General features: G+C 40.6%; 8 protein-coding genes across 9 annotated transcripts; 4 read left to right on the top strand and 4 right to left on the bottom strand.

Moving 5' to 3' along the window:
- The first annotated feature begins 49,948 nt into the window (after positions 1-49,948).
- On the top strand, positions 49,949-56,409 carry ngfb (nerve growth factor b (beta polypeptide)). The gene is made up of 2 exons (XM_085778075.1): positions 49,949-50,097; positions 55,125-56,409. The coding sequence occupies exon 2, from the start codon at positions 55,136-55,138 to the stop codon at positions 55,742-55,744; it is 609 nt and encodes a 202-aa protein (XP_085634201.1). The 5' UTR covers positions 49,949-50,097; positions 55,125-55,135; the 3' UTR covers positions 55,745-56,409.
- A 6,998-nt stretch (positions 56,410-63,407) lies between these two features.
- On the top strand, positions 63,408-75,542 carry tspan2a (tetraspanin 2a). The gene is made up of 8 exons (XM_085776986.1): positions 63,408-63,694; positions 66,455-66,557; positions 71,802-71,899; positions 72,858-72,932; positions 73,010-73,102; positions 73,185-73,256; positions 73,409-73,492; positions 74,493-75,542. Exons 1-8 carry the CDS (start codon positions 63,626-63,628, stop codon positions 74,556-74,558), a joined length of 660 nt encoding a protein of 219 aa, XP_085633112.1. The 5' UTR covers positions 63,408-63,625; the 3' UTR covers positions 74,559-75,542.
- A 660-nt stretch (positions 75,543-76,202) lies between these two features.
- Positions 76,203-81,538, bottom strand: slc25a55a (solute carrier family 25 member 55a). Its single transcript, XM_085776985.1, has 10 exons — positions 81,462-81,538; positions 80,806-80,919; positions 80,189-80,314; positions 79,803-79,858; positions 78,489-78,579; positions 78,281-78,399; positions 77,988-78,183; positions 77,725-77,879; positions 77,563-77,638; positions 76,203-77,467 (listed from the first exon to the last, which is right to left on the bottom strand). The coding sequence occupies exons 2-10, from the start codon at positions 80,823-80,825 to the stop codon at positions 77,308-77,310; spliced, it is 999 nt and encodes a 332-aa protein (XP_085633111.1). The 5' UTR covers positions 80,826-80,919; positions 81,462-81,538; the 3' UTR covers positions 76,203-77,307.
- A 5,952-nt stretch (positions 81,539-87,490) lies between these two features.
- Positions 87,491-88,951, bottom strand: tshba (thyroid stimulating hormone subunit beta a). The gene is made up of 2 exons (XM_085776983.1): positions 88,732-88,951; positions 87,491-88,123 (listed from the first exon to the last, which is right to left on the bottom strand). Exons 1-2 carry the CDS (start codon positions 88,891-88,893, stop codon positions 87,845-87,847), a joined length of 441 nt encoding a protein of 146 aa, XP_085633109.1. The 5' UTR covers positions 88,894-88,951; the 3' UTR covers positions 87,491-87,844.
- Positions 88,952-90,737: 1,786 nt separating this feature from the next.
- slc5a8l (solute carrier family 5 member 8, like) lies at positions 90,738-97,808 on the top strand. The gene is made up of 15 exons (XM_085776980.1): positions 90,738-91,495; positions 91,887-91,952; positions 92,192-92,243; positions 92,539-92,606; positions 92,901-93,055; positions 93,279-93,419; positions 93,509-93,638; positions 93,728-93,816; positions 94,095-94,207; positions 95,318-95,385; positions 95,504-95,590; positions 95,703-95,887; positions 96,604-96,713; positions 96,812-96,885; positions 96,992-97,808. Exons 1-15 carry the CDS (start codon positions 91,142-91,144, stop codon positions 97,103-97,105), a joined length of 1,806 nt encoding a protein of 601 aa, XP_085633106.1. The 5' UTR covers positions 90,738-91,141; the 3' UTR covers positions 97,106-97,808.
- Positions 97,809-97,956: 148 nt separating this feature from the next.
- LOC146987700 (uncharacterized) lies at positions 97,957-99,923 on the top strand. The gene is made up of 4 exons (XM_085776982.1): positions 97,957-98,199; positions 98,596-99,063; positions 99,173-99,325; positions 99,420-99,923. The coding sequence occupies exons 2-4, from the start codon at positions 98,607-98,609 to the stop codon at positions 99,545-99,547; spliced, it is 738 nt and encodes a 245-aa protein (XP_085633108.1). The 5' UTR covers positions 97,957-98,199; positions 98,596-98,606; the 3' UTR covers positions 99,548-99,923.
- A 147-nt stretch (positions 99,924-100,070) lies between these two features.
- On the bottom strand, positions 100,071-111,007 carry sycp1 (synaptonemal complex protein 1). Of its 2 annotated transcripts, XM_085776979.1 has the most exons (35): positions 110,879-111,007; positions 110,015-110,198; positions 109,628-109,712; positions 109,491-109,534; positions 109,212-109,376; positions 109,001-109,068; positions 106,246-106,319; positions 106,102-106,160; positions 105,909-105,975; positions 105,698-105,771; positions 105,502-105,610; positions 105,066-105,160; positions 104,796-104,980; positions 104,648-104,715; positions 104,509-104,570; positions 104,308-104,424; positions 104,110-104,214; positions 103,879-103,982; positions 103,664-103,781; positions 103,449-103,519; positions 102,905-102,986; positions 102,732-102,794; positions 102,585-102,647; positions 102,433-102,495; positions 102,226-102,342; positions 102,017-102,127; positions 101,835-101,927; positions 101,647-101,721; positions 101,450-101,536; positions 101,223-101,366; positions 101,022-101,075; positions 100,837-100,905; positions 100,640-100,747; positions 100,447-100,506; positions 100,071-100,320 (listed from the first exon to the last, which is right to left on the bottom strand). In XM_085776979.1, the coding sequence occupies exons 2-35, from the start codon at positions 110,162-110,164 to the stop codon at positions 100,186-100,188; spliced, it is 3,144 nt and encodes a 1,047-aa protein (XP_085633105.1). In that variant the 5' UTR covers positions 110,165-110,198; positions 110,879-111,007; the 3' UTR covers positions 100,071-100,185. The 2 variants fall into 2 exon arrangements, with proteins under 2 accessions (XP_085633105.1, XP_085633104.1); XM_085776978.1 differs by lacking the exons at positions 100,071-100,320; positions 100,447-100,506 and having other exon boundaries at positions 100,613-100,747; positions 101,223-101,351.
- A 997-nt stretch (positions 111,008-112,004) lies between these two features.
- LOC146987698 (monocarboxylate transporter 1-like) lies at positions 112,005-122,427 on the bottom strand. Its single transcript, XM_085776981.1, has 5 exons — positions 122,117-122,427; positions 116,467-116,736; positions 113,907-114,050; positions 112,946-113,719; positions 112,005-112,813 (listed from the first exon to the last, which is right to left on the bottom strand). Exons 2-5 carry the CDS (start codon positions 116,681-116,683, stop codon positions 112,578-112,580), a joined length of 1,371 nt encoding a protein of 456 aa, XP_085633107.1. The 5' UTR covers positions 116,684-116,736; positions 122,117-122,427; the 3' UTR covers positions 112,005-112,577.
- Between the last annotated feature and the right edge of the window lie 21,752 nt (positions 122,428-144,179).

The following is a 144,179-nucleotide window of genomic DNA, read 5'->3' as shown; positions in this document are numbered from 1 at the left end:
TGTTATGCCACAACAAAAAACCTATGTTCACACAAGTTTGACATGAAGTTTTTTTTTTTTCTAGCTCATTAATATGCAGATTTGCGCAACAACACACACTATAATCTAATCAGGCCATCTACTCTATATGGGGTGGCTGTGCATTTTTTACGTGGGTCTTCTGGTCTTGTATTATTGTGGTTGGAGATCAGTTTCTCCCTGATAAAACCAATCAGATAAATATAATTAAATATCCAATCATTAAAGCTGTACAGAAAAGAAAATTGAATTTGAGCCCACTGTGGGTCTTAACATTAGTGTGATAACTCATCTATCAGACGATGTAGACCAAACTTTGTGCAACATTCTATTTTTGATTCAATCCGGGATAAAAGTGTGTATTTTTTTTTTCACATTGGATAATGCAGGCGCACGGATTATACGTCAGCCTGCTCATGATTCACCAGCCACTGATATTGGATCCATCATCTGTCAATCAAACGTCTGAGACAACACACACACAAACTGAGCTTGGTCTCACCCCAAGCTTTGAATATCCCGCCCGCTCCATAACGACCAATCAAATTCGTTTTCCTCACTCGGGTAAACTCGTGCGGCAACTCGGGACAACTCGGCACGACACACAGGACAAACGGCCATTTCTGTACAACTTTAAATATCAAATATCGTTAAAATTCTCATACCAATATTTACATTTCAAATTACAAATCCCTACCCCAGAGGATGTTATGTTGTTTAAGGAAAAACAAAAACCACATTGGACACATTTGTCACTCCAGGAAAACATCCAAGGTTCTACACGTCGTTGTCTACAAAGTGTTACAAATTGTACAATTTTTAAAAAAAGGGGGAAGAAAGTTAGAACAAAACACACATACTTTTTTGAGCTCACCAGTCACAGCTTTAGGTGGGAGTAAATGTCAGTGTGTGTGTGTGTGTGTGTGTGTGTGTGTGCGTATGTGTGTATGTGTGCACCATCAGACAAATAATTCACTTAGGCTCCTGAAGAGGTTTTGCAGAGCTATTTGCACCTACAGTGTACGTCACAAGTTTGTTCATGAGACTTTTACAGCATTTAAACAAAAGACCAATACAGCTTCTTCTGTTTTCACAGCAGCCTCAAATGAAACTTTCAACTCACCAATTTTCAGCCTCTAAACAACTAACCAAGGTAACCTCCCATTTGAACACATCTTATTTATTTATTCAAATACGGGTTTCCATCGTGAATAAAGTAACTAACTATATGACTGTTAAATATTTTTGATTTATAAAGACAAATGGTCTAACAGCAGATATAATAACACAACTGACAGCATACTGTGTGATCCACCAGTGTTTAAGTTCACAACACTGCATCCTACATATGGCATCCTACACCGCATTACACCCCTCGGAGGCTCTGCGGCATGAGATGCATGTTACCGTCTATATATAGTCGTCATTATTATGCAGGAATACGTTATGGATGAGCATGCATAAAGCATTTGTTCTAAAGTAGTTGTCTGTGTGACTTCTGCCTGTTCCTGAGCAGTCACTCACTCTGCATCATCTGATACAACGCAATACCATCAAGTCAGAACACAATGCATTCCAGACTAGGACCATCACAAAGATGTCACTCATGCCTTGGGGGCTTTACTCTGTCTGTATGCCAAGCTGTGGCTGCTGCTGCTGACATTTAATCTACTGCCACTAGTCCTCACACAGTACGATCTGGGAAAACCTTCCATCACAAAAGAAGACTTAATTAACCCAAACTATGGCGTTTTCCAGGAGCCCGCCTGTGGCTCTGTTGTTGACGGCTTCGCATAGAGAAACCATCCCTGAGAGGATTAATTTACTCTTTCGTCTAATGAGCAGTTGGACAGGCGTACCTGCCCTGTCGCAGCTCCTCGGAGGATATAGGCGTCAAAACAGGATGTGTTATGCTATAGAGTGTATGCAGTGTCAATTTACTGCTATTTAGTCATTAGCAGCATCTAATGACTAAATAAAATATATGAAAACTACTATGACATTCATTTTCTCCTAAATAATCAACACTGCTATGTAAATATTTAAATTCAATCCATGGAGCAAAAATATTACATTGATGTTGCATGATGTTGGGTCAGTATGTAATACAATTTTAAAAGACTGATGGATACATGAATAAGCCATATGAAAGCAGAATAATCCAATTTAGCTATATGCACACTGCAAACATCAATCTATAATTGTATCAGTTTCGTTTTTTTTGTTTTTTTTTTTACAAACAATTTACCTGTGAATCCACAGGAGGGCAGCAGAGAGGTTTTGCTAACCTCTCTCTCTCCGTCTCTCTGTCAGTCTGTCTCTCCGTCTCTCCGTCTCTCTCTCCATCATGGCTGTGAGGTGTTCTTAGCCATCTTGTTTCACATCTGTGGACATTCAGCAGCAGCTCTGTTGCACTGAAACAGACGGCAGATGGATTAATTGAAATTGACAGTGAAAGCTTAGTAATGCTTTTTCCCCCCTCCCCTCAAGCCTCTCATGTGGCAGACTGACCCACCAACCTGAGTGTGGATTACGGGTGTTTAAACTGAAAATCACATGATCACTGCAACTTCAGAGCCCGGGGTCTCTGAGGTCAAGGACAAAAATGTGCAGTTAAACATGGTGCACACACACGAGACTGCGTGTGTTTACTCTTAAGGTTAAACCATCCCTGAAGGTCACTGGCTAGTTTAGTGACCACCATGTTGCCGTATATAATTTATTCAATCAATATTCAGTGAGTGGAAGCACCTGTAGATTACACTATAGAAAATAAAACTTGTGTACATTAAGGACCTCGGGGATATTTTAAATTCGAAACAGGATACCACAGTAAACCACAATCCATAAATCATCTACAGTACATCAACTTCTTGAGAACATTTTACACTTCAGTGTTAGAGAGCATCCGTGCTGGGAATTATGTTGATATAGATTGGACACATCTGGTGTCCAGATTGCCAAATATTTGGAAGACGTGTTAGTTTTCATGCTACAAGTGGGCGTAATTAAGTTTACTTGAGTTTAGAGATTGCAGATATACACTCATGTGCTACATCTGGTCTTAATGGGTTAATTAAAAAGGCACATGTCAATTGCAGTTGTGCGACAGGACGCACACTCTACACTACGCTGACCTCCACACCCTGAAATGGTATTTATATATTCCTTCCAAACTGCCATGGTTAGATGTTTGTGTCATTTCTGTAGCTTTCTGAGGCCAATGATCCAATATTCACACCCACTGCACACAGTGTTACTGCTGTCCTTTAACAAAAGACAATCACCACAATCCGTTTCAATCATTTTTTAAATGAACAACCAAGTGCAACACTAGTATGACTTGATTTCTGGGGATACTGTCTGAAAGGTATGTGCCATTGTCCGAATTGTAATCGATATCAAATCTCCCTCCTTGCCATAAACACAGGTTTTTCACTCTACCATCTTGTGTGGCCGCCTGGAGCAGTGGTAAACATTTCTGATTTTGGGACACGGTCAGACAACAGATCTTAACAGTTCTGAGAGACAATAAAAACATACACTCTGCCACTTTAGGGCACACTACTGATTGCATCAAGCAGTCCATTACATACAGAGTTCAGAGCATATTGGGGCTGTTTCTGGGTTAGGTGTTAGGACCAAGGGGGGGGCTGTGTGTTCTCCAAGTGAAGACCACTTCCGCGTTCAAAAAGCTGCAGTTCCCGTCCGGCCTCTGAGGGCTGGTGCCAGAAGGGAGCAACTCTCCATTGACCCCCATGTTAAAATAGCCGACCTTTTATTTTTTTGGTCTCTACCGATAGTTTCCACCTCTGTCAACAATGTGGGGGGGGTGATTTTTTTTTTTACCACAACCGTTTTAGTGTTGTTTATGCTTTGTAAATGGGTCGTGGTTACGTTGAGTGATAGGTTGGCAGACAGTTACCGGCCGTTAATTGGTTGTTTCCAGTCCAGTGGGCAGGTTGTCGGCCAGCAAACCGCCGCACCTCTCCAAATATGGAAAGTACGCTCCCACTAAAATCCAAGATGCCCGTAGTAGAGGCACAAAACAGACTCCCCCAAACCAATGGGTGACGTCACGGGTGCTACGTCCATTCTTTTTACAGTCTATGGTTAGGACAAGCAACATAAATCAAGCCCATAAAGCCCCTTTACCACTGGTCCAGACCAGCCAACATCCCCCTTTTGTCTTCACACTGGCATTCATGTCCAGGTCAAATGAGGCTACAATAGATGTGGCCCTGATTGGCTACAGCTTTGATCAGTTTTGATGTAAACTCAACAACTGTGTGAACACACACATTTTCACACCCATCAGACCCAGTACTGGAGACACTGGAGACAAACCTGACACCTGTCCAGCATGGTGCTGTTACATGCCTACAATGCCCAATGGACTGACAGTCTAAAAATAGCTGTGAAAATGTTTTTCAAACACACATGAACTTGACTGGCACTCGAACACTTTTACAGAAGCACAAATCCGGAGATGAGATATGAAAGATAGTTTTTACCATTTTTTTTTTTAGCAGGCAGGGGGGGATCATATCGGCTAATTTATCAGCATTTAAAAACCATCTGCTTATTTTGGTGGAAAGGAGGTAACAAGTCACATTGTATGTTGTATGTTCACAAACATACAAGATGAGTCTTTCAAAATGAATCCAAGACAGAGAGAGCCAAGATCAAACAATTACATACATGAGAAGTAGTGGAGGAGAGCAGGGGGATCCTACAGTGGGACCGTGTTGTTTTTTAAGTAGAAGAACACAATCCTGAGTTGACTTCATTCATTGTTGCTGACACAGTACACGCCTCATTCTCTCTCTTGGGGTCATTGGAAAGAAAAAACAACAAGGAAACTTTGTTGGCCCTAAACCTAGAGCATTTACTGTGTTCATCTATCCAAGTATCTGTAACCTCAACATGACAAGAGAGAAAAAAAAAATGCCTGTAAAGAGACACAGGCCTGTGTTTGCCTCTGTGAGTCTTTAGCAGAGATGGAGGGTTTGATCACACAACAGTTTCAATGGTCGGATGGTCACCTGATCCCCTCTGTGTGTGGGTGTGTGTGTTTGCCCTGGGGCAATGATATAATAGGCATCAACCCGCCCCAGGGGCCAAAAGCTCTGTGGACAAACTGACCTGCCTCTGTCATATTTGATTTCAAGGGCCACAGTCTAGGAACTGATGAGTCTGGACGGGTTCAAAAGAAAACCTGAGATGTGTTCTTTTGATTGTCCTTGATTTTGTCATCCTATAGTGGGTTAGACACATCAATGTCCAGAACATGTAGATGTAGATGAAGACTTTTTTGCAAGCAAATTGTTTTGTTTAAAATTAGAACTAGTTGTAAATCAGTCACAGTCTTGGCAGACATAAGGCATCCTTGAAGAGGTCCTCCCTACCTCATGCATTTTTCAACCACTTAAAAGGATTGGTCATGGCTTATAAAACATTTGTAGTTTATAAACAGAACAGAAATGCATTTCTTGATAAGTCCTAAATATAAAGTTCATGGGGAGAAAATGAAGAGGTGCACAAAATGACAAGGTTAACTGTGTAAAATGTATGACTACATTAAGACTTAACACATTAGATTCTAAACATGTATTTAAAACAAATTGATGATATCTGGTGACAGGTAGGCCTAATATGAAAAACAACTCAGTTGAAATGGAAAACAGTGTCTAGCCTGGAGGCTCTGAAGAAAACAGGTGCTTGAGATTTTCCAAACAAAGATGTTTGTACCCATATGAGGACACGATATGGTCTGTTAAACACAGGCAGTGTATAACAATTGCTTTTGTTATGGGGAAACTTTTTAACCGAGTAGAGAAAAATTCATAGAAAGATAGTAGTGTATGTGACAGTGGAATTGTCTGTGAAAATGTGATTGACTGATTGATTGAGATCACACAGAAATTGAAATTAAAGTATTGCAGATCATTTTAATGTTCAGTAAAATACAACTGGCAGAAGTTTAAACAGCCATGTGTGTGTTATCTTGAGCCTTAGTTAGTTTTTTGCACAGCATTTTATGTAATAGTTGACCATTTTCCATATTTTAGATGAAATATTCTCCACCAAAAGAGCCGTTTGTTGCTATTCTTTTGATACTTAAAACTTGCCTGAGATAGCCAATACATCAAAGTAGAAAACCAATCTTGGCATTTATATAAAGTCACAATTACAGTGCATGGTAATGTATGGACCATTAAGTAAACCCCTTTGACTCTGCCCAAGATTTGTATAAGCATCAACAAAATGACCTGGCTGTTTCCAGCATCAAGTTCATAACTGAATCTGAAAATTTAGAATGTGTTTGAATCAATAGAGATGATTTTTAAGGCATTGTGGGTGTATTGTCACATCATAGGAAAATGTATGGAGTTGTATGAATGCTTACAAATAATATAAAGTATAAGACTTAAGCAATCACACTGCCTTTCATGTAATAAAATGGCACTAAATCAAATTTGGAAAAATGCAGAAAAAAAAGAAAAAAGAAAGAAAGAAAGTGTATATTATTCCAAAAGGAAAGTAGAGGTATCTCATTTGCAGCTAAGCAGTGCAAGATAAGATGGCCATCCCACTTTAAGGGATGAAACCAAGGAGGGAGAGGTGAAATGGTGTCCTGGTGTGATTGTTTGAACCATCGGCACATCCGTTTTACAACTGCAGTAAATGAGAGCTCATCTGTCAGCAGCGAGCCCTCAGAGAGCGACACAACCTCCCACCAACCACACTCACTGAGCCCCTTGTAAACAAACAGTAATGAGAGAGAATAGATCCCTCGATCATCAACGCACAGCTGTAAACACAGATGTGCTGAGAATCGTGTCACCAGACAGAAACAGACAAGGCTGAACAGGAAGTACAGTAAGTTGTGAACATGTCGGAGTCGGACGTACACATGTGAGGGATGGTGTAGCGTACATTCAACAAATACATGAAGCCACATGTGATTTATAATGAAGGGGAATAGCGGAGAACTGAAGTGTAGATCACACAGCTGCTATACATCATATCTGCATCTGGTGCAGATATGGCTTTGAGAACCATTAAACTGCCTAGACAGTAAAGACTCAAACAGTCTGACGTGAAATTACATAGAGTGGTTGGGAAATTTTTTGAATTCCTCTGTTCTATAAGAAATGTAATCCAATGCAGAAATGGTCTTTTCCATCACACACAACAAGACCATTGTCCTCCAGGGTTTGGGAGCCCTTTCCTGAAAGGCTATCTGGCCGGTGGCCCCAGGCTAATCTAGGTTGGGTAGAACAGAGGTCACAGGCCACATGCTTTGCCTGGTTTTGCTTGGTGGTCTGAGCACTCATCCTTCAGATCACTGCTTAGGTCAGGTGCTCAATTTGCTTAAGATAATCTGACAGACGACCTGAAAGTCTCCTCATTTTCTGCACTTTTGTTGCTGAAGACAGAAATTAGATTGGTAGCTAAACTCAGATCAGATCAGATCAGATCAGATTAAGATGACCCTATGCAGGCACAGACTTAACTCACATGCACACAGACACAATAGACCTGTCTTTTTTCTCAAAAATCAAAGATGAATTCTAACAATACTACACCAATGTAGTGCATCTTATATCTTGTGGTTGTGGTTGTGGTCATACTGGCTTTTCCTCCCTCATTTTTGCAGACATAAGTATAATTGACCTTTTCATCCAACTCTCAACAAGAAACTGTGTAACTCTAACGTGTCGAATTTGCTTAAGTAGAGGTGATAATGATGATGTTATGTTGCGAATCTTGCCAAGCATTCAAGTCCAGTCTGACAACAAGCATTGTTTAAAGCCAAAGTTGCATCAATGCCAACTCAAACAAATGGTAGTAAAGATGGAATTTAATTACAAAAAGGAAACTTAACCTTAAGAAACTATGATAAAAAAAATGTTGTTGTGATAGGGTCTTTACTTTACTTGAAATGCAAAAACTATCAGAGGATAATGACACAAGATGCACAACAACAGCTGCATTAAAAAGAGTGAGATAGGGAGTGTAACATGATTTTTCAGGATTTTACTTCCACTGCTGCCACTGCATCATCAGCAGGTCAAGAAAAATAGTCCAGATGTCCTTCAACCCAGCAACATCCTCCAGCTCCTCCTGGGAGAGCCAAGGCATTGCCAAGCCAAATGAGATGTGGAGCTTGTTCTGGGTCCACACCAAGGGTCTTTTTCCAGATGGATGTGCCCAGAAAACCTCTAATGGAAGACGCCCAGGACCATCAGCTGCCCAAACCACCTCAACCTGGCTTCTACTGATGTGATAGAGCATTACATGGAGGAGAAATCTCATATCGTCCGCTTGTCAATCTTGTTCTGTTGGTCACTACCAGTCAAGAAGGCTGTGACAACGTCCTCATTGTTAGACACTGTTTAGCTTCTATTATGACTGTTTCTGAAGCTATAGGCTTTCCATGGTCCTATAGATTATTGGGTACAAGAAAAGCAAAGACTTAGAGCTAAATTAGGCTAATGGGCTTTATGCACAGCTCTACTATTTCCTGAATTAAGCCAGCTCCTTTCTTTCCTGTCTTACATTATTGGACCAACTGATTAACCCAGGTGGTGTCTGACCTGCCAGCAATGGTCAGGCACACCTGGATTAATCAGTTGGTCCAATAAACAGGAAACAGGACAGGAAATAAAGGAGCTGGCTTATTTCAGGAAGTAGTAGAGCTGTGCATAAAGCCTAATACGTATCGTCCCTTAAAGCAGAAGTAAGTGGTCCGGTCGTTTCCGCTAATGCTGCGTTCCAGGCAGGCTTTTGAAATCGTAAATTACAGCTTCAAGTCACAACTTACGACTTTGTAGCGTTTCAGGCAACCCACTTGTGTTTTTCCGACCTGTTTTACCGGTGAAAGTCACTATAACGGCCACTCGTAACTTCCGACCGGTGAACTCGTACCAGATCGAACTGGTACGACTTCACGGTCGGAAAAATACGAGTTTCCTTGAACGCACCATAACAGTCCTCGTCCCTACGTCACCACATTCACGGCGTCCCTTGGCTGCACACACAGCCCTGCATGCCGTTCTCTCTCCTCATTGGATAAAAACTGTAGGATACGATAAATGTTTTCTCCTCGGCTCAGAGCAGAGCAGAGTGACTGACAGACCCGTGTTTCAGACCAAACACTCTATGTAAGTGATTGCTGTCGGAAGATATAACTATTTAAGACTTATATTAACACAAATATATCACTTACTTCTGCTTTAACACTCTCAATCAGAACAGATGGGGAATAAGACATCCACAGCACTACCTGTAGTTCGCTATGATTGGTTGATCACCGTGTCTCTAGGGCGGGCATCAAGTGGACTAGCAAATAGTGTGATTTGGCTGAGGAAAAAAAACTGAGGTGTCTGTGCAAGAGTATAGAACAGCAATAGATAGTAAGTGTTCTGTAGACGACACTATGATCTCTCTGCTTTGGCAGATCGTCAGCACATTCTAATCCTTCTTGAATCTTCATATCGCCCACCCCTATTTGACAGTGAAGATTTTAGTGACCAATAGCAACATGTGGCACTACTCTGATTCACATGTGCTCATCATTTTCTCCTTGGCACCGAGTTCACAATAAAGACATCTGAACTCCTGGTGATCATGTTTTCTCCAGCTCACAATTTCAACTATACAGTACTACCCACAAGCTCATAATAATGCATGAGTGTAGAATTAAGATTTATAAAAAGCTAAGGCTCAGGGCAAGCTCAGCCTTTGTACGCTCTTGTTCGATGACAACATCATACACTGAATATTTAATTTTAATCTTTGTTTACTTGACCTGATATTTGAAATTATATTTTAAAAAAGGACATCCTCATATTGTTATTTCTGATATTCAATTTTAATTGACTTTAACACTGGCATTTTTTCTGGTTAGTTTCCAACATGCTGTAATCTTGACTAATAAACCAGAGAATAAAGTTCCACATGAACTGCTTATGTGAATATGACCTCATTCCAGGCTAGCATCTAAATTAATGTGCACCACAACCACTGCTGACCAGGAAAGCTACTGCTGACTGAGAAAGATGACCTGCGCTGCATCTTGCTCTGCTACATCTTTGTGGTAATCAAATCTGAATGTTTCATAGAATGAAGATTAAGCCCTTACTTCCTGCTCGGTTCCACGAAGTCAGCTGTCTTTTCAAACGCTGGGTCTGAGTTGATGTGGCTAATGAAGGCCAGATGTGGATCGCTACAGCACACACACACATTCTCGCTCTTCAGAGAAATTGAGAGTTACAGTGTTGCTTCAAATACCACTTGTGTCACTGTTAGTTCACACTGTATTAACCAACACACAGACTTAGTTTTGGATAGCATATCTTTTATACCACAAGCAGATTATTTTGTTTGCAATTTCTTGGTTATTATTTCTTTACCAAGAAGCAGTCTGAGTATTGTCCAAATGTGACAGTTGTATTTGGATGCCTTTTTGGGACTTCTCTGTTTCCCATTGGGGTCTTCTGATAGCTATAATTTAACCTTTACATGTTGTTCAACTCAAACCACTAGGTAAGACATTCTGGTACCAGACGTGTCAAGTCCTTGTTTTCTTAGAGTGTTTCCCTGAATTTTAACTTTGCTGTTGGAACAGAGGTTGAAAAAAGAAGACAGAAAGACATGAGCCACAATGCTCTTGCCATTATTTACTGTGCACACTTGGAACAGCTTATTCCAAAACCTATTTTAAAAAAAAAAGCATATTATTGCATGGCCAGCCTGAATCCCAGAGACCAGGTCTGGGTTCTCAAATTACATTGATTGCAGGATAAAGGAATAATGTACACTATCCCACACTGACCTTCACAAAACAGCACAGTTGCTGCAATAAGGAAGGCTCATGAAGCCCAATAAAATGAACACACATAGTTTCCCATGGTCTAGGAATGTGTGCGTGAAACTGCTAAATTTCTGAACCATTCTGTTTGAATGAGATGCTGGAAATATCAAAGCAAACAATAAAATGACTTCTCTTGTAAGGTGCTGTCCCTGGGGTAAAGTCAGGATAGAAAAAAGTGACAGGAAAACAATGATCAAATGCATCTAAAAATGTGATCTATGTTTCCTCCTCAGCTACCTCCACTCCTTCCTCTGTTATATTTATTTCCAGTCATGTCTAAGCATGTCCGAATCTGTGATCAACAGCAGAGTCTGGTCTGGCTTGAGCGACTAAATGGGCTCCTGCAAATGAGTTTTACAGGAGATCAGTAGAAGGCCAGTCCCCAAATCCCTGCAGTGCCAAAGCAGGAAGAAACCACTGTAACACATCTGGTCATTCAAACACAACATCACAATTTACAGTAATGCTCATAGATTGACAAATTGGTTGTAATCCATTACGTTGGCTAGAGAAGCCAAGGAGGCTCCCAGTCCAAGGCAGCTTTTCAAAACATGACCATGACCGGTCTTAAAAGACCAGCCGGGCCATGAAGGGTTCAGCGCAATAATCAAAGCTAGGGTGTAATACTCGTGTAATATGGTAAGCAGATTTTGCTTCCATATGTTCTTATTAGGATCCAGATGTTGGAGGCGAGTGCTGACATAAATATGAACACACTGAAGCTCTTATTAAAAAAAAAAAAACTCAACTATTATCTAAAAAAAATACAAAATTTTCAAACATCAAGTGACCTTGAGTTAAAACTTTAACTTGCTGTGAGGCTGAGATGGGACGAGGGAGAAAGATCCACACACACACACACACAGTCACACCTGGCTTAGTTTATGCCATTTCACCTCTAAGCTCAAAATCTCTCTCGAAACATTAGCACTACTCACTCAAACGCACTCTCAGAGCTTCACACAGGGATACACTGTGTAACTCTATCCCACATTTGGCTGGTGTTGACAATTAAATCAGTTTAAAATAAAACAAGTTGAACAATTTCACTATTTCATTAGAAGGAGGGATTCAAACCCCTGCAGTACCTCTTATGAGAGATGAAAATGAACAAACGAATGGATTCCAAATTCTCCTTTCAGGAGACAAAAACAAAACAATAAACACATTCACCGTTACTGGCTACGCTATCAGTCAAATTAGTATGTTTGTAATGAGAAACCCATCAAAAGGCACTGATCTGTGAAACGTATTGCTTATGGTGATCTCATAAACATCTGCTGCTGTTTAGACAGGAAGAAATCCAAATAAAAACAGTGAACTGGCTAAACATTTATGGTACAACTATACATTTGGGAACTGAGGGGATAGAAAACAATCAGCTTTTTGTGATGTATTTTTTCAATGCATTACATCATAATTAGATTATAGATACATAACCTAGGCGGCCATAGATAATAAATAAATAACAATAACATAATAAAGTAAAGACTAGGAATGTTCCGTTCTGTGTACTGGAGTTCAAAGTGTGTTTGAAGGAATCTCAGTAATGATGGTACAGTGTATGTTAATGGAAAAGAACTAGAGAAACATGTGCCTTTGTTACTGCTAACAAACAAAAAGCTGAGTCACTGTTTCTATTTTATAAATGACAAACACAGAGATATGGATATGACTGTCTCTGTTAGGCTGCAGGTCACTCACTGTAGGAGTAATAGTGCTTTGAACTAAATACTACCACCTGCATGCTAACATGCTTACATTGCGTTACCTTCATCCTTAGGGGAACATGTCTGTAACAAATCAAATCAAAAAAGCCCACAGATGTTGAGACATTTTACTTGAAAACTACAAATATTAAGCTGATGGTTGTGTGGTTGTCACAGGATCACCACAGTCAATATGATTCATCCTCTGGGAGCTATAAATGATTGAAGAAAATACTGGGCCACTCAATCTTGCAGTTTTAGAGACTTTCACTAACGATTATGTCCAGATTTCACTAGACACAAAAATGTCAACTCATCAAAGTCAAGAAGATGAAAATGAACATCATCGATATCATGGCAAGACACCTATCAGCTGTTGAGAGAGTAGTGGGCCATGTAGTAGGAAGTAGGAACATACATTAACGGCAGCGGACTGAGTTTGAATAAGAAAGTAAAGGGATAATTCCCACCTCCATCTGTTTAAGTGGATAGTAGTCAAAGTATTAGTGGTGCTGTACTGATTTGCTTCCTGGAGGTTTCTCTAACTGCCATACTGAAACATATCATCAAGTGAATGATCAGCCCTTGCTGGTGGCTCACAGGGAGGCAGGCACTAGGACCTGCAGCAGCCCACGTTCAGACAGAGACTGGAGCCTCTAGGACACTTCTCACTTAGTTTCAGAACAATTTTCAAACAAGTGCAAGACTCAGAAAGGACCGTTTGGGATAATTGACAAAGAATTTGTTCTTCCCTTCCCTGGCATCTTACGGAATATATTTTTTCTACGTCAGTGGAGAAAAGACAGAGCGTTTGCAGAGGTAGAAAACTATTTTACCTTCACACACACTGCACGGATCCACACACAAACCTGCTACTGTGTAAAATGCATGCAGGAACAAATCCCATTTACATGTTCTTGATTCCATTAAACAACTTTATAGACAAAGGTAGGATGAAGAGTTTTAGATGTGCTGCTTTCGAGGTGAAGTCAAAGCTCTTTAACAAGCTAACAAGCTCTGTTAAAAATGTTTTATGAGCAGCACTTGAGACATTTTTGCATTTCCTGTTTCTGTCTGTTATGATTGTTACCAGCTGAGGATTTCAATAAACCTGTAATGCGTTTAAATACCTCTGAGGGTTTAGGGTTGAAAATCAGACCCTGTCAGGGATCTGCTCATCTCCTCCATCCCCTCTGAAACTGCTGAAGCTTAGCCCCGGGCTCATCGGGTTACACCAGCACCGATCAGACCTGCACTCATCTCCTCGGGCTACACACTGCTTACAAAATATTCCTTCCTTATTCCAGACTTTCTGTATGATAAGTTGGTTTGGAAACAAGCAGCTAGCTGCAGGGTAGATATCTCAAATTATGTGTGCCACAGAGAAACAAATTATTGCATTCTAGACATAATAGCAGGTGATTATAGCCAAGGGAACTTTCTATGCTGTTTTTTCAAAAGGCACTTTTTCAAACCAACCTTTGGATATGCTATACAATTCATATTGGTCATATTTGATTATATGTTCAGCTTATTTTTTATTCTCTTGTTTGATCAAATTTCTGTATTAGTGGAAATCAACTGAAATTTTTCTAGGTATTTACTAGTAAACAGTTGTCACTTATTTCCAAGTAGGTCTCCATTTGTGTTACACTTTAAATATGGGAACAGAGCGACTTTATACATCAGACCGTATGGTTGTTGTCCACTGGCTAGGCAAAATAGAGTGTATTATTAATAGAGGGGCTTCTCTGTGCTCAAACAACAGAAGCAGTGGTCAGTTTACAATGACAATGGGAGTGATGAAGTAAGAGTGATGAAATCAGAGGGGGCTGGTAGGATGTTGGTCTCAGGTATGTTTAATTTGTAAAGGATAAGAAATAAACCAAAGCAAATTGAACATTGGTTCCCTCAATTTTTTTTATTTTTTTTTACTTTCATCAATGGCAACTTAATCAAGTTCTACGAAATGAGAGGTGGAGTTTCATCCAGCTTTTTATAAGACATCTCTGAACAACAGCCACATACTCAACACTTCCATCCAAGTGAACTTGGGGTTGGTATTTTTGCCATGAGAAGTTGAGTATGCAGTTTGCCTGACAGCTGGTCCTGCTTGTCCTGCATAAAAACCAAGGACAAAGAAGAATGTAGACAATAAAGTTACTCATAATAAACCCAAAGGTTCTGATCATACGCTCGTCGACCCAGACGCTGCGGCTGAATCATGCCTGTTTAATCATCACTGATCGTCATATTTACTGTGACACTCTGTCAACATTTAATCCCATATTTCAGTTTGAATACAGCGGGGGACTTCTTCTATTGAATTTCAGCGGGGACTTCCCGTCTTCTTCTCTATCTGAACTCATTGAGTGCCGCGCTCCTTTCCAAAGTTTTAGTCAAGTGTACCGGCAATTTAGACGATTTTTGACGATTTTTGTAGAGCCACAGTGTATTCTATATTATTTCCACCAACACATACTGTGGCTCATTTGAAAGGTGAAACTTTATGCTGCAGATGGCCACAAACCGTTTGTTTCTACATGCCTCTGTTCCTAAGAAAAGTCAAGCTAAACATGGCTGGGTTTCACCAAAATCCCTTCTTTTTTTCTAGAAAAGGAGATAGAGCGTCTTTTATGAAAGGTGCTCTGTTTGTGCCTGTCGCTCTTCTGACACTCGCATTTCTGGATCAAAGGGCTCGTGTAAGATAAATATATACAACAAATGTTGTTCTATTCACAAATCCACCATCGGGGGCGGGGGGGGCGCCACTAAACAACAATAACACAGACGCACCGTCCCGTGTCACAGCCTCTCACCACGGAACGTGATGGTCTCTGGGCCACAGCAGGTCGGGAACACCGGTCCCACCAGTGGTCGCGGTCCGTCTGCGGTACGGGTCGGTGATGGCGGTCTGTTTTGACCGAGGGATCATCACATTTTACCGCGGGAGGACCTTGGGGAGGACACGGTGTTGCTCCAGATGAAGACCGGGCGGGACTGTCGGCTGAGAGCTTCCTGTTTCGGCTCTGAGCTGCTGGAGCCTCACAGGTGAGAGCAGAGCAGCTGCTGCATCCACATGCAGAACTCCGTTTGCAAAAGCCGAGTTATGATAAAAACTTCCAGATCGTGAGCTGTCATGAGTTTTTGATCGTCATCTATTTCAGTTCTGCTCGTCGTAGAGTCCCCAAATTTACACATAAGGGCCGCGTTTCCCAGATTCGATCTTTCTTAAGGACTTAAGAAGGCTCTTAAGAAGGGTTCGGCTAAGAAGGAGCGCTAAGATACGGGTGTTTCCCAGATGCGTTCTTAACTGCCTTCTTAAGATCACGCCAAAGAAGCTTCTTAAGAAGCTCTTAACAGGAGCTGTCCACCACCACAGTACTGAAACTGAATCAATCGATGCCAGGCAAATCGATTATTATATCACACGCCACCTAATACACGCATAAATCACACACAGTGACAAGCGCAGCTGCACCGACGGGCGATGAATAAACCGAAAACGGGATTTCCACTTGTCAAACATGGGGTTAACACAGGTGTCTGCGGGCCTGATTAGAAACTTCTCCGCTGTTGTTGCCGTGTTGGTCACGGGCAGCGACGGACTGGCCGTAGATGACACGGCACAGATGCGGCCAGACGGCTGCGTGACCATGTGATTGATGTGTGTGAAAATAAAAATAAAAATAAAAACGTGCGCAGGGGCTGGCTGGTTTACAGCCTGACAACTCTAGAAAGGATGAAAACACAAGGCAGCAAATAGCTCACCTCATAGAGTATCCCCACTGCAAGTTGAAGCATTGTTGTGGTCTGGGTTCAAATCCACCCAATAGAAAATTATTTTGGTGGTCAACCTTTTCTCATCATCACTGAGTGATCAATGCTATACATATGTATATAGGCTACATATATATTTAGGCAGTGGAGTGTTAATGCGTGACAGTCTTTTTAGTGCCAGCAGTATAAAATGGCACGGGAGGATCGGTGTCACGGCTGCCACACTCCGTGACACTGACCCTTGCTTGCGATGCCCCCACCACACCAAGAAGCTGCCCACTGCATAAAAACACGATGCAACAGCGACACTAGGGGTTGATTTAAGAACGGTTGTTTTTGATGTTCATGCAGATATGGGATGTGCATGTGTGTGTAAAAATTATGATGAATGATAGTCATGATGATTAATTTTATTTGTGTGCCTGATGTGCAGAGCACACGTTATTCCTCATATTTAGGTTATTTATTGTTCTTATTTTATTTTTTATCTCTATTTTTTATTTCGGCACATAATTTAATATGTTTTAAACATACAATGTGCACTGTTTAAATCTTGCTTAGTGTGATATTGATTTGCCTTGAAAAAGTGCTAAAAAGTCGCTAAGAAGACTCGAAAGAGTGGGTCAGCTCGATCTTACATTTCCTTCTTAGTGAAAGATCTTCTTAAGCTAAGAGCGACTCTGGGAAACACGTTCTTCTTTCACAGCGTTCTTAAGAGCGCTCCAAAGAAGATCTTGGCGCTAAGAGCTTCTTAACAAATCTGGGAAACGCGGCCAAGGTGTGTTAAAGTGTCTAGTTTCATAATTTTTTTAAAAAAGCAAAAAAAACGAGAAATCTCGTTTTTGGCACTCAACGCATGGGAACGAAAAACGAGAAATTACGTGGTTGGCACTCAATGAGTTAAGTGTTTGTGTGTGGCAGCGCTACAGCGCCACACACACTTCACACACGCCTGGAGGATGTACTACAGCGTTTTGGGTCGTTTTCAGTGGATTCGTGTGGACGCAGATATTTCTGAAAACGATGTGTTTACGGAGATTTTTTTCAAAACGATTACCGTTAAACACCAAATAAAGGCCCGGGCGTTTATTTGCTTAAATCGCTCAAATCAACAGGCGTTTATTAGGGACCTGCGTTTATTTGGGACCTGCGTTTATTAATAGTGTTCAACCTGAACCTCCTTCTGGAGAAAGAGGCTTCACTCCGTGGCGGCAGGCGGCGGTGGAATGATACGTGCGCTTCTCAAGGCATTACTATAAATACGGCCAGGGCGGACTCGTTCTCGGTATCGCTGACCACCGCGGTCCTGGCCCGCACAAGTACCAGGAGACTGAGACCCCCCGTCATGTCGGTCCGGACGCCCAGTCTCTCCCCTCCTCTCTCACACTTCAGCACCTGTGTTGGCTCGCTCCACCATCCTTTTTTTTTTTTTGAGGGAATGAAGTAGGGTGCTGAGGTGTGGATGAGAGGAGTGGACAGACCGGGCAGGAGCAACCAGCCCAGAGGCGTCTCGTCAGTCCTCGGCCGTCTTTAATGTCACGAGACACCTATATTTGCATAGAATATTTTTTGGCAACCAGAAAAACAATGATTGACCCGGCGTTTATATGGGATGGGCGTTTAATATAAACAATATTTTGCTACCCCCGGCGGTAAATTGGGACCGGCGGCATATTGGGACTTGGCCATTATTTGAAGTTTTACGGTAAGAAAAAGATCGGATTCGGTGAAGCCGCGTATTCGTCTGGATGGGGCCTCAGAGTTGGGGCAGACGCACAGTAAAGGCTCCCACAGAGTCGGCCGTACTGTGCGCACACTGTCTGTGGACGTTTGAGGTTTCATAGTCGAGTGAAGCCTAGTAGTTTATGGTTCTGCGTCACATCGACGCCGTCGTTGAGCATTCGAAGTTCTGCGTCGAGGGAATGCGTTCAATTCACCGCCATGCCACTAAGGGGTGTGGCTTTGTGTTTGTTTGGTTTCAGAGGGGTCATATCCGAATCCTTGTTTTTCTTCCGGTCACAGTAAACAATGGTAACCCTTCTTCGAGGAGGAGTTGTAAAGGTGGTCGTATTTCCTGACCTCCTCTATTATTCTTTATTCTGCTTGGTCCATTGTTTACCGCTCCACAAAAACTTTAAAAATGGTGGTGTGGCAGGAAAAAAGACTGGAGAAAGCAACTTCTGGAAATGACGTTCTGAGCGGACCAATCAGAGCCCTTGTGTTTCGTGTCACCACAATGGGTTGTTAGGATTTTTTGGAGATGCACGTCAGGCTATGGCATAGGGATCCACTGTCCGTCACTCATACAGTAGTCTCCAGGGATTGTCCATGTCTTTGAAATGTTGTGACTGTTTCATTCTGATATGATAGATTTTTTTTCTGTATGCACTGCAGTCTGTTTTGGCAATTTCCTCCCAGTACAATTAGGGCTGTCAAAATGAATTTTGAAAATGAATTCAAATTTTTTTTATAAATTAGAAGATTTGAGTGTGGAAACTGACGTTCGAACTTGTGCCTTAGCAACGACGCAAATCAAAGTCCAAAACAGACCTCTGCCTACAGCCTGTTGCTCTGGTCCACCGTGACTGGACCAATGTCATCCACTGGTCTCTGCCTCCTCCTGCACTATATCTGTATACATTGTTTACATTGTGTGTGAAATTTGGTGGGCACTTGCGTCCTTTCTATAGCGCGCGTTTGCCCAGGCGCGCATTTGTTAAAAAAAAAAAAAAAGAAGAAAGAAAGAAAAAAAGAAAAAAAAAATAGAAACGCGGGCTTGCGCGGCAGCATAAGTCACGAAATGGGAACACTGTACAGTAAGCTGTGACCACAGCTGGCCACAGTGGCCTACAGCAGCTGCAATATGACTGCTATGGTGGTCTGAGAAATAAATGATCAGAAATCAATTGTATTTCATTTTGATAAGTTAAAGCTTCAGAAGCCATCAAACACACATAACACATTTATTTGACAGAGGAGGTCCCGGATCCAATCGGTGAGGTGCCGGATCTTGTTCCAGCACGAATTAAGCATTTCTGGCCATATCTATATATGTGTATCTGGCCTTATAACATTTCGATTTTGAATTGATTGATTTGAAGTTTTGTATTGATTTGGTAAAACTTGTTGCAAATGTTACATAACAGATTTGGTTGGAGTGCCCTCTAGTGGACGCGGGACACAGGCCTAATAGCTGGTATCAGTGTATCATATATTAAAAAAAAAAAAAAAAAACATTAAAAAATTTGAATATTTAACATAAGAAGCATTTGAAATGCGAATATGATTTGAGGGGAGGATTGACAGCCCTAAGTGCAATATGTTTTACATAGGCTAAGTTTCTGAAAAGTCTGAAAAGTTTTGAAATGAGATCTGAGTCCCTGTTGTGAATACCGGGAAAATATCTTCAAAATATGATTGGATGTGGGGCCTATATGTATTGATTAAAATCCCTATATACGTTGCACCGGAGTATGAAGAGAAAAAAAACATATAGTTGCATCGGTCTATAAATCAGATTTATTTTTGATCCTCTTGATTTTTGGTGCTCTAATTGACAGCTGGTTGTATTGCATGAAGCGATAACACCAAGATGGCCAGCCAGCAAAATCATTTATATTTAGGGATGTAACGATACACTCAAGATTCGATTCAGTTCACAATACGATTTTCTCACAATTTTTTTTTTTAAATCAAAATGAGCTACAGACAAATTATGACCAAATAAAATGATCTTTTATTCGTAGGGAAAAAAAATCTTAAGAGGTGCTTTCTTTACAGAAACTCAGAAACAGTTTGTGTCCTCTTATACAACAAAATACATGAAAAATACCTCCTTTCTTTAGAAACAATCTGGTGTTAACTGGTGTAATTCAATATCTTAAATAACAAGACATTTCACTGTACCTGACAATTTCTGCCTCAATCCCACACATGTGATTGGTCTGTGCTGCCCCTACACTTTCTGTGAAAGTCCCTTCTAGGAGATCTTCCAATGCAGTCTTCTTGAGAGGTGGTTGTTGAAGGTCTGCATCCACTATGTCTGAGGCACCAGTTTCTGTTATACCCTCATTAGTTTCCTCCACAGGGGAATTGGTCTGTAAACAGCAAGACAAGAACTTACTTACTTTTATATATATATATATATATTATTCATATGCAATTATTAAAAAATAATATATGTATATGTTTAATGATGTAAAGGTAAATAATTGTGCAGACGAGGAAAACAATCCCAAAGGGCTTATATAAAATCCTCCCCTCCAATACATAATCACTAAAACAGATCAACCAATAGAAAAATAAAAATAAAAGGAAAAGAAGCAGAAAGGAGAAAGAGACAAGGAAAAAACACAGGAAAAACGAGACAACAACAAGGACAAAAATCAGTATGAAACACAGACCTGGCCTTAACGCAAAAGCAACACTACTATTAGTAATTGAAAGTAAAATAAGTACCTGGTTGTGCATCTGCACAGCTTTCTCTTTCACCCTCTGGAATACATCCTGGCGCTGATCTTCAGTAAGATGAGGTAGATAAAGTAAATAAAGATGCCTTGCCTTGCCTTGCCTTGCCTAGAGAGCGGAAACTGGGGTCTATTTCACGGGCGTGACGACGGACTTCTGGGCTAAGCCAAGCAGCAGCCACAGCTGGTCGCAGGTCGACGCATCGTTCCAACATGTCCAGGCTGCTATTCCAGCATGTGATAACATCCACAATTAGCTTGTGCTCAGATGTCCGCCGGGCCGAGCAGTACTTTTTGCTTCGCAGCCAACACAGCAGTGGCTGTTGGACTCCTGTGGAAGAAGTTCACAATCCACCGAATCCGACCCAGCAAGCGCGCAACGCGCAGCACACTCAAACCGCTCAGGAGGTGGTGTTACTTTGCTTCTCATTGTGGTGGCGGCTAATATGCTGCTGCATGTTGCTCATGTTGCCGGTATATGTTAGCAGTCTTTTTTCAGCATTTACATGCTGTTTTGGTTTTGTCTGTCCATTTCTCACCGGTTGTATGTATATGGAGAATCCAAAATGCCGCCACACAGGTGATTTAAAACCGCTCAGTGCATCCTCTTCAAAGTTGTTGCCTACCGTCGCCATGTCTTCCCTCGTTCTGTGCCCGTACCTACGTAGTGACGTAAGTCACATAACTTGACGTCTGACGTTGAACAAATGAATTACCAACCAACAAAACAAAAGAACGTATCCTACTTCTCTCGCAGTCGCGATTCATTTTTTCTGTCAACCGGTGCGAGTCGTCACGCATTTGTACCGATTTTTAATCGTGTCACGGTGCATCGTTACATCCCTATTTATATTCATCTCCTTGGCAAGCCTGGGCATGGAGACATAACTGCACCACAAGCCCCTGCCAGCAGCATTCTGTTCAAGGACCCATCTGTGGACTCTTCCTCCAGCTCTAGCCTTAGGGCTTTTAGCCCACAATTAGCCTTCTTTGATTTTTTCATAGCAGTAAAAGTCACCTCCGCTTTTCGCCAGTTCCTGACAACTTTCCCACTCACCTCAAACTTTCTTTTTGCTGCTCGATAACCATTTTCAGCTGCATACTTTATAATCTGCAGTAGGGCTGCACAATTAATCATATTTTCATTGTCATCGCGATGTCAACGTGCACGATAAACACATTGCAAAAGGTCGCCTGAAATGCGTTGAGTACATTTTAGGAAGAATTTAATTACATTTTTTCTCCTGACCATTAACTGACGCTCATTAATCGATTATTAACTGTTAACTGATAAATTAAATGCTCTACTAAATGTCTGTGACTGGTGCCGATCAGCAACCCAATCCTCTATCGGCGATCAACAATGTTTTTTTTTTCTTTCTATGAAACACAAGCACACGGCGCTCAGATGGAGGTTAGATCTTCACATTTTTGTTACAAAATGCAGCCAAACACCAGGCTGAAGAGCTGTCGCTAGGGGGTGCATGACATGAAAAGGGTAAAAGAGGTATGTTGTTAGATTTTACTAATAACAGGGTTTTTCCTCCCAGCCTATCTAAGGCAATGGTGGGCCGCCTGGGTGATTTTGGCCATCACCGTTGTTAAAGCATGCGTGTGTGCATGGGGGGCTGTTTTTTTTTAGTTTAAAATCTCCTCTCCTGTTGTTAATAAACACACTACACAACTGTTAGATGATTGGCTTTTTGCCTGTCACTCATAGCATTCAGGATGTTTCAAAGTCCCACATCCTTGATTTTTACACAGCTAACTTGTATCATCATACAGACATGTCCTGTGTGGCAACATAGAAAATTGAGGACATGATGCATTGAATTGCATCGTATAATCAAATGGAACCGAATCATGGACTGGTGAATCATAATTAAATCGTGAGGCCAGTGAAGATGCACACCACTAGATAAAAGCGTCATCACTGGTGGGTGGAGGCTGCAGACGCACGTATCACTGATAACATTAGGAAACCCAGCGATCTCATGAATGCTCTTGCAGTTTACTAAACATACAGTAAGTGTTTGAGAAATCAGAGCCTAATTACTGCAGTGAATGCGACTTCGTAACCGTCAGCACTGATGGTATAGTTCGGCTGATGGAGGGATGTGAAACACCTGGACAGATGTCACACTGGAGCAGCTCGTCTCCGTCCTCAATCTGAGCTCCAGTGTCCGGCAGAGACTGAGCAGCTGTTTATCACTTTGTTGCAGCAGATGTTGAACGTTTCTGTGATCTAACAATACTTTAACAGGTCTGTCATTGACTGTTTCTGTTTACACAGCTCACGTTCAGATTGATGAATGCCAATTCTTGCAGTAGATTTGTACAACCATTTTTTTGGTGTACGCACGTTTGATAAATGAGGGCTATCGTGTCCCGGTTCTCCCTCGGGCTGAGTCTCTCCTACTTTTTCCCCCCATTTGAAAGGCAAAGGAAGCCCGTATGTGGAAAGATGTCTCCTCCGAGATGTAGAATGTGCATCATAAAAGAGAAACACACATTTCAGGACGGCTGACTTGTATCATTAGAACAGACATGTCCTGTGATTTTGATGACCTCCTTTCTTTTCTTTTTTTTTTTTTGGGGGGGGGGGGGCAGTATCTGAAAGTACAGCTGTTATGATGTGCCCCCCGTCCCACCCCACCCCGACGGGCCCATGCCTTTTTTCCCCTCATGTGTCGGGCATTGGGGTAGCCAATAGTCAGAAACAGGCGAGATAGCCACAGCAGAACTTCCCAGTTCCCACTTCAAAACTATTCAACATGCCTGCTTTACTATTGCTGAAGGAGTACTTCATATAAATTGGTATGTTTTGACTGACTTGTGCAGTTTGCTCCATGTTGCCAAAGTTTGTAAATGTACTAATAGTAATAGAGGACAACTCCATATGTGACTGCCAGCCCAATGCTGACTTTTCCATTTGGCTCCAAACTAACTGAACATAAGACCACACACTGAAACTTTTCCAGATCTCTTCACATTTCAGCATTCTTCACATTTTTGTGAATAGCGTGTCACATGTGTTAAACTCAGTCCAAAGGTGTCGGAGTGGATGGTGGTAAAACTGTGGAGTTGAGCTTCCCCTGTCTTTTTCCATCTCTTCTGGTATGCAGGCAATGACAATATATATCAGTGCAGATTTTCTGCACACCAGCTGTAATTCCTCATCGCCGAACAATCTGTTCCACAGGTGGATGAACATGGTCTTGCAATCCAGTCTCAGACGTTTTTGGAGAGGTTACAGATGCCGTACGGTCCATCTGAGGCGAGTGAGCGTGTAATGTTCACACGCAGAAACATCCGTGCACATTCAGTCGCTGATACATTTTTCCAAGCTATAGCTATAAACCAGAGATGAGGATGTGATAAACATATAAATACATTCAGAGTTCTGTTATACTCCTGCTGTTTGCCATTCATTCATCTGACTGACAGACACCTGACTGTTTCTCTTCAGGTTTGTTTGGCAGTGCTTTGTTGAAGATGTAATGAGCCCCAGTCCTACCATGCAGTGTTTCAAAGTGAACCATTGACACGGAAATGGTGCTTGGTACTGTACACAGCTTGGCCCAGGCCAAACATTTTCCTCTTCCAGATCTGGATTATTATCTGGATTTGCCCCAAACTGCACTAAAGCCAAGGCCTCAACACCATAAATATGACTGAGCTTTTACATCATTATTTCCTGTGAAATTGCCAGTGCCAAAAATAGCACAATGGAAAGAAAAGTGATGAAAAGTAAAGAAAAGACAGATCATGGATCTGGACCAAAATTGATGGTGCAAATAAGTTCAGTACTTGTTGCAAGCTGAAAACAAACACAATCAAGTAAAAACAACTTGGTGGAGATTAAAAATAGTTTCTTTCATCAAGCAATACATTTACATTTAATGATTAATGTTTGTCAATATTTCAATGAGACATAAACCCACGGGTCATTAAAACTAAGCCTCTATAAAGAGGCTCGATAAACAGCAGTATCTTGTTTCTCAGTTTGCCACTGTTTAGTTTCATTGACAGCACTCCAACAAATACCAACATCAAGACAAGGACAGTCAGGCACTCCGTAAGAAATCAGAAGAAAAGTAATTCATAAACATACAACTGATAAGATCTTTTTGAAGCATATAACAAGAATGCTACAGACTACACAACTTTTAGGAAATGGGGAAAAAATCAGTTGTGCACTTAGCGGATGACTGCAAAGTTCACATTTCTGTTTAACTGATCTTTGGCAGCAAAAACTGATGGAAACTCAGGTCATTGCTGGACACCACGGCTCACTCCACTGGAAACATTGGCCTTTACTGTGTGTACTTGATCTTGCAAACCTGCAATAGTTTGTCTATGACTTCTGTAAAAATCCCTCTTTTGCTGGCAGACTTTAACAGAATATCCTTATCAAAAATATGCCATTGATTGATGAAGTTAACGAGGAGAGGGTTCAGTTTGTCATCAAACCAGCAGAAAGCAATTTGGCTCCTATCTCAGGGACATAAATCTATACAGTCACAATTTTGTTAAACAAATGTCAAGGACAGTAATTCATGGTCTAAAGAGAGGACCTAATAAATATTGATAAAGGCCAACACACATTTTCCTGACAGCTTTATAGTTAGCAGCTGACAAGTAAAGTGGGATAAGTAAAAATGAGTGAAGTAATTTGCAGACCGTTTTCCGCTTCAGAATGCGGCCGATCACTGAAAAAAAAAAGAGAGGTTTAAGTGTCTAAAATTATGAGTGCAGACTTCTCAGTGTTCAAATGCTGATACATATTTTATTATATTTTGAGTTTGATACACTCACTGAATATTTCTTGTAAATTTCATCCTGTCTTGTCCCTAAAATAAGTAGACTGTTATTGCCCATGGCTCGTGTTATTCCTCCCCTTACTGGGATTAAACCTGATTACCCTCCCTTCATGTATAATTGCATTAGCATCTATCCTTCCATGCAGACATGTCCCATCATCTCTTCCAGCCTCAGGCACAGTTCAAATAACATGGGACTCACAAAACAGGAAAAAGAAAAACATGTGTACGTAGGTGTTATGTGTAGGTTTTCTGTTCAACCTCCTTGTGTGTAATGGCATCTCTTGGGAGAAACATTTTCCTCCAACATCACATTTGACTTTAAAGACATCAAGTGGTTCCAATTGATCATTTATAACTGTAATTTTCACTGTAAGACAGCATATAAAAATGGCACAAAGAAGAAAAAGAGTAAAAGTGAATATCCGTGGGAATGAGCAACAGAGACACAACCGGCCTGTGCTGTGATTGAGCTGTATTGCCTCTTTCCAGTGAAGTGCCGCTGTTAGCAGGAGAGCCTCATCATCTCGCAGTGCAAGTTACAATAAGGCCACACACACACACAGTGTGAACTGTGCCTCACCCTCCTCACCCAGCGCGCCAACTACAACTCAACCCTGTAACCCAACAATTTGTATTACAGAGACAGTCAACTTGAGAAAGGAAAGTTGCTTTTAAAATACACATAACTGGTGTTTTATTTTTATACAGTGTGGTGTAAGGTTACTTTTTATGTAAGTGTTTTAATCCAAACTCAATACTGACAATAATCTCTTTCTACTACTGTGGTTTAAGGAAAACTGTGAACACAGACCAGTGGACTTGTCCATTATCCAGATGTGTAAAGTCTTTGGTAGTTCCACTTTTTCAAGCTTGTAATTTGCCTGTGCTCCTCACCTGTCACAGGTACAGATGACAAACTAATTTGTGTAATAGAATGCTCTTTTTAATTCGAGCCACTAAAAACAAAGGCAAAAGCCCCAAAACCACTAAAAGTGGCAGGAGACAAACAGTCCAATCTGCAGAAACAGAAAACGTAACACAGGACCACGTATGCATTCGTACACACCGCCACATCTGTGGCATCCCTTTATTTACCCTCCATAACAGCAGGGGTGAATTTATTTGGAGAAGAAGGCGTAACCATAATGTGGGGATACAAAAAACTGCAGTGAGGAAAACTGAGGCTACACTAAAACAGCCACAAACGTGTCAGAGTGTATGTGAGAAGCCGTCTGATTGGCCGTAAAGGGTGCAGATATACGACACCCTCGGTGAACCGAGACTTTAAAACAATCAATCTGGACTGACTTTACCACAAAATGTCAAAGCAAAGGTGGAAACCAAAGCCAGAAAAGGAAATGGGAGTCCCTTATCCACAAGGTGGCAAAATGACTGCGAGAGTTTACACCGACTTCGTACTGCCTGGTATTAGTATGGAAGTTCTTTAACTGAGGAGTGTCAACACATAAAAGGCCAAAGCCAAATGTGGTACATAAGGTGCCAATACGATCATAACTATCATCTATGAAGAGTCACAATGACCCACTTTGCCCTCTGCATACTGGTTTTTATTAGGTGAAAATAAAAACAGCAATAAAATGAAAACGCTGAGTGGCAAAAGTCACCCCGAACACAACTCAAGACCACAATATTTCACAAACCACCACAGGAGCTGCTGGATGGTTGGAAATACCAAGAATACAATGTAACAGCAATCTGTGAGTGTTTGAACTGGCACTCCACGCCACAGTTATACTGCTGACAGACACAAACCAGGGTAAACAGATGGGTCCCTTTATATTTCCACTAAAAAACAGTTGGACTCTGAATCAAATTTTTCTTAGTAAAATTCCTGAAAAGTAAAAAAGAGCCATCTGGCACTGTTGTGTTTAAAAGGATCTGCATGATTGTTGTTGGTGAGACTTAACAGTAATAGACTAAACACCGGCCAAGTGTGGACACAGAGGGATGCAAAGGTCTGGCCAAACAATTTCCTTAAGTAAATGGAGAAATCAAAGCAGCCATTCTCTCCCAGCGCTGAAAACCATATCTGATTTGGCATCTGTTGTCGTAGCATCTTCGAATAATTGCAGTTGGCTGTAATCCTGAAAAATCAGTGTGGTTACATTCGAATTTGAGACGGCTCCGTGTCACAGAGCCTGTTTTTCTTTTTCTCCCCCCCCCCCCCCCCAATTTCAGCCCCTCACTGAGCCAAAATATATTCACAAGTAGACCTGACCATAACATACTTTATAGTTCATTTCAGGCAACTTGAGGCCCGTCAAGATTTGAGCAAACTGTGAAGCTAAACTTCCGCTGTTGAGTGTATGCCACTGGATGATGAAAACGGAGAACAACACACATCCTCCGACTCCCTCGAGTCATTGATGGAAGAGTTTATTTAACTAATTTGGAGTACTTGAGCAGAGCCTGTTTCTGCCGCTGCGTCTGTTGTGTTTAGTTACACTGTGTATAGAGACTGGGGTCAGCTGTGTTTCCTCAGCGCACTGAGACCAAACACAACCATCAGTGAGGAATGAAACTGTCCTTGTTAAATCTGCCCTTTACCGTTCTCATGTGGTTGTTTCACTCTCAGACGGTGATTATATTTCAGGCTGTTGGGTCTGTGTGATATAAAGAATGATGCTCTTTATAAAAACAGCCTTTCTGAAGCTGTTTTCACTCATGCCCGACATCATAAAGTTCGTTTTTGTCGCATGTGTTCAGTGGAGATGTTTGATCTGCTGTTTAATCTCTGTGGTCAACAGGAAGTACGTTCAAAGCCCTTTTGCGGGAACTGCTAAGCTTATAATTGCTAAAAAACAAAGCTACATTATAATGTCTACAGACTGTGTATTCTTTTGCAGGGGCACATAAACAATAGGCTGCTATTGTCATCCAGATGTTGCAATCAGACTGTGCTCTCTGTGATAACTCTGAAGTTTCTATCTATTGCATCACTAAAAGCTTTGGATGCAAAGTCAGAATCTCTCCAAGACTTTGAGCCTTCGCTGACTGACTGGCCCTCCCTGATATGCTCTTTGGCTCGACTCCGTTGGGTCTCAGTTTGAACGTGATGTGGTCTCAGCGCCAGACAGACTTTCACACATCTGCCTTAAATCACCATCTACTGCCAGCGGAGGCCCTGTTTCTTAAGAAAAGGTCATATTGTGTTTGAAATGATTTCCCACATAGTTGTCTGAATGGCAAAAACAGAAAATTGCCTCAACTAGATGCTACAAGACAGCAATGGCAGGCAAAAAATGGGAAATTATGAGCTTGCATGCTATTATCTGCTTCTTAGCGTGTATCCTTTGACTAGTTGCCAAAGACAAAAAAAGACTTTTCACATCCCTAAAACTTGTGGACAAGCTGAGGCAGGTACATGCAAAGGTGCAAAAGTGACATGTTACCTGAAGTGTGTTGCATGTCTGTCTTTGATCACTGTAATGTTCAATGCTCACAACTGTGTTGAAGCCCGCCGTTCAATAGCATGTGTAAGCATGTGTTCAACTGTAGTAGGAAGTTCCCACCCAACACCTGTATTGTGTTACATCAAGAGCTTCTGTGGTGTTGATTAAATTACTTTCTTAAAAGGGATAGTTCACCCAAAATTCAAATTTCACTCATTATCTACTCACCCTCATGTCGACTAAGAGCTGTGAGAATTTTCAGAGTCCTCCGTCCCTTCTCTGAGTTACGGGGGGGTCCACGCAGCAGTATTTGTCCATATAATGGTTGTCAATGGATACCAACTTTCTTCGTCCAAAAAGACACACCAAAAAACATCCAAATACCTCCATACTGCTCGTCTGTAATGTCCCTCTTGTATAGAAGCCCCACCATGAGAAATTGTTCCGCCGGTCAGTGCATGTTGGAAATTTCCAGTGAACACAGGAAGAGCAGTGAACTGAGACACTGGGAGCTTCCGCTACAAACAAGCTTAAAATATAGACTTATTTAATTTTTTTCGGAACAATTTCTCATGTCGGGGCTTCAATACAAGAGGGACATTACAGACGAGCAGTATGGAGGTATTTGGATGTTTTTGGGTGTGTCTTTTTGGACGAAGAAAGTTGGTATCCATTGACAACCATTATATGGACAAATACTGCTGCATGGACCCCCCCGTAACTCAGAGAAGGAACGGAGGACTCTTCTCACAGCTCTTAGTCGACATGAGGGTGAGTAGATAATGAGTGAAATTTGAATTTTGGGTGAACTATCCGCTTAAAAACCCCATAGAGCTAAATACTATTTTATACCATTCAGTCATACTGTAGAATGATGGCAAACTAATAAGAACAAACTTACCGTACAGAACACAATTCATAGAGTTATATATTTTTGCTGAAATTTACATGCTCAGTATGACAATCAGCCTCCTTACTACTGTGGCTAGCAGTAGCAACACTGCTAAAAACTTAGCCAGAAGCTCTTTCGTTCAGGTGATAAATCTTAACATTGTTCAAAAACAGTAAATGATTCATCCTACAGTAATGTGACACAGGAGATTGTGTTCACTGGAAATTTCCAACATCAACCGCAAATGACATTAACTGACGTCATGCTTATGCAGTCTGCTCCCTGTACAACTGATTACTGACTGATAGCTACATTTTTTCCCCATTTCCACTCATGTTTCCCGGTATTTCAAAGGCCAAAATAGCAGACCAAACTCCATTACCTGCATTTTGGTGATTTCAGTGACTGTCTGCCAGCGATCACTTACTGTACTAACTTGCCTACGCGCGCTGTGTGATGGTGCATTGGTGTGTTCAGGCCGTTGTCACACAGACTCCACTTTAAATACACAGAGGGCAGCCTGATGCGAGATCTGTAGAACATAATTTCTCCACGGGGAGTATCAATGAGAGGACATGGGCTGAACTATCATTCACCTTTTTGTTCTGGACCACAGTCAAGAACTGAATTCATTAATCAGGAACAGACCTCACCATCTGCTTTCAGCCCTTTCTCTATTTTGTAGCGAATAAAACAAAATATAGCAGCACATAATCAATGTGCAACTTTCGATTGCCACTGCCTTTTCACTTCTCTGTGCCTCTCAGGGCCTTTTCCTCCCATCTTAACACAACCTCCTCCTGTACATCTAATCTATGTGGCTTGTAAAAAAAAAATAGCCTCAGGAGGGAAAATGCTGCAGAGTTGCCATAGCAACAAAATTATGCCCCGTTTACCTTTGCCAGAAAACACTGTTCAAGTTCAGAGATGTTTAGGCACTATTGTTGCTGTTTCTTCCTGTTACTCCTTGTGTATCTATGAAAACACCACAGCAGAGCTGCCTGCACGGTTAATTGAGGGATTCTCATCCATCAATTAAGATGTGAATGGCTCAACAAACAGGACATTACTGTAACAACTGCACAGGCTGAAATGTGCTGCCAGTAGCCTAACTAAAGTCTAATTATAGTGGCAAGCAGCAACACAGCGACAGTCTGGCAATTTAGTAACAATGGAGAAAAATAAAAAGAATTTAAAACATTTTGGCTATTCACTCTAAAATAATCTACATAACAATTTTAAATCCCATTGATCACTAAGCTACTATCAATAATGTTTCTAGAATTAGAAACTCAGCTTTATATAACACATAAAGACTCCTCAAATGCATAACATTTAAATCAGGAAAAAATTGGAAAAATATTAAAGGTAAAATTATAAAAATAAAAAAAATAGTCCCTCTAGATTGTAGCCATATTGTTTATAAGTGGTGAAAACATATGCTTTAGAGAGCTTTAAGATAAGTAAATTAAATTTCAGACAAGCCTTTTACATGTCATCTGTCAAATTTATTTCACACTGATTAGCAAAACATTTTCCTCAATGAGGAGAGAGATCTTTATGATACAAAAAATTGAATCAAAGGCAACTGGACTTGTATTTGTCTATGTAGGAAGACGTTTCGCCTCTTATCCAAGGGGCTTCATCAGTTCGCAACACATTGGTCTGACTAGTCCTCACTAGTTTGACAAAACAGTGGAGTAGGACCCAGGTATTTAACCTCTGTGGGAGTGTTCACAAAAGTACTTGTGTTATGGCACTTTTGCACTACACAGTCACGGCACAGCACGGCACAGTAAAGGTGCTTCTCCATTACAGCTGAGTTCTCTAGTTCCTCCTCAGTGGGGGCGGGGTCGTCGCGGGGCGGTCACGGGGCCGCATTGTCTCTCTCTCTTTTTTCGATCTTCTCGTCAGCTCCAAACTCACTCGTCTGCACCTCGTTAACAGACCACAGTCTGGTTTTCCACACAGCATCATTTAACTCAGGTGAAGGAATAACAACACGATACAGATCAGTGGTCGCTGTTGCCGCTCTGTTTTTGAAATTTCCGGGTTTGATCTCATGTCGGACGTCGCGCTCGCACTCTTCCAGTGACGACGCTCTGCCCAATCAGTGGAAGGCAGTCGGCTGACGTCACGTTTTAGTATCGCTTCGGCTCGCTTGGAACCAGGGCCAAGGCGGTACTAAAATAGTACCTGGTACCAGGTACTAGGGGCTAGGGGAAAAGCAAAAAAAAAGCGGGCCGTGCTGTGCCGTGCCATGCTGGTGGAAAAGCGCCATTAGATGGAGTTTCACTTGACCATTGTTAGAGTCCTGTGAGGCCTTTAGTGAACGACAGTCGTTAGAGTCAAGTGGGACCCTGGACAGCGAGATGGGAGAGTGTTTATGTCCGTGGTCCCCAACCTTTTTTGGCTCGTGACCCCATTTTGACATTTTACAAATTTCTGGCGACCCCATGATTGTGGCCGTCAATGAAGATGCTCAATTTATATTCGATAAAGTGAAAGTATAGAATACAGTTGTTTAAGATAGTGTGTGGTGTTTTTAATCATAAGTTTAAAAAGAATAATAATTGTTTAAAATAATATTTTTATCAGTAATTTTTTTATCAATTACTAGACATTTCAGGCGACCCCATTTGAATTCCAGGCAACCCCACATGGGATCCCGACCCCAAGGTTGAAAAACACTGGTTTATGTGGTGTTAGATGCTGTATTCATTAGGGCTGGGTAAAAATATCGATTCAGCAATGCATTGCAATTCTTTTCTCTGCAATTCAATATCGATTCAGCAATCTTCTGAATCGATTCAAGCCCCTGGCCAGTGGGGGCGCTGCGAGCAACACCCTCGTGTGATTCGCGCTGTACGGACGGGGGCCGCACTAGACCAAACCATAACAATATGGGAGTGAGTAGTAGCAGCAGCAGCGTTAAGCCAGCACCTTCACACCTGAAAGCAGATGTGTGGATTCATGTTGTATTTATAGGCGCCGATTCCGTGGGTGCTCCGGTGCTCAAGCACCCACACTGTTAAAACGAATTTGTTGGCTCAACTTAAAAAAACGAGTTACCTTGTTGCCTTAAAATTTTGAGTTAAGAGAGCTAAGAATTTCTAGTTCTTTGCACTTCCATGTAAGTTCTTACCACTTAGAATAATATGTTGAAATGACTAATCCCAAAGTGACAGACAGTTGGATCAACTTGATATTTTAAGTTCAGTTGATAACATTTTAAGTACAACTAACAAAGAAATTTAAGTTGTATGAACTAAATGCCTAGTTGAGGTGACATTAAATTATAAGTTTAACCAACAAACACAAGTTGTTCCAACTAAGCTCCTTTAGTTAAATCAACTTAAAATTTTAAGGCAGCAAGGTAACTTTTTCCAGTATAAGTTGGCCTCACTCAAAAACTTAAGTATGTTCCAACTAAGACCCTTTAGTTAAATCAACATACAATTTTAAGGCAGCAAGGTAACTTTTTCCAGTTTTAGTTTACCTCACTCAAAAACTTAAGTATGATCAACAGCATTATTTGTCAAGTTAACTAAATCACTTATTTTCTAAAATGACTGAGTGGAATACATAAAGAAATTACTCTTTTTTTTTTTTTAAACAGTATTTATTTTACCACAAACATCTTTCAACAAAATCAGTTCAGGCATAGTAGGCTATACTTTTGAACATGAAAAATGACAAATATTCAAATAATTCAAATTCAGGTGCATAACAGAAATACTACTTCAACACATGATATACAATTAAGACATATCATTTACTTAAATTACATACAGTACATAAATCACACTGTGAGACAGTCCATCAGATTGACATTCCTTAGCAATAAAACCAGTGTGAGATCCATGTTTAAAAAAAAAAAAGATTGCTGAGAGCAACTTGTGTCTTGAAGCGGCAAGATCCACTGTAATGTTCATGTTTTAGTTTGCAATGCCGTAAAATGTGGTGCTGGTTTGCTGAGGAAAATGTATAGTACTTGCATATCCAAGTCATCCAACAGGTCAGCATGACGTCCGACTGTGCCTTAACACATGCGGGCCCCACGGCCGTCCGCTGGTGCTGGTGCTGGTGCTGGGGGGGCGACGACGACGCAGCAGAACAATAGGAGCTGTCCATCCAAAAATCTCTTGAACTATCAAACAAACAGAACTATGGACTGTGGAAGTTTGAATAGTCAAAATACAGAAGTTATCATGACGTGCATCCTATGTTGCGGTAGGGCTGCACAATTAATCGAATTTTAATCACGATCACGATTTTGGCTGCCACGATTAAATTAAGATGATCGTCGGCGATTTTAACATTTAAAAAGAGGGCTCTGTTGCATATCAAATCAAGCATTTTCTCAACCCAATAGTCAGCCGACCACCAGGGGGCGACCGAAAGGTTAGGGCTTCATTAAGCTGCCTAAACTGCAAGCGAGCAAACCCTGCAGCAGCGGCAGCCTCAAATGATATAACAGTGTGAGAGCTGGTGTGAGACGCATGAGAGAGTGTGAGACGCGATGTCGGGAGCAGCATCTGGAGGTGAGGAGCAGCTTGTGCCTCGTAAGGGCTCCACTTCCATTGTGTGGAGGTTTTTTGGTTTCGCGGAAAGTGATGCTGACCAGAAGGCGATCCTGTGCAAAGAGTGCCGCAGAGTTGTATCTGCGCCACAGGGCAATACAACAAACTTGTTCAACCACCTGAAAAAACACCACAAACCCAAATATGATGAATGCATGAAGGCTAAAGCTAACGCTGGCCCACAAAATCCCCGTCAGTGTTCAGCGCCAGCCCAGACAACAATAACGGCAACCCTGCACCGGGCGACGCCGTATCCCTCCACCTCTCAAAGACATGCAGAAATAACGGATGCCATAACGTTTTATTTGGCCAAAGACATGTGTCCAATAAACACAGTGAACAACGAAGGCTTCAAAAGCATGGTCAAAACACTGGACAAGAAGTATGTGATCCCCTCGCGCAATTATTTTTCCAAAGTGGCATTACCTGCACTGTATGAAAAACGTCGGGGGGAAATAGAGAGGGAAATAACAGCCGTCGAGTATTTTGCAACTACGACTGACCTATGGTCCAGCAGAACAATGGAGCCGTACCTGTCCCTGACAATTCACTATATTGACGATGATTTTACAATGAAGAGTCGGTGCTTGCAGACGTCATTTTTCCCACAAGATCACACAGGAGAAGCTATAGCCCAGGGACTGCGGGAAGCACTGGCCTCATGGAGCCTGCAAGAGGAGAGACAAGTCTGCATCACCACAGATAATGGATCTAACGTCGTCAAGGCAGCTTCTCTAAATAAATGGATGAGGCTCCAGTGCTTTGGCCACAGGCTCCATTTAGCAATTGGTGAGTAGGAATAAAAACGACAATTAAAAAAAAGTAGCCAACACATAATTGAATGGTACTGTGCTAATATGATGGAGTTTGGTCATCAAATGTGTAGGCATTTTATTTATATTTAAATTGCTTTACAAATGACCAGATAAAATAACAGACAAATATATAAATAAATAAATAAACAAGTGATTGAAATAAAACATCTGTATCTTAACTGACCAACATTTTACTGTGTGTGTGTTAAGGTGATTTGTATCTATTTATGTACAGTTTTTAGCCTTTTATTTCATGTGATGTTGGGACAAACTAATTTCCCAATTTCCAATTCAATCCAATCTTAAAACAACACATGAAAACAAAAGATTTAAAAGGAAAATGTATGCAAGGTTTTGTTTTGTTTTAATTATGAATCTCATTTTCTTTTACAGAGAATGCAATGAAAGATCCTCGGATTGACCGTGCAGTAGGGATCTGCAAAAAACTTGTGAGCAGTTTCTCCTACAGCTGGAGGCGTAAAAAGGAGCTAGCACGGGCTCAAAAGGAGCTGAAGCTTCCAGAACATGGGCTGAAGACAGAATGCCCCACAAGGTGGGGGTCAAGACAGGCAATGATAGAAAGAGTCCTGGAGCAGCAGAGGGCCATCTCTCAAGTCTTGTCTTCTGACAGAAAGTCCAGACATCTCATCCCATCATGGCAGGACACTGAGATCCTCGAAGCCATCCACAAATCCCTCCACCCTTTGACTGAGTTTACAGATGCACTGTCCAGTGAGAAGTATGTCAGTGTTTCCTTTGTGAAGCCAGTCCTCCATCTCTTCAGTTCCTCCATCCTCAAAGTGAACGATGATGATTCAGAGCTCACAAACACCATCAGGAAAAAAATCCTAACTTACCTGGAGGAAAAATACAAGGATCCCGAGACACAAGAGCTGCTCGACATGGCTTCAGCTCTGGATCCCCGTTTCAAGCTGCAATACGCAAGTGAGGACAGGGTAGAACCAATCCAAGCCAGACTTGTGTCTGAGATGGCTGCATCTGTGAGCATGGTAAGTAATAATTGTAGATACATAAATACACTATTTATTATAAATTCAAGAAACTAAGTGGATTGAAATGTGCTAAAAAGTAATTAATGTGCTGTAATCTACATTCTGAATGTGGATGTCAATTTCATTTGAATTTGTTATTAATATTTTATTTACCATGCACTTTTCAAGGAGCAGGGCCCAAGTGATGGTGGGACTGCAGACAGGGCAGAGGATACACCCAGCACATCCAAGAAAAAGAAGACCTTGGGGAGCTTCTTCAAGGTCACTGAGAGAGCCAGCCCAGCTCATCCTCCTCACCAAGCTGTAGCCTCTGAGCTTCAGTCCTACCTGCAGTGTGCTGACCTTGATAGTGAGGAGAACCCACTGGACTGGTGGAGGGAACATCAGCGAGTCTACCCCCGACTGTCAAAGCTGGCCAAAAAATATTTGAGCATACCTGCAACAAGTGCCCCTTCCGAGAGGGTCTTCAGCACCGGGGGAAACATAGTGACCTGCCTTCGGTCGTCTCTGAAACCAGAAAGTGTTGACAGGCTGGTGTTTCTGGCCAAAAATCTGTAGGCCTGTACTACAGTAGTATGTTCCTGTTCCTTGTGTGCCTTTTCTGCATAGGCTTCATTTTTTTCATTTGTTTGCACTTTATGATTGCACTTTGCAATGGCATATTTAATTTTTGCCCTTTATCTTGGGTACATTTTATTGTATTATTTATGATTATTTTAAGTTTCAATGTGAAGATTTGTCCACATAATGTTTCTTAAAAAAGAAAGTGCAATAAAAAGACATGTTTTACCGAACATAATGAATAATCGTGATTAATAATCGTGATTACAATATTGATCAAAATAATCGTGATTATCATTTTGGCCATAATCGTGCAGCCCTATGTTGCGGTGAAAAAAAGACCGTTGATTCGGTGGAAACCTGGCTTTACGGGCGGGAGCGGGGCCCCCACAGCATGCGGGGGCTGCGGGGGTAGCCTACACTTTACGGCCCAGCGTCCAGACCTGTAAAGGAAACACGTCTATGTCAGATTGATCTATATCTTGTGTTATATAATTAACTAGCAGAAAATACAAAGTGAGCTAAGGAAGCTAGCTCATAGCTCATTGCTAATTGCATAGCCTACACTAATTCATAATTTCCAACATAAACACCACAGTACATTTAATTAATTACAAACATTTCGTTAAGTTACTCCACAAACTGTGGTTCCAGCCGTATGCTTTTCTCTCAGTGCCAAACACTCTCCGTAGAAGAAAGAGCAGTTAGCATAGTTAGCTCATTCATCATCGCACATTTAACTTCATAACTTAAAAATATTCAGACATTTCGTCAAACAAATACTTCCCAGAGCAGTTGTGCACATTCATGTAACACACTAGATTGCATATCTGATTTACAGACAAAGCCCTTGCTAAACTTAGGCTACAGGGAGCTAACAAGTTGTTTTTTTTTCTTTTTTCTTTTTAAGATTTGATGGCTCTTTGATATTCTACAGTTTAAGAAAACTAGTTTGGCAACCATTTTAACAGTAAAAAGGCACTGACTGCACCATATAGCTTACAAAAATAATTATTTATAGACCGACAACTGCCCCCTTGTGATAAGCACACGTTGTTATTGATATTGTAGCGTCAGACCCGACGACAAGTCAACAACATAACACAAACTTATCTGACAGCTGCTCTCACTTCTTCCTCTGCTCCTCCTCACTCACTCACCTACACACAGACAGGACTCTGTCTTCCTCACACTCACCCCAGCCCCTCAGTTTCTCATCCCACCTGCCCGTACCATACACATTGACAGTCAGTCAGAAATCACAGAACTTAAACATCATAACAAGAACATTACTGCGGGGTCGCTACAATATTTTCAGTTGTGCAGTCAACTATTATCAATAATATTGTTTTGTATTGTTTTATTACTCAAAATGTTATGAGTTATTTTCCAAGAGGAAAGTATCACATAGCCTAATTTAAATTTAGCTGCACTGTAGTTCAGTGTTAAAGCAGTGTCATATTTTGTTATGCTATGAGTTATACTATGGCTGTTCATAAGGCATGAAACTAAACAAATAATTATTAAAAAAAAAAAAATCTGGTACTCTTATTTGTGTATTTCTGCTTGATACTGAATCGATATCGAAGCATTTCAATCAATATCGAATCGAATCGATATCGAATCGAATCGTGACCTAATGAATCGAAATCGAATCGAATCGTGTGATTCTCAACAATACCCAGCCCTAGTATTCATAGGTAATTGTCTTCATGTGCGTAGTGATATGTGTTTGCTAGGCTATCCATGGTAACGTCTTGTCCTGTCCCCACCGTTACTTCCTTTTAAATATATGTTTTTAAGGAGACATATTATTCCTCCTTTCCACAAATTAAAATAGTTTCCAGGTGTCTTAAGGTCATGTCTGTGACATGCTTTAGTCAAAATCCCCCAAGGATCAAACATCACAGTTATTTTCATCCTCTCTAAACAGCCCTGTTCAGAACGGCTGGTTTCAGAGGCTGTCCCTTTAAATGCAAATGAACCACATTAGAAGTAGTAGGGGTGGGATGGTGCAACTACTGGTACCAGGTAGGGGTTGTGTTATGCAAATACAAAAACTAGGTACATCATTGGAAGACAACTGAGGGAACAGCTCGTAAAACCACATGGATTTCAACCTAAGGAGCCTCCAAATTACAGATTTTTTTTGTCAGTTTTCCCATTTTGAGGGCCGAAAGGCAAGACAAACACCCAAATATAAGTTAAAGCAGAAGTAGGCGGAATATTTGTGTTAATATAAGTCTTAAATAGTTATATCTTCCGACAGCAATCACTTACATAAAGTGTTTGGTCAGAAACACGGGTCTGTCAGTCACTCTGAGGCCTGTACTGCGAAGGAGGCTCGACATAGCCAGGCTCTGTGTTCATGATGCAGCTGAACAAAACCTGAAGTCCCGGCCCGGGTTAACATGGTACTACGAAGCTGGTTATCAACTTGGTTTGTTAAAGCAGAAGTAAGCGGAATGTTTGTGTTAATATAAGTCTTAAATAGTTATATCTTCCGACAGCAATTACTTATATAGAGTGTTTGGTCTGAAACACGGGTCTGTCAGTCACTCTGCTCTGCTGTAAGCCGAGGAGAAAACTTTCCTTGTATCCTACAATCTTTATCCAATGAGGAGAGAGAACGGCATAAAGGGGCGGTCCTCTCTGTGTGTACAGCCAAGGGATGCGCGTGAATGTGGTGACGTAGGGACGAGGGCGGGGACTGCTAACTCCATCGGCTGACAAGAAGTTAGCCAAAACCACTGGATCGCTTACTTCTGCTTTAAGTCTGGCTCTCAGCTTTATGATCTGTGCGCGTTCACATCAAAGGGGGCGTTTGCCGTCATATGATTCAACTTCCGCATGAAATGGAGTGACAGCGGGCTGATTTCAGCCAAGAGGAGCAGGTTGTTTTAATGGAGAGAGTATGAGCGAATCAAAAAAGCACGATCACAGCCTGAAGCATCAGTGTTGCTGCAAATATGACAAGAGAGGAGGTTGCTGTTAATTTCTGACAGCTCTTACGCTACTTTTAAATATGAAGCTTTATTCATTTAAATTAAATAAACTAGAGCAAGGTTATTTTAAATTGTATTTTATATTGTTTTCATATATTTCACTGATCGAAATTATAGAATACGAGTGTGTGTGTTTTATTGAGCGTATGTGTGTGCGTATGGAAATAGTGGGTTTTTTAGGTGCTGTGGCTACAAGCAAATCTCATATTGTCTCTACAAAGACAACAAAGACCTTTTTAAATGTGAAAACATCATAGACTTATTCAAGATTTGCGTTTGGGCAACACATACAACAGGCGAAACATCGAAATTAATTAACATTAAAGCAGAAGTAAGTGATATATTTGTGTTAATATAAGTCTTAAATAGTTATATCTTCCGACAGCAATCACTTACATAGAGTGTTTGGTCTGAAACACGGGTCTGTCAGTCACTCTGCTCTGCTCTGAGCCGAAGAGAAAACATTTATCGTATCCTACAGTTTTTATCCAATGAGGAGAGAGAACGGCATGCAGGGCTGTGTGTGCAGCCAAGGAACGCCGTGAATGTGGCGACGTAGGGACGAGGACTGTTATGGTGCGTTCAAGGAAACTCGTATTTTTCCGACCGTGAAGTGGTACCAGTTCGATCTGGTACGAGTTCACGGGTCAGAAGTTACGAGTGGCCGTTATAGTGACTTTCACCGGTAAAACAGGTCGGAAAAACACGAGTGGGTTGCCTGAAACGCTACAAAGTCGTAAGTTGTGACTTGAAGCTGTAATTTACGATTTCAAAAGCCTGCCTGGAACGCAGCATTAGCGAAAACGACCGGACCACTTACTTCTGCTTTAAGTGAAATTATTAACTTTACCGATTATCCATCTGATCCATGTCCTGCTGCGAGCGCACAACTTCTATCAGTGATGACTGACTGTATAAAAAATAAAATATAGGCTATAGCCTAATATATAATGAGCTCCTGACGCTCAGCTCAACGGGTGAGGAGGCGGAGACAACTCTCGGTGGAGACGCTCAGAGAGAAAGTCAACAGCAGTGGATCAGTGTGATCTCTCCCTCCGTACAAACGCTCCGTTCTGATCCAGTTCCACTGGACTTTCAAAGTAAAGGTGCCGCAAGCTGAAAATGTGTTAAATAGTGACACAGCGGCGCTTTAATAGCCGGTTTTATGATTAAACTCTGAACATAACCTGGTCGGGACCCCACTAAACTCGCTTTGCAGTACAGCTCTCTGCTCTGCTGTAAGCCGAGGAGAAAACTTTCCTTGTATCCTACAACCTTTATCCAATGAGGAGAGAGAACGGCATAAAGGGGCGGTCCTCTCTGTGTGTACAGCGGCAGCCAAGGGATGCGCGTGAATGTGGTGACGTAGGGACGAGGGCGGGGACTGCTAACTCCATCTGCTGACAGGAAGTTAGACAAAACCACCGGATCACTTACTTCTGCTTTAAAGAGCCTTCAAAAAGTGATATTTCCCTTTAAACAATCGCCTCACCAGCTTCCATTCTGCTTGTTTTGGGGGTTTTTTTTAATGTGTTTTTTTAAGCTTATTATACACCTATATCAGCATGTTATTACGTACCGCATCCACTAAAGGGCATTCCTACCAAATGTAACATTTGCAACACACTTAACTTTTACCAATACAATTTCAAGAGGGGAAATCGAAATATAGTGCATGGTGCAACGGATCACAGTTGATCACATAGCACATAAGTGGTCCACGGATCGATCAATAAAAAAAAGAAGGTGTGCGTGTAGTGTGGAAACACGTAGGCGCGCCGCCACAGCCGAATAAGCGGGCAATTAAAAAAACCCAGTTTCCGTTTTTGAAGCTACAGCTCTACGTTGCACACAACACATTTTTTTTTGTTTTATCAACATGTTTACTACCTCGGACGTCACGACACACTACGTTAATTTGCGTCGTTGCGGAAGGCACACATCTGAACGTCAGTTTTCACCTTCGGATGTTCTCGTTTTGAATTCTGTTCGAATAGCTAAATTCGATCTGACAGTCAGTCCTAGATCAGACGTGGGTTTTTTGACCAGCGGAAAAGGAGCCATATGCCGTTTGTAAGCGATGTGAACGTGTGGAGCGTCTGTTTCAGGTCGTCATGAAAAGACGCCTGGCAGGGTGGAGTCAGAGCGACCTGATTATACGACAGTAAGAAAGTGGAGGAGGAAAGTCCGACTGTGACAACACAGAGCTGCTTGTGACGTTTATTCTGCGGTAACACGTCTCATATGTTTGCTCATCTATGGCGGCAAGAACATCCGCTATAGGCTCCTGTGGATGCAGGGTAACAGTGTGTGCGTCAGCGCCGCGCACACACACACAGAGCGTTGTGTCGGAGAGAGGTGAAACAATAACCTACAGACCACCTGAGTTGACGTGAACTCCGCTCGTAGTTACAGAGTCAGAGCAATAAAACTGTCAGAGTGAAATATTTATCCACAACCTGTTCAAATAAATAGAAGGACTCTTGCCTCGTGATAGACACACTTTAGAGCTGATGTATGGTAGAAAAAAGACAACAACAACAAAACAATGCAAATCAAACTGTGTATTAGTGAACTGTTCCACCCTTAAAGGGACAACGAGGAGTTTTGTAAAGCGAAGTGTCTTCATACTACATTTCCCATGAGCCTCCGCGCGCACAGTGAAATTCTTGGACCGGCACAAGACAGACGTCTTGCCAAGAATGTTTTCATTCATCAAGAATTAAACTCAGAGGTTCGAAGACGATCAGATACCGTCGTAGTTCCGACCATAAACGGCGATTCGGCGGCGAAAACCGAAAGTAAAGAAACGCTGGTCGGCTCGCCCAGCATTTCCACTACCACTATTAACAAAATAACAATAGAGACAAAACAATATATTTATCGAAAATGGAGCCATTAACAAGTGTGGGTAATGTAGATTCCTCCACATTAATATGAGACTTTTTTATTGTCGTGGAATTTTTCGTTCTGCCGATGGACAAACTCCTCGTTGTTAAAGTGAACTCATGTCATCCTCCCAAACTGAACACATTCTCTGGTTTCTTCAGGATTCAGTCAGGATGCTCCTTGAACTGGCAAAAAATACATATCGAATAGAAATATTGAGAATCGATCAATACCGTATGGAAAAATATATTGTGATAAAGTTTTTTGCCATTATCGCCCAGCCCTAGTTATCCTTAACATCTTTGAACTTGATGTTTTTGTCCACTGAGTTGATGTGTTCAGTGAATGCCTGTAAATCTTGGGTTTTGATTTTTACCCATCTTTATGACAGATTTATGGATATGCTTCTGAGTTACATGGTTAAATCCTGATAATAATACAAATAACTTGTCATCTGAAATTGAAAAGGCATACTGCATATAAACTCATTGTGTTAAAACTAAAACAAAGTTGTTGGTTTTTTTTTTTACATTCATTTGGAAAATTGAATAGCTGCGATAGCACCAGCACCAGGAGAACTGTCCAATCATTTGAGCAGAGCCTTCACCATGAACTTTTGTCCTTTTTTGTCCATGGCAAGGTAGTTTTACAAAGATAAAAAGAAAGAAATACTATTCCCCATCATCATAATAGTATTCATTAATCTCATACAATAGATCCACAGGTTTTACTGTGGCCATCATCTCAGGAACCTTTGCAGCGAATTGAAGCTTGATGACTTCGATCCAGCACAAAGCTACACTTCAACTTGGTGAGCAGTTTTGCACAAATGACCGCAGCAACATAATGAGCGGCATGTCATTCAAAGCCCACTGGTGCCTTTCAGATAAAGTCACCTGCACCTCCCTTCCTCACTGAATGAGAGCCAGCCTCAGTGGATCATGTTACTGGAGGGACTGTGTGACTTTTACCATATGAATGAAGCCACTGCCTATTTTCAGAGGGAGGTGGATTGTTCCTGGTCTGCAGACTGGATTGTGAGTCACACTGGGCTGCGTGTCAGTCAACCCAGACGGGGTTCATTAAACTGCCTCCATTAGAGCTAATGAGTTGTAGGTCAGTGGTTGTGGGTGGCCTCTCCATTCAGGGTTAACAGAGCACATAACTAACTGGCTTGCTGATTCAGTTAATTCACACCAACAAGGGTAGAACTGTTTTGTCAACTTTCAGCGCACATCTGAATCTGTTGCAGGTTCAAATGGTCAGAAAAATAGAAATGTTCACAGTTGGTACTTTTACTGCAAATAAACAAAACCCTACCAATGTATGCTGTTGTATAATGACAGCAGAAATAGGAAATAACATGTTCACAACTCAAGTATTGAAATCAACACTCACAAGCAGTAAAAGTTGTGTAACATAACGGCAACAGTGTGTCTCCTCAAAGGTCACAAAAGGCAAAACACACAGGCTATACACAGGGAGTCCACCACGACTCTGGTACATGAACAAACCTAGTGAGCCGCTAAGCTCCCAAGTGTCCACTTCAGCATTCTATACCATGTAGCCTACAGGCTGCAGGTCATGGTCTGTACAAGAGCTAGTTTCAGCAGCAGCTGAGTCAAGCTCAAGTCATGTACAGGTTCTCTTTGGGCCAGAAATGAAATAAACTGTTTTATAATGACATCTGGGCAACCTTCAACATAGAGTAGCAGAGCCTGGGGGAACTTAGATCACCAAAATATTGCAAAAGTAGGGCTGTAAGTAGCTATTGTTAAGTTGAAATTATAGTTGATTGATAGAAAAATAATATCTAAAAACTATTTGGACAATCGTCATTTTTTCATGCTGAATAACTTAACTGAACTATTTGTCTTGACAGACCAAGACAATTGAAGACATGACCTTGGACACTGAAGAACTCGGTTGGACATTTTCACATTTTTCCTTGACATGATGTAAACCATGCAATTCATTGGAGATGCTTGAATCTGACATCATTTGACATTTTCTCAAATGATCAATCATTTAAAATTATTGCAAATATAATTTATTACAAATGACTACTCAACTGATTGATCAAGAGACTTATCGTTTCAGATTTATGGATATTATCTGTGTGTTACACAGTGACAAGGGTAGGCTGCCACAGCACCAACTAGCATGCAGCTACCTTGCAGTATGAGCATATTCCAGGCTGAGTGCGATACAGACTGCTTGAACAGCCCCAAATCTCATTACATGCTGACAGTAGCTGTTATACTGTATGAAGTGTACATTGGGGAAATAGCAATGAGTAATAAGAATGGAATTATGCATTAAAAACATAGTCCCTGCCAGGCTTTTCTAATGTGCTGTGCTGCAAATAAATCACTGAGGATCCTCTACGATACCTGGAGGCCTGCTCACAGTCACAACTAAATGTTTATATTCTTCATCAAAACATGTTCCACTACTGTAAGGGATTATATTACATAGAAAACAGGCAGGGATAAATGTAATCTTAGCATTAGAGCATTTTCAAAGCAGGCAGTTTGATATGTCAAAGCAGGGAAAACACATGTTCCCAATAACAACCATGTCTGCATTTCATTGAGGTTTCCCAATGCCAGGACTCTGGTATTTAGCATGCTGGTTCAGTGGTGTGGCTTATTGAGAATTTGAGACACTATCATGATTATTATTTGCTCTTTTGTGTCTCGTGCAGTAACAGGTAAAAACATATATGGTAAAAAAAAAAAAAAAACCTGAATACAGTCCACTCATATACAGCAGCAGGTGCAGACACAACTAAAATGCATAATTAAAATCACACACACTCATATTTCAAAGCAGACAGCCTCTTAAGGAGAAATGACTACTGTTCTCCTCTGGCATAATCTTAAATTGAAGGAGCAGCAAAATTGATCATGTTGACGGGAGTTCACCAGTTATCATAGCAAAAATAAGGAAACGCTGTCTAGTTGTGTGTCCTTGCAAGTAATCTATAGGCTAATATGCTATCATTTTTACAGTAAAGGCAACATGTCTGCATCTGGTTTCCGACAGGAAATGTTCCACAACAACAACCTATGGGGAATGCAATGCCAATGACACTGAAACGTCAGAATTCATAGTCCTCCACCATGTCTACTAAATAAAAATAGCACCGTGGCAGCAAAATAATCAAATTAATCTCACATTAACACACACAGTGATGAATAGGCCTACAGGTAAATGACAGCAGCACAGCAGGACACTAGGCCACTACTGTAGGTAATCAAAGGAGCTCACTCACAGACCAGCACATTAGCACAATAAGCACTTACTTTGTTGATGTGCAGTGGTGAACAACTTGTTGGGAGATGCTTGTCAGGACTCAGCAGGTCCACCGCCTCTCTCTGTCGGCTTGAAGCGTAGTGATGTGTAGCGGACATATACAGTCTATGGTAGCTGACAGCTTAACATGTGGCCAGTAGCTCACCTCATGGACCAAACTGAGGACGGTGAACAGGTGAGGCCTTACGCTGTCGCTTACCCTACGCCAAAGTTTGTGAATCAGCTTCAGAGTAAACTTAAAAAGCCCGCCGAAACTTGTGATATAAAGTGCGGGACTGCGGTTCAACCCGTGTAATTTTATCGTTTCCTTTTCGTAGGCTACTGTACTGAACGTCGCTCCACCTAAAAACACCCGCCAACACCGCTGACGTGCTCGCCTCTCACCGAAAATGACGTAAGTCACGCGACTGTTTTACCTAAAAAAAAATCTGTTTCGTGTGCCTGCGGTGTAACTACGGTGTCACGGAGCAATGCATGTCGATCGGGCTACCCGTGGATTTCCCCTCACTTAGGTTGTGCCATGGGTTGTGCCATTTAGTCATGTTTGCAAACATGGCGATGTCCCATCTGCATAGGCCCGTGATGCCCGCGACCCCCTTCTGCTGTTGCGTAGAGAAAATGGCGATCAATGAGGGTAAGAAGATGCAGTTTACACGCAATTTGCTGACCACACTGAATGCGCTACAGTTGCAAAACTTGACACTGTGAACGCGCATAATCACAAAAAACTTATAATTGTGTGTAACTAGCTGCTACACAGTAGAATAATGCAATTGGAGAAACAACAGTCGTGTTTTCGGCCGATGTGAATGGCTTTACAATACTGGGCCAACGACGACCTGTTGCTATGGAGGTGGTGGTAGTTGAATGAGGACTGAAGCATAAAATGAAAATTAACAAAATGTTTTTGACACAAATTCAGAATCTAGATTTGAATGTATCTGTATCTGTGACTATAGTGTTGAATTGTCCCAAGTAGGCTACGGTTTTAACACGGTCTTGGAAATGTTCCACAAGCACTTTGTTCATGCTGATTCAACAGGCTTTCCTGCAGTGTTATCACTGGCACTCTGTCCGACAAACATCCTGCTCCACACCACCCCAACTGTGTTTTATTGGGTTAGGTCTGGGAAGTGTTGAGGCCCTTTCTTAGGGAAGCTAAAGTCAAATCAAAACTAACATGGCACAGTGACTCCTCTCTGACATGGCCTATTATCCAGCTGAAAGAATCTAATAATTACACAATGAGTCCTTTGGTGAGCCAAGAAATACCATCTCCTTTACTGTGGCACCACTAACATTATCAGACCGTGCAGCATATTTCCAGTCTTCAGTCATCAGGTGGACATTTGTCACTGTAGCCCTTCTGCTTCAAGGCTCGATGGGTAGTGCGATGTGAGATGCCCCAGTGCACACTAATGTTGTACAGCGGTGTTATGTGCATATTTGTAGCCCACCTAGTAGTTTGAATGAATGTTGCCTTTCTCCTCTCACCACAGGACAGCACTGCTGACAGCATGTTTCTAGACACTGAGTAGCTGTTTGAGCCGTGTGTCACAAGCCGCAGTCATCTCATCCTCATAATGACTCGTTTGCTACTAACATGATCTCAGATTTTCATCCTGTTATTGAGAATATCAAACAAAGCTCTTGGTGAACAGCCGCAAAAATAATGGGACCAATTAAATGTTGCATTTTTAGGATTTTACATCTTGTTATTTTCACATCTTCAATAAGGTATTACATGATGTGTTTTTGTAGTGCTCTGCTACTCTAATTCTGCTGATCTGTGACACATCTGTGGCATCGCATAACAAATATAAAAATGTTTGAGTAGATCAAGCTGCCCACTTAATTTTCAGTATTTATGAAACAAATCAAAAGCAGTCACAATCAAGATCAAACACAGATTAGTATGTCTGAACTTAGACAACATTGCTTTGACTGTGGTGTCTCAGGTCTGTCGTGGGGTCGGATCAGATTTCCACTTATCGAAAATGGAATTGAACCTTCCAGTCTGGGGTGTGCTTTTGTACCTTGTACCATTGTAAAAGAGTCTAGAAAAATTTTTCAACTGTTGTATAATCGTTTGAGAAAAAATTCCAAACTCAAGGTTCACTAAATTGCATTTTTTCTTCTTACATTTTTGAATTTTTTGTTTAATCCACAGCAAAAATCTGGTACATGATGTGCATAAGAAGTCAAATCTAAACAGTGTGCAAAGCAGGACCCAAAACATCCATGAGTTTCAAAAATGTTCATGTAAATTAGAGCCCAGAGATCTTCCCAGAGATTTCAGCAATATCACAGCGTTTTCATAAACCTTGCTCAGTGTCCCTCGATCATTAAAACAACAGATCCATCCCCAATACAACTGAGCAAAGTGATTCTGCTGGTGAATGTTACATAATTGAAAGACAGAGAAAAGTCAACCTTGAGCTAGTATTGTGTTATTAAACATCAAACAAGATCAGTATTTTTTTTAATTAATAGGCTAGTATGTACTGTAATAGTTGCCTACACACATGCAATGCAAGCTGTGTCAACACACAGCTGGATTAAACTTTCTGTTCATCCAAGGCTTTTATTACCTTAGCGACTTGGTGACTGTTCAACTTCTTTGTTCGTCCAACAATTTCCAGAAAAGAAGAACGTGTTATAATTGGACTTCATGACAGTCACATGCTGTGGTTTCTGGGGTTAGTGTGAGGACAGTGGTCAGTGTTGCTCCTTTTTGTTTCAGACAAAAAATAACACTAAATCAGTGGCTTCCATATGAAACAGTCCATTTGCAGGTGAAAGGTCACAGGTTTAAATCCCCCGTCTGCCAGAGACCACCGTTGTTGAGGAGCTGTCAAGCAAGAACAGCTCCTGTGCCCATGCAGATTCTTTACAGGAATACACCAGTGTCATTTAGATTTACAGCCCATTTACTTGTGTTTATGTTTAGCCTACATTCCTGCAATTTTAACCGTGCATTCCTGTAAGTGTGCCGTATCTTAATGACTGTTTGTAACTTCTTCTGCTACTGGAAAGCTTGGATTTAAAAAAAGAAGAGAATTAAAATTGTGAGGGGAGATGTTTTCAGGGATTAATGTTGGAGCTTTTTAAAGTGTTGCAAGCTTAATTCCTGTGGGTTTCAGGTGACTGACACTAAGTAAGGTGTAACAACACATTGTGTGTTGACATGAAAACACTTCACTCAAGCACTCTTGAGCGCAGTCGCAAAACATTAGGACAAAACGACAAAACAAAATTAGGGCTTTTGCTTCACTGTGATGGATTAGCCAGATGGTGTATTGCCCATGTTTCATCCCTGCTTAAAAATTGATCGTGGTACTTTGATTGTAGGAAATCAAATCAGGTGGAAATATTTAATAGAGTGACACAATGAAGACCAAAATCCTGATTAAAGAAAATGCCATGTAGTGGTGACACTAAATGATCCGGTGGTGGTCCTTTAATATTCTCTAAACTTCAAATGTCTTGCTATATATCTGTCTTTTAAGGAGTGTTTAAGAGGCTGCAAGTATGAAATGGCAAAGTTTACATATATGAGGTATAGAATATCCTTTTTCCATATACATAAACTGTTTCCACACCAGATCATCTACATTATGCAGACCTGCTTTTTTATTTTGAAATGTTCAGTATGTGAGGATCTGGTGAGCGGGAATAACATATTAACTTTCTCTTCCTGTATCAGTCTGAGAAAGAATGTGTTTATAGTGGGTTTATGAGCTGGGCTGAGACACTTTGTGTGCTTGTCTTTCAACAGCGCTGAAGAGCGGAGGCAGAGGAGGGCAGAGTCGCGCTGGATGGGGGCCACGGCCGGGCCTGATGGCAGGAGCCTGGAACGCAGCAAGATCTAATCACGTCCTTTAGGAGCCTCCGAGGTGCTACAGTTCACGGGGAGACACTGAAAAGGTAGGAAGATGGATGGATGAGAGTCTGAGAGGCGCACAAAATATTGATCAGTCCAGCAGCTCATAGATCAACCAGTCCAACCTCTTGTTGGGTCGCAACAAACATGATAACATCCTAGATTACACTCTATTTAATTTAATGCAGGCCTAAACGTGCACAAGATTGAATGAAAACTTTATTTAGGCCTAAGGAAATAAATAGTCAATTGTACATTTTAGACAGTCAAATGTGATTGTAAATTATATTGTTTTCAAATACAAAAATACATGGTTAATTTTATTAATTAATTTGACTGGTTTTCTTCTTAATTTCTTCTGTACATCCATGTTAAGTAAAACCAAAAAAAATGTAAGTAATTGTTTGTATTTTAAACAAAAAACTAAAAGGTTCAGAGATGAGACAGGATGATTTTACTTTAATAAGGAGAATTTGACTAGAATTGATGGTGAATGATGATGCCTGATGGTCAGCTGCATTTATTATCTATATTATCGTTTGCTCCTATCACACATGCAGTTAAAAAAAAATAGGGATGTATGAAATTCAAAGGAGTGGCTAAGATAAATGGCTGTCCTGTGTTTTTGCACCACAGTAATCGGGGTTCTAATCTGCAGTGCTCTTGAATTTATAGAGGTGTCTCAGTGAGCCATGGCAGGGAGCCAGCGGTGTCATACCAAAGCCATGAACTTCAGACAGTTGGTTGGAATCCACCTATCGTTAATTTTGTTAATCACCTGTATTTTTTCAACATTACTGTAGCCTACATGTCAAAATGTCAGCAGACCTAAAGCTCCAGTAGTTCTCTATAATGACACTTGACATCTTTTCTTTCATACGAGTGACGCATGTCCTGGTAAAATGCCACAGGGAGCATTTGAAGCATCAATTCATTCAACTGTAATAACTTGATTTTAGTAGCTATAAAAAAAAAGATCCTTTTGTCCTTTGTTTCACATAGTGAGTTTGTTGTGTTTCTCAGTATCATGATGATTTTAATTCATTTTGTGAAAGAATTGCTGCCGCTGGGAAAAACACTGTGATCATTAAAATATGGATTTTCATCTTCATCATCATTAATCTTCATCTCTTTTTCATCAGCCGTGCACCTGACTCCTGGCTGAATGTCTCGTGCTTCCTGCTGTAAAGCTTCCTGTATGTCCTTCCTCCACTGTGATCTGCTCTCTTAAGCATAATACCATCCTACAATTGATGCAGTAATGTTTTTTTTATATATAGTATATAGCCAAATGATGGGGCACACACAGGAAGACAGGGCCTAGTGGTGAGTTGTGACAAGAGATACTCAGCTGAATTGGACATGCCCCAAAAGCATTTTTTAGTGTAATCACAGCTCACATTATGTACTTTTGTACAGGCTGCGTTTTTCTTTTGATTTTGTTGTGCCAACAGTTTGAATCCAGCAGCGCTCACTGACTGTCACACCTGTATAGGTGTATATAGTATATAGCCAAATGATGGGGCACACACAGGAAGACAGGGCCTAGCGGTGAGTTGTGACAAGAGATACTCAGCTGAATTGGACATGCCCCAAAAGCATTTTTTAGTGTAATCACAGCTCACATTATGTACTTTTGTACAGGCTGCGTTTTTCTTTTGATTTTGTTGTGCCAACAGTTTGAATCCAGCAGCGCTCACTGACTGTCACACCTGAGGCAAACATAGCATATAATAAACCTACCTGACAGAGCCTGCCAGCACCGCCAACGTTACAGGCGTTAACACGCCCGTGACTGTTGTACTGTGGTAAACGCAGTACACAGGCTGTCAATTTATGCAAACCAATAAGAACAGAGAGAGGAGTGGAGTCAAAGTGTGATGAAAGGAAATGGCTTCAAAGTGATGGGATGTCACAACAATGTCAGTTATACTCCTGTGGGTAAGGAGACACCTCTTCCCATGGATAACGACACACAACATCTTCTTTTTATTCCACATGAGGAATGCAGCTGTTTTTCTCATACCGTTCACTTTACGTAACCAGACGCAGACCCGTGGATTCTTCTCTCTGTGAATACAGTTTGAAGATTCATTTAAACTGAGACCTTTGCGCGGCTTAGATCAAATGGTTGATGTCTTTGGGGTCAAGTTAAATCCTGAAAATGTGACACTCGCATCATCAGCCAACGCTGAATACAGCACATAGAAATAGAATATCTGTTTAATAAAACCATAGTTGCATAAAAGGCTAATTTGTAAGTTTAATTACGATTTAGCTGACATGTTATCTAATTTCATACTGCAGATGTCCTTCCTCCCTCATAAGACCATCAGAGACAGTAGAGGACATTGCACTGTGCAGAGTTCCTCACTCTGGATTGAATTAAGTCAACAATTTGGCTATTAACCATTAAATTGGATATTGAATGGTGAACTTCCTGTTTACATCAACAAATACAAATTTGGGGACATTGTTGCCCTGTGTTGAGCCTCTCAGTCAGTATCCTGTCTATTTTAGGATTTATAAGAATATATTTTAAATAGCTCCTATGATTCAAGGTCAGATCTGTGAATTATTGCACTTTTGACCATCTCTAACTTAAAGCAGAAGTAAGCGAACCGGTGGTTTTGGCTAACTTCCTGTCAGCCGATGGAGTTAGCAGTCCCCGTCCTCGTCCCTACGTCACCACATTCACGCGCATCCCTTGGCTGCACACACAGAGAGGACCGCCCCTTTATGCCGTTCTCTCTCCTCATTGGATAAAGGTTGTAATATACAAGGAAAGTTTTCTCCTCGGCTTACAGCAGAGCAGAGTGACTGACAGACCCGTGTTTCAGACCAAACACTCTATTGAAGTGATTGCTGTCAAAAGATAGAACTATTTAAGACTTAGGTCGCTTTCACACTAGCCTCGTTTGGTCCGGACTTTAGGACTTTTCAGTTTGGTCCGAACCAAAATTTCAGGTGTGAACACTCCCCCGGACCACGGTCCGGACTTTTGTCGGACCAAACAAGCGGACCATGGTCCCCCAAAAAAGTCAGGACTCGGTCCGGTTCGAAGTGAACCATGGTCCGGTTCGCTTCAGGTGAGAACGTAATCGGACTTTTAATAGGACCAAATACAGGAAGCAAACCAAAACAGCAGTGTTTCCCATAATAAATTACCTCAACCACGAATAGATTTTTCGGCTTTTGGCTCGACCAATGCAATATCGTTTCATTCATTCATGTCCGCATAGCGCTCTTTCTCCGTTATTGCCGTACACACACACACACAGAGAGAGAGAGAGAGAGAGAGAGAGAGAGAGAGAGAGAGAGAGAGAATGCAGGACAGCTGGGCGCGGTGAAAGCTGCCACAGTCTCCTTGCAAAGGAAAACTGTCAAAGCTGCTGCTCCCCATTGTTGGTGAATAGGAAAAAAAATGACAGAAAGTGATTTTCCCTCACATTTTCTGACCAATAGCTGAACGACCTGTAGACCACGTGTCATTTGTTTACAAAAAAGGTGCGTTTTGACAAGGGACAGTGTGAACACAGACCGGACCAAAACTTAATTGCAACAATGTATCGTTTCTTCCCTCTGGTCCGGACCGTGGTCCGGACTTTCAGGTGTGAAAGCGACCTTATATTAACACAGATATTCCACTTACTTCTGCTTTAAACCTGCCCGGCAGCCATGGATCAAGTGCTGCCGACCAAGAACATTTGTATGTACCAGACAAATGTTAGTGTTATGCACAGTGTGTTTTCTGCTACATAGCTACATGTAAATTTGGTCATTATCAAACACACAGAGAGCTCCCAAAAGCACATTTTTTCATTTTTCCTTCCATCTTCCACCAGGGCTGTAATAGGATGGGATGTACAAATTCTGTACCTTGACACTGCTGCAGGTATATAAAAAGCAATAGATCACATGGCCGCTTAGATGTGACAGCAGTAAGTGAAAGTGATGAATCCACTGAGAGACATCAGTTCCCTGCAGCTCTACAGCTTCACAGAGACATCCAGCTCATTGTTTTGGTTCAGTCTGCTGTTTACCTACACTACATGTCTTACCCAGGACTGGTGCTGATGGATTGAAGCTCAGAGTGAGAGGGACATGAGTCGATGTGCCGGTCTGTCATTCAAAGCAGCCATGCCCTCAATTATGCAGAAGTTTAAGCCTTAAGTCAAGTCAAGTATAGTTTATTTGTCCCAACTTGGGCAATTTGGTTGCAGTCTAGGTGTATAAAAACATAAAAAACAATACATTCCAACACACATACATACAACAGATCACGGCCTCAATATGTATATATACCGGTATATAAAAATAAAAAATAAAAAACAATAGTGCAAAAGAAGGAAATTCTAAGTGAAGTGTCAACCACATAGATCCCCAACATCAACATTGAAAACATCGTCGTCGTTAATATCAAACTCATCGTCGTCATCATCATCATCATCATCATCATCATCAACATCGCCATCGCCATCATCGTTCAACCAGGTTCAGTTCCCTAATGGGAGTGGGGATGAATGAATGTCTGTACCTGTTCTTTTTCACCTTAGGGGCACATAAGCACACACCAGATGTTAACCAGACACCGTCTAAACAGATACTCCTACCTTTCCTAAAAAAAATTATATGTTGGACTGTATATCTGCTGTAAAGTTGGTCATTTTACATGGTGGTCTATGGAGATTGACTGGCTCACAGAGCTAGACTCTTTTGAGTACTTACTTGAGTTGGTTTAATTTTTCCAGCCTCAGAAGTTGCTCCTTGCTCAGATCGGGCAGATGTTTCCCACAGGAGCTGGTGAGATTTAAGACAGAGAAAAAACAGGAAGCAGATTCACTGGTGGTTCAAAACCTGACTGAATGAATAGTGTACTGTTTCTCCCTTTAAGCTAAGTGTCAACTGTTTACCACCAGGTTCACCATATCACATGAATAAGGTGATAATATGTCAGCGTTCTGTTCACAGCTTGTTCTACAAAATGAATAGTCAGAAGCTTAGATTTCACTTTGTGGCAGCGGAGATCTACAGTGACAGCTGTGTTTTCTGTGCTTGCTGACATCTTTAGGTTGCGTGCCCATGAGGTCGTCCGTGCTGGTCCTGTTCCTCCTCCTCGTCAGTGCCCGGACTGTGGCCACCATCAGAGGAAACTCGTGTGCCGCCACGACGGCGCAGCAGCAGGAACCAGGCGACAGCCCAAACTCCGTCCCCACCGTGGACCCCAAACTCTTCACCAAGCGCCACTACCTCTCCCCCAGGGTGCTCTTCAGCTCTCAGCCCCCCGATGCCGAGCCGGCAGCGTCGCAGGTGGCCGGCAGAAGGAGCCGGCGGCGAGCGGGGCAGCCTCAGCACCGCGGCGTGTACTCGGTGTGCGAGAGCATCAGCGTCTGGGTCGGCAACAAGACCAAGGCCACGGACATCTTAGGCAACGAGGTGATGGTGCTCCCGGACGTCAACATCAACAATGTCAACAAGAAGCAGTACTTCTTTGAGACGACGTGCCACAGCGCTCCCTCCGGCGGCTCGGGCTGCCTCGGGATCGACGCCAGACACTGGAACTCCTACTGCACCAACTCACACACTTTTGTACGAGCTCTGACTTCCTGGAAAAACCTGGTGGCCTGGAGGCTCATACGCATCAACGTGGCCTGCGTGTGCGTGCTCAGCCGCAAGTCGTGGCGACAGTGACGACTTGATCTGTACAACACACACACACACACACAGGTTCACACAGTCAGTCCAGGGGCAGTACAAATTACAAACAAAGACATACTCATGCTATCATGCAGGCAGTTGTGACTTTCTCTGTGTAACTTATCACCAAAGACTTCTCACTCTCTGCACAAAGTAAATTATTGGTATATGTCAAAGTATCAGGACTGCATGTATATACACCAGGCCTGGGTCAAATAGTATCTGCAGTTGGTTTGTGGCTGGGTCCAAACACCAAATACCAAGGGCCTGTGTGGCTATTTAAGCTGTGGTGTAGAGGAGGCTCAGCTTGCACAGGTTTAAAGCGCAGCTGCTCAGTCGCACCTGACCGCTGTGTCAGACCGAGCTCTAAAGAGAAACCGGCCCTAGGGTAAACAAAAGGGAAAAAAACAAGAAAACGACTCAAAAGCTCATTTTATGTGAGGAATAAGATACATTTATCAAACTACTTACCCCCGCTCACAAGTGTAAGGAGCAACTCTCAGGTGATTACATGATTGATCACATGTCGGCTCAGAGCAGAAGGAGCCAGTTACAGGAAGAACCGACCCCTGCATCTGCAATATTATGTAATCCAAGGGGAAAATCCTACAATTTATTCTCTGATTCTGCACACAAAAAAGTTCATTTTGTTTTGTTCAGTGTGTTGCTTCTCAGATTTAAAGGAATACGCCAACATTTTGCAGCAGATAGACACCATCCTTTCGACTGTGCGTGCAGTAACGAGGGAGAGCCTGTATCGCCCGTAATTAGCTTAGCTCAAACACTGGAAGTGTATAGGTAGTGTTAGCCTGCCTCCACCTAAAGTCATCAGAGAAACTCTTCAGCAACTCTTAACGGAAACCAGCGGGCCGATCTTCGTCTCAGAGCTGACAAAACTCTCCGGTAAGGCATCTTGAGCAGTCAAATGCCGCTAACGGGACGAGATCGGTCAAAACGGAGGGTTCAAGCAAAGACGGTTTATTTTGGTTCAAGCTAGCTACATCGAGCGTAGGTTAGCTTCCTATTTCAAAGTAAAAGCACAAATTCTATCGTCATGGTTTTCTGTAAAGGACAACGGGTGTTTTATTTTGTGAAAGTAACCGGAAGTGCGTTGGTCACAACGGCTAGCTTGAGTAGCACCGAATTCATCCGAACAAAATTGTAAACAGCTGGTGTTTAGACAAATTAACGTCACACTGCTCATCTAAACGTCTACTGTCTCGCCTAAAAATGTTTGAAATGTTGATAAAGTGATATATTGACAGAGTTTAGAGCTAAAATGAAATCAGCTTCTGACTGCTGATTTCGACTCAGGTAGGAGGCAGGCTAACACTACCTATACACTTCCAGTGTTTGAGCTAAGCTAATTACGGGCGATACGGCTCTATCTCCCTTGTTACTGCACACACAGTCGAAAGGATGGTGTCTATCTGCTGGTCATCGACTCGGGAGTCAGGCAAGACACGAAAAAAAAGATGTTGGCGTATCACTTTAAGATCACTTTCAGGGCATTAGGAAGTTGATAATTTAACCTTCCACAGTTACACAGCAGCCCACACACAGCCACGTGTTAAAAATAGGGCACTGGAAAAGAGAGTAACGACACCACCATTGACTCTCGTGGTAAGGGTTTTGCGCCCCGAGTGGCAGGATATGGGTATTGCAAAAGCGCCCAAAAAACCCATTCACTCCAATGTATGTGTGTTGCCCACTTGCTTGTAAATTGATGAAAACGGCCGTGTTTTTGTTTTTAGGTGTCTTGGTCATATCAGATTACATTTATAATTTGTTTATTACAAAATGTAGATTGAAACATTAATGTTTTTTTTTATTCGCCTATGTGTTAAAGGGACAACGAGGAGTTTTGGAAAAGCGAAGCGTTTTCACACTACATTTATGAGCCTCCGCGCGCACCGTAAAATTCTCTGACTGGCGCAAGACGGACTCATGTTTTCATTCATCAAGAATCAAAGTCAGAGGTTCAAAGAGGTTCACATACCGTCATAGTTCCGACCATAAACGGCGATTCAGCTGCGTTATTCTCATGACCCGCCACGAAGGAAATGCTGGTCGGCTCGACCAGCATTTCCGCCACCACTAATAATAACAAAATAACGATAGAGACAGAACGATATATTTATCGAAAATGGAGCCATTAACAAGTGTGGGTAGCGGAGATTCATCCACATTAACGTGAGACTTTTTTATAACTGAATAGAAACTCCTCGTTGTCCCTTTAATGTTTATCTGTAAAGGGTCCTCAATGATGCTGTTAACATGGGTGATCTATAAATGTCCTTAAATTATTGAAAATACCACACTTGGTCATTCACCAACAATGCAGAGATGTCATTTCTTGGGCGCTTTTGCAAGACCCATATTCCGCCATCAGGAGGCGCTTCCATTGAACCAATGCGTGTCGTTACTCTCTTTTCCAGTGCTCTAGTTAAAAAGGGGGAGCCCGGTTTGACCCATTGGATTTTTCATTATCACTAAAAAAAACATTAAAGCAACATGTCCTGTGTGTTTTATCATTTTGACTAGCACAAGCACATTTTACATCTTACATCATGTAGCTTCAGTTTACTAAAAACCGTTGATGCCTCATTTGCGTAAATTAGGGACAAACTGACCTCATGTCTGCAGGTACAGGACTGGACTTGTGCTGCTATGTAAATAGCACTGCTTTAGTCCATCATGTAATCGGCCATCCTTATTAAAGCAACAATATTCTGAGGCAGATGTGATGTGTGATGTGTTTTAATAATGAGAGATTAACAAAACTGATTTGAGTTGTAGAAATCTGCATTCACGTTGATTTATACACTCAGCCTCTGCAGCAGGTTGAATTTGAGCCTCAGATACGCTGACCTCTAGTGGCCTTTTGTCATTTCAGCAGGACACAGTAACTGAACCACAGGTGCAGTTGGGAGCGTTGAACTAGAAACCACAGTGGAGCTTGTCACAGAACAACAGCCCCAAAAGTTTTATACAACAACACAATCAGGATAATTATAGTATTTTTCTGCCACTTTTATATTTTCCTACAGCACCAACTGCTCACTCCAAGTCCACAAATGTTAGAAATACAGTTTGACCCAGGTCTGACATATCAAAACTTTTGTGTAAAATGTTAATGATGTTGACATTGTTATTTATTAAACACTCACATACATGCACCGTGTGGTCTCTGAAGCTTACTGAATGGATACTGAGCCAGTTGTTTCTCTGACTCTTGACATGATAAGAAATGAGAAATGAAGAGAAACCCCATGTGGCCTCAGTTTACTGCCAGTAATTTTGTGTTTTGGCTTTGCCTTGTGTTTTTACTGCTGCTCTTCATTCTGCAGTTGATATGAAGCAAGGGGAGGAAGATATAAACATAAATTTGATTGCCTGTGATTCATCAGTCAAACTCTGGCTGATATTACCGTAGTTTACAGTTTTCTTTGATTTGTCAGTGGCATTTCAGTGACGTGGGCGCTCTACAAACTGCACTCAAGGCTGACAGTGGCTATCAGTCGTGACTTTTTTTTTAAGCTCTAGCCCAAGTTTGTGTCATTGCTGACATTTAAAATATCTGATGTAAGCTCTGTGAGCCGGGAGGAGAACTTGAACAGAGATGCAGGGCCGCATCTGCTGATTATTTCTCTGGAAATCTTACGGGAAATATTTCCACAGAGTTGTCAACTGTACATGTGAAATCTCAAAGACACTTTATGTAGTGTACCACTGGCTGTGTTTACCTCAGGTGTCATCACACTCATAACACAGTACAACACTGCCCTCTAGAGGGTCAAGGTTGGCACACGTCTAATAGACTGACACTTCACATCAAACTAAATAAAAGAGAATAACAACTCCCTGGCCAGTAAGGAGACAGACAGATCCTTTACAGTACAAACACAAAATACTAATACCACACTTCAAATACAAAGCACTAATGCCACACAAAGTACAAATACCATACTGTAATACAACAACATATAAATTCAAGGTACTAAATAATAAGTAGGTTAACTATTCCTTGTTTTCTTGTCTTTATTTGTAACAAATTTGGTTTGATTATCTCTTCATGGTAAGGTTTTCATATAAGCCCTTTTGGGTTTCATACCTCCCCTTCGCACATCCCAACCATAATAATTGCTCATACTATTTTAAACTTGTGCAAAATAAAGGGGAAAAATAGTACAAGGTACTAATACCAAAATGATAATAAAAATGAAATAAAAAGTAAAAGTATGCAGAAAACAGTGAATGTTATGCCATTATATCATTAGGTTATGACTGATACTGTGTTATGTAAAATACAAATTTTAAAGTGTTGGTGATTGAAGTAACTGAAAATGAAAATGAGGGATACAAACAACTACATGTGGACAAAACTGTCACGGTTACAAAGCTACTAAAAACAGGCATATAACTTCTTATCTAAAAAGAGATTATATGATTCAATTGTTATTAATTGAAGAACATCACATCAAGTAGGTTTGATAGTAGATAGGTTTTCTGCAAAAGAAGTACCACCATGTGCACCAAACAGCCAACATATTGATTGTGCACTTCTCAGTCCGGCCACTAGATGGAGACAATGATGCAGCTAAACCAGACATCCAGACTCATAAAGCTTGTGCTGTCAGTGCTTGTCTGGTTCTGCTCATTTCAAAGGTTTCCACATTAAATCCCCACTTCTACCCTTCATGATACAAGCAGATATATGAGTCTAGTTCTCAGGTTTCCATGTTCCCTGTCCTGCCGATGTCCAATTTAAAAACAGAAACACCAATGGCCACCAACAGACACTGCCACAAAGTTTGTAGCTGTTTCTCTCAGCCTAAAATGTTCTTTTACACTTTTGAAAGCACCGAACCAGCCAGACACTGGTTTAAAAGCGTCTGTGCCAATAGTTATTCTTGGTTTCACAACACTGGTGTTTCTGCACTTGTGATGTCTCTCAGATCATAAGGGATGACTCACAGTTGCACCATATGGAGATCAGGTTACGTTATTGCACCAGATTTACATATCAAGCACAGGAGAGGACGGTGAGGAGCGGCTGAGGAAGGATAATGGGATTTTGACTCCATTACACCCCGAGGATATGGTTTCAGTTGGGGTTTACTTCCATTGGTGATAATTAGAGCTCTGTGTTCATGACAGGATTGGATGACCAACCGGATATTAGGTTAACATTGACACAACGCTCAGTCTATCTATCTATCTATCTATCTATCTATCTATCTATCTATCTATCTATCTATCTATCTATCTATCTATCTATCTATCTATCTATCTATCTATCTATCTGTCTAATGAGACAGAAGTGGAGTGGGCAGTGATGTGCAGTGTCTCATGATCCAGTCGGGCTGATCCTGACTGATAGCCTGGCACACAAACAGGGGGGTCGCTGTTTCTCCCCCCTCCCACATCAGTGGGAGCAAACAAAGGAAGCACAAACATGAGAGGCTTGAATGTGAGAGCGGGTGAACCCGAGCTGACCCCCCCCCCACCACCACCACCTCCTTCTCTTCGGGGCCCACAGAGAGAAGACACAGAGGAGCTTTTGGTGGCGCTCCAATATGCAGTCTTCATTCACAGGGACTGGCTGGCGTTCAGCGTGCAAATGTGGCGCCACAATGCATGCTGGGATTTTGATAGATGATTAAACATCTCAGTTTAAAAAAATAAAACAACAAAAAAGGGGAGATTTTACAGCACCAGCTTCACAAATATGTGGACTGGAGCCGTTTTTTGTCCTACACAATATTATGTAAATTGAGCATCTCTCTGCTGCTTTAAAGACAACACTGTAGGCGGTGGGAAGTGATTTCAGACTTTTTTTTCTTACACAATTGTCTGACATTTACAGAAAGAGGCAAAAATAATCAACTGAGAAAATAATCAGCAGAAAATTTGGTACTGTGATGACAGCAATCGTTAGCTGCAGCCACAACAGACACACAGGAAGTACTGCAGATGTTCACGGTGACAGAATATTGCCAGCATGGTGCACACTGAGGTCATGTCTTTGTCTGAGTGGAGTTTACAGACAGTCACCTCACTGTGCGTCAGGTGCAGTGTGCAGACAAGATCCTGTATTTTCATAATAAACAATGATATCAGTGGCAGGTCATGGGATGGCAGGCAGGTTTATATGGAAGTGTCTGTGTGAGTCTGAGACCTCTAAAAGAGTCTTATTTTAATTCACTATGTTACTCAGCGCTGATAAAAAAAATAAATAAATAAAAATAAAAAATCAGGGACTGCAAACAGATTCCAGTTTTCTGGACTGGTTTCACATCTCCAACCCACACAACCACTTATATAATTTGGTATTTATTAACTTTTTAATAACAACACAACTGTTAAGCATTAGCTCAACATGATTAAATACTTAATTCATCATTTGTAAAACGTTCTTCCTGCACTGATACCAAGTAGTGTGTAATTATAAGCTCATATATGAGATAAGATATCAATTTGCACCCTTTCACTTACCATTATCAGTACATGCCTAAGTCATTGTAAGAGCTAGTGAATAGTTTGTTCATAATTTACTGGTTATCTTAAGAGCGATTCCAAAATGAAACATGGAAACATTGGGAAAAATAATAATTTGGCTGAATCCATCATTTAGGCTATTAAGTTTAAACATACATCATTAAACACATTAAACATGGGCTTATTAATCAAGAGTTAAACATTTATTACTTTGTTTATGAATTACATCCTAATTAGGACCAATAAGTGTTTAATTATACTTAACCCTCTATGCCACTCAATTAACTTTTGTGATGCTCACATGAAATAAATAAAATAAATAAAATATTACTTAGAAAGTAACATGACTGTGAGAAACAAAATGTGGAGCTGAAGTGGGTTTGACTGTTTCCTTACCACAATGGGACAAAGTACCATCAAACAGTGTTTTAAGTATCACTTTTTAACATGTTTTACCAGCTGGTATATAGCTGCCACCAAGCAACCAGCGGTTATAAAGAGTAGGATATGCATAAACTTAGTTATAAATGATGTGTCTCCCTACCTCTGCACACCTACGACACCTTATCATTGGGGGAAAACGAAAGCTAAAAAGCTCTAGTTTCAGTGTTGTGTGTAGAGGACCGCAGATTTGGAATGAGCTTGATGACAAACTAAAAATGTCACACTCAATTTCCACCTTCAAGAAAAACCTAAAAATAAAAAAAATAAAAAGCAACTATCAATGTTTAATTGATGAAGAGTCTTGTTTATTAATAAATTAATCAGTGTGCCAGTGTTGTATTTGTTTTCATCAGTGTTGCCCTATTGTATCCTGACTTATTGTTTCCTTCTCACGTTCATTATTCAACCTTACACTAATCTGTTGGGCTGCTATAGGTGCTTGAGCCTGAGTCACTGACTAATTCGTCATAGTCTCATATGTATTTTATTTTTTCATTTATTGTGTATTTCCTTCATTTACCCATGGACTACTACTGCAATGCAATGATATCAAACCTCCACATCCTGCAGCCTTCTTCTCCCTCAGGTCCCGGGCTCCTCCTTGAACCTCACCTTGGCAACCTCAGCGTCCACACACACGCACGCACGCATACACGCACGTACGCACGTACACGCAGCATGGGGCGGTGCGAAGCCAGTCGGCGTGCCGTGCAACAACAATAGCAACAGCAACAGCAACAACAGCAGCAGCAGCAGCAGCAGCAGCCCGCCTGTGCGCTGCGAGCGGCTTTTGTGCGCATGTTTGGAGGTTTGGATGGTGAAGCGGAGCAGGTCAGAGTGAAGAGCGGATTTTTCTTGTTAGAATAAAGCAGCGTTCAGAGCGGTTTTTGTATTTTAGACCGCAGAGACAGCGACACGTCAGGTGGCACCATGAGCAAAGTGCAGGGCGGGATGAAATGTGTCAAATATCTGCTGTTCATCTTCAACTTCATCTTCTGGGTAAGTCCGCGCGCCATTCACCGTTTGTAGAAACAGCCGGATGATGATTATTGACATTTTCTCTGCTGCTGCTGTAAGTTTGATTTATTCACGTGAAGTGATGATGACTAAACCAGTGCTGTGTCTCAGTGGCGTTTACATGTCTCAACATCCTGCAGCTACTGATGGTGTTTTATGGTGTTTAATTAACTGGAGGGGCTGGAGAGCCGGGGAGTGGTGCTGATGCTGCTGCCTCTCTCTTCATCTCTCTCTCGACCTCTCTCCCTCCATGAATGATCAATTTGAGTCACTCCATCAATCATCCTCATTTCATTTCAGTCCATTATTGTTCCTCATCAACTTCCTCCATCATGAAATGTTCTCTTTAATAATGAGTGAGTAAATCAAATAAGAGTCTGTAAGACCTCCAGTGCTGAGGTGATTTATGTAGTGCTGTCATCCTGCAACACACACACAGTGCAGTGTGTTGCTACTTTTCCAACACACTGTTCAGATCCTGTCTGGTGATATGGCTTTGTGCTGTGGTGACTTTCCCAATGCAAGTACACTAGTATGTGTGTGTGCATGAGCGCGCGTGCACAGTTATATTTCACACACAGGTTTAATCTGTTTTGGGTTCATTGATGCAGTTTTTTTTTTTTTTTTTTTTACTACCGGAGAACTGCTCAGCTGCATGAGATAGTTTTACCTTTGGCTCCAGCTGCTGCAGCACACACAGAGGTGGTAATCACCTGCTAGTGTGTTGTGTGTAGAGGTGTTTTTGTCTTGAGAAAACAAAGCTCTTGTGCTGTTTGTCTACTCGTGACTCTTACTTCCTCACAGGTTTCTAGGCTGTAGATATATTCAAATGAGGAGCAAAGAAAACACTTTTCCTTTTCAGATTGCATCATTTCAATAATTCCGAAGAAGTTGAAAAATAAGCAATCAACAAAAAATGCAAATGTTATAAGACAGTTGTGGATGTACCACTGCAGCTTCTCTTCTAGTTCAGATTTACCATGAAACTCCCATGTCTGGAGCCACTCATTTAGAGAGCAACATCAGTTTATGCTCCTACTTCAGACTCTAACATCTAGTGACTTCTTTATTTCATTTCAGTATTACTAATCAAAAGATATAACTCATTTCACAACCAGTGATAAAATAAATAGATTCCACATTTTTCAGACATCTAAGCAGTAGATGAAAGATGCTGTTCAGTCTGCACTTCACACTTATTTTCATCAGTGATTATTCTGCCACTTATTTGATTAATCCATCATTTTAATTTATGAAATGTCAGAGAATTGTGAGAGATACTCATCACAAGGTGTTGTTTTTAAAGCCCCTGTTTTTTTCTAACTACAACAAAATATATATTTTTTTTACGATCTTATACAAGAAAAAAGCAGAACATCTTCACAGCTGGCAAGACTAAGCTAAATGATATTGGAAATAGAGGTTGAAAAATATTTTTATCAATCTGTTTTTACTTGTTGACTGATTAATAGTTTCAGTTAGTGACTGTAGCTAATAGACGCTGGTGCTTTACTGCTAAATGATACAGTATGTCTGGTTGTGAGCGGCTGCACTGACTGGTCTGTGCTGTGGAGGACGACTACTCCTGTCACCCAGACAGACAGCGGCCTCTTTGTTGAACAGTTTTGGGGCTGAAAGCAGAGCTGTTGTGGTCGGAGCCAAAAGGAGCCGTACAGTACTCTGTGGTTTTGGGGTGCTGAGCCAAACAAGCAGCCAATGCCAGTGTGAGTTACATCACCCAGGCACCGTGAGGCTGGCACAGCCTGTGGCTGAAATGCATCATGGGAGATGGACCACTGATGCTGAGGGTGATGCCGGCGTTCAGACGTTCAGACACTTTGATGGTCCATATGGAAACAGGAGCTGCTGCTCCTCCCGGTGGCTCACTGACGGCAGAGATTTAACTTCTCCAAGGAAAAGATCACAAACCAAACAGATTTTTTATGTTTTTCTTAGAGATCACACTCAATCATTGAAGCTATTAATACTGCCGCTATTAAATAAAGACACATGGGGGATAATATAATGCTTATATAGTACTTATTTGTTCTCATGTTTGATTTATTGTGTTGAATAATTAACACACCTATACACATTTAGCATTAAACCCCTTCATCTATGTTTCAATTATGTATATGTGTGTGTGTGTGTGTGTGTGTGTGTGTGTGTGTGTGTGTGCGTGTGTGTGTGTGTGTGTGTGTTTAGAAGGTCAGAAGCAGAAGGATAAACTTTCTCAGAGTGACATCTTGGTCTCAATCGATTGGTTTATTTCTGGTGAAGATCATCCAGGGAGCGATGATGTCTCTCAGTGTTGACAAACTCATCAGCCACTTTACACCTGAGCTCCTGCTTTCTAAGAAATTAGATTGTTACATGGGATATTGTCTCACACAGAAAACATAGTCGGTTGAAAGATGGTTTGAGAGCCATAACGTTGTGTTTTTGGGAGAAAAAAGTTATATATACACAAATATATATATATGAACAGCTGGCAGTGAGTTACTTTGATGATGAGACATTGACAGCAATGCCGGTACAATGTTGCTTAAGTGAAGCTTCAAGATTGTCATGTAATTTCAGGTCAAACATGTGACAACATCCAGAGCTCTTCACCAAAGATGCCACTGAAAGCCTGACAAAAAACCCAAAATACTAGAACCAGGTGGACAATAGTACATTGTGTATTCTGCAACAGTGTATGAGTATGACATGTATGTTGTGTAATTATGTGTTATCCCTCAGCTGTCGGGCTTGTTGGTGCTGGCTGTGGGACTGTGGCTCCGGTTTGACCCAGAAACAGTGGAGCTCCTGACAGACGATGGCGCCCCCGACACCTTCTTCATAGGTACGTCACCTCCGCTCACACCTACAGTACTACATGTAGCTGAGGTGAGAGGTGAGGGAAAGTGTCTGTGATGAACTAGTAAAGAGTCTTTATTCAGTAAAGTAATTTATATATAAATCAATAGTGGCAGTTCAGTTGGGTTTTTATGTTCAATATATATATTTTTAATTTTATAGTGTAAATACATAGTTTTTAAGACAAGCAGCTGAGGAAAGTATCAGGTATCATAGGCTGAGCAACCTCATAAAAAAGAAAGAAAGAAAGAAAGAAAGAAAGAAAGAAAGAAAGAAAGAAAGAAAGAAAGAAAGAAAGAAAGAAAGAAAGAAAGAAAACAGGATAGTCCACCAGGTCTTATTAGCTCCAGAGAAGCTCCAGTTTGATGTTAGAGTATAAATTGTGCCGATTTATTTCTTCTCCAACAGTTTGACATCTTGATATAACATGTTTGAAAATAAATCAAAGCTCAACAGAGGTGAACACACATTTTCTCCGGGCGACACCTGATGACATCAAGTTTTACGGTGTGTCGTAATGATCATGATCTAATCAGCTCTCGTCACCATTTCAGCTGAAGAGTCTGTCAGCAGCCGCAGCTGCTACTGAACTACGATGAATGTTTAAGATGCACATTTTATCTTTGCAGTGGATCGTGATGTTTCTTCACTTCCTCTGCACCAGTGATGCTCTGAGTAGTTGTAGTCGTTGTTTATATCCTCGGTTACTGAGCCTGTTAAAGGGGAAAGTGTTTAAAGGGACAGTTTGGGTTTATCGACCTGGGGTTGTGTGAAATGCTCACGAATGGTCGGCATTACCTGCAGTAGATCCTGAGCAATCAGCTCCCAGTTAGGGAAATACAGGAACACTCAGCACTACAGCTACAAGTCCCTATACACCACTGCACCTGTTGAGCTGCTTGTGTGTTGAAATAAAAACAACATAAACAGTCTAGAGGTTGAAAAAATGGTGCTAAAAATGTGATGTTTTAACAGGAAGATAAACCACTGAGAATAATCTACATGCAGTGACCATGTAAACAGATATCAGATAGCATTTTAAAAGTGTCTAAGACAAGTTTTCCTGGAGCTCCCGTGCACAGAAACACATGATCCTGCTTGCCTGCCAGTGCCCCGACTCGCTACATGCTCATTTGTATCTAATAAGTATGCATGCACATAGTCCATGCCAAAACCCCAAACTACACCTTTAAATCTTCTGACATGTCCCAAGTGGACAGTGGTGCAGAGGAGAAGTGAAAGAGACAAGTCAAATGCTCACTGAGATTCTCTATTAGTGTTAGCAGTCTGGATTATAGGTTTATTGATGATCAATAAGACACAAACAAATGCTGACAAATGAACAAACCAGAGCCTGTAGCTGATTAATGGCCAGCTCTGTCTCCACACTGATATCAGATGAAGAGCTCCTTTACAGAGCTCCCAATAAAACACACAGTGCATGTTTAAAACATACAGTAGACAAGAAAAACCCCCTCCAGTGTGTAGTAATAATGCTGCAGACTCCATACAATAGGCCCTGTCTCCCTCGCTGAGCGTAGGAGCAGACCATTAGAAAGAAGCCTATTCTTGTTACTCCCATCTAGACCATGACCTAAAATGGTGACTTCACTTCATCAGTTCTCTGCTGGGCTTTCATGGAACTGGCTGTCTCCCTCAGGACGCCAGCAGCAGGTTGGGGTGGGGCAGGTGACAGGAGTGTCTCCTTCAGCGTCGGCCGTTATTACATCACACAGCGGTTCCTTGTTTTTGCAGTGGGTAAGAATAGAAACACACTGATCTTCTCACAGGCAAATGCTCATGTAAATTTCAGTATTTGAGATAAATTGTGTTCAGTTTCGATCAAACTGTCATGCAAATCTCAACTTCTGAGGAAAGACGCGCATAATTATTTTCCACATATGCATTCACGCTCATTCTGTATCTGACTGTTTCTCACAGTTATACACAGTATAGTTACACCACTATTCACTTCAACACCTCAACAGGACGATTATATTTCAAGGCCAGCTGAAGTAACTTGGTTCACAGGAAAACTCAATTATCAGGGCCAAGAAATATCCAGGCCCATAAATCCTAACTACGGCCTTTTTTACACTTCAGTCTGCGTGCAGATACATATAGATACCAGGCCGAGTTTTTTTTTTCTTTTACCCCAGTCTTAATGCTAAGCTAAGCTAACAACTAAGCTAATATCAAAATGTAAAAAAAAAAAAAAAAAGCGAAAAGAAAAGAAAAGATTATGATAAATATTTTTATTCTGTGGGTAATGGGGGCGGGACTAGACAAGCTTTTGCTTCTCCCGCTTTCCCTTTCGGCTATGTGTATTGTATTATTTGAACTAAGATGAAGTGTGATGATGATGATTTAAATTGACATGCCCGAAATAAACAAATTGATTGATTGATAACCAGCTGCTGACTAACACATTTATTCTATCTAACACAGTATCAGAGACGGTAGAGAAATTAGACAGTTAATTTCCATTTTCCTCCTGTATCTGTGTCACATGGGTTTCTCCACCAGCCCGGCCTGTAGGAGCCCAGCAGCTGAGTCTGTTCATTCTAATGAGAGAAACGAATAAGATCACAGATTATCACAGATTCCTTCGCTCCATTGTCAAAGTAAATATCAGAGCCATTACGAAGTGCAGATCCTCTCAGTCTGTCATCGACATTACATTTTTCAGAGCCACAGATCAGAATACAATTAACTTTATCTGCAATTTGCTTCTGTCTCAGCAACAAACTCTCGTGAGATCTCACAACATCTCTCTTCACTGCTGCAAAGAAAACTTCTGAAGCTCAAAACTTTTCAGATTTATATTTGAAACCATGAATATGAAATTGTAACTGAAATAAAACTAGTTTTTTTTGTTTAATAATACTGTCACTATCATTGAACTGTTTTTGGAGGAAAAATAGAGAGTATTATTAGACTGACATGATCTTGTATTGAGTTGAATTGAAAAACTGAAAAATCAATACATTGCTATATTTTGTGTGGCAATATTGATATTGATTCAGGAACACCAAGTATTGATCTTTTATTATATGCATTGTAAATATTGGATCATGACTAAAATATTGTGCTGATATTGCATTGTCATAACATTATATCTTGATATCGTATCATGGGGTGTCTGGTCATTCCCACCTCCCACTGATCAAATATTAAGCTAGTGGATAAAAACAAGCAGCAAAACCAGGCAAATTTAAAATCTATAATATGATATAGATAATGTGTAATATATAATATCATCATGTGATATGTTCTGTATAGAGTATCTTCGCTGGCAAGAAGCCAAAATAACATATTCCTTTAGGATTTTGCACACAAAAAATTAAGCATGTTTACCTTAAAAATATGATTGGCAAATAAATCTATGACAATAATGGTTGGTTTCACTGGCCACAACATTAAAAGGCTGCTAATTCACTACTCACTATGCATCAGCAGCAATAATCAAATCACAGTGAGAGTGGTCACAATGGAACAGTCCAAATGGACAGTACTCCTACTTTTACTCTGGACTTAAAGTAGTTTTGGTCATGATAGTTTGATGACAGTTTGACTTATGGAGGATTTCAAGGCAACAAAGGGTGCAGAAGATCACAGAGAAATAGTTACTTAATCCACATCCCATCGATCCAGCAGAGGAGCCTTGACAACAAAATAAATATCTGCACAAGCTTCCTGAGCAGAGTAATGGTGGAGAGCTGCTGCCTGTCTGCTCCTCTAAAGCAGGGAGACGAGACCATAACAAAGCAAAGCGGCAGCGTTCCTATGTGTGATGCACTTTCCATTCTGTTGCCTTTGTTGCTCCTTGTTCAGGGAGTAAACCATTATGTGAATATACAGGAGATGTTCACCCTCACTAGTTTGTCTGCAGCTTTAACGTGGAGGATGCAGACCACAGTTGGCAGGTGTTAGGTGTTAGATATCAGAGCTTTCACTAAGAGGAAGTGCCACAGTAAATCAGAACATACTAAAGTGATGGAAACATCAGCAGCCAAGCTCAGGCCTGTCTGGACACTGTGTGTATACAGTAGAAGCCGTCTTGGCCTGCTATATTTTCCACTGCTAAGCCAGACTCTCAGCTTTTGAAGCGCTGCACCAGTCCCTCGATTCACCTCGTCTTCACCCTCCCCTTTTGCTCAACAGCAGCAAAACAACAGCTTGCATCCTCCTCCCCATGTGGATTAATTAACGTGCTGCAGCTCTTGCTGTCTATGTCACTGATTAGGCCCTTAGCATGGCCCTTGGGGGCCGGCCCCGGTGTATAGTTACAGCCTGGAGGGCTCAGTAGTGACGACTGGGAGCAGGGGAGCGGACCGGGGAGGTGACGACATCCAGAGGCTCAGAGAGGGTTAGGATGGTGACGGATGGCGTCTAATACTGCAGCACCCAAACCTCTAAAAAATTAGATTTGCTTTTTTTTTTTACCAGACAGATGGCATCAGGTTCATGGCTACAGTCCGCAGCACTGCAAAACCACACATAGTAATTGGAAGTAACACAGAAACAACACTCGTTTCTCAATAGACTCTCCAGCTCCATCGGCTTTAGTTCACATTTAATGTGCAGTCTGCCCAGGCCTCTGATGTGTATAGATGGTTAGTATGGGATTTCCACTGTGACAGAGGACAGACAGATGGACGCTGCAGGTATTTGTTTTCTCTGGTGCCAGTTGTTGAATCGTCCAAACAAGCAATGATTCATCTTGAGATCTATATATTTCTACGTTTATATTCCTGTCTCGATCCGACGCACTCTAATTTATCAAGTGAGGAATGGAACAATAATCTAAACAGACGTCTTGATTTTGACTTCTTTCATCTCGACTCGGAGCTTTAAACGCCCTCAGCGGACGCTCTGAAGGAGTGAGCTCAGAGTAACATGTGGGAGGCGATTCAGAGGTTTTTTTTAGACTATTAAAGAAGTTTCCACCTACACTTCTGCTGGCACATGAACACAACAAGAGTCCTTTTATACACCCGACTTCAACAAAGACACGACAGAGGGTGGGTAATGCTGCCACCCTTAGTTGGATGTGTGAACTGCAGTCATGTGATCGAGCACCAGTGCAGGGATCAGATTCTTGTCTGTGTTTATTAAAGCTGTAAATTCTTCAACCAGGATCTTCAAATGATTGGTTGATTGATCAGTTCCTAATTTATTATTTTAATCCAGACTCCTCATCTGTCCTCCTCTCTGTCTCTCTCTGCAGCTGTGTACATCCTCCTCGGCGCAGGAAGTCTGATGATGGTTGTTGGGTTCTTCGGCTGCTTCGGGGCCGTACGTGAGTCTCAGTGTCTCCTCGCATCGGTGAGTTCAAGTGCTGCTTCTCTTGGTTTCATTCATGCTCTGTTGCTGTTCCTTTGCTGCAGTGGTTCTGTACAAAATGTGGCTAATTGGTTGCATAAATATAGAGTGAGACTAAGTTGAATGAAGACGATTTATGTAGAGTAAAAACAAACAAACAAGAGTTATCTAACAGTTTTTAAATATTTGCTTCTCTCATTATTGTCAAGCTGAGGTGTGTAACTGTGTATGTGACTTCTGTAAATTAGTTTGGATTACATTGAATTTTTACTTTATTTAGGCAAATACTATATGATGGATACACATAATAATATTTTATGAAGGGGGACATGCTGGAAAAGTTTGAGAGCTACAGATTTACATCAATCGCTCTGAAATTCTTAGTGTTATCACTTCATTTTATAGGTTTATGATTTCTGAATAAATAAAAATGACGATATGAAGCTACAGTGTGTGATTGGGTTCTCATTAGAGGGGAAATATAGTTAGATAGTTACACTTTCAAGAAATTATTCCAGTTGTTTGTAAATGTAACCAAGAGTTGCTGTTTTTTTAAATTATTGCACAGCAGGGGAAAACAGTGTGAAGTTTGTCTGCAGGTTGAACATTTGCTTTCATGTAGGCCCAGATTGCAGATCACAGTTTTTATTTTTCCTAGAAATCTTGGATTCCTTTTTACTTTTTGCTACAGTGTTTGTCTCATCTGTTGGTTCTAGTGTTTTGTAATGATGTAAACTTGGTAGACGTTTAAATGACGGATGCTGCGTAATTGCCAGAGCACTTTCTTTCCAGGAAACGTTTGCTGTTTGTTTCTGCTGTATGAAGGTCAAGATTGGACTTTAAATTACAATATTAGGAAATTATAAGGGAAAAACTCACCTGTAAACCTAGGTGTTGCTCCTTAACTGAAACCAGCTCTTTTTGAATTAAAGACAAAACAAAGCTCTTCTGTTCTCTGCAGTTCTTCGCCTGCCTTATGATAATCTTCGGTGCAGAGATTGCCGCTGGTGTGTTTGGATTCATAAACAAGGAACAGGTACGTATTTAATCAGGCTGTAATATAACTTCACAACCACACATGAACTGATTTGTTTCATCTTCTCTTAACAACAGATTGTGGAGGAAGTTCAAAAGTTTTACAGCAGCTCTGTGGGACCCTCCCCCACCTCCAACGGCACTGCAATCGCACTGATTTACCACAGAACTGTGAGTTAAACGTCATGTAGCTCATGTAACTGTCACAGACGAAGCGTCCTGTGTCACAGCGTCTCACTTTTCACCTTCACAGCTGAACTGCTGCGGGGGCTCCACATCAGAGGCGTCTAATGATCTGTGTGCAGACGTTCCACCTGACACCAAGGTAAACCCTGATGTCTGCTGGAACACTCAACAGCCACATGGTGGCAGCAGAGCCCCGTTTCAGCAGTACAACATCTGCTGCAGTGTGTTGCCGAACTGTGAGCAGTACTACCTGTAATAATTATACAAAATATATTTATTGATTGCTTTCAGGACTGTCTGTCTGCAATAACAGACTTCTTCAATGAAAAACTGCACATCATTGGATACATTGGGATTGGGGTTGCAGGTGTGATGGTGAGAAGTTTCAATCTTTTATCTTACTTACCTTTGTTTACATATACTGTTGTTTACATATACTGTATATAGGTATATATATATAGCTCTGGAAAAAAATAAGAGACCATTTTCACAAATGTTTTTTAAAAGCATCTCTACATATGACATGCAGTCATTCTTTTCTTTTCTTTTTTAAATACCAACACAAACACAACTCATTCTCCTTAATGAGACACCGATGAGGTCATCACCTGAACCACATCTGGTTTTATAGGAAGATTATAAAAACCACTGCTGGGATTAAACATTGACATTATCCCACAAAAACTGATTCATAAACTCTTCCTGACTTAAAATATTCTTGCTGTGTTGTTTAGGAATAAATATGAACATGTTTTCTTTGCATTATTATTATTAATAGGTCTGAAAAGACTTGATATTTTTTGTTATTTTGACTAGTTGTCATTTTCAGCCAATAAAAGCTCTAAATGACAATATTTTTATGTCAATTTTGAGAGAAATGTTGTCAGTAGTTGATAGAATAAAACCATTTTTTATTTATTTAATTTTACTCAAACACATACCTATAAATAGGAAAACCAGAGAAACTGATTATTTTGGGAGTGGTCTCTTATTTTTTTCCAGAGCTGTATATACACATGTAGGGGGGATGCAGGAAAATGTGTAAAACTTTATTTTATAAGTTTGTATTTTCTGAATAATTGTTAATAAGGTTATGAAGAGTCCGTCATGCACGGACCATGAAGCTACAGTATGTGATTTAGTGCAGTTTGACAGCTACACTTCCAATGAAATAACACCACTTTTTAATAATTGCACAGCACAAAGCAAAGTATTTCTTCAGGCTGATTGATATATCTAATAAATTAATAATCTTAGATTCTATTTGGTTTATCGTCACATTTAAATTTAAGAAGTTATTTGTTATTGTTTACGAGTAAAACAACATGAAGATGACAGAGACGTAACCATGTCTTGAACATGTGTGTGTTTTCAGATCATAGGGATGATCTTCAGTATGGTGCTGTGTTGTGCCATCAGGAACAGCAGGGAGGTTATATAGCTGGTGAGTTGACCTCCACCCCACTACTCTCCCCCACACACCCACCCACCCACCAGCCAGACCACTACGAGCCCCTTCCTAATCAACCCCATCTGCAGAGGAAGGGAAAACGCCAAAGTTACATCTCACTGTCATCTGGTGGGGGCAGTTTTCATATCACAGATAAAGAAAGCACAACTCTATGTTATCAACAGGCCACGTTCAACACGATACGCTGGATCTTTATCTCCACACCTTCTCCTCAGCTCCACCAGCACTGACACACACTCCGATCCCCCCCCCCATGTTTGTTTCCATAACACACGCTCTGCTCCTGGCATGCCTCTGTGACATTACCTGGTTCTAACATCCTGTCGTTACACTGCCGCTGCACATACAACACAGAACACCAAGCCTTCTTTGACACACGAATGTCGTGACTGAGGAGTATTCCCTGTAAATATGGACACCTATTTTATGCATCTGCTGTTAACATTATTTATTCTGTGCCCTTTTTAGTCTTTTTATGTCATTTTAAGGCCTAATTGTGTGCTTTCATGTTTTGAGGACTAGCCTACCTTTGCAGAGTACATTTTGTCTGCCTATTTAGCCACACATACAGTACAAGCCTCTAGCTTCTTCACTATTATCTATCACCTGTGTTTCTGAAGACTGCGCTTGCTCCCTGCCACCACTCTGAAGTATTGCTACTTTAAAGCACAATAGAAGAAGTGTAGATGTGATATAAACCCAAAGGGTTAGGAAGGTCTGATGAAAAACTTCTGCTCTGTAAATTTCCATTCATGTAAAAGGTGAAGAGTAATGAGTAACACCACATCCTGAGCTCTCCTGGAGCATGTGTGAACTGTAACAGTGACCTAGTTTGCATTTTGTGTGAATTATTTTCAATGCAAATCTTGTTGGTGTGCCAATGAGATGTGAAGTAATATAGCTTATGCCGTACTGTTAAACACAATAAAAAAACAACAACATTGGGTGATTTTATTCACGTCTGGTTGTTTTCTGTTTCCTGCCTCTGTGAAGTGAGTTAAGTTTGAGTTTTCTTTTCGAAAGGTGTCAGCAGAGCAGCAGTTTCATGAATGTAAATTTTGCGGTCGCTGAAGTTCCGCAACGTGGTGAGTCAATGCCAAGAAATGGCGGCACAATGCTAAACCAGAGCTAACAGGGTGACAGGTTCAGGAAACTGTGACACACTTATCGGTCAGAATGCCCCAGTTAACCAAACGTCTCCAGACAACCAGTGCCAGTGGTTTAACACATGGCACATTGTGTTGAGAACAGGTTTTAATCAGTTATCTTCTGTTCAAGAATGAACCGTTAGAGGTAAATTCACTTTAGTATAAGGATAATCAACAGGGCTGTCATAAATCAACAAATTAGAGAAACACAGAGGGAAATAATTATTTGGTATACACAGAAAACATTTTAGATCTTTGAGTTCAGCTCATGAAAAATGGGTGTTGCGTTTTTTGTTCAATGTAGATGTATAATATATGACACTGTGTAGAAATCAAGATGCCATTTTATGTAGTTTAAAGAAAACTTTCATGTAACATTTTTTTTGTCCAGCCTCCTTCAAGTAGTTCGATAATACTTAAAATAAACCTGATTGAATTAAATCAATGAAAACTCATGAACACAGAATGAGTGCATTGAAATTCTTTATGTAATATATATATATATACACAATATGTACAAAAGCCATCACAGACACAAAGTATAGTAACAGTCATTTTTCACATCACAGTAACAGTAATAATGCTTTCTTTTCTGTTTTTTGGCCAAGAGCGTTGTTCCTTCAGAGAAATGCCAAATCATCTGTGTTAAGGCATAGACCAAAAAATTAACTCTTGAGAAAGGAATTGCATGTAGGAATCTCTACACTGAGGTTATGTGACAAAACACATAAAATATATATTTATATATATAGATATATATATATAAATGTGCATGGATGCTTCTCAAGTTTTTGCAGATATTAAGATACAAAGACTGAGGTTCACAGACATTAACAATAGGGCTGGTATCAAGTATATAAACAGGACGCTGGTAATGGTTTGGCAACCTGTATGGTCCCATGTCAGTCGGAAGGTTCAGTCAAATTTAACGTGTACACTCACAGATAGTGCTCAAGTTTCATGTAAAAAAAACAACAAAAAGATCCCTTTGCATTTAACGGTGTAAACTGGGCCCTATTGTCTCTTCCATTGAAAGCCTTTCTTCCTTTTCCCCTCATATTTGAAGGCTCTGTAACAAGAGACAGCAGTGGAGGAGGAGGAAAAACATACAAACGGAAAGTACTGCAAACTATTGCATTCAGCAATTCAAAATAAACTCTAGTTCACACATATAAAATAATATGAAAAGTGATAGCATGGAAGAAAATGCAGAAACTGGTCTGTCTTTTTGATGGAGTGAGCTCCCCTCCCTCACAGAGGGAAACAGGTCAAGACTGTCTCGGGACAAAGAAAGAATAACACTGCAACTCTGAGTCCCTCAACACAGTAAGGCTAACAGCTGAGCGAACGTTGGCCACAGCCTTCTGAATAAGTCATAAAAGTGTTTCAGTGCAACACAGCTGTCAGACCGTACACAAGATGAAATCACAGGTCTCTACACCCCGAGGCCTTCCTGACTTTGTCAAACAAGCCTCGTGTAATCTTTATGCTGTAAACTGCTGGTATGTAGCTGCCGCTCCTTTTATCATTTATGCTCAGGTCCTACGCAAAGCCAGCGAACTGATGTGGTCTCATGCCGACAGGAGGCTCAGGGGCGAGTTGTCCAGGATGTACTCGCCCACGCCGACGAAGTACATGACCTGGGCGATGCCGAACAGAGGGGCGATGACCAGAGCCCGGCAGCCTGCGCCTTTAAGGAAGGCCGAGGGACCCTCCTTCCTCATGATTTTACTGCAGAGACAAGGAGTTGTTGGTTTAGTCACACACAAGCACAAAGACAAAAAAGGAAGGTAGTTGTGCAATAATGACTGAGTCTACCGTCTCACCTTACACAATCCACAACACCGTTGTAAGTCTCCTCACTGGAGCCTTTGTTTAGTGACTGCAGTCTCGTCTTCACCACTGGAACAGAGAGAACAAAGTTTAGATAACATCCCAGAGCTGCTGCAGACCCAACACATTACTGATTACTGTTCTCAAACCCTCACCATCACAGGGGTTGACGGCCACTGCAGCGGTAGATCCTGCGACGCACCCTGAGACGAAAGCCCAGTAGAAGGGGGACGACTCCTGGGGGCTGGGCTTTCCCAGCCGGTTCAGGTTGGCAAACAATGGGAAGTAGACAATAGAGAAGGGGACGTCCCTGAAAGAGATCAAACAAAAAAAAGTGTTGCCTCAGACTGAAACTCTCATATGGACGGAAGTGGTTGAACAAGTTCACAGCGGCTGCTTCCTCTCAAAGAGTTTGTACCTCATCAGCGTGGCCCCCAGGCCTTTGTAGAGCCCCTGGATTCCCTGGGTCTGAAGCAGCTCCTTTGCGATCTGTGTGGCCGACACGGCTCGCGGCGCCGACACCACAGTGCCAGAGTTGTACGAGCGGCTGAGCATGGTGTTGGTGGCCACCAGCTTAGTGGGAGACATCATGACTGGTTTCTGCTGCTGGGCCGCTGTGGAGAAAAAGACAAAAGACATTCATGAATAAACTCAGTGATACTGCGGTTCCTGTTGGCAGCGAGTTAAATATCAAACTTGTAATCCTCTTACCAAGTCTGCCTGCATCCTGTAACTGGATCTTGAGCATTTCCATGGGGGTGGTGACTATGACCTGGGACATGCCTGCACCGCAACCTGCCAGCATCTCTTTGAACACTGTCAGCCCCTTTCTGTTCAAAGATTAAGAGACATGTTCAGTAACACAACTGACACAACACTTTCTGTCCATTACATCATTTATTAAGATCCTTTTACTCACCCGTCTGAGGCCAGATGATGGCGAAATAAGTCATTAGCAGCCAGCTTGATTGCCTTCTCAGGGGTGACCAGTGTCAGATTAACAGCAGCACCTGAAGAGAAAGAGAGTCGCAGTCAGCACTGAAGTCACAATCAGGTTTTTCTTTAGCTCAAGTGCAAACACATTCCTTACCACTATCATTACAACAGAGTATTATAAGGCCAATGTATAGCTAATCTACACACAGACAAGACAAAAGATCAATTTTAAGTAGCTTCAGTAGTAATGATGAAGGGAGATTACTTCAAGACAAAATACAGAGAGAGAAAAGGAACAAGCACAACACAAAATGAAAAAGGAGATGACGGGGGGGCGGTGAACATGAGAGGAAGATGCAATGCAAACAAAGTTTATGAAGTACAGCAAGTCAGTTTACAATGACAGCCCACACTGTGTGGAAGATTTACAACTACAGAAAGGCTACAAGTCGGTAAACTGCAGAGATGTTAGTGAAAAGACAGACAGAACCTCAGACTATGTACTGTGTGCAGACGTTGGGCTAACTTAAAAATGGATCTGTGAGACTGTGTAAAAAAACATCACATTTGTTCACCACAGATACATTTGTAGGATCAACCACAGTCTTAAAGAGCAAGATACATAGTCTAGAAGATGAGGATCCACAACAAAACAGATAAAAAGAGGAAGAGACTCGACAGGACAGTGAAGAGACAGCCAGGTAGTTATTGAAAAGTCAAATTACAGAACAAGTAGATGGCAAAACAAAAACTTGTGCCTATAGTTTTAAATAGAGCAATATTGTAAGAACCATTTAATGATTTGCCTCCAGCGTGGCTGCGCCTTATCGGCTAGCCTTCAATATCCCAGGGGGACCCAAGTCTGTAATATGAAAAACACAGATGCAAACAAACAGCATTCCTCACACAAGCAGAGACCCAGACTAAAGGCCTCCATTTTCCTCATAATAAAACTATGTCCACATTTTTCCTTTTCTATCAGTGAACTTATAAAGACAGGATATGAGTTTCTCTTGGTTTGGTGTTAAAGAAAGAAAGAAAAACAAAACACCACAACTTAAAACTACAAATACACTTTGCATGAGAACAGCTTTGGCTACTTCTCCTTGACAGTTTCTTCCAATTCACTTCCATATTTTCAAGTAAATACACTGAACATACACCATATAAGATGAAGACCACCCAGTAGTAATCAAATCAATGTTCAGCCTCATCACAGACAGAGCTTACCCTTGCCTACAATTAATACATGTTCTAGACTGCTGTTTTTTAATATTCAGACATGTATAAATCTTACCTCTGTACATGCCAAAGTAGCCTTCTGATCGAACTGTCTTGACAAGGCAATCCATCCTACAGAGGAGGAAAGCAGAGAAATATTATTGGTGGGAGCAACATTGGAAATTTTCACCCTCCAAAAGCAGTCTGTATAGGTGGCCTCATTCATTGGATAGGAATGACAAGGATGAACAGTCACCACGGTCCATCAAGTCAGGAATTTCCCTAATTATACACAGTCATCCCAATGCCCTCCATGTGTAATTGTGGGATTAGCAGTAATAATACGGGATTATACACAGGCGTAGTAGGTGTAATGCCAAGAGATTTGGCAGGCGCTGTTGCCCAGTATGTCATGTAAAACAACAGTAAACAGTAGTAAGTGACAACTATAAATATACTCACATGCTCTTGTAGACCTGCTGACCTTGTCTCTGGTTCTGTAACCTGGTCTTTGCCAAGTCGATGGGAAAGACACAAGTAACCCCAACGATGCCAGCAATACCTCCGTTAATGAGCTTGGCTGGGAGGCTGGAAGGAAATGTCAGAGGAGAATGCCACAGCGTTAGTATAAAAATAAGCTGCAATGTTGTGAAAAGTAAAACAAAAAACATGGACTACAATTTAGACTTTAGTTAAAAATGAACCTCCATCAATTTTTATTATTGACTAACAATATTTAATTTGAAAATAAAAATTCTTGTTATGTCAAACTTGTTTGTGACTTTAAGGGATTTGACTTTTCATTATTTATTGATATGTCATTGGCTACGAGAGCTTTAAAGACAGAAACATAGAAAATTGGCAGCATTAGTTAAAAATACAAAAACTTGCAAGTTGCCATTGTATCTTTATAATGTTAGAGTGCTTCATGAATTTAATTAAGCACTTAAATTAATCTTAATACTGTAATTTGGTCTACAAGATGTAGGGTTACTTAGTCTGATTTCTTGTTTAGTCCAACCAACAGTCAAAAACCCAACTTTACTTACATGGAGAAAGAGTGGGTGTGTGGCACTTACCTGATTTGTTGCTGAGACATGATGACTTTGAAATAAGTGAAGATAAGTTCAGAAGATGTAGAATTAAAGTGATGTAGATCCAAGTGTTCTTCAGTCAGTTTAATAAATAGAGTCCTAGACAGAGAAAACAACAGGGGTCCGTTACTTCATGTGAATGGGCAAGTCTCTGAGTTCTCAGGAATAAATGCACTCAGACTCCACCCACTGCGAGGCTTATGTAGCTTCCTCACAGTCACGGGACCATGATGAAGCGGCGCCGCTACTTGCAATATGAGTAGTACAACCCGGGGGCGTGTCCTACTTCACATACCGGAATGCCATATATGGCCATTACCGCCTTTCATACATTTGTGATACTGATCTAAAGGATTTCTAAGGAAGTCGCCGGTGCCATGTTGAAAGTGAAATGAATAAAAGACTTAGTAAAAACAAATTCCCTGCATTTATACAATTCACAATAACAAAACGATGTTTTTTTCCCACGTTGAGAGCTGCCTTTTGAATTCATGCATGACGGTTGGCAGGCCGCTTTAGCTTGATGCCCATTCAAGGCATTACCGCCTCAAAAAAAACATAAAACTAGCTACCGCGAACAACTTGGCGACGTTTAAACAAGTGCTAAACTGTCTCAACATAAGTTTAAACTTTTAACTTACCAAAAGATTGTCTTAAAGGTAGTCTTTCACGATTGTTTCCGTTTGCTCTCGCAACGCCGGTAGTGTCTGCAGACTGTGAGTAGAGATAGGAAATTTCCACTGAGTTTTACCCGAGGGGGCGGGCCCAGCACCACTACAGAGACGGCGCCGGCGAATTACAACCAATGACCGGTTAGTAAATTTACATACCTTGATCTGATTGGTTGTCTTTTGAGCTTCCCCTTTTGTCATTGGAGAGAAGGACAAATCAATCAAACGGTTCCACCAATCACACGGCTACAATGACGAAGTATGTAAAATGAAAGAAACCATTGTTCAGCGAGCATTTCTTTCAAATGTGGTTAAGAGTTTAATTATGTAGGTGCCTGTGTATGAGATGACACATTCAAGTTAGGTTTTTACTCGGAGGGACTTGTCAAAAATAAGTGAGGCGGTCGAGACACAGTTCCCTCAAAATATCTTACGGTTAATATCATCTTGGCCCTGATCTAAGATCACCATGGCATTAAGTCCACCCTGCTGAGCTCATTGACTGCACTAGTGGAGTGACATCATACTATTGTTTGGTCTTCTAGTCTTTTCCATCCCATTCAGGTGCTTAAAAGTTAATCATAGGCGTGGATAGTATATACTTGAATAAGCTACTTTGCACTTCTACAAAACAATTCAGAGAGAAATACGTTGCTTTTTTTATTACTCCATTTTATTTGTCTGATGTTACAAAATATAGTGATTTAGATAACACTAGCCTATGCTATGCCATACAGTTAAAATAGGCTGTAGGCAATAGATGCTCATAGGTTAATGCATAAACAATAATTTGAAACAAACGTTAGCCTATACCTTACCCAGGTCTCTCTTGCAAAAGAGATCTTGGATCTCAATGGGACAAACTTGGTTAAATAAAGGTTATAATAATTAAGGTCTGTTTTATTGCATTATGAATACTTTCACTTTTGATGCTTAATAATTCCTCACCAACTAAAAATTGAATTCAGGCCAGTAATACAGTATTTTAAACTGTGCTATTGCCACTTTAATTTAAGAAAGTTATCCTCTTTCTCCTACTGCTATCCTGGTTATTACATTTACACCCTCGGCTGCACAGGGAAGTTTCACCTCTCTCTCATTGTACATTGTAAGGTGTCTTTGAGCAAGTCATCTCGCTCTGAACTGTGTGAACCTCCTGGGCATGTACTCACTAGTTTGATTATGCAGTGTGTGAATACAATTAGACTTGGGTGGAGACTTCATGCTCTGTGCATTCATCTTAAATAAATGTAAAAAAGAAAAAAACAAAATGCATGCTGGATCACTTGTCTTGTTTGAAGCCAAGAACCAAAGGTAGCCTATCAAATTACTCAAAAGAGAGTATTCTGCTATACTCTGCTGAATGGGATTTAACTGCAGGTGCTTCCTGTACCAGGTGCCTGTGGAAAAATACAAGGTGGATGCCAAAGGCATGATGGATCGTGTTACCATTACAACTGGTTTAGCTAAGATATTTATGCTGTGGGCAGATTACAGAGAATTATGAACCTGTCTTTCCCCTATGCTACATAACTGATGTTGAAAAGTTATGTAATATATAGGACATCTGCATGTCAAATATGTAGGCTATATGTGACATGCTGGAATCTCATAGTTACATAACTTCTGTGTTCCCGCGCCCAGCATCTTTCTTTTATTTAAATGCATATAAGATTAGGCTACCAAACATCTAGTGATTTACTGTAGAACAGAAGCCAAGCTAATCAAGAATCATTTCCATTCATCATAAACCCACCTAACAGCAAAAAGGCTGTGGTGTAAATGGGTAATATTCAGCATTCATTAAAAATTAGGTTCTTTTTTTTTTTTAAAGCAATACTTACCTTTCTGGAACTTTTGCACATTTCTTTGTCTAAGTTAAAATGCTATTAATAATCTGATGATACATTAAAATGTAAGAGAAACCCAACAGGGTTAAAAACTCATCATTTTTTCATTCTCATATAATTCTGAGAAAAGTCTGACCAATAATATTATTCGGTCCGATTAATAAGATTTGACGAGCGACCGAACCTACTTAATATGTAATCACTTTGTGCACCCCTCTCCTCCTCTCCCCCCTCCCGACCAGGAAGAACGCTTATTGACAGAGCAGTAGCAGGACATGAGCAGAGGAGACTAGAGTCACAACACACAAGAAAGAAGGTTTTTGGAAATAAATAGTTTTTTAAAAGACCAATAACTGCAGCCGCAGCTGGTCGTGGAGTTTCATGTCTGATATTGTAACGTTGATAGTGAGCAGCCCCGAGTGATACGTAAGGAAGTCACACGTGTCTATAAAGCATCCAGTGCTAACGGCTAGCGGGCTAGGCTACTGTTAGCTCTGTGAGTTCTCAGCGGTCCGGACCGGTTGAACTCCGGACCGGCGCGGCTCGACTCGGCTCGGTCTGGATTTATTATAGCCCTGAACCAGCGCATCAGGTGGCGCTGGTCCGGCCGCCAGCCCGGCTCGTTGAGAACAAGGGGGCAGTTGTCGGTCTGAAAAGTGAAGCTCACTTCCGCGTTCAAAAAACTGCAATCCCCTCGGCTGTCGCTGGGGGCTGGCTCCAGAAGGGAGCAACTCCAATTGAGCCCCATGTTAAAATAGCCGATTTTACAGCTTTAAAAAACATATTTACAGCCTGGTACATTTCATTTTTTTGGTCTCAACCGATAGTTTCTACCCCCGCACACACTCTGAGGGGGGTGAATTTTTTAAAAACTCTACCGTTTTACTGTTATTAGGTTTAAAGTTCTGGCCAATTAGGGCGCAGAACCGTTGAGTGACAGGTCCGGGGACCGCTGCTACGAGGCCAGTGGGCGGGCTCTCGGCCGGCCAACGGCCGCACCGCTCCAAATATGGCAAGTAGAATCCAACATGGCGCGGTTCAAACCCCCGTAGTAGCGGCACAAAACAGACTCCCCCAAACCAATGGGTGACGTCACGGACGCTACGTCCATTCTTTTTACAGTCTATGGTTGAGAACTGTAATCTGTAACAATCACTTCCCCTGCGTCTCCAGTAGCAGTAGGCTAACAACAGTTTATTATAAAACTCATCATCATCACTGAGTCCGTTTATACGGTTTAAAACTCCGGTGTTGTGTTTGTTTGTGTTGTTCCCGTTTCACTCGCGTTCCTGTTCTGTTTACCGTTGCCATGCCAACGCATGCAGCAGGGAGGGAGGGGGCTCGTGGAGGTGCGGCAGGAGGTAGAGGTGGGTGGGATTTGTTAGGGAGGTGGAGCTGTTGATTTTCAAATGTTTGTGCTGTGCTGAGTGAAATGCCAGATCGGTGTATTGCTTTAATCAATAAAGCAACACTGAAATTGGACCTTCTTTATAAGTTACATTGAATGTTACATTTGACTTTAGTATGTTGACAGTATGGTGCATAACTGAGTAATTAGGGTGGCAAAAATAAATAAATACTGAAAGCATCAGGATCATAATGTCAGTTTGTTACAAGAGCACCAGTGTTCAGGAAATTATTGGAAAACAAGATGAAGAATCTCTAGTCATGCTAACTGCTGTGCTAAGATATACTTAGCCAGCTCTCCTCTCTGAGCTAAATGTTAATACATCTTAGTTTAACATGGTGACCTTCTCTCATTTGCTAATTTGTGGTGGTTGTTTGAAATGTCAAATTAAAATATTGACCTGATGATGGTGCTAGAGGAAAGGTGAAGTTATTAATCCAGGTTATTAGGGTTCAAACTTAATAACATGAATATTTAAATCAAATGTCATGGCAGTCCATTAAAACCACCATGTCGTTCTCATGGAGGTGATAGAAGGAGGGCCAGGCAGAAACCCAAGCCAGTAGGAATTTTCACCATGTAAACATTTAGATGTGTCACTTGACAAGTGAAAACTTTAACCAGCTGGGTGCGCCACAGGAAAGGCAGGGTCATTACCAAAATCGTCAGATGAGCAACGTGGACATCTGTACTAAATTCCATAGCACTCCACCCAACAGGTGCCCACACAGGTAAATACTTCAACCCAAAAATGTCAACCTGCTGAAAAGTCATGGGCTCACCACAGTTAGTTGAGAATCTAGACCAAAGTGGTGGATGGACCAACGAACTGACGGGGCGCCAGTGGCATATCCCTGCCACACACACCACTAGCATAGCTCAAACAAATTCTCACATTTTTTCTAGCTGAATAAACACAACACAAACAAAACTGTATGGTTTGTCTGAATGAAAGAGTGATCGGTATGTGCCCCACATAGCTGGTTCTCTTGGTGTGCTGATGGAAGCAAATTCCATTTCATCCACTGCTTTATCCATTAGGGTATTAGGGTTTTCAAAACACCACTACACATGGAATTTTCGGCTGGGCAATTCAGACCATTGTGCCATATCAGGCTGATGATTTTAGAGTCATATCAGGTCAACTATTAATATAATGCATACAGCTAAACTAGCCCTCTATTATGTGGATTCATGGGTAAAATCATACTAGATTTGCATCATTATTTTTCATACCTTTGAACAGTTATAACTATAAAAAACTCCATACTGTTTTGGCTTCTTAGTGCTTTCCATTTGAGGTTTTCCAGGCGCATCTAACTGGCAGGAGACCCCCAGGGTAAACCCAGACTATGGTGGAGAGACTATATATATAGCTGGTCTGGTTTGGGAATGTTCTGGACTCCCATGGGGGGGGGGGTCCTGGAAAACGTTTCATAAAAGAGTGGTGTCTGGACTACCTCATTTAACCTGCTGCCATCACAACCAGTGTCCATAAAAGCAGCAGAAAATGGCTGAACTACTGAAATACTAGTATATGGTGTTTTAAATATGCTAAATATGCCACTCCTTTGCAGAGAGGAAAAAATATGCAGTCTAAAAACTGCACTGAAAGTATGAACCACATTCTCAAAAAACATTTTTAACCTTTTGACAGATATTGGTCACGGGGAAATAAACAGTATGTTTTTTGTTTTGTTTTTCACTCAGAGGGCATCAGCAATGGACTACAAATCTCTGCATGGGTATAACACTCTGCCATTTTGTCAGCTGTTTCCAAGGTTAAACAAAGTGTCAGGTTGTCAGGTTGTACAAGGTTCCTCAAGGCCATGGCTGAGAAAGTAAACAACCAGTGTCAGCATTATATGAACTGGTTTCCCATCCGAGACAGAGCCCTCAGCCCTCAAAACACCCCTTGCCCACAAGTTTTGATTCTAGTGTCATAATTTAATGAACTGAGCATCAGTGGCATATGGGTAACACTGCAGATGGTGATCACCCCTATTGACTGATGAAAGTGAGACTTTCTCTTTCTGTTGGAGGGAAATTCCCCTTCATCACAAACATATTTAAATCTGATATGCTGTCTTTTCTACAGCTTTCCATTTCACTTTGTATTTGAGCTATTGAACATGTGACACTGACACAGCTGCCGAGTCAACACATAAGACAAATAAGACTCAGTTACATTCAGCAACTGTCTAAGCTAAACCTAACAATATAGTTATTTTCCATCAACACAGTCACTCTGACATAAACTGTCACAAAAAGAGCTCAGTCACACACACAAGTGACAGAATATACTGTAATACGGGGGGATGAAAGAGTGATGTCACAGAGATCCACATGATGGACCTGTCATACATCCTCCCACAGTGAACTGCTGAGCTATTAATAAGCTCCAGCTGTCCTTCCAAATTCCCTTTGTGAATGCAAAACTACACACAAACTCTACAGCTAACAAAGTCCCAGTGTGAGGTTTGATGGGAGGTGATTCACAATTCTGTTTGGTGACTGTTGCTCCAAATCCTTGAGGTTTGACACTGTCACTGGTAATCCATTAAATAATAAGCAGTGTGTCAACAATCATGTGCTGCCACTATGAGTGGGGAGGTAAATATAGTATCCCGAGGTGACATTGCAGAGCGTCATGGCTTTGTATTTGTTATGTAGTAAACACAGAACTGTGGTCAAACACAGGATGTGATTAAGTCAAGCACAGCTTAGTCAAAGAGTTATTTAGAGACTTCAGCTTTAATTGAAACGGATTCAGAATATCCGTTTTCGAGTAAACACAAGTCTGGGAGTTACACACACACACACACACACGAGTGTACAAGAGGACAATGATGCTGTCAGAAATATGCACCAGGATAAACCCTCATTGTAAACTGAGAAGCAGAGCTGCAGCACAGACATGCTGGGCAACAAAGGCACAATAAAAGTGGCTGGGACATTAGGTAATAGTATGAGCAGTGCAGACATGACTGTATCCATCACAAGCTAAAGGATGACATGTTTTATTAAAAAAAACATTTGTGGATCAGGCAGTGTAGCTCTGTAATCTTAAGAAATAATAAAGATAACCAAAACAATCAGAAAGGGATCATGTAGCTGCTCTGACCAGGATATGGGTAGAGACGTCTGACTGGTTTGGTACACCTCGCTCTGTCCCCGCCGGCTCTGTGTGCACACTCGTCACTGTCTGTCCTGCAGGCACCACAGTGGCAGCTGAGAGCCACAGGGTAGGTGAACGCAGGGTCGGAGTCGATGGGACAGCCGGGCAGGATGGCTGTGCGGTACTCCACCTTGTCATAGGTACAGCCTCTTTGGATTAGATAGCGTGAGCCGAACAGGTCCCTCACGTTGCTGTCCTGCTCGTCACACACAAACACAGGGACAACAGCACATTAATGATGATGCTTTCATACGTTTCCCTAGAGTTCATCGCTGAGCACTTGATTTCAGACGCAGCTGGTGAAAGATGATTGTTTAATTTTTTCCCCTTCCTTAGCTAATGTCAAACAAAACCAAATCCTTTAAATGAATATGTTTCATGTTGTACTACTGTGAAGGCACAAAAGTTAATGGATGAGTGGGATGATACTTTGTGTATAGTTGTAAGTTATTCGTAGCCATTTACCAGATTTTAAATTCAATATTCTAAAAAAATATGAACCCCCTAAAATTAGTTGTTGTAGTATTTTTAATTTGGGATTCCTTTTTTCTTTTTAACTATCATTATCTTTTCTGTCATGATTTTCCGTCCCTTTCCTAAATTTCATATGAGCTTTATGAAGACAACATATTGGTCTATTTAACCTACTTTTCATTTAGACACACTTGTTCTGGTTGGCAACTGCCTATGGCGTAAACTTTTACAGATTTTCTCTTGCTGTACAACTGTCTTTCCTTCCACCTAGAAAGGTAAGAGGCAGCACCTACTGTCTGTACTTTCAACACTAGGATTTTTTGTACAAACCCTTGAGTAGCAAAATCCCATGCAGATAGTGGTGTTGATGGCCACACAGAAGTCACACTCAGGTTTCTCTGCATACAGGGTGAAGTCTGTTGGTAAACACATAGGAACGGCTGGACTGAACATCAGAAAAAGGAGCCAGCAGTTCAACACGGCAGTCTCCATGCTGAGTAACACTATTTTTTACCAATCAGTAGGACCTGCACAGGAAACAAAGATAAAGAAAAAAATTGACAACCAGATAACAGACGATCAAATGGTTGGTATCTTAAATTGAACATTCCCTGTGCTGCTCTAAGAATCACCTGCTGGAGAGATGTGGTCACCTGCCGGGCTGATGATGCTCTGAAACTGTCCATCCCTGCCGAACAGTATTTATACAAACATAATGTAATCAACCTTTAAACAATTAGTGTTTTCCTCTTATCTGTGACAAATAGGAAGAACTAAACCTTTTGTCCATTATGTGAATGACATGAATTAATAATTCTTTCATAGTCCTAGTTCATGCATACACCAAAAAGAATGACGCAATGGATACTGCAGGAGCAGCTGTGAACATCTGTCAAACTCTGTATCTGCTTCTCACCAAAGTAATTAAATCAGTGCCCACTGGATATCACAGTCTGCCCAAATGCTTAATTTCAGCTTGAAAGCACCATTCAAATGTAATCATGACTTTCCCTTCCAGAACAAGCCTTATATGTCTGTCATCTGAATAAAAACTTAGTGAAGCTCCTTTTAAGTTCAAAATATTTCAGTGCAGTCCTGAATACAGAATGTGCATGTGCAGCTGATGATGTTGTTGGCGGTTGGAAACTGACACTAGGAACAGTCAGCAATGTGCAAAGTCAAAAACAAAGTGTGACAGTTCAAACCTGTGTTGAACAGAAGTAGAAAACATTCAGAGAGTTAATCTAATTATTTCTCATCGTAAGTAAGGAATGAAAACACAGTAAACATCAGCAGTACTCACATCCATATCAAATGTCAGTCCTCAACAATTCAGACTCCAGGCACTTTCTTATCTATAAGTTGGTTTAATGATTGTTGGGATAGGCATTTTTTGACTTGAGTCACAGTAGTCAAATAGTTAGTGATGTTTAATTCATTCTTTATTACATCTGACCTTTGTAATTTATGGGATCCAAGTAGATGACACTGTATGGCACGCTGTTAGGTTGTTTACCGTCTCTGTCATCTTGCCACAGAAGACAGGGGGCACTTTTCTGAACCTAGGTGCTCATCTAAAAGGTATCTTTTACTGCACACCTGTTATTGCCTGGCCTGTGTTGCCATTCTCTAGTTTATCAGTGACCAGGGATAATGGTCCCAAAACGGTTACATTACAATGAAAACATAAACAGTTCAGGGTCCATCTTAGCTGCTCTTCATCTCTCCCCTGTTGATCTTTACAAACATTAACGGTGAGCGCCACTTCACATTAACTTTCAAACACTTAACAGGAACTGATTCTCATCAAGTGAAACTTGAATGAAATCAGCCGTTAAATCAGTGTTTGCTGACTAATATTACAAGTAATCACACTTCTTATCAGTTGTACTGACGAAGAGCTGAGGCAGAAGCTTGACACCCACTTTTCTTTGACATTTATTTTCTGCATCTGTCACATTTTTCCCTGGTGTGTTAATCGGAGTTAAAGATGTGCTAGGTAAGCACTGATAATTACATAAAACAGGATGAGGTAGCAGGAGCAGTGATGCAACTTTAAAGATTTAACCAGCTCTGACCAAACTGATAACCTCTGAGTAACCTGGAGCCATATAAGAACCCCTCCTGGATGCATCACTTGGTCACTTTGTTTCAAAAGACAACAAAGTGTTTCTTATTTGCCATTTGAAGTTGACTCCAAAGACGTAACAGGATACTCACCTTGTACTATCTCTTAAATTATGGCTGACTACAGGACCATGTGTCCTTGATGGATTATTAACTAAAGTGAAGAAATTTTTATGGTCTGCCGAACATATCAGAGTGGACCAGACCATAAGTAGTGTCTCACTATCAACAGGAGAGACTCTATAAACACCTCGGTAAAGAATAGGAACGAGAACAGATAACGACAGATGACAAAAACTTGGACTTGATATTTCTACTCTTTCTTGAGGGTTTGACAAGAAACTCTTGAATTCAGATGATTTAAATATCATTATGTCTGACAGTTGATCAATTCGGACATGCAGCAAGCATTTTTTTTTGCTGTCTCCTGAATGCATTTTTGCTTTTGCTACTGGTATATGTGGTGGACCTGAGGAAATTTTCTGGATAATTTAGAAGGAAGCACGTTAAACATTACCAAGATTACGGAGGAGTGAAATTCGGTTAAATCAAACCATTCTTTACTGCAACTCAAAGAAGGGTGTAAAAGAAAGCTCCTTCTGTTGAGCTAACCATGGTTGGTACAGGTGGACCAGTGGCCACTTTCTCTGTGTGGGACTATGTGGTGTTTGCCGGGACTATTCTGTTGTCAGCCGGTGTCGGCCTCTTCCAGGCCATTCGAGGCCGTAAGGAGACCAGCAGCGCTGAGTTCTTGTTGGGTGGAAGGCAAATGACAGCTGTGCCGGTGGCCATGTCGCTCACTGCCAGCTTCATGTCTGGGATCACGGTCATTGGCACACCTGCCGAGGCCTACCGGTTCGGAGCTGCCTTCTGGCTCTTCGGCTTCGCCTATGCCATCATGTCTGTTGTCACTGCTGAGATCTTTGTCCCTCTTTTCTACCGACTGGGGATCACCAGCGCCTACGAGGTGAGACACAAACACTTCTGACTTATTTCACTTGGTACAAATGCTGGCAGACAGGTGCAGCAGGAGAAAGCTGAAAATCTAAAGATCAATAGAGCAAACATTCTTTGTAGGTGAGCTCTTAAAGGTTAATGTGGTTACAGATTCATCCACTATATTGGACAACGTGTCTTGTTTAAATCAATCAATGGCTCATGAGCTGTACTGTATCTAACTGCAATATAAGTATGTCCTAAAGTAAACAGAGTAGAAGTTTGTTTGTAACTAAATATAAAAGAAGAAAAAACATTTAATATATGTAAAGATTGATGTGTACACAAAGCCAGTATGTGTGAAGAATCCAACCCATCAGTTTACAAATGTTTGACAGTCTAAGTTTGTCTTTACTTTGTAGTACCTGGAGTTGCGTTTCAGCCGGCCCATTCGGCTCATTGGGACATCAATGTACATTATACAAACGGTAACTACAACAGCTTTTATTAAACAATATAATAAATATTCAGAAACGTTTTGTAATTATAAATACTACAAAAAACAATGGAGCAAATGGCTGTGTAAATCTAGAGTGAATAACACCTGCCTTTTTGTTTTTGACTTTATGTAAAACTGATTCTTGATGCAACTCCAAGAGTCCATGATTATGAATCACATGTTTATCTCGCTTCTTTCTAATCAACTAATGGTGGCATCCTCCCTCAGGTCCTGTACACCGGTCTGGTCATCTATGCTCCAGCGCTTGCACTAAATCAAAGTAAGTCAAAGCTCACAAAAGCACACAGAGCAGGAGTAGATAAGTATTTTGTAAAGGTTGTAGCATTAGTGAACTGTAACCTGGTGATACAATATCCTGTCTAATCTTCTTACAGTTATCTGTGTTGTCCAGACAACAGCTTACCTACACCACGCTGTTGTTGTTTTTTGCTTTTATGCACAAGCCAAATCGGTGTCCCACTTGTGTTGTTGTTATAAATAACAGGAAAGATGGATACATGTATAATTATGTATTATGTATGAATCATGACAGAGTTTTAACTTCCTTGCTACAGTCACTGGACTTGATCTGTGGGGAGTGCTGGTGGCCACGGGAGTGGTGTGCATCTTCTACTGCACTTTGGTTCGTACTGTGCCTTTCAGAAAATATCATAATGATTTGTGTACCAAACAGTATACAAGGGGTTTATTATTTATACTAAAACAAACTGAAATCCTCAGGTTGCCAATATGCTTCAATTTTACACTTTAGTACATTTATCCACCTATTTTAATTAGTGTTAAATAAAACTGAATTTCTTTTCTGCATGTCCATGTGTAGTTGTAAATATTTTAACACCACTGTAAACCTCAACTAGCACTTTAGACTTAAATACATGAAAATATAAAACTAACCCTAACCTGGATTTTGTTGCAGGGTGGTCTGAAAGCAGTGATCTGGACAGATGTGCTTCAGATGGTGGTCATGCTGGCAGGGTTTGCGGCAGTTATAATAAGAGGAGCTGTGCTGCAGGGAGGCCTGACTAACATTTGGGAGGATGCTCGGCAAGGAGGCCGACTGGTGGCGTTTGAGTAAGTCCAGAGTACATGTTTGTTGTTGTTGAGCTCATTACAATACCAGATGGGTGGAGTTTAGGGTCTTCAAATTTTGCAAGGAAACAAACAAGTTCGACCTTGGTGTATTTGTCGTATTGCAGGAAGGAAATTTCACTGAAAACTGTTCTGTTTCATGTTGTTGGTCTTTTCTTTTCTTTCTTTTTCTTTTTCTTGTTTTTTTTTTTTTTTTTTTTTACAGTTTTGATCCAGACCCTCTGAAGCGACACACTTTCTGGACCATTGTAATCGGTGGCAGTGTGATGTGGACTTCCATCTACTCCATCAACCAGTCCCAGGTGCAGCGCTACATTTCCTGCAAAAGCTTGACACATGCCAAGATGTGAGTGTTGTGGAGAAATCTGAGTTACACTGTACTTAGTGACTGTGAGGTAATATTCATGTCCTGACAGGTCCTCTTTTACCTCTCAGGTCTCTGTATGTGAACATGGTTGGCTTGTGGGTAACTGTGAGCATGGCTGTGTTCTCTGGTCTCACCATGTACTCCATTTACAAAAACTGTGACCCACTCACAAACCGTGATATAAGCACATCTGACCAGGTAACCACAGCTGCTATCTGTCTCTGTACATGTTGTTTCTTAACAAAGTATGTCAGTAAAAGGTACAAAGGTTTATATGTGTAAACCAGCTGCTGCCCTACCTGGTGATGGATATTCTGGCGGTCTACCCAGGAGTCCCTGGCTTGTTTGTAGCTGCTGCTTACAGCGGGACCCTAAGGTGAGTCCTGTAAAACAGGAATAATGTATTACTTCCATTCACAGTTGGGGATGCTGTGTTGATAAGGACATACCGTAGTAGATAAGGGCCAGCCTTAAGGAAGTAATAAACTGGCAAAGCATGATTTATGTTGCACATCCACATGTCCACATCATTGTTCTACTAAAGGCATTTTATTTACACATTATGCCAACTGTGACTAACATTCACAAATAAACACATATCTGCCTTAGTGTTCTCCTCAGTGACTGAGAGGTGTTTGCTTGCCTGCTTTTCAGCACGGTGTCTTCCAGCATTAACGCCTTGGTTGCTGTCACTGTGGAGGACTTCATTTTCCCAGTATTCAAAAACCTCACACCGAAGCAAGTGACCTGGATGAACATGGGCCTAAGTAAGTTTTGTAAAAAAACAAGCAAAAAAAAAACATGCATCAGAGCTCAAGCTTGAAAATGAAGGAGGAGTGAGTTTTTGTAATTTACAGGAAAAATGGTCCAGAAAAATACATTTAAAACAAAAGACATTACTTGAGATGGGAGTGAAAATCCCCAAATACTGCAAGGTTACAGCAGTGTCTTTTAATGAACAACGTAGTAATCATTGTACAGGAGTCGCTAAATGCCAGCAGCCATCAAGACAACCATTATCTTATCTTGTTATTTTTAGTAGATAACTGCACATGATAGCAGACTTACTGAGAAACGTGCACAGGCAGGAACATGTAGAGCTTATTTCGGGAAGGTTGACATCAAGGGCAGGCCTTTAGTATCTCATTTTCTGTAAGAACACTGCTGCAGGAAAATATGGTTCAACCTTTTCCTCTGTTATTACAGACATGGCTTAGTACAAGTATGGGTCTGCATGCTATCTGTACACATTGTCGTAGTGCTCCTATTCCAGGGTTTCTGTGGAGTTCACCAAGTTTAACAGATACATTCCTCGTTTTATTCCTATTATAAAAGTTAATAGTGGTTTAATTTTTCCACAGTGATATGTTGTGATAGATCAATAAAGTTTTGATAAGATATACCGGTACACTAAATCTATCAAGTAAAAATCATCCAATCCAATCCATTCCAATCATGTGTTTCATGATTATACTTAACTATAAGTCAGAAACTAGTTGGGTTGATATGATGTGTCATCAGTATTTGACATTTTTTGGCACCTCCCAACACAGGATTAAACAGCTCTCTTTGCACACATTCCACTGTCACAATTTCACATTTAGTTTATAAGCATTTAACTGTTGTCTAATAACAACCTAAGATATAATTGAAAAAAAAAAATCTAATACTGGTAATTTAATACTTTTGTAAGCTATTCTATACCTTTTTTTATGTGAGTTTTGTCTTTTAAAAATATAAAACACTATTCTCCAGTTACACTTATGACAAATCTTTGTTGAGAATATTAGTCTGTCTGATGGAGATTTGACGTTTTTGTAAAACTTGTAGAGAAAATGAGCTAACCTGCCTTCAACCTTTAATTGTGTATCTCCCAGGTGTATTCTTTGGTGGCCTGTGTATTGGGATGGCTGGAGTTGCTTCTCTGATGGGAAGTGTTCTGCAGGTAAACGTCTCCTCACACTATGACAAAGACACACTGCTGCAGCCACTTGCTGCTCTACAGCACCACCATGAGCTGAATGTTTAGAACTACAAGCCTCCTGACAATTTTCTACTTTCAGGCAGCTCTGTCTATATTTGGCATGATCAGCGGGCCGCTCCTAGGTCTTTATCTGTTAGGTATGCTTTTCCGCACAACAAATTCAATAGTGAGTATTCTCTACCACTGGAACATTTACTCAGACAATTTTTCCTTTGACAGCACAAAAGAAATGTAATACATGCATGAAATATTTGACTACAGTCATGTTTACTTTGTAGGGTGGACTGATGGGGATGATCATTGGTCTAGTGTTGACTCTGTGGGTGGGGATTGGAGCCCAGCTTTACCCACCGACAGATGAGAAGACGATTCCTCTCCCTCTTAGTACTATAGGCTGCGATCGCGCAAACTACACAACGCTGGCTCCCTGGACCAGTCCAGTGACTCTGACCTCCCAGCCTGAGTGAGTCACGCCCATCTGATGGTATCTTAGCAATATGGCCACAGTAAATTTTCATTCTTTAAAAAAACAAATGAGGCCTAAAAATAGGCCTAAAATGAAAAGGTAGAACCCTCACTGCTTTCATCAGTGTATGCGATCATAGAGACAATGCTCCTCTATGTATGCAACAAGAACAGGTGCTACTGTGTTGTGTCCATAAATTTGATTAGGCAAATATGCTGCACTCAGTGGACAGTTCAGAGGTAAACCTTTGTCTAGACTTCCAGTGCACTCTGAAATCCATGTCATAGACAGTGACGGAACGAAAATACAAATACTTCAAGAAAAGGTCCAAACACAGAGGCTAGATGCAAGTACAAAAGTTTATTCCTGAGTTCAACTAATAGTTTATCAGTTGATGAGTAAATTGACAGAAAGCTCATCAGCAACTGTTGGTCAGGCAAGTTAAAAAACAAAAAACAAACAAAACAAAATTTGTGGATGTGCAGGTTTTCTCTGGCTTTATATATCATAATAAACTAAATTTCTTCTTCACAAGATGGAAGATAGTCTACAAATATAATAGAGGAAGATTGTCGCTAGCGTTGCACAGGAGATTACTAATGGAGACGGTCTACAGTAAACAGTCAAACACAAAGTTTAGACGTTATCACAAGAGGTGATCTAATGTAGCACATCAAGGTCTGATTACTAAAATGATTTCCTTTGTGTATCAGTATCCGACCACCACTGGCAGACTCCTGGTACTCTTTGTCCTACGTCTACTTCTCGCTGCTGGGCATGGTGACAACTATGGTTTCTGGTCTGCTGATTAGCATGATGACAGGTGAAACACTAAAATGTCTAAAGGTTGAATGTAATGACCTGCTATAAATCAGTTTTGTGGTTGTGAATTTGTTTTTTTTTGTTTTTTTAATTTTTCAGGTGGATGCAAACAGGCGAAGCTGAGGTCTGACGTGTTTGTGAGGAAGACTGACCTGATCTGCTTCAGCTCAAAGGTAAGGTGTCTTGTCATCTTGTCAGGTAACTGGCAACAAAGTAATGATATACCAGTATTTCTTATTATCAATGAATGTGCTACTTTGTGTTCTTACCCCACTATAGGAATCAGATGTCACAGAAAAGACTGCGCCAGAGTTTCACAGTGAAGCCGACAATAACACATACGACACAGAGTTTGAAGTCATTAGCAAAGATGTTAAAGCCACCAAACTGTAATGCTGTTCCTGAAGGACGCATTTTCATTTCTATTTCATTTTGGACATAACTTAAATGACAAGCCACAATTATTTGGCTGCATGCTATATTGGTGTGGTGCATTTAATTTGCATTAAGAAAAAAAGCCTCAAAGTGTTATGTGCATATTTATCCTAAAATAAATTATGGCATTTAAATGTTTGATTTTGTGAACTAGTGATAAGCGTCCATAAACTTGTCATTTTAATGTAAAAACATCCCTATTTCTCATTTTGCTCATCCAGCAGCAAAACAAACAAACAATAAAATGGCAGGAAAATGTTTCTTCTGTATTCTGTAACATCAGACACTTCAGCTGCTGCAATCTTTATCGGAACAATGGCACTTTAAGTAGCACAAGGTCGCCACATCGTTTGGAACACACAGATCGTTCTGCTCCCATTTCCTGTTCAGCAGTGATGTGGCAGAATCGTTTTACTTTTATTGCCCTTTGTTCGGTTGTCCTCCCTGATAGTGGCTGCTAGCTCTATGTTCTACCTGAACACTGTTCTTCATCATTTCATCCTGACATTGACAAGTACATTGGAATATTGTTGTCCATTTGTTTATGACTATTTTTACTGCCTTGTTATTTCTTTTTAAGAAAGCTGTTCACCTTTATGAATTACCTGTAAAAAAAAAAGTCACAAAATAAATATTTTGTAAAAAATATTGACTGAAAACAAACTTCAGAGAAGTGCGTGTCTGACCTCTCTGATGTATGTGAAAGAAAATACAGTACAGTGAGGAAAAAACATTTACTGTGTACTGTCTGCAGTGGTTTCTGTTCCACTCCAGGCTGTAAAATTTATTAGAACGGAGTGAAAGGGGGAGTCAGACAGAGAGATTGAGCTTTGGTCTAGGTAATAGCCGTGCCCTTTGTCTCCTTGGCAACATACAATAGAGGAAGTTTACAAAGCACTGACCTGCCCACTTTTACCTGCCACTATGCCAACAAATCAGCCCTTTAGCTGTTCCAAGTTTGTAGGAAGTGGAGAGACAGCCGTGACATGGAGGCAAGCTCACTGCCAGGGAGGTGAATGGAGTTACTGTTTCACTCATACCAACAAAACAAGGTGAGCCGGAGTTTTTAAAACAGTCTACTGCTGTGAATTCTGTGAAAGGGATTAATTTTTTAATCAAAGGACTTAGTGAAACTTAAGTATGAGGGGGAGATTAGATCTGTTTGCTACAGATGATCAGAAAGTTGTTAAACTGTTATGTTTTCTCTGTGTACAAAGTCACATTGAGTGTGAACAGTCATTTCCTGCTGAAAATATGTCAGTGTAATCTGCTAATGTATTGCATAAGACATACTTGCACAAAACACTACTGCATGACATGGTTAGGATCTTAAATGTAGAGCAAACACAGACTTTAATTTTTTTTTAAATCTGATTATTAATGGAAAGATTTGTTTTAAATGTTTGACGTTTGAAGTGTTCTAGTCCATGTTTTGTTTTCCCATGTAGTACTTACTGCCATGGAAACCATCTGTGCTACGCTGGCCTGTTGCCTTCTGGCTGTTATTTTTGCTAAAGCACAAACAGAAAAAAGAGATTTGACTACTACAACTCCTGTCTTGAACTTGACACGCACAACATTTGTAACATCATCTAACTCCACTGTACATGCAACTACTGTCCCAAACATGACTGTGGACACAACCCCATTTAACAGCACAACCTGGGAAAATGAAACGTTCACCGACACCACAGGACACCTCCAGACTTCTCAGTCAACAACCATCTCGACTCCCCTGACAAACAGTAGCTCACTGACAACTACCACACCACCACCACCCACTCACTCTTCATCATTTACAGCGATCCAAACCACAGCAGGTTACATAAGCACACCTGATACTTCAGCAATTACAACTGCAAATTCACCTCACACTGACAATACAACTTTCGATTCAGCGGACACAATCACACAAGGTAAGTATCAGGAGACATGTTTTCACCTAAATTCTATGAATAATTAAAATGCTCCTTTCATGATTTTACTTAACCAGTGTCAATTACTCCCTTTCACTTGTGCTAGCAGGTTTTGGACTGAACATTTCAGAAAAGAACATGACTATTGTCTTCAGTGTTGCACTGGGAGTGTTCGTGGTGGTGGTGGTTATGTTGATGTTTTACAGATGCAAAGAGAAAATCCAATTCTTGCATCAGCCTCTCAACAACACTAACGACACAGGTAAGCTGCCCCTCCTATTCATCATACAATCAATACAATCTGTTTTGCATATAATTAGCAGTAAGAAAAAAAAAAACCTATCTGATTCCAACAGATGCATTCGGGGCAGATGATGATACGCTCATAATTTCTGGAGGACTTTATGACGGCCATCCAATCTACGATAATATACCTACACCCCCAGAGGACCAATCTCAATTTCGCCTTGAGTTCCTTCATTGAGGAAAGACACTTACACTTTGAGATGTCACCTTTAATACAACAGACACGGACACAGACATTTTTCCTCCTCAACCAATTAGCACAGCAGAAACACTGCAATTTCACATTGCAATTTAGGCTTTTTATGAGAGAAGCTAATGGCATTCAGGAAGAGAAAATGATGATGGAAAGAACATTCAAATGAGGGAAAAACTTATTGATTTGAACATTACCTTTATGCATATTAGTGCCAATACTAGAATAGATAAATATTGTAAGAGAATAATAAATAACAACTTCACTTTTTCAAACCCAACAATATGAACTTGTGCAAAATAAATGATATTTCATGTGCATATCAACTGAGATAAATTATTTAATTTAAGAGATTTTTATGTTACAGCACTGAGAGTGACTCCACTCAAAACCATTTCCAAATGCCATGCTTACTTGCTTAAAAGCTAAAATGTGAACACTTACATTTAACTGTAAATTTGCTTGTCATTAACATTTCTGATTAATTCAACAAGAAAATAATATATAATTACTATTATCAGTAATTACTATGACTATGGTCAATCTTTGACTGAGATGAGTGTGAACTTCTTAACCTGTGTTATTATTGTTGGCAGTGTCTATCTGACCTGTAACAGCAATACTTAAGCAAAGATCTTCTCATTGTTCATCTTCTTTTTCTTGTCACTGCCAGTGACTGCAGTCCAACCCGCATCTCTCATCCTTTTCATTGCAGCTAGCTTCAACGCGTTCCCTGGTGATTTATGACAGACAGGGCTCTGGATCTGAGGAAAATGAAGATCTAGTTTAAATAAAAACTGCATGTCTTATTTCATCTTTATCAGTGCATAGAATACATGACAATAACTGTTAAACAGCATCACTCCACTGTGGCACTGTGTTACCTTTTTGGAGGTGCTGCGTTTGCAGTGAGGGATGGAGGATGTAGGTGTAGTTAAAAAGGTCTGACAAAAAGACAAACAAAGAAAATCACATCAGCTCTTCTGTTGATATTACACAAAGAATCACATAAAATTCATAAAATCAACAGGCTGACTCCTGACAAATAAACTATTGACCAATAAAAACACTTCTCACCAATAGGTCATTTTGATCAGAGCTGTCAGACTTAGGGTCAAACTCAAAAGTGCCTTTCCCCCAGCCTGCTGCTTTTTCAGTTGAAGGTGGTGTCCTTATTCTGTAGGACTGGAAGTGAATTCAAAGAGTAAATGTCAGCAAAAGCCATTCATATTTTTATTCATTTTGGTAAATGTCAGAATGATACTGTATATTACTTTGATCTTTGATGTTCCGCCAGCCCGGTTTGTCATACTTGTGGTTTTCACGTCTTTTGTGTGAATATCCTATGATGTAAAGTCAGCATCAGTTTTAATGAGTATCACTGCTACAGTAAAGAGTGAGACAGATTAAACACTGTAAACTGTAGTTCTCTTCATGAACAGATTCAAGTGTCATCTACCTTGGTCTTTGGTGTTGTTCCACATGACGTTCTGAGGGATTCAGTGTCAGACTCCTGAACCACAGATGACATAAAATATAATGATGGTCCCAATGATAGGTGAGTTAATATACAGTGTTAGCACTTTCCTGAGCATGAAAATACCAGTTACGATTTCTTAAAAATGCAAAATCTAAAAACATTTTAGGAGATTAAACTCACAGCATTCTTCGTGACTGCATCACTTCCTCTATCTTTGAGGTAGGAGGGAGTTCTCCTGGTCTTAAAGTCAAATATGTGTCTCTTTGATGCACTCTCTTTTGGGGTATCTGAGACTCGTCTTTGTTCACACTTTGAAGCAAGTGACTAGAATTTAAAAAAAAAAGACTTTGTGGTTAAATGATAAAACGATCAGTGGTACCATATTTACAGATGTACAGACATTGTACCTGCTTGTTCTCTGCTTCTGCCAGTTGAGTTATTTTCATTGATGACATGTCTTTCTTTAAATCAGTGAGCTCTTTCTGTAGGTTGTCCTAATATCAACGAAAAGTGTTCTCAAAAAATGTCTCTCAAAAGTTAAAGCACACTCTGTTTCAGTAAAGAGCCAAAAATAAAACTGTAATAGATTCAAACTAGGACATACATTCTTTGTTGTTTCAGTCTTCAGATGTTTCTTCAACTCATCATTTTCCATCTTGTGTTTTGTGAGATCCAACTCCTGATTTTATGGATTTAAATATGGCAAATAAAGGGAAATTGTGATATAACTGTTTCATTATCTAAATTGTTAACAGACTGCAATACATGTTCATTTATTTTTTAACAGCATACCAGTGATTTCTTCTGGGTTACAACGTCCACCTCTTTCTTCTTAGTCTCGTCAAGCTCTGCATCCTTTTCTTCAACCATGCGGTCATACTGGCTCTGGCAATGACAAGTTAAGCTCCTCCCTGGACTGACAGTCATGCTGTACAAAACCATTTTTGACAGAATATACATTGTAATGACCTTACCTTATGTTTCTCCATCAGTGCAACCATATCTGCTATCTTGTGCTGACACTTCAGTTCTGCATCCTCCTTGTTCTTGATGGCCTCTGCTGATGATAATCTGAGCCTTTGTATCTGTAAGACAAGATGATTTTATTATTGTATTTTATTGTAGGAGGGTAAAAATCTGCCAAATAACTTTTTAACGGTAATAACTGTATTATTTATGAAACCTCATTCTCAAGCTCTGCAGCCAAGGTTGATTTGTGCTCAAAATCCTTCAGCAGTTTCTGATGAACTTCCTCACTGACTTTTTCAAGGTTTTGGGACTCATCATGAAGACAGCTTATCTAAAGATAAAGAATAGGGTATGACTTATTGAATTGACTTTTAAAGGTTTTATAATATTACAAAGTAAAAGATAAAATACATAGCCATACCACATTTTCAAGTCGATTGGATTTTGCAGTCTCCTTTGTTATTTGTTTCTTCAGCATTTTAATCTGAAAATATACAAGTGAACTATTGAGCTAAACAACAAATCCATCTCATCAAGTATTGTATCGCTATAATTCATAGTGTCATCAAACACCTCTTTCTGGTATTTCTCTTGGGCTTCAAGTTTCATTTCAACTTTTTTCCTGAGATTGCCCAGCTGAAAGCCAAGACATTTCTAGTTAGTTCCAGAAAATGGTCAAACAATAATAACAGCATTTTCATTTTTCAGCCTTTAAATCACCTTTGTTTCAAGGATTTTTATCTGTTTTTCTTTTCCCATGATTTTCTCCTGGAGATGTTGACACTAAAAAGCACAAAAAGCACAAAGAAACCATACTTTCAAAACAACTACTTTCAAATGAGGCATATGAAGCACTGTGTGTCTCTGGAAATCTGTTTGCTTGGCATTCCTACGTTCTTGTCGATTTTCTTCTGCAGAGTCTCAGTTTCTTGACATTTCCCTTGGACGTTGGTTTTGATGCAGTTTATTTCCTCTCTATTAAATGGAAATATACAAATCAATTCAAACTGGACACACAAACTACACACTATCAAAGATCTGTAAAGGGATAGTTCTGCTTTTGGGGTTGTATGAGCTACAAATGCTCATTAAGTACACTAGATGAAGTAGAAAGGTCTCTGCTCTCCCCCACTGAGAAAAACCAGCACATCGCGCTGCACCGTGACACAGGCAAATACACTGTTGTCAATGAGGGACGATTAATCAGTGTATTTGGTACTGGTACTGGTGTGTTATTTTGAGACAGGACTTCTCGTAGGCGGCGGAAATACGCTGATTAATTGTCCCTCAATGACAACAGTGTACGGCCTGTGTCTCAGTCTGAGAAAGCAGAGACCTTTCTACTGCATATAGGATACTTAATTTGGCATTCGTAGCTCATACAACCCCACTTCAAAAAAGCTGAACTATCCCTTTAAGTCCCTAACAGAAACTAACCGAAAATGTTGGTTTTCTTCTTTGAGACTTTGATTTTCTCTTGCAAGCTTCACAACTTTCTCCTCACTGACCTGGTCAAAATAGAGGTTAGAATTTGTCGTTCATATGTACAGTAAGTTAATGACTAAATGAAACAAACTGACGCAGAAGGAAAACAGCTACTATACACATTAAAATGGTGTCATGAAAATCCCATTTGACTGGGTAATTCAGACCTTAACATCTGCCTCAATAGCTTTCACATGAGAGGCCCCACTCTCAAACTGCTGTTGAATGGCCATCTTCTCAGACTGAAGTTCATTAAAGTTGGTTAATAGCCCTTCATACTTTACTCTTTAAAATGACAAAAAATTAAACATTAAGATATGAACACTTGAATATAATACTCCATACGCCAATACTGTGAAATGGCCCACTATTAAGAACTCACTTATGCAACGTAATGTCTTTCCTCAGTTGCTCCATCTCAAAGGTGTGTTCTTCATTTTTCTTTATTTCAGTAAACAACTGTCCCTGCAGCTCCTGCACTTTATTCTGAGGGCAAAAAGGAACATCATATCACTGAATATTTTCCTGTATAAAACAAATTCCCCAAACAAGATTTCCACAGTAGGGTAAGAGATAATGAGTTGAGCAAGAAAATAAAAACCATGTCAAAAACCTCAGTTATGGTTGACTTCTCCTTTAAATCGTCTTGTGCCTTTTCAGCAGCTTCACAAGCCTTCTTCAGTAGCTCATTTTCAGCAAAGATCATCTCTGTTTCATTCTGCATCAATAAAAAGGATACATATTAATATATGCTTTCATCAGGTCTCTGTATTGGCCCATCAAATAATGATCAAGTATTAATTTGTATCACCTTGAATACATTGACCTCTTCGGCTTTCCTTGAAAGCTTGGCTGTGAGTTCCTCTACTGTGACGTCAGTTATATCAATTTTACCCTTCATGGACTCAATGGATTTTAATTTCATATCCTGGAAACACAGCAATGTACAAAGATAGGATTACAACGAATGTGATGTTTCGATAACAATCTTTATTAAATTAAAACACTTTACCAGTTCATCCTCAAGGATTCTGATATGGTCATCTTTCTTCGCACTCTGCTCCATGGTCTCTCCTGTTAAGTAAAACATTTTCCTTTAGCTTGACAGCATCAAATAAAAATATCTACATATTTCACACAGTGAGACTTACTTAAAAGTGTATCTTTCCATTCAAGTTCCTCGTTGTTTGTAATGAGTTTATCCTCCAGTTCTTTGGTACTTGAATGGAAACAAGAATCAATGAAAATTAGAATGACAGGGGAAATATATGAAAATGAATATTCAGGAGTTATTAATACCTTTGTATCTGTATGGATAATGAGTTCTGTAGCTCTTTAATTGTTGTCTGAATCTGCTCCAGCTTCTCTGCTTGTTGATTTTTTATTCTGCTGAGCTCCTGCAAGCTTAAGTCTTTGCTTTGGATGATCTGTGCATATTCTTCTTCACTTTGTTTCAGAGCTGCAGCAATAGCATCGCGATTTTTCTTTGAGGGAGTGATAATGTTTCAGTCAGAACGGATAAAACACACCAGAGCCCAGCTTCACAAAACTGATGGGAAATGTACTCACCTGAACTTCTTCACAGCTCTGCTCACTGGTCTGCAGTTTTTTAAGGAGGGATTTTTCTTCAGCTTTAGAGCTTTGGAGAACTTCATACTGTTGATCTGTAAAGATAGTTAATATATGATATAACCTTGGTACCACTCAAAGCATGATTAAATCAGAATTACGGTAGAAAGCTTTACTTATCCCCGAAGAGCAATTCAGTTTCCACAGTCACCGACTTACATGCACAAACATACATTTTTGTGTATGTACTGTAGTGCAATAAGTGACAAATGGGGAGTTTGGGTAACACAGCATGTAGGAAGAAAAGTGAAATATGCAAATAAGCTAGAATACGCACACAATGTTAAAAGAAAGAGGAAAAACAACCAATTCCAAAACAGAATTAAGGATCTTAACATGTACACACGACCTAATTTTAAAGCTAATGTGAGCTTACTTGTGATCTCTTCGAGTTGGCTGCAATGCTTTTGGGTTTCATTGAGGTCAAGCAGGATCTTTTGTAGTTCACTGTCCTTATTCCTAAGTTTCTGCTGAAGCTCTGCAACCTGTGAACACAGCACCGTGTCTAAGGTTTTGCAAAAATCTATGGTTACATGTTGCCAGTTCCCAAATAAACTGATCCTTTTACTAACCTCCTCCTCCTTCATGTTATATTCTTGAAGATATTTCCCTTTTAGTTTGTCAAGTTGCAGCAAGCCTTCTTTTACTGGAAAGAGGCAAAAAAAAGTTTGTCAATCTCCTAATAACTCATCCAAGGTCATTTCAGGGCAGATTTTGTCCTTCATGTTATTTTTTATGGGTTACTGTGGCATATAGCCAAATAAACACACAGGAAAAATATACCTTTCTGCATCTCTTCTTTGTCAGATTCCACTTGGATACAAAGGCTTTCAAATGCTGCAGTCAGTTTCTACAGAAAAAACGATTCTTGTAAACTAAAAATTAAAACTCATGTCCCACACATTTAGTCGCTCCTGCCCAACAAATAATTATCACTAAAATGGATTTCATTTTGACAAATCTAGGGGTGTTTTACCTGAATTGTCTCACAATTTTCCACAAAGAGGTGATGTGTTTCCTCTCTTTCAGATTCAACTACAAAATGTAAAACTTAGAAATAAAATTTGCAGCAATATGACATTTAAATGGGGAGAAAAAACTGAAAGCACTTTTTACTTACACAGCTGCATTTTCTCAGCTGACCGCTCAAAAGTATCTTTGAGGATGTTACACAAATTCCTGGTTGCATTGTTTCTGCATTGAAATGTGGAATTTCACATCAGGAATATTATATAAACAAAACATGTAAATAAACAAAATGTTTAAAGGAACTGTATGTATGAAATACACAACAATGAATCATAAAATCACTCTCTATGTCTCCAGAGACTAAGGAATCATGTTAATTTGAAATACTTATCTAACTGACAACTAGCCTAGAAATCTAGACGCACCCTAGCGGCAGCAAATATATTTGCTCCGTAGGTGGGTCTAGAAACGATCCATAGGAACTTTTTGAGTCTCGAACACCGATTGTCACAGCGCTCTATCTGTTTAGAGAGTCGTTGGACGGGCTTAACGCGATGACGACATACCTTTTAATTGGCTTGTCAGGCTAACGTCATCCTGCTCTTTGCTCTGATTAGTCGTAGCGCTACCCTATAGAGTGCCGAAGCGGAAGCAGGAAGTAACGGCCCCATGGGACCTCAATTCGAAAAAAGGCTCCATAGAAATGAACGAGACTCCAAGATTTATTTCGTGATCCGTTTGAATTGTGCCATGACAAAAAAATATGTCCTCTACCTGTTTAAAACATCATGTGTCATGCCGAGAAATCAGCAGTTTGTTGTAAACCTATTGTAAAATAAAATTCGGAAGAATCTGTAACCAGAAAGACTACAAGTCGCGTAGGTGACGTCACACACCAAATGCCGCCCTTTCCCGTGTCAGTTGGTGACGTATTTTTTGTGGGACACAGATCTGTAGTCCGTAGAGCGTCGTCACACAAAATACATTCTTCATTTACGATAAACTGCTGATTTCTCGGCATGACACATGATGTTTTAAACAGGTAGAGGACATATTTTTTTGTCATGGCACAATTCAAACAGATCACAAAATAAATCTTGGAGTCTCGTTAATTTCTATGGAGCCTTTTTTCGAATTGAGGACCCATGGGGCCGTTACTTCCTGCTTCCGCTTCGGCACTCTATCGGTGCAGAGGCAGTTTGAAAGACAGCCTTCATCCCGCCCCCTGGATTGAGCCGAGGTCTACCGGTCGTTGCCAGACTAGACATTTTATTGATATAGTCTGGCTTGTCAGGCTAACTGACAACAATACTACAGCCAGAAAAATTAAACATTTTATTTGCAGCCACAAATCATGTTTATGTTTTGATTTTGTGTTTTAGCCTGTTGCGCCACCCAACGCTCTCTCCCAATCACAGCGTCTGTGGCATTTTTGGCTTCTTGCCAGTTAGGCAGCAGGCTACCACTGAGCTGCAGCTACGGCTGGGAGATAAAACAATCTCCAATTCAAATTGCGATAAAAGTTTTGATCGATTCTGATTATCGGCTATGGTCATATTTCCTTGATATCACAAGGGAGAAATAAGCGGCCTGTCACTCGGTCTGATACACTGCCTCCTGTCATGATAGTTGATAGATATTTTACTGTGATAATAGATGTACTAGCGGTGCTGTTGCTTCATGCCTCTCACTGCAGGTAGTAACTAATGCAGCCTACATATTTTAGAGAGGCATGGTCATCTAAACTTTGAGACTGTAGAGACTGTGTGAGTGAGTCTAAAGGCCCTTTCACACCGGAGACGTATTTTTCGTGCGAATAATTCGCGCATCAATATTTTTTTTCGAACCCCGGTTTTCATCACGGGTCCTTTCACACCGACCGCGAATGTGTCGCGGCGAAAATGCGACATCATTTTTTTTCGGAGCGAGGTCGATTTTTCTGAGCTTTCGCCCGGCGAATAAACGCATCAACCAATCATGTAGCGTGAAAAGGAGGTAGGCCACGTCACACCCCTCACGTCAGAACACCATGACAGCTGTTTCCCATAACAGACGGTGGCCGCACAGTCTCGGGCCGCCACAGTCTCTCACAGCGTTTTAGCGTTTCACCGTCTTTGCTCTCATCTCTGCCAGTCAGCCCCTCCACCTGCCGTCTCTCTGGCGTACGGTCGCACCGCACGTACACACACGCACGCACGCACACGGACACGGGCGCATGGACACGTGCTTGGCCGCTAATGTAAACAATAAATAACCTGTGTCTCGGAGGAGAGGAGAGGAGAGGAGAGGAGGAGGAGGAGGAGTGGAAAGAGGAGAGGAGGAGGAGAAATAGCAATAGAGTGTGTTCATACTGTCAGGATAGTGATCAGATATTGATCAGTGATCAGACAGTGAGCTGCTGTGTTGAGTAAAGTTGGTAACAAGACAACAGTGGCATAGTGAATACGAGGGATAATTAACGGATTAAAGACATGACGTGGAGGCGAGGAAACACCCGTCGCAAAGCGAAACTTTGGAATTTAATTGTCACATCTGTCGCATATTCGTGTCGCCGCCGGTGTGAATGGTTTTGATGCGAAATATTTGGCCGCGAATATTTCGCAATTTCGTGTCGTTTATTCGTTACGTCCGCGGTGTGAAAGGGCCTTAAAGGTATCATATAGCCACAAAGCTGAAGCAGAGCAGGGGTTAGCATGTGGCTATCTGGCAACCACGAGTCTGGGGGCGAGGGGAGGGGACAAAGCGCTGCAGTGTTTTGAATTTTAATGCAGCAACAGTTTTGGCCACAGTCCTACATACAGTTCCTTTAAAATTATCTGAATGTTTAACATGATAAAACCCAATATGTCACATTCATTTAGCTGTTACAGAGCATGTCTATTGCGTCTTTCAAACAAAACCCATACTTGTTCCTCAAATCCTCATTTTCACTTATTTGTTCCTCCAGCTTAATGCTGAGACTTTCATTTCCAAACTGTAAAAAACAGAACAAACAAGAGAACACACACTTAATATCAAACACTGTTGGAGTATGGAGTCCTTGATTATCCACAATCTCTGTATGTGGTTAGGGAGAGACAGAAAGACGGGGGGGGGACTTGTCAATGAGGTACACACCTGTAACTCTTGAATGGCTTTTCGCTGTGTTTCTATTGTCCTTTTGTTTTCATGGAGTCTTCTTTCCTTTTGCACAGTGTCAGAGTCAACTCTGACCTTCCAACACTTAATTTTCTCAACTTCATCAAACAGCTTGGAACAAAGCTGTCCAGGATTGCAATTATTCTGGGGAATAGAAACAATGATGGGAAGCAAACTGAGGAACTTTACAATAAACATGCACCAAAGGTCAAGTGCATTCTATTCATACTTCACATTTTTGTACAATGAAAATATTACCTCGTATTTTTCCATTGGTGGCACAACTTTTATCTTGGGAAGGTCTATGGAGGTCAGACAATATTGAATGTATAATAACATGTATGATAACTGCCAGTCCTTTGTGTTGAAATTATATAGCAAGGGTTAGAAAATACCTTGACAGATTGACTTACTTGGTGTAACCATGCTTGAAGTCGGGAAAGGCATGTTTTTCCCTTTGTCAAAACACCTACTGTAGCCCTAGGGGAAAACATCAATTACACTTAGTCATCATAGGCATTAATGATTGCTGCCTCTCAGACAACAGCTGCCTCCCTTCATTAACACTTTCAGCTTACAGCATGGAAAACAATGCCCACAAGAGCACATAGTGAATGTGTAAAACTTTCATAGCTGATATTTAAAAAAAAAAAAAAAAAGCTGGCTAATTATTATGCTGTAGGACTGTGTCAGTGCTGAGCTAGCATCAAAATGAGTGAGTCACTGAATTTATTCATGAATGTTTACTATTGGTTAACTATTAGCTAGCTTATGTGACTTACCTGCTGCAGTGGGTTCATGAAGTCACCACAGCTCTCAACGACCTCCTGAGGCCTAACAGCAGACATCTGACCGTTGCTCATCCTGGGGGGCACCCACAGTTTGAAGTTCAACTCTCGGTCTCTCTCCATCACGAAATGACCAGATAGCATCTAGACAGGTGTTATTACCTAATGTAAAGTACAGCTGTGGTGAAAGAAGCATACCAATCCCTTATGTAGGAAACAGTAACGTTAGAGTAAGTTAACGTTACTGTGATTGTGAATATTGATGCATCTATGGGCAGTTGGGCACACTGCTTTTCTGAAAGGAAGCTAGCTGTTTCATCTGATAAAACGATGGTTTAAATTGTTATTACCGGTGCATGTTTTAATGTAAAATCGCAATTTGTTACGGAACTAAATCTTTCAAATAAATGTAGTGCAGTTTAATTTTTCCATGAGATGCAATCAGTAAATGATCCAGTAACGTTAGCCTAACGGTTGTCCGTTGTGTGCGCATAATGCTACTTTAACTTACACCACTAACGTAACGTTAACTTAGACTTTATCAAAAGGAAAATATTTATAACAATATATCAAACAATCTTCACAATATTTAATTTCACCCAAAGACCTGACGTTACCTGAACCAAAGGCTAGGTGGACTGATTAGCTTGCAAACAAATAGCTATTCATCTGAATTGTTAAACTTACTCACTGTTTAACTGTTACTCATTAGCTTACTGCTAATTAGCAAAAGGTACTTGAACAAAAATATTAAACAAAAAGCTATCATGGCATTATTTTCATGAAAAAAGACTTGTTTTACCTGTCATTCAGGTAACTTAAGGAGGTTTAATATGAAAATGTTTAGTAAGAAGTTACCTGCTTTTAATTTGACGACGCCGTTCACCTGCTCGACGGTTTGTTGACAGTTAATTTCAAATTTTGCTTAACGGTCACTGACGGTTAAACTACGCTGTCGGACAACAGCTGACGTAATCAAGCGTATCATGAATGTGTGTGCAAGTGTAGGCCTGAAGGAAAAAAAGAAAAAGAGGTTCCGAGGTTATCTGATGGTGGTCCCATTTAAAACTTAATGTGCGATGCTGAATGAAATGAAAACATGTGCAATCCAGGTAGCCTACCAGGGCAGCAGATCTTTTTTTGTGTGGAAAACTTCTTCAATGGAGAGAATAGGCCTTTAGATTCAATTTACAGCACTGCAACTACTGCTAAATCCTTTCTAAAACTAAAAAGCATGTTACATCCTTATTTTTCATAGTAGCCTACATTTTTTCTTTAATCTATTAAATGTGACACGGAAAAAAATCTTCTGATTCATGTTGAAAAGCTGCAGCTATAGTTATCTCAGTCAGTCTCATGAGAAAGGTCAGGGTTTGGGCTGCTGTCACCGTCTATAAAGTGCAGTAGGCTATATTGCACTCTGCAGCAATGCAAAATGAAATTGACATCGCAATGTTCAACCAATGGAAATCCTGTCAGAGATTGTCTTAATGGCGAAAGCATAGGCCTACTTTGATGAAATGACTCGGCATTTATGAAGTAGGCCTAACAAGTGTCACCCAATTTGAGCAGTAGGCCTGAACCCTAAAATGTGCAGTGCTTGGAAAAAATATATGAGTCTCTGAACTAACATTTTTCCTAATCAAAGTTATATGTGACGAATAGAATACAGAGAACTTTTATATTCTTTTCAGATGAAAGTTTATTTGATTTTCTGACATTTTGTATACAGTAACTTACTATTAGGCTATGTGAATACATTTGCTATGGAACATGTTTTAATGCCCTCATTATTATTGATCATTCCAGTTATTCATCAGCAGGAATGGTCTAGGAAACCATGTTCAAAACAGAAAAATTAGTATGGGTATATTTGTGTGAACATAGTACAAAGTGACAGTAGCACCAAGAGTGTTTTCAAACCTTCAAAAACTAAACTGTGCTATCAGGTCCACGTGAACAAATAAACAAAATATTATAAATGTGTTGAGAGGTTGTGCGATAAGTGAAGGAAGTAAATATTATGATTAAGTAGCCTACTGTCACAGAGATTGTTTGAATGCAGTCTCTTACTAAATAAAACCCTGTGCTGCATGTTCCCAGGTGAAAAATAACATCCATTACCTCAAGGCATGTTTTAGAAAACTAGTAGGCTATACTACATGTAATGTGTTGTGGTGCAGTTACAGAAGAGGTTTAGTAATACCATGTGAGAGAGAAAAAAACACATTACCCTAATAGCTATATTTTATAGTGACATTAAAGACTAACCAAACTTGCATAGTTTACCAAACACAGTCCCTATAAGAATGTTAGAGGTATTTTATGTGGATTGATCATTAGAGTTTAAAGGGCTTTAATAGATGTGTTAATATTTTACATTGAATTGCAAACAAGGCTTTAAAACAGTGCATTGTGGAACAGACCTGAGGCACATGAATAAGACAGGCAAATGTTTATCTGTACTGTTTCACACAAGCATGTTTTTCTTGAACATACACCTCACAGAAAACCAAAATTAGAACAAAAATGGGTCTCAACATAGTCCTACAGAATTTTAGACCGTGTCTTCTGTGGACCTAGCCTCTGCCACCTCCTTGGCAGCGTTGTCCCTGTTGGACTTCTGTTCTCTGCCTCCCACCCTGGCCTTCCGCTCCTCCTCTTTTTTCTCTTTGGCCAGCAGTCGATAGTTAAGTCCCATCCCTATAAACAGGATGACACTGGACACGACCAGGAGGATCCCACAGCCCTGGTATGTGTACTTGTAATCATGATAGATGTCCTTGAACTTCCCTGTGAAAACAAAAAGAGTCACATGTCAGAATTATGAACCATCCTTCACCGTCATCTTTCCACTGTGGTTAACAACACATACATTAAAAGCTAAATTAATAGTGTTGATGATCAACTTGGAAGTTTACTCACCGAGCAAAGGGGGCCCCAGCAATACAGGACCACACTCCACAATAGTGACCAGCCCAACGGCACTAGAGAAACGCTGAGCGCCCACCAGGTCCATTAAGGTCTCAAAAAGCACTGAGCTCAGCCAGCCAAATGCAAACCCAAAGAACATGGCATAAATAACAAAGCCTTTGTAGTCCACTGACCTGGGAGCAAAAATGTGGCACACACCATTGTACAGCACAGAGGCAGCGAAGAAGTACTGTATTCTGGGCCGCACCCATTTGGTGTTCGCCACAATGCCCATAGAGGGCCGGGCAACCATGTCAACAAAAGCAAGCACAGACAATAAGAAGGCTGCCTTTTCCTTTGGGATATCTCTGCTCTTTGCAAAATTGCTGAGGAACACAAGTGGTGCAAAGAGACCGAAAAACATGATAACATTACCAAAGATATACAGCATAAAGCCACGGTGCTTGAACAAGGAGAGGTCGATGAAGCTGTTAATGGTCTGCGCCACCGTCCTCCTCTCTGTGGTCCTCTCGACAGGTTTGGGTTTTGGCCCTATGGGCCGCATCAGAGAACCAGCTACACAGCAATTGAAGAGCAGGCCACCGAGTATCAGGAAACTCCCTCTCCAGCCAAAACGGTCATAGAGCCACGTGTTTAAAGGAGCCAGGGTGGAGAGAAAGACGGGGCTGCCGGCCATGGCAATCCCATTGGCAATGGGTCGCCTCTTGTAGAAGTACTTTCCAATCATGGTGAGGGCGGGATTCAGGTTGAAGCTTAATCCCAAACCTAAATGAATAAATTCAAAAATAATTGCGTTAATGTTGTATGAGCAAAAAAATAAGAAATTAAACATAAGACATTTGGTATTTCTTTGTGTTTTTGTTTTCTAAGAACACAAGATAGCAAGGTGCACAGGAAAAAAACAGATGAGTCATGACCAAACTTAAGAATACAGAAACTTAAAATTAGGTACCTCCCACCACACCAATACAAAAGTAGAGTGCTTTAACGGAATTGCAGAAAGACGCAGCTACAAGGCCCAATCCAGACAGGCATCCTCCTGCCATCATAACAGGACGACTCCCATACTTGTTAACCAGGATGCTGCTGATAGGACCTGAAAAACAAAACAAAAAAAAATAAAAAAAAACACAAACAACCAAAAAAACAATGCAGCAGCAGATACAGACATACAGTAAAAAAAAAAAAAAAAGCTCAGGGATGGTGATTTCTGTTAATTCATCAATGTACATTTGTATATTCAACCACCAGAGGGCTCTGGTGCCACAGCTGTGGCCCAGCAAATTCCAACAACTTCTGCAATCATTTTTGTCAGTGCTGCACTGCAGTAGATGTGTTCTCATGCCATTAATAATGTGATCTGTCAGAAAAAGCATGAAAGCTGTAATTAAATAATCATTTATTTGGTTCAGAGATTCATAAAAGTTGACAGAATAATAGTTTGTTTGAATTCTTTTAAAATGGACTCTCAGTTTAGACAAGAGGGTTGTGGTCATATTGTGTGTGCATGTGTGTTGTGGAGTGAAGGGTGGGGGTTAATATTACAACTGAAATCTTATTTTCTGCAGGTCTTTTTTTGTGCAGTTGTGGCACCTTGTACACTGGTTCCAAAGATAGGTGAATCAGACTGAATCAGGCAATAGTAAATCAACTTATTAATATGTATGCACCTTGGATTCAACATCAATTCAAGAAAATCACTATGTATTTGTAAACAAATGCCTAAAATGCAGGGAGGGTTCAGGTTGCAAAACACCATCTCCATCCATGGTTTATAACAACTGGCCTAAATGAGTATGAGGATCCACATGGAAGACACTTCTGCCTCCCTGCCAAATCTCTGTACTATCCAATGAAGCTAAATAGAAACTGACAGTTTTTGTTTAGAGGTTGTCCAGACTCATTTGCCGGCACGCTGCAAGACAAAGGGTTTTTAAATTGTAATACAGGGAGTCTCCACACTAACAATGAGTTCTTTCCTTCCGCCCGTTGCAGGGAGAGTTGCGTAGGATAAAAAAGGTTGGAGACAAACCAATGTAGAATATTATGAATGTAATGAATCAAAAATTGAAGGAGTACTGAGGTACGCAACAGTAGGTTGTTAATGAACTCCCCCTGCCGATGTGCTCAGAATGTCTAATGCACAGACAGAGACACAGTCAGCTGTCGTCTACCCACAACCCTTTTTCATCACTTTCACCTACCATCTATTCATCTGTGCATCTGTGTATGTTTACATCTAATCATTTACTTTCATGTTAAACCTGAACTTTACTGTAACAGTCCACAGTGGCTCACAGCTTGTTACCAGAGGTGTGTGTCACCTTTACAGCCAGGAACAAAAGGTGGTAAACCCACACATATAGTCATTATTAACTCTAATTATACATACAGTATTACATAACACTATACAAAATGAATGATAAATTCACACAGTAGCTACTTCTTCTACAGCTAGCATGCCATTGTGCGCCTTACTAGGGAACGTAATGCTCAACAATAAGCAGCATTGATTACTTTACAGGGGACACAGTACTTCCGTAATTCAGTAATGAGGACTTAACTTGGGTGTGATGTTTTGCTTGCTTTTTTACAAGCAGTTGGTAAACAGTAGATTTATGAAATCTTATCTGCTTGTGCAGAATATACTGCATGTAGCAAAAATATATTATGAATGTAATTTCTGATGTAAAATGTTTACCACTATGCTGTACTGTAGATGCAGTGCCAGCCTGAAAAGAAAATACTTTTGTCCACTTTTATTTGCTTGCTTCTATACCCTGCAAATAAATTTTCGACTCATGCCAGAATAGAGGATTTGATAGAACCTGTTTCTATGTGGTGTTACAGTTCCCATCTCACATCACTTTGGTACATTAAAGCAACTTTCCTGGAAGTTGTCTGAGATTAGAAAAAGATGCCTGTGTCATCATTTTTCCAGTTTATCACACATTAGAGTTAAGAGGAGTGCAGTGTTTTGATTTCAGCATGGATGGTCTTGAGGGACGGGAAGAACTGCTTTGAACTCTGTTCGTTCCGTCTTGAATATCACGCGCAAGAATAGAGGCCTATCATCTGTTGGCTGCCCAGACCTGTGTGACATCACCCAGTGTCTCAGTCATTTCATCAATGCAGGAACACAACCAAACCCCTGGTGGTCTTTCGCTCCCAAAGCGCAGGGGAAAACAATCAGGGGGGCACACAGGGCTAAAAACCATTCATGTGCTTTAGAGACATCTTGTAATACACTCCTATAAACACTTCAGTACAGAAGCAACAGTGTTCAGTATGAAACAATTGATTTAAGATGCACTACACAGTAGTTCTTCAAATCTGCGGCATCTTACATGTAGTGGACAAACCAAAGCTAACAGGCTGCACTGCATCTTTACTAGAGCTGAATGCTTTAATGGAACAAAGCAAGAATAAACATTTTACAAAAGTGTTAAAAGTCAGAAACTGATTCAATCCATAAATCCTCTTGACATTATGCATTTTAGATTGTAGCTCACCTCCACCGTACATGCATGCTAACATGATGGAGGAGATCCAGGACACCTCACTGCTGGTCACACTGAAGATCACCTCAATCTCTTTAAAGAAGACTGTGATGGACTTCGCAAATGCATAAGAGAAGCCGATAGAGATGAAAGCTCCGGCCACAACCATCCAACCCCAGCCACCTTCAGGTGGTGTGTAACCTTGAGGACCACCGACGGCAGGCGCCATCTTTGCTCACAGGTTTCCTCTTCAACCTCGAGACCTTATATTAAGACGAGGACCTGTTCAGAAGAGAAGCAAAAAGCAAATTTTTGATTAGCTGTTGACAGGTGAGACTTTCCTGGGTTCTTTCAAATTCCTGTTTATCATTTATGAGCCAGAAGAACTTGGGAGAACATGTTGATTGACTGAGAGATGAATATTTAATAAATGCTTGAATTGTAGTAAAAATGTTGAATAAATATAAAAATCTAGTGTCAAATCATATCATAAAGTCTTCTGCTGTTTGCTAGGTGGCACTCATTTATGGCCATTTTGATTTGAACTTGCTGTTTCATTTTCAGCTGACATCAACATCTTTGAACATTTTTGTGTGACCTCCGTGGATGTAAAATGTCAGCAGCAACAACACATAATCCTGTTAGAACCTTTGCATCATGGGATTTTTGAGGAAGGGTGGATTGGGGCGTTAGGGGTAGTGAGGGGCTTAACATTACTGAAGGCTCTGTGGCTGGGGATGTTTTGAAGGCCCCCCGCCCCATTTGGAAGTACAGTAACAGCTGTTTGGTATGTGGTTATTAGGGTTAATGATCTGTTGTGTAACAGTGCATAGCCAACTTGGAAAGATATACAAAATGCTGCCATCTAAAACAGATTTCCTGCACTTTGACACCTCCTCCCCTCTAAGAGTAAGCCAGAAAACACCCTGCACAGGTTAATGGTTGGCTGTTTATTTGAAATTTTATGAATACGTCATGTAGTCTGAAGTTTTGTAGTTGCTCACAGACCATATTTAAGGTCAAACTATACAATATCTGTTTTGGTTGATCCGAAGCAATCTGAATGATAACATGGTCTTAAATATCTAATGCCATCTGTTGATTTTACTCACAGGCTAAAGTGTTAACCAAAATACAAGATGATATTTTAGTACAGGGGCACGTTTACATTCATGACAACCCAAAAACATGTTTCAGAACAACAGGGACACAGAGCATTGCTGTAACCATGGTTATTGGAGCAGAGTCCTTCAGTGAATCTATCGGATGGGCCTGTGAATTTGTTTTTCATGTTCCCAAAATAAGTGTATTTTTGTGTCTCAGTGCTGGGAGGAGAACATGTGTAGCTCACCATGGCAGCACTAGGCCTACTTAGTAACAACATACATAAAATGTTAGCTTACTCAGAAATGTAAACCTTTGTCTTTGTAGAGAGGTACTGATGCAGACTCTTGTGCTACAGGAAGATTTAAATGATGAAATGATTTTGAGGGAGACTACATGTATCTAATTTGTCAATACAAAAGCGTATTTAAAGAGTACATTTGTTATGAATATCAATGAATTTTATGACATTTTTGACATGAAGTAATTGATACAAGTTTCAAAAAAGAAATAGGCGGTGTGTGGATGTTCTCTGTTGCTCTGAGACTGTGACTTCATATCTCCTTAACACCTGCATGCTCATCTTTGAACTTTCAAAAATGTTATTAATGAACTCAGGCTGTGATGTACTGCTCAGAATCCTGTTTGTCAAATTGACTTTCAGACTTTTTATGAGGCTTTTACTTCATTTTAAACCATTTATGAAGGCGGGAATGTGGGAAGATGCAGTTGAACTGTTGCTGCAGGTTTTCAATTGCAAATTTGCTACAGCCCTGTTCAGAGCAGAGGCGTGCATCAAAGCTAAGGACAAAATACTCAGCTCATGTCAAATAGACTATGGGAGACGCAATGTGCATAAAATTTGTTACAGCGAAAGTGCAAGCCTTATCAGCTATTAATTACACAATTATGGCCATGTTTCAGATCTTTTTAACAAGCAGTAAGTGCTTGTCACGTCTGAAGTGTTTATGCTTCCTGATTCAATATATGATTATGGATTCAATTTCTGGCCTTGCTTTGCTTTGAATGGCTCTCTGCATGTATTCGCTGAGCTCCCACCTGCCGATCTTCCACAGTCTCACTTTAAAGGTGATGAATATGAGTCCATCTACAGAGTCAAACAACTTACTGTATTGTTTACACAGGGGGAAAATATCTGCAGAGAACATCGATAAGCCCATGAATACAGGTTGAATTTACACTACTCAATAGCTTAGGGCCGAGATCGCAACTGGTCGATCATATAGTGTTTTTCAGCCAAGGTGGACTTGATTTGGTTGATGAATTGGATTAGAGCTCTTATTGGATAAGCAATTGGGTGCAGCAGGTAGTGAATATTCAAAGTGTTAAAGAACTTTTGTTATTGAGCTGGGATTTTAGCTGCTGCTATGCAGCTATAAAATTACCTCCTGCATTATACAATAGGTAATGGAAACAGGAATTTGTGTCTGTTTTTTTAAATTCATTCTGACATTATGGGTTAGACTACTTGGAATAATAAGATAGTAGCTGCTTGGCTGCAACAAAAATATATTTACATATGGGAAATAGTGAAACAAGTTAAAATTATAACTGCTGCACAGCAATGGTTTTTAGGCAAAATTAGTGTGAAAAGTTAAGATAGATTTTTCATGTGGAAATGTGCACAAGCTGAGGCTTGAACTCACCATTTTTAACACCAACAACCATCCATAATTGGCAAGGAGCAATGTCACATGTAGCTTCACAAATTGACTAAGCCAGTCAGACACCAGACAGCAGCGTGTAAAGGCAGATTTCAAACAGCTGTCCGAAAATACACAAATTGCATCTAGACAGCATGGAGATGTTGGAAATGTGATTTTAACAATGATTTATTGGCTCCATAAATTAAAAACTTATGTTTAAAATGCCATTTTTGCATTGACTCCTATTGTTCGCATTAGAGTGAAACTAAAAAAAATGCTGTAAAAAATTCAGTTTTCAGATAAAATTCAGATATTTTCCAAACATTATCTACCATTGACAAAATGTTGTCCTTTTTTAAATGAAGTTTGAAAATGTATTTTGCAAGAATTTGCAAGTATATGTTTACAATACCGTTACAGTCAAACATTTTGATGCACTGTACGCTCAATTTTCCATAAATCAAAAGTGTGTGGATCGATTGTGTAGAACAGTCTGAAGATGCGTCATGTGTGTTTTCTACATTGAATTTATCAGCGATGTGAATTAAGGGGGTCGAAATGGCTGAAGGTTAGATGTACGAGCAAAGAAAGGTAAAAATATCAGCAACAATGGGCTGTCATGGTGATGGTTAAAGGCATATTGGAGGAACACACCTAAACAATGGTGATTTTTGAGACAGCACATCACGTAACAACTGGCAGGATTATGTGATCATTTTATGTATTTTGGAGTTTCATTTAAACCAACAGATAGGGACGTTTACTATATTGAGAAAATAAGATCAGTTTTATTCTCTGCGATACAGGGCTGTCTAGTTAACCTAGCCTAGCATTTATAGACTAGAAGTAGAAGTAAGCGATCCAGCGGTTTTGTCTAACTTCGTTAGTTGGCAGCCCCCGCCCTCCTCATGGATCTATTGGTCCCCGTCCCTACGTCACCACATTCTTGCGCATCCCTTGGCTGCACACACAGCCCTTCATGCCGTTCTCTCTCCTCATTGGATAAAGGTTGTAGGATACAAGGAAAGTTTTCTCCTCGGCTTACAGCAGAGCAGAGTGACTGACAGACCCGTGTTTTAGACCAAACACTCTATGGAAGTGATTGCAGTCGGAAGATATAACTATTTAAGACTTATATTAACACAAACATTCCGCTTACTTCTGCTTTAAGTTAAAAATTACAACATACAGCAACAGTTAATTTATCATTATGGGATGGTATGTAAGCGATTTCTTAGCAGTGTTCCAGTGCTAATTCTAAGCTCTACACTGACGCCGCAGACACACTATTCTCGTAGATCTCAGAAAACAAGGTGTGTATTTCCTACACGGAACTACAATCATTTATTTTGTCAGTCAACTTTTTTCATGTGTTCAGTCTAGTTTTATTATTGCTGTTTTAACTTTGCTTTGAGTTTAAACTTAAGATTTTCATGTAATTGTTTGTATTCAACTTTATTAGACTGGTTAGATTTGTCTCTTCTGCTATAGTACCATAATCAGTGCAGCCCAGACAGTGGCTGCAGTGCTGCATTAGGTCTTACAAATCACCAGTGTCTATAGGCTGGAGACCTCATTCGCCTAATTAATGTGGCTTTAGCTTTTATTGTTTTTATCCTGTCTGATATTTGGAATTCATCCTTCTTGAAGACTGGAAGAACTTTTTTTTTTTTTTTTTTTTACAGTAGGTACTTTTAATTGATTGCAGTGTTGTTAAATATAGACGGTGTATGGTAAACGTGGTATTTGCAGGTCATGGACCTGTTGCCACGTTTGATCAATAGAAGGTGAATACTCTGGATTTCACTTTCAAAATGTTTGCACAAATTCAAAAGGTGTGCACAATTATGAGTAATGTCAGTTGAAAGAGTTTCACTATCCTAAAATAGTCACCACACATCCACAAGGTGGCCTCTCAAATAGGACAGTATGCTGGGGAAATGCTCTGTACTGGCAGCACAGACATCGTTGACAGTGTTTTACAGGCTGAAAAATTCAGTGGGTGACATTAGATGATGAATGCAGGAACGAGGTAAGACAGACAGGACTCCAGATAAAATGACAGAAGTGCATAAGTAATGAATATAACACATAATTTCATAGTAAGGATTGATTGCTTGGCTCGAAGATGGTGTGAAAAATATCAAATGAAAAGTGCAGAGCTGATTCACTGAAACCAAGTAGGAGAATGGTGGTCAAATGGGCAGAGGCACAACGCTGACCGTCGCCTCTGACACTGTAAAGGTCTAAATAATAATGGTCCAAGTGGGCGGCCTCAAAGTGCCACTTGACGGCCACACACACAGCAGCAGTAGCAGGGTGGGCTCAGTATAGAGACAATTGGATTTAAAGTCAATGCATAAAGAATAAAGGTTGAATCTTCCTCGAAATGAATTTGACTAATGTGGGTCACCATCAAGGACCTGGGTTTGTTTGGCCGTTGTTGGACTTGATGAACATTAGAAGAGGGGGACTAAACAGCTGGACAGGTATGCTGCGTTCAAGGGTCTGTATGTATTCCTATTTCTATTAAAATATTGGTTAAATTCTCACATACTCACAACATACCAAACTAGCTTATATTTTACATCATTTTTTCTTTTTTCTTTTTTTCCCTGCTTCTGGCAAAAAAGTGTTTCCATTCTGCTCTGAGCCTCTCATGACCTCAGGTTGCTAATACCACTTACAAGATCTGGTGAATTTGTCTGATTAATTATAGATTCAAATACTGTGTTAAATATTTGCTCAGGGAAATTGCACACTCACATAATAAGTACTGAAAAAGCAATACATCTTTCATGAACATCCAGCATGGCTTGTGCAGGCAATTAGTTTTAAAGTGATGTCTGGCAAATGTTGAATGTGAATAGTATCTTTGTCAAGCATCTTACCTTGGCAGGAGCTCTCGAACAAGGCCAGATGAGCTCTGCAGATAAACGATGGTTTCTGAGGCACGTTAACACACAGCTGACATCACTGAATAGAGCCACTCAATATGCATTAAATAAAAGAAAAATCACTGCTTATGTTTCACAGATACTCCAGAAGTGATCTGTGGGTCTACTATATCCACTGTGACAGTCCAGACGTTGCTAGTGGCCCCTCCGCTTCAGACCTCATCTGTTCCCCGTGACTAAAGCAAAGTTGAAAAGTTGAGTTCATTCAGTGCCAGGATCAAACTGCTGGACGATCTGGACACTATGGAGCTAAATGGTGAGGTCAGGCAAGTTCTTATTGGCTGTGAGAGGCTTAGTGCCGTGCCCCTACAATACTTTCTCCACCCCTCTGTCATGTGCTGAGAGCCACAGGGTTACAGTTTCACTCCTAGGCCCTTAAGTATGAGTGACCTAAAAGGATATCAAATAATATCTGCACTCTAAGAGATAAGATGCTTTCTGGGATGCTGATATCCTGTATTGGCTGATTTATCTGTGTTATTCAATTGAATATTGAAGTTGCAGCTATAAGAAATCCGGTTTGCTTTAGACAACAGGCATTGTCTACTTCAACAACCTGGAGGAAAGATTTTTGAAGCCTTCAGGGGTCAGTCCCAGTTGAGCCTTTCTCCTAAACTCCCAGAGGAGCTATAAATGATTCTGTGTATGGGCTTGGGACAGGAAAGGTCTGAGTACAGGAGGTTATTGAAACAGTGTGTACTTGCAAAGTGCCTTCAAATTCTTGACATGCTTGATACATTATTTCTCTTTGTTGCGCTGTTTTATGCTGTTCCTCTCATTTCTTCACAGCAATAAGAACTTTTATTGCTTCTCAAACGGAGGATGTAATAAAGCAACACCTACGATTCATTGTTTTCTCCTGGGCTTGCATTTTTATACAAGTGTGAAGAATGGAAATGGATTTTTTGGAGGAAAAAAAGTTTTCATATTTGCAGATACACACTCACTCAAGCACTCACACGCACATGTACAGTTTATAGACACATGAATACAACTCTACACCTCCAAATGCGCCTTCCTTATTTTCTTTTTAGCAACATTGGAGACATGCAGAGTCCACCACCGCTGTTCAGACTTAAACATCTCAACAGTTACTGGATGGATTAGATGGTACTAAGGACCAAAGATATTTACACTCTTTACACAAATATAATGACTTTGTGGATTCCTACACTGGTGCCACCACCAGGTCAAATATTTCACTTATTCAAAAATGAGATGTCTCAATATGTTCAAGATCAACTGGCACAAAAATGTCTTTAGACAGTTATGATTCCAAACCAATTTAATCTAATGATCCCCTGACTTTTCCTGTACTACCACCATGAGTTTAACATTTTTATCTCAACAATTCCTGGATGGATTGCCATGAAGTCTGGTGCAGACATTCATGGCTCACCGGAGGAAGACTTGTGATAACTTTGGTCAATTATACTGCAGGTTTCTGCTAGAGACTTCACAAAGTCAGGCGCAATAATAGATAAATAGGTTAAGCTACTCCAAGGCAAGTCTAATAAAGACAAGGCTTGACCTGCATTCCATATCTGAAGTTCAGGGGCAATACAGTTGTTGACTTCTTGAGTTACTGTGACATTTGTGCTTTAAAGCTGGAGAGGACTCCAGTTTCGCTGTCAGATTAAACCACATCACTGCAGCACGCCTCTCTCTTGTTTCTCTGACTGTATCTTTTGTGTGAGCTGCAAGGGTTTGTACAGCCTGAGCCTTGCTGTTTCTATCTTTGTCCTCCTATGAAATCCCTCTGAAGAAATAACACTTGCGGCCATGCAGCCCACCGGCGGAGGTGTACGTACATTCCTGCTTTATCGGTGTAATCACTCTCAGAGAGCCAAACCCCAAATCAACGACTCAGGAACTATGACATCATCCCCTCTCCTATCCCATCCCATGATGTCTGGGTGTCTGTGGCCTACGTGTCAGACCTCGCGCCGCCCTGGGAGTTAATTGTTCTAATCCTATTGTATGAGCACAGGAACCAGAAAGGTTTCTGACCATGCAGGGGGGCCATGCTTAGTAAGGGCTAGGTGTCTAGTAATCAGGCAGCCGGGTCTAAAAGCAGTCATGTAAAAAACAACCACGCCACATCTCAGTATGAGCAGCGTACACCCTCATACACTGCTTAATGACAAAGATCTGTTCATGTTTGTTTCTCTGAGTTTAGCTTGTTGTGCGTCAATGTAAAGGTGAAGGTAAAAGTGCACTGGGAGCTACTGGTGTCCTGAATTCATATCTCCATGTTGAGATACTTGACCAATAAAGTTTGATCTGACTGTTAAATAAATCAAATTCTACATAAGACGGTTGCAAAAAAAAAAAAAAGGTTATTCTATTGGTTTAGTAAAAAGTCCCATCATTACAGTAAAACGTTGGCTTGGTACTGGTGGAAACTGGTGGAAGAATATGTTGTATTATTCAGGAAAATTTCTCTTCTGGCAGGTGGGACCTGTTCTTGGTGCAGTCCTGGGTGGGATCGGGGGAGGGATGAGGATGAGGAGGGTGGAATGAGTTTCTGGTTCATTATTTAGGTTAGGTCCAATACAGGTGACGCTCTGAATACATCTGTATTACTATTTACAGTATGTTGCACATTTATGAACAGTTATCTTTAATGAGTCATCACATGTTTCTTTAGGTAAAATTGGAATAATTGAAAAACAAGTTAATATGATTATGTGTGCGAAAAAGAATGATAAAATACATTGATTTGAGAGACATAGCATTGAAACACTCCCCCATAATAAAACTAGTTGTTGACAGCTGTTGACCACAATAGAATATGTCAGAGCTATTAATGGGAAAAAAGGCCAAGTTATGACTAGTCATTATAGTAATCAAGGCAACAATGGTCTGGTATGAAGCTGTTGGTATAGATGGTGAGGGAATGCTAACATTTAAAGCAGAAGTAAGTGATATATTTGTGTTAATATAAGTCTTAAATAGTTCTATCTTCTGACAGCAATCACTTACATAGAGTGTTTGGACCGAAACACGGGTCTGTCAGTCACTCTGCTCTGCTCTGAGCCGAGGAGAAAACATTTATCGTATCCTACAGTTTTTATCCAATGAGGAGAGAGAACGGCATGAAGGGCTGTGTGTGCAGCCAAGGGACGCCGTGAATGTGGTGACGTAGGGACGAGGACTGTTATGGTGCGTTCAAGGAAACTCGTAACTCGTGTTTTTCCGACCTGTGAAGTCATACCAGTTCAATCTGGTACGAGTTCACGGGTCGGAAGTTACGAGTGGCCGTTATAGTGCACTTTCACAGGTAAAACAGGTCGGAAAAACACGAGTGGGTTGCCTGAAACGCTACAAAGTCGTAAGTTGTGACTTGAAGCTGTAATTTACGGTTTCAAAAGCCTACCTGGAACGCAGCATTAGCCAAAGCGACCGGATCGCTTACTTCTGCTTTAAGTATTCTGGTCCACTGAGACATTTAGGTTAATTTTTGTTCACAAAATATGTAAGGAAAAATGGAAATAGTGACCTCACTATAAAAAACAAGATAATAAAATAATACTTGGAACATTAAATCATAAAATAGCTAGATTTCAAAAGTTACAGAAGAAACACTCACTCGCATTGAAAATGAATGTGGGTCATTTTTTGGGTTTTTTGTGGTTTTATTCAAAAGGTAAAAACGTTTTTTTTAAAAAAAAAGACATATTATGATCAAAAACAAGTTAATTGAGGAATACCTGGAATACTATATGATGAAATACATTTTTTGCAAAGATATAGCACATAAAAACTCAGTCAGGTCACTTTAGATCCATCCATATTGTGCATCAAAGGGTTAATATCCACAGCTATTTACAGTAATAACCCTCTTTTCTATGTCTTGTTGGTTTGATTAATGTTTTTGTTTGATTTAGATGCAGTTTTTTTTTTTTTGCTGTGCTTGACGCTAGGAGTTATTGTCTGACTGTACATCTGAAGTTTAAGCTTAATACAAGTTATGCTCCATAATGGAGTTATGTGAATCATTGGATAAATACTACAAACATACAACCGTTTTTCAAATTCAGATCTTATTCTACATGTGACAATATCCTTGCAAAAAGGCCATTAGGGTTGCAGAACGTCAGGCACGTTACTTCTTCATTTTCAAAAGACACACTTACATCAGTGTTTGTTCAGCTACACACCCAGAGCTGGGCTCAAAAGACAGTTGTAAAAGACAGGGAGAAGATGCGATGATGGTGGTTAGTATGTGGTAAATAATGGTCATGTTTTTTGTTGATGGTGTTTGAACTGTTGCAGCTGTGTGTGTGCAGCAAAAGATCAACAGAAATAGTTGCGTAAACAATAAAAAGCAGTGTTTGAGAGAGGAGTTAAAGCTCTGTTTGCTGTTTTACCCCTGTACACCTGCTGCGCCAAGTGAGCAAGATTGTCAAATTGTTGGCTCAGGAAAGTAACAGAAATTGTCAGAAGCAAGAGGTGAAGCCCTGGAAAAGTGTGTGTCAGCTCAGTGGCTGGGAACTGCTGCTGTAAAGGACCTTATGGCATTGACAGAGGGATTAAAATTGATAGGCTCAGTTATGTGAAACACAGCTTCTGTACTTTATAATAAGCTGTGGTAAGAGTGCCACAAATTCTCACTCAACACATGTTCTTTGTTGATTACTGTGAGTGATTTCAGAGTGATTTTCAGATGCTATACTGTGATGTAGGCTACTTCTACTTACTCAGATATTACTAGATAAATATCAGTTTCAAATGTTTTTATTGTGAAGCAGACAGTATATCAAATATACATCCATCTTGGTTTATGCAATGCTTCAATATTTTGTAATATAAGTAACAAAGGTGTCCTACGAATAAGTAAGTAAATGAAAAACAATAGGTGGGAGAAAAATCAGAAAAATATACACAAATAAGTTAATAAATACATTTATTGAAATAAATAAATAATAATAACTCCCTCCCTGACCCACCCCGTCCCGCCCACCCAGTGCTACTCAGGTTGTCCTACATCCTGTTTCAAGAAAGAAATAATCAGTTGCCACATCCTTTTGAAGTCTTCCAACCTACCACTAAGATTACTAGATAAATATCATATTATATATAATTAGAGCATCACCAGGTTTACAATAACAGTATGAGCAGTGCCACCAGGACTTGGGTAAACATTGCACCACCTCCAGCTGACGTCTTGACTGGATGTAGCCTACAGTAATGGCACTGTGGCCCATAGAATTGACACTCACAGGTCAAAAGTCAATGGCAATTAACTTTTGCTGCAGATGGAAGTGGAGAAAATCCTGGCTTGCTGAACTGTGGGAGAGAGCGTGATCTTCAAAAGGGTCAGAGTGATGGCAGAGTGTTGCAAAAGCCAATTAGCTCACACATAAAAGCAGGAAAAGATCTATTTCATTTAGTGGCGGCACAGACAGGAGAATGTTCACCTGGTACAATGTGTAAAAAGGGCCCGCACCGCACCTCCCGCTCAATCACACAGAAACCCTTTGTGTGTTTGTCTCTGGTCCTCTCAGGACAGACAAGCCAGCTTTGGCAGACATTTTCTCCTGTGGAGCGAGGCCAGAGACACCGAGTGACTGAGAGCGTGTCTCACGCTGGCTTCAACAGCAATGCATAAATTGCTCAGTAAAAGCAGTTCAGGGGACATTAGTCTGTTGAATGGCTTACTAAAGGATATAAAGCTCTCATTGGATCCTTGAGACTTCAGGCAACACACTTATCACACGGGGGATACCCGTTTTTGGATCCCAGAAGCATGGTCTGTTTTTTCTCTGGAGAGCCAAACGAGACTCATACATGGAGCTGTGGCTGTGAATCGAGCTTCAATACTTAGGCTATAGCAGAAGTAAGCGATCTGGTCGTTTTGGCTAATGCTGCGTTCCAGGCAGGCTTTTGAAACCGTAAATTACAGCTTCAAGTCACAACTTACGACTTTGTAGCGTTCCAGGCAACCCACTCGTGTTTTTCCGACCTGGTTTACCTGTGAAAGTGCACTATAACGGCCACTCGTAACTTCCGACCTGTGAACTCGTACCAGATCGAACTGGTACGACTTCACAGGTCGGAAAAACACGAGTTACGGGCTGCCTTGAACGCACCATAACAGTCCTCGTCCCTACGTCACCACATTCATGGCGTCCCTTGGCTGCACACACAGCCCTGCATGCCGTTCTCTCTCCTCATTGGATAAAAACTGTAGGATACGAGAAAAGTTTTCTCCTCGGCTCAGAGCAGAGCAGAGTGACTGACAGACCCGTGTTTCGGTCCAAACACTCTATGTAAGTGATTGCTGTCGGAAGATATAACTATTTAAGACTTATATTAACACAAATATATCACTTACTTCTGCTTTAAGTACCAATTGATTGAACGCCACCAAGTACCAAAAGTTAGCACTGATTACTTTGTCAGGTGTTGTTTACACGTTGCGCTACTTCCTGATTAAAGAAAATGGGCTGCATCCTCTTGTACGTAGACACTGGGGACACTTGTGGACAAAAATAGCGACTGCCTGTTTCTACTTTTACTTTTGGCTGAGAGACAATGAGAGCGTGTGTGCAGGGAGCCTAATAAAATAATGAATGATTTATGTACAATTTAAACCAGCAATAATGCAGGAGATTTCTGGCAAACTTGAATGTAAGTTCAATATATACTCTGTTTTTTAATCTCCGTCTCTGGTCCCTATGGGAAAAAGCTCTTTAACTGCTAAATGCTCCACTATCTTCACTAACTTTGCCTCATTGACAGTGATGCACTGTTGCATAGATGTAGGTTTATCACTGAAAACAGCTGCATCCTCACACGAAGAGAGGTAAGAGTCAAACAAATGTCACAGGCTGTAAACCTGAAACAATGAGCTAAAAAGCAAGGTTGGGTGATACTTCTAAATCTGTGCGTCCTAGCAGTAGCTTTATTGTCAACATACTGAGGGTCAGGTGATAACAATATTTATATCGGTTCGAATCCCGCGTTGGGCAGCCTTTCTTGCGTGTCATTCCCCCTCTCTCTGCCTCCCCCTTTCCTGTCTATCTCTACTATGTGCTATCAAATAAAAGGCAAAAAGTCAAAAAATATACTTAAAGGGATAGTTCACTCAAAATTCAAATTTTACTCATTATCTACTCCCCCTCATGTGGACTAAGGACTGGGAGAAGTTTCAGAGTCCGCCGTGGCTTCTCTGAGTTACAGCGGGGCTCCATGCAGCACTGTATGTCCATATGACGGTAGCGAACGGAGCTCACTTTGCTTTGTCCAAAAAGACACACCAAAAAACACCCAAATACCTCCATAGTGCTTGTCTGTAATGTCCCTCTTGTATTGAAACCCCAACATGAGAAATTGTTCAGAAAAAAATTCAATAAGTCTTTATTTCAAGCTTGTTTGTAGCGGAAGCTCCTCTTCCTGGTCCGTCCAAATCTCACGCAATTTGCGCCGGCGTCAACAAACTTTAATTTTTTTTGAAACAATTTCTCATGTCGGGGCTTCAATACAAGGCGGACATTACAAACGAGCACTATGGAGGTATTTGGATGGTTTTTGGTGTGTCTTTTTGGACGAAGAAAAGTGAGCTCCGTTCTCAACTGTCATATGGACATGCAGTGCTGCACGGAGCCCCGCTGTAACTCAGAGAAGGCACAGAGGACTCTGAAACTTCTCCCAGCCCTTAGTCTACATGAGGGGGAGTAGATAATGAGTGAAATTTTAATTTTGGGTGAACTATCCCTTTAAAAAAAGAAAGTAAATACATAACACTCCATGAAGCATACAAACATTGAAGACAATATATAGATAGAATATAAGGCCACATGTAAACAATTACAATTACTTATATTATATTATAACAGTTTAGATTAGTAGTCTTCCAGTGAGTGGTGTGTGAATGAGCGGGGTGGGAGGGTGAGGGTGTGGGGCTCAGGCCTCAGACCAAAATAAAAACAAGTTTTAGATTGTTTGGAAAGCTGTAGGGGGGCTCGTGCTGCTTCCTGTAACGTGACGGCCACAACTGAGAGAAAACAACCAAGTTGAGAAAAACTGCTTCTGTTTGCATTCTTCACAGTGAATTTACTGGTACTGGTATGAGTCCAAATTATTCATATTGACTTTAAATTTCATGTTAAGATTAAAAACCTGGCATCCATGGCGATTTAAAAAAATGAACCTGATCATGTATCATAAGTGCCAGCTGTGTCTACATTCAGCGGGGTGCATCCTGGATAATGATTACAGCAGCTACAACACTAAGTTATTTTCTAGATACACCTGAGTGCAGTAATGCCATTACACAATTTAATCTCTCTAATTTGTACCGTGTTGCGTGGCTAAACACAAGGGTGACTGTGCATCCTAATGTGAACACACAGACCAGTGTACAGGTCTGTGCCAGGGGGCCTGCATCATACACATGCATTTTATGAAATTACAAAGGATTTTTTTCTTTTCATCAAAGGAGCGGGTGTTTGAATGCATTGTTACATGTCAGAGCACATTTCAATGTTATCGTTCAGATTTTGAGGCACACATGGTACGCAGTGATACACACCGGTGGGCGCCGCACAAAGTGGTCAGTGAAAGGATCGGAAACCACAACTTGAGAGTTTCCTGATAAATAACCTCGGCCACACAAGCTTTGTTTTGATCCTCTGTTTGTTTACAAGCCCCTTCCCCTTCCATCACACAAACACACACACACAGGCACACACGCACATGCACAGTATTTTCTCTTATGGAGCAGCAAGTCAAGCACTTCTTTGTGGTGACAGGCATCTGGCCACACAATACTTCCTGCTCCAATGGTAGCCCACTATAAGTTGTGTTGAGGGCACATGCTGCAGATGAAGCAGCAACCCTGAGCTTGTTTTTCTCCTCCTCTCCTCTCTCTCTGTTCACTTGTCCCTACGTGCACAATTTCTCTGCACCATCTACAGGAGCTGGTGTGTTTTTATTGACATGGCGTGTTCCGTGTATAAGGATATTTCCGTCTTAAAACACTGTAAGACAATGCACTTCTTTCATGTTATAGACAGAAAACGTTTCTGTTTACATTCATTGTTTCTCATCAAAACACACACACCTCCTCATAGAATTATAATACTTTGAATTGAATTATAAATCTAAGCTTTATTTCCAATGCTTGCTAGCTTGCAGCTCAACTCCTTTATGTTTCTTTTTCAGAGTAGTTTAAAACCAATGGTGACAATGTATGGAGTAGTGTATGTAGCAGCTTATCAGACGCACAGAAAAATGGAAATCAGAACAGCTCCATCTACTGAGGAAGATCCTGTGACACAAGCCAAGTCCCTAATTTACACAAACCTTATATAGTGAGATTCCCTCCTAAACTATTCCCGCAGTCAAGATCAAACTTTGAATCTCAGGAAAGTTGCTTTAAAAAAAATCTATTTATTTTTTCAAATGTTTACATTTTGAAGCAATTTCCCTCCAACAGCAAAATGTCACCTGAGAGAAAGATAATATGAATAGCTTGCAGTACAGACTTGCCTGAATGAAATCAAATGCGTTTATGTATTATAAAATGCAATTATCTGTGTCAAGGAAAACCTCCAACAGCACAAGTCTGCAGGTTTATTTATGTTTTCTTTTTTCCCATGCATATAGTATATAAACACAAGAGGGAGTTTTTCTTATGGAAACATTTCTATAGTTGTTAATATCTAATTTTGTCAAATGCAATAGTTATTTTCTTATCTACATCTGCAACATCTGTGTCTTTGCTCAGGTAGTAGTGTTTTATTATCTTTAGTATTTTCTTTTCTTGTTTTGTTGTATTATCTTCCATATTCTCTGTTCTTGCTCCAGTCTTATCTATAACTGGTTTCCTGCTGCACGAACGGCATCATTTTCCTACGGGGATCATTACAGATTAAGATAATCAAAAAAAAAAAAATTCTAATCTAAACTTAACACACACGCTGCACAAAGCACATATTTGTCTACTGGGGGGGAAAAATGAAGATAAGTTTTAAAAAAAAACTGTATCTAACATGTCTTTCTTACAGCCTGGTGGAGACTTGTCACACATCAAACACTGTGTGGAGTAGATTCCTGTGTAAACAGATAACGCACCTATGGCGGGGAATGTTCCGTCATCACAGGGGTCCCATTGTTTGATGAACAGGCATTTTAGGAAATGATGTGAGGACCCTGACCTTGACTTGTAGCCATCATCTACAAAGATACATAGATTCTCTTTTAAAGTGAACAAAAGGCCATAGTGGACACTGCCCTCAGTGGAAAAACAACATCATTATTTGTTTAGTCAAACACTCCCAACTACAAGGTGAACCCTCTCCTGAGAAATCATTTTAGAGCAGCAGCCGTTTCTTTTTCTGTTGATTGACCAATCAACCAATATTTTTTTCTGTAGGCCTAATCATGAATTCTATCTCTTTAGTCTGTCTGTGGATTTTTCTGAAGTGGAAATCCTGGGATAAAGTACAAAGGAATGAAATACCTCCAATATTAATCTTTGTTTTCTTCCTGTCATCTTGTCTCTTGTTCTTTTTTCTTTATCTAATTGGTTTCTTCATGTTTGCGCTCTTGATGTTAACATCAAAACAGAAGCCTACAATTGTGGATGAGAGATATATTTACCATACCGTAGTGTATGTTTTGTCTGATGTGTCAAAGTCTCTTTGAATAAAAAATACAAGTTAACCAAGGAAAACAACACAAATCTTTCTTTGAGGATTTCTTTGTGAGTGGTGGTGGTGTAGTGTGTCAGAGGCGAAGGTGGCACAACAGTACCACAATGTTATGACAGTGTATAATCTCATAGGGAGGTGGTCACGCTACAGTGGATGGCCGAGTGCACAGAGTGTCCGTCAATATTGTTTTTTGACCATTATCTGTCTCTGGAGCCAAATAGTTTTTGTTGCCTGAACCTCTGTAACAGCAGTGCAGCAGGCATTTTGGAAAGTGCTGATGAACAACCGCTGTGTCACTTTGGCTGCAGACTATTCAACCTGAAACAAATTAGCAGCTGGTAAAACAATTGATCAGTAATGGAAATAATCATTGTTTGCGGCCTTTTTGGATCTTCATAGCAACTGATCAATTTTTTTTCTTTTGGGACTCATGATCAAAACAACTCTGAGGCATCACTGCATTCTGGAGATAGTTGGATGTCTTTAGGGCTTTAATAGTATTCCTGATTCTGAAACCTTGCATTCCCTTGATTTGGAGCCATTTTGTGTTGTCAACATGTTCTTTCCCCTCTAACTCACGTGGTGCTGCGGGAAGGTGGTTGTAGTCATTAACGTATTTGAAATGTGATTGGAGCACTGGGGGCGGAGGGGTGGAGACAGTGGGGCCGGAGAGCTGGATGTGAGGTAGGCAGGCAATAACAAGAGAGCTGTTCTGCTACTTTGTCCAACAGCACGGAGAGCTGACCTTGAGGGGAAGGGAAAATTGACAGAGGGGAGAGCGGTAACAAGGGCCAGCTATATATCAGGGAGGCAATTTGGAGCGGTTTATCCGATGAGGGTCAATTCCTGCTGCAGTACCATAGATCAGAGTTTTCAAAGCCTGCGCGTGCCTTCATGGGGAGAGGTTAGGATAGATACATTTTTGAATGACTGAGCCACTGATCAAGCCCCGGCAAATCATTCACATAAAACACAGAAGAGTGGCGTAATCATGAGGATTTGTGATGCAGGAAAACATGCATCAGCAGATTTATCTGCAGCTATTTGTGGCCTTGTCGCTCTGGCTGGGGTCCAACTCAAATCTCCTTTAAGAGGCAATTACACAATGTTCCCTTCAATTATTTTACATATCAAGGACATGGAACAGGTTATTATCTAGAGGATACAGGCATTAATGTTATTATTATTACCGGTGATAAAAAATGAATATCCTCATCTGTGACCACAGCATATTCCTTCTCGGTATAGAGAAGACATCAAAGATCTGCACTAAATCTGTCACTTTGTTACGGTGTGATGCCAAGAGAGAGTAATTTTACAGATGCCTTTACTCTGTGTCTGACCTTTTCTATTACTGCTTCTATTTTGGATCACTGTCTCTTTGCACCTCTGAGACTGGCCAGATGGCAGGTCTATTGAGTGATAAAATTTGAGAGACAAGAGCACTGTTACAGCGTGAGACTCTTTGGCTCGGGCCCCAGCTACGGTCGAAGCTGCAATGAGCACATAACTCCAGCACAACATTTGAATTCCCCTTCATTATCCCCCCCCCCCCCGCGTGGCCAGCAGACTGAGCCCGGTTCAGATGCTCTGCGGTTTTTACAGAGTGGCAAGACAGCATAATGAAGATGGTGACTTATGTGGGACATTCACAGGCAAACTGTTTCAAACTATGGACTTTTGTGCCAAAGCCAAGATGTTCATAAAATAACTTCCTCTTTGTAAAGCAAAGTACTGGACTCATAAACTTAAATAATACATTAATGACTGAGGACACCTTGTGGACAAAGGTTATTTTGCACTGTGTTGATGATCAAATGCAAAACTAAGTGAGGCCAACACCGGTTTTAAAGTTCCACATTAAATGTAATTTTAATATTTGTTACTCTATTCAATGTTTATCTGTACTCTCTATTACACACATGTTTAATATGAGTTGGGCACAGTGAGGCCCCATTAAACCATACAGCAAAGTAAGTAGCTTGTTCTGGTTTCTCATCCTCCAACAGATCCCCTGGTCCAGGAACATCATTAAGAATCCAAATCCATCAAATTAATCAAATCTATACATATAGTAGGGAAAATACTAGTATTTGATTCCCTGCTGATTTTTGCCCTTATTTCACTTGATAGAATGAATGAATGGATGAATGTAAATTAATTTATAACCTTTATATGATGATATTATTTCTGGATGTTTTGATGATATTCTGTCTCTTTCTGCTAAAATAAACTTACTATAAAAACTATAAACCATCCATTTCTTTGTGAAGGAGCAAACTTACAAAATGAGCAGGGGATCAAATACTTATTTTCCCCACTGTATAATCTATAGACTGACATTGAAATAAACTATATTTGAGTCTCCTTATTGTTCATTTTCTTCTAAAACATACAGCGGTGTCCAAAGGTAGACAGTAATTATAGTCTGGGAAATTGATTTGTGACTATTTCTATTCTGTTAAATTCATTCCCATAATGCAACAGTGTTATTAACTACTAAATGATAACGCTGGTTTGGTGTCGGTGGCTGTCACAGCACTCAGGAGGCAGGGATTCATTTCTTGCATTGAAAAAGCAAAGCAGCTAAAAATCTGTAACAGGAATTATGGGAGCCTGCACCGATGGAGATCAGCTCATGCCCCCCTCCTCCTGGTCCCTCCAGCGGTGGTGGGGAGGGGGCAGGGTGGCTGGGACGCAGCAGATCAAAGGAGACCTGCCTCTGACCCAAAGGCCTGCAACCCAAGTGTGTGACTGTAGCTACTTAGGCACAGCAGTGCTTTGAGCTAAGTGCTACCGTCACGTTGATGTTTACCATATATATTTACCATATTCATCATCTTTGTTTGGTTTAGCTCACAAACAGTAATGCTCAACACAAATTACAACCAAGCAGCAACCTCTGAGGCTGGAAACTTAAAGCAGAAGTAAGTGATCCGGTGGTTTTGGCTAACTTCTTGTCAGCTGATGGAGTTAGCAGTCCCCGCCCTCGTCCCTACGTCACCACATTCACCCGCAACCCTTGGCTGCACACACAGCACCTTCATGCCGTTCTCTCTCCTCATTGGATAAAGGTTGTAGGATACAAGGAAAGTTTTCTCCTGGGATTACAGCAGAGCAGAGTGACTGACAGACCCGTGTTTCAGACCAAACACTCTATATAAGTGATTGCTGTCGGAAGATAGAACTATTTAAGACTTATATTAACACAAATATTCCGCCTACTTCTGCTTGAAGTCAATACTAAGGAACCAAAAACTGCACTTCACTTCACTTCAAATGACCACTAGAGTCAAGCTCCAACATACTGTAGACTCGAGTTATTTCTCTAGTGAAATAAACATGACACCATGTTTCAAGAGAAATTGTCATGACATGGGATTAAAACATAAAAACAGAAACAGTAGATGAAAGGTCAGGGTACCATGAGCGCCTATGCAAAATATCAAGGCACCCCCAAGCCACCAATATTATAACACTTCAGCCCTGTTGATAGTGAGGTTATGAAAAGATAATAGATTGGAACATCTTTCTGAAGCTATTTTAGTGCTGAAGTGTCTATCCAAGTGCTGCACAGTTTTATACATTTTCTATCGTATTATAATTCAAATCGCATCATTGTGTGACTGCTTGGGTCAATGACTCATTCATTCTAGTTGTGTTGGTTTTAACTGCATTCATTAGTGTCTTTGCAATGCCATGGCTGCATCACAGGCATTTATCCCAGGTTTAGTAAATCCATTTATCCATGAATCCACAACTATATAGCTTTGTCAGCTTGAGGAGTGAAGAATATATAATGGCTAACACCTAATGAAAGCATAACAAAATAGAATCACAGTCAGAAATGGTCGGATGAGCTGGGCACATTACCGTGAAGAGACCATGGGAGAATATTTATGCAATATGATTTGAGTTACAGTTGGTTCCCTGCTGATAGTCTACAGGATTTTCACTGTATGCCATCATAAAGCAGATATACTACACAGTCGACAATGCACTTTCACACCTTATCTGTGCTCTGCTCATTTTCCGCTTGAGGAAGTTGGGAAAATTGACTTAGAATTGCTCCATGCAAAGTAGCTGCACTTTCCACTCACATGGTTAGACACAGGGCATCAGAGTGTGGCGCAGGTATGCATGGTTTTCAACAGCTCGAGAGACCTTGAGCGTCCATGCTGCAAATAAAAACCATCAGCACTTGCACTTTCATTAATGTACCGAGGTGTGTAGAGGAATTTAGGATGCAGCTTCTTCCCCATGGAGGCACATAAAATAAAATAAAAATGCTGTGTATGCTCGAGTAAAATAATGGATTATGCAGCCAGAGCGTTACCTTGGTCTCTTTCTGAAATCAGGTTTGTCGACTATTTAGGAAGGATGACACAGTTATTTACACGGTTCTCCTTTCCTTGTACATGTCGGTGTAATTCTTTTGATATAAAACCTGTATATTCAATAAATTCCCATGTTGCACTTTATTTGAGGAGCCCACTCTTTTTATCCTAGACTGCAGCGGTCAGCATATAAATTTAATTAAAACCCTGAATGCATCAAGACACTCCAGTATCACATGTACCAGTTTTATGTGAAATGTGCGCGCACTTGTCCTGTCTAAAGAGTGGTAGCATGCAATATGTAATGATTTCCTTCTTTTCACTGAATAAAAATTCCAGGACAAACATGGGCTAAACAAAGTTGTGAGGAAGTGGAGAGACCTCTATTTGAATTTGCATATCATACATCTGCTTCCATGACAGGTACATACAACCCTTTACTCCCGCCTTACAGAACATTGTCTGAATGCTAATTCTACCTTGGCATCAGAGGTTTGGCAGTAAAGGTATGTAGGTCTGGACTGTTTGAAAAGCTCCTAATGAATAATTAATTGGTGCCACTGCAGTTAGGGCATAATTTACCTCATCGTTTCACAGCAATTTTATTAAGAACCGTGGCTGGCTGGCCGGTCAAGTCGTAATCCATGCAATATTCATCAGCGGAAAGATGCATGGGACATCGCCTCATAGCCTGAGGATTTATTTGGAAAAAAACAATAATGACATCAACAAATCCCACCCTGTTGTAAAAGCCTGGCATGCTTCATGGCTTCTTCCAGCCGGCGCGTGGTGGATTTGCAGCAACCTTTCTGCAGGAGGCCAAATGGCTTGAGAGGAGCTGTTCTCATACCTCATAATGCCACAGTGGCCTCCAAGGAATAAGGCAGCAGAACGGTGGTGCAGGGTAGGGGAGCAGTGAAAACACTACCATGCTGTCCTGTATGTGCACTACATACTGTATGAGCCAAAAAAATATTCACTCAGGACATGTTTATACATTCACGGCCGGAGAGCTGCTGCTGCTGCTGCTGCTGCTTCTGCTATTAGAGATAATTTGTCATTAAACTCTCTAATCACAAGTACTCAAAAAATAACTTTATTTGCATAGCTCTTAGCTCAAGGTGGTTTGCAAACATTTTATTAAAAAAAAACATTCCAGGCACTCAGGTTGTAGACAAACAACTACGATAAACATGATAAAGAAGATTAAAGAGAGGAGGAGCAGAATGTCACAAATTTATGGGAAAGATGTTTTTTGGTCCATATTGACAGAACGCTGTCTCTCTGTCCTTTTTTTGTCTCGACTTTCGGTGCATTGCATTCAATGAACTAAAATAGGTCCAGAGAACATGCTCTAAAGCTTCCCACATAACACACAGATGTCTGCTCACTGGTTCCACTCTACATCGAAACAAAATCATGGAGCTTGTTTTTATATGCTGTCACTCAAAAATAAAAAAATAAAAAATCGCACACTGGTCTGATGAAGCAGATTAGTCTTAGGTGCTTACATCTGCAATAACGGATTGTTTTGGCCACTTGGGGGCAGTGAAAAATGCTGTGGACAGAAAACAGCTAATTTATGGAGCGAACAGCTCAACAACTAACTGTGGCTCACTATAAAGCTGCATAATGCTGCAGATTGCAGATTTACATGGAGGTCATTTTGCGAAGTTTCATTATTAAAAGCAAACTGTCACATTGCCCTCAATTTGTTGTGTTGTAGACTTAGATTTCCATTTCCATTTTCCAATAACCAGAAATTTTCAATTTCCAGTTCTAGTAAAAGTTAGCAGGCTTCCATCCCTGCATATTTGTGAAAGACAACAATCAAGTTCGCACAACAAAAACCAACAGGGAGAAAACACATCTTCAACCTCATCTTTTATTTTGACAGTATATGTCACTAAATGCCAGCATCTCACTGCAACTGTTAAAATGCTAAAACAAAATGTGATATTCATAATTCATATTTACATTTAGCCACACTATATTGGAAGGTGTCAGTCAGACACCAAATCTGTAGATCATGTGCCACAGTCATGAGGCAGGCAGCAGGGGGCGTGGCCGGGAGTTTTCTATTACGGTGGCTTTGGTAACACAGCACACACCCCACACACAGAAGCTTTAGTAATTCAAAACTTTTATTTTCTTAAAAAGCTCATGTTAACTTTATATTGTTACCAGACTCATCACACTATAACAGGTCTAACGGATGTATGTATATTTTTATTTTGCTTTTCTTTCTTTCTTTTATTTTGTGAGACGAAGGGCCAAATGCAGCTTAACAACCAACCCTGGCAGGGGAACAATGCAAACCCTCGATACAGGAAACTCCATGGGCCACAACACTGTTTTAATGCTGTGAACATCTGTAAGCAGGCAGGAGAGGTTCAGTAGGCAGGGGGGGATGAAATATTTATCAGTTGCTGTCTTTTGACAATGAAGCTACACGACAATGGTCTCACTTTCAAACGCCTCAAAAGGGAACTTACCTTACATAATTTCTGGTTGTTTAATTCAGCGCTGGAGTGCTGAAGCGAAGTAGACACTTGAATTTCAACAGCACAATTAAATGAGAGGTTAGTGAATCACAGTGATAAAAACACTGCCCTTGAAAAAGGCTCACCTACAGAAGAAAAAACACAATGTATGTAAATATGGGGAAAGGAGACCATGAATATTTAATTTTCTGGCAATGTAGCACAGAAGATAAAAATAATGCTGCCTTCAAGTGGGGACCTCTTTATGAAATCAGGGTAAAAGCTATTCCGTGTTATCAGATTTTCTATGAAGCTTGGAGTTTCTTTTGAATTGCATCATCTTTTATTTAAATGTCAGGATCCTTCTGCTGCTGGTGTCAGATGATGACTCCTGCTTTCACAGCTGGCTGAGATCATGTGGATCAAGACTTGGAGATTGGATTTGATTGAACTTAGAACACAAAAGGTCACTGTAAAACTTCCGATTTTACGCATTTGCCGAATTATTATTTTTCTCCTTTCAAAGATGTTACCTTTACTACAAGTGTAATCTCTGCTTGCGTCCAAATTTCCAAAAACACTATACAGCCTATCCATTCATTATGTGATGTCTGCAAACAGGAACCACAGTGACAAGTAGGCTATGTGTCCTACAGTATGTCAACCCAGTGCCTGATATATTATTAACTTAACAATAACTTTACTAAACAATAGTATAGTTACATCCAGTTTCGCCCAGGACGATAGGAGCAATATTGTTTAGACTGAGCAGATAAAATGCAAGTTAGTTAAAGCAGAAGTAAGCGATCCGGTCGTTTTGGCTAATGCTGCGTTCCAGGCAGGCTTTTGAAACCGTAAATTACAGCTTCATATCACAACTTACGACTTTGTAGCGTTCCAGGCAACCCACTCGTGTTTTTCCGACCTGTTTTACCTGTGAAAGTCACTATAACGGCCACTTGTAACTTCCGACCCGTGAACTCGTACCAGATCGAACTGGTATGACTTCACAGGTCGGAAAAACATGAGTTACGGGCTGCCTTGAACGCACCATAACAGTCCTCGTCCCTACGTCACCACATTCAGGCGCATCCCTTGGCTGCACACACAGCCCTGCACGCCGTTCTCTCTCCTCATTGGATAAAAACTGTAGGATACGAGAAAAGTTGTCTCCTCGGCTCAGAGCAGAGCAGAGTGACTGACAGACCCGTGTTTCGGTCCAAACACTCTATGTAAGTGATTGCTGTCGGAAGATATAACTATTTAAGACTTATATTAACACAAATATATCGCTTACTTCTGCTTTAACTGGACTCCAAAAACAACAATGAAACATGCAAACGCTATATGTACATGAGCCGTGGAAAGAGCTTGGTGTGAATATTGTTTTTTCAGGATTTTCAGGGGAAAAATCTGAATATTTTGTGCAGGTAAATACAGGTTAACAAGTGTAAGTCAAATTAATTATTGAGAAAAAACACCACAACTACCACAATAACTTGAACCATACAATTATTTTCTCTACTTCTCTTCTCTTTCTACAAACGCAAAAAATAAATGTACATTTTAGCTTTTGAAACCAAGTCAAGATTGAAAATCATCCGGTTGCCTGTGCTTGGAAATGTCACCATGAGTCAATGACTCAGTGGTTTACCTGAGAAGAGTCCACAGGACATAAAGGATTTCTGCCTTGACTACACAACTTCATCCAGTCTGGGATGTTTTTGTTGAAAATGCTCTTTTTGATGTCAACAATTGTGTAAAATTTGAGAATAAAAACAAAGACGTGTGTTATCTTTGCAGAGAAACAGAGAAGTCCTGCGGATCCCTGTGCTTTTGAGTCTTGTGATAAATTCAACATGATCTATGGCTTTGGTTTAGGAGCAAAGACGCGGTAATTGAAAGGTCATGCACTGATGGCCGGATATGTCAGTGCTGATGCAAATCTTGCATATGGTCTTGTAACTGCAATTCAGATAAAACTGGAATGGTACTCAGCAGAGTGCAATATTTCTGCCAAGGCCAAACAAACCTACACATGGACCTACACAAAGGCAATCATCAGGATCTCATTATCATATTACTGTTAATAATATTGTTGGTGCCGCCCACACCGATGACCTGTTGCTGCTATAATTGTGCAGTAATACGTCTACATTTTATTTTCCTATATATTTTAATGATTTGAATCTTTATTTATGCTGCCAAGAGGATTGTTCCAAACTTAATATTGTGGTTTATCGTATGCTGTTTTAAATGCAATGACAATAAAAAAGTGCATAGAGGCTACTGATGAGGGGATCCACGGCATAAGAGGCAATAAAATAGAATCACTTTTCTTTGCTTATGCCTACACTAACAACAATGGCGACAATAATGCTTTTAAATCTAAAAATAGAACAATTTGCACCCCCTGAACTATCAGTTATGAGCTGACAACATGATGAACACTGCTACAGTATCAGGACATGATGCATGTAACCAGTGCATGCACGATATTATGCACGATCCTTGATTTGACGTCTAGGTGTAACTTTGAGTTGCAGCTTCAAAATGTCTCAAAAAAGCATGAAACTATCAGGCACACAAGACAGGAGGCTCGACTCAAAAATCTCATCTAGAGTGTCAACATTGCCAAGGCAGGCCCCGGACAAAATGTCAAAAACAACTGGGATATAACATTTCCTGGATCTGCCCCTTTAACTGGACTGGCACCAATATTTAATGGGCTCTCCCCTCCTCAGTGCCAACACCCCTCCACCAAGTTTGGTGCAAATCGATCCAGTGCCTTCTGCGTAACCATGCTGACAAACAACCAAACCAACAAACAGACACAGGTGAAAACACATCCCCCTTTGCATAGGTAACAGATTTGTCTTAGCTTGTTGCCACAAAAACTTTTCTCTCAAAAAACAAAAACAAAATCACAGATATTGACAAGTGAACAACACCCGCAGCATTCCGTGACAAGCATAACTGTCAAGAGCATACATCAAGTACTTTATGGACGAATACGCTGCGTATACTGAACGTTAATGTGGTGCTCATCATAGAGGTCAGCACATTATGAGGTGTTCCCTTGTTTGCACTTTGTGATTTTACTACAGAGACATCAACAACTCAACAAAGTCAATATTCTATCACTGAACGCAGGGATCCCTGCTAACTTCGACAACATACAGCACCTTTGTCACCTGTCCTCACATTGATGCTTTGCTGGAAACCAAGTTGTGTAATTGCCATTTTAAAGGGATAGTTCAATACTTTGGCAAATTGGCCCATTGCCATACTCCCTAGAGTCATAGCAGTAGGATCATTACCTTTATTTGTCGGTGCAAGCTATTTTAAGAACCTCCGAGCTGCTCAGAGCTACGCTACGGAGGCTAATGGAATTTCTTGGTTTCCCTCATCAAACTCATCAAATACACAATCCAACAACTCTAAAACGCTCTGGTGGACAAGTTGTGACCTGCACATTCACCACACTATGAGATAATAACACAACGTTACCAGACAGTTTTAGAGGTAAATTCATTTTCATTTTGTTGCCTTCGGTGACAGTTTTTCAGCAAGCGGTCTCTGTATGTACCTCAATTTGCCAAAATGTTGAACTATCCCTTTAAACATGATCTTGTTTCATACTCCATTTTTCCATAATAAGCTCATAATCAAGGTAATGTATACACAATGTTAAGGTGTGTGGTGGTGGCCCAGCCTGGTCAGTAAAACCGAACATTATTACCTTTGTGAAGGTTGAATTAGCTAAGAAGTGTGATGACCGGCTCAAGAAGCCATGACAAAATACGATGAGACGCGGATAAACGTAGAGATGAAAAATATTTATTTAAATAAAGGTGCAAAAATCATAATAATGCCATGCGATGTGAACGTGTTTTTATCAATGTGTCTGCCGGTGGATGCATGTGGATGTGAGTGATGTGTGCGAACCAGGCCGAAGCCAACAAAACACAAAAAAACACAATGGAGCCGGAGGAAAAGCAGGTCCTTCTGGGGAGAGAGAGAGAACGAGTGAGATGGCCTGCATTTCAGACTTCCAGGGCCCAGTTGTTCAAAAGTAATCTGATTGGATTTTGGATCACGGATTGGATCAAATCTTGAAAATGTGTCGTTCAAAACCAAAAATTGATTCTGAGATTGGAGAAAAACTTTGATCCAAAAACATCAGGATTATTCTGATCCTTGCACCTGATTTTTAATCAGCAATTAAATAAATTCAGTTAACTTTTGATCATTCCCCAAATCCTGCATATTTGAATGTAAAACAAATTGGAAAATATTCACGATATATTCGAGTAATGTACATATACAGTATTTACTTGTGGGTCAGATCAGGTCTGGCTGTTTAAAAGACATTCATCATCTTGAAAAGTTTGTATCTTGATCAGACTGATTTAGTCCAGTTTTCCTGGAGTAAACCTAAAATGGATTTCATGATCATGGATGGCAAAACAATGGGATTTCAAAATCTGGATAATCTTGATCCAGATTGCAC

Source organism: Trachurus japonicus, chromosome 5, assembly GCF_045865225.1.
Source record: "Trachurus japonicus isolate A0001 chromosome 5, Traja_1.0".
Taxonomy (NCBI): domain Eukaryota; kingdom Metazoa; phylum Chordata; class Actinopteri; order Carangiformes; family Carangidae; genus Trachurus; species Trachurus japonicus.
Note: the sequence above shows the minus strand (reverse complement) of the source record. Positions and strands in the feature narration are given on the sequence as shown.

Coding starts and splice junctions, on each gene's coding strand:
- ngfb (XM_085778075.1), top strand. CDS start 55,136: ATGAGGTCGTCCGTGCTGGTCCTGTTCCTCCTCCTCGTCAGTGCCCGG.
- tspan2a (XM_085776986.1), top strand. CDS start 63,626: ATGAGCAAAGTGCAGGGCGGGATGAAATGTGTCAAATATCTGCTGTTC. Junction 71,900..72,857: donor CTCAGTGTCTCCTCGCATCG/GTGAGTTCAAGT, acceptor TGTTCTCTGCAG/TTCTTCGCCTGCCTTATGAT. Junction 73,493..74,492: donor TTGGGGTTGCAGGTGTGATG/GTGAGAAGTTTC, acceptor GTGTGTTTTCAG/ATCATAGGGATGATCTTCAG.
- slc25a55a (XM_085776985.1), bottom strand. CDS start 80,825: ATGTCTCAGCAACAAATCAG. Junction 78,184..78,280: donor ACAGGATGCAGGCAGACTTG/GTAAGAGGATTA, acceptor TTTTCTCCACAG/CGGCCCAGCAGCAGAAACCA. Junction 77,880..77,987: donor CTGGGGGCCACGCTGATGAG/GTACAAACTCTT, acceptor GATCTCTTTCAG/GGACGTCCCCTTCTCTATTG.
- tshba (XM_085776983.1), bottom strand. CDS start 88,893: ATGGAGACTGCCGTGTTGAACTGCTGGCTCCTTTTTCTGATGTTCAGT. Junction 88,124..88,731: donor TGGGATTTTGCTACTCAAGG/GTTTGTACAAAA, acceptor TGTGACGAGCAG/GACAGCAACGTGAGGGACCT.
- slc5a8l (XM_085776980.1), top strand. CDS start 91,142: ATGGTTGGTACAGGTGGACCAGTGGCCACTTTCTCTGTGTGGGACTAT. Junction 91,953..92,191: donor CAATGTACATTATACAAACG/GTAACTACAACA, acceptor ATCCTCCCTCAG/GTCCTGTACACCGGTCTGGT. Junction 92,607..92,900: donor GCATCTTCTACTGCACTTTG/GTTCGTACTGTG, acceptor ATTTTGTTGCAG/GGTGGTCTGAAAGCAGTGAT.
- LOC146987700 (XM_085776982.1), top strand. CDS start 98,607: ATGGAAACCATCTGTGCTACGCTGGCCTGTTGCCTTCTGGCTGTTATT. Junction 99,064..99,172: donor AGCGGACACAATCACACAAG/GTAAGTATCAGG, acceptor TTGTGCTAGCAG/GTTTTGGACTGAACATTTCA. Junction 99,326..99,419: donor CAACAACACTAACGACACAG/GTAAGCTGCCCC, acceptor TGATTCCAACAG/ATGCATTCGGGGCAGATGAT.
- sycp1 (XM_085776979.1), bottom strand. CDS start 110,164: ATGCTATCTGGTCATTTCGTGATGGAGAGAGACCGAGAGTTGAACTTC. Junction 109,377..109,490: donor CACCAATGGAAAAATACGAG/GTAATATTTTCA, acceptor TCTATTCCCCAG/AATAATTGCAATCCTGGACA. Junction 105,976..106,101: donor AAAATTGTGAGACAATTCAG/GTAAAACACCCC, acceptor TTTTTTCTGTAG/AAACTGACTGCAGCATTTGA.
- LOC146987698 (XM_085776981.1), bottom strand. CDS start 116,683: ATGGCGCCTGCCGTCGGTGGTCCTCAAGGTTACACACCACCTGAAGGT. Junction 114,051..116,466: donor AGCATGCATGTACGGTGGAG/GTGAGCTACAAT, acceptor TTTGTTTTTCAG/GTCCTATCAGCAGCATCCTG. Junction 112,814..112,945: donor GCTGGGGCCCCCTTTGCTCG/GTGAGTAAACTT, acceptor TTGTTTTCACAG/GGAAGTTCAAGGACATCTAT.